The following is a 143,830-nucleotide window of genomic DNA, read 5'->3' on the forward strand; positions in this document are numbered from 1 at the left end:
TCCTTCCCCAGAATTCCTATTTCTCTTTCTTTCTTCTTTCTCAAAAGCTAAATACACAACTTTCCCGGAATGGGAAAGTTGATTTATAAATATGGGAATGTATTCTGTTTGTTTCATTTCCAACCCTTCAAATTTTTTTTTTTTTTAAAGCACTGTTCATGAACCTTTGGCTTAGCCACGAAGGACAAGATTTCAGGGGGTTTCTTATTATATACATGAATTGTCTAATCTACATGAACATAGGGATGTAAACGGATCGGATTCGGATCTACGGATCGGATGTGAACGATAGAATCGGATACCTCTAAACGGATTCGAGCGGATCGATTCGATTTTCACCATCCGTTACATCTCGCCTTTGTAACCGACCTTCCCCCTAGCGGAAACAACATATTCTTAGATCATGATTCTCTTTTCATCATATTCTAGAACTTATTTAATCTTCAAAACCCTTGAAATCATTATTTACTTAATTTTTATTATTAAGTATTCGGTTTTTTCGACGATTTTAATCGAGTATTCGATTATTTTCGATATCTCTAAACGAATACGATGCCCTAACGAATACGGATGATCGATTGATTCGTTATCCATTTACATCCCTACATTCGTATTTGCGAAACACTTCCAGTTCGGCAGTTCCCAATGGCCAAGGAGTAAGTTGGGTATTTGCCATGTGTCATGGGCCTGAGGGTCATATCCATGAAATCCGCAGATGAAAAAAAAAATTCACTAAGTAACCTTATGGGATTTAATAATTTAATCAGAAGTCCTCAAAAAGAAATTACTTATTTCTATTTTTTATTCTACTTGTTCATATATGGGTTTGAAACTTGTTTAAATAAATTTTTTTCCTCTTTTTGTCTAAATTTTGTTGGATTGAACTTTCCTTCATTAAAACTGAGGCAGCAATGAGCCTAATCTGTTAACTGTTAACAACTGCAAGGTTAACTATTTCTGGTGGAAAACTGGAAATAAGAAAAGCGAATATAATTTGAGGGAATTACCTGGGATATTGAAGAGATAGAGAATTGCGTCCAACCATGCTCAACACCTTCCCATCTCAAGACTCGACCATCAGAAACACCAGCATAAGGTCCATGACCTTCACAATCGAAGGCAAGGCTTTCAGGACTTGAAGCTATTTCAATTGGAATTGAAAGTGCAGATAAAGAACCAATGAACATAACTGTGAAGATCGTAAAAAGAACTAAAAACCAAATTCTAATAACCACGTCCATTGTTCCTTCGTTTCAAGTTTCAACTCTCTCTCAAAACAACAAATAACTCAGAGATAACTTTCTAAGGGGAAGAAGGTGGAAGTGGAAACAGGGGAACGATCGCAGAGCAAGTTTCGTGTTGGTATTGAAGTCTTCTTGTGTATGGCGCGTGTGGGTGATTTGTGTTATTGTGATGGCTATACTGTTGCATGGTGCCACGTAAAAGTAGAGTTGAGTTGAGATTGTCGTTGAGATTATTTTACTAGTTTAAGTTTGTTATCTATTTCGATTGTTAGAGTTTTATTACGTTAAGGAGTGCTGATTGTAATCTTATTGTATTCCCCCCTCAACTCAAGTGCGATACAATACTGTTTTTCAAGTTCTCTTCCCCAAAGAGCCAGGGTCGTACCAGTGGTCCTCTCAGATCCTAACCTTTCTCTGACGGGGCACTCAGAGGGAGTGTCGGACCTGGCCTGGTCCTCTTATTCCCACTACATCTGCTCTGCCTCCGACGATCGTACCCTTCGTATCTGGGATGCTCGCTCCGCCGAGTGCGTCAAGACCCTCCGTGGTCACTCTGGTTTCGTCTTCTGCGTCAACTTCAACCCTCAATCCAATCTTATTGTTTCCGATTCCTTCGATGAAACCTTCCGCATTTGGGATGTCAAGACTGGCCTCTGCGTCCATGTTATTCATGCCCATTCCGAGCCCGTCACTTCCGTTCATTTTATCACGGACGGCTCCATCATCGTTTCTGGCAGCCATGACCGCTCCTGCAAGATCTGGGATGCTGCCACTGGTTCTTGCTTGAAGACCCTCGTCGATGATAAGGTCCCCGCCGTTTCCTTCGCCAAGTTTTCCCCCAATGGCAAATTCATTCTAGTCGCTACGCTCGACGATACTCTTGTAAGCTTTTTTTATTTGGTTATCTGGAGTTTTAGTTCGTTCAATCATTCACTTCAGCATCTGGGTCTTACGAATTGGTGCCTTATTTTTCATTTTTGCTTTGCAGAAACTTTGGAACTACTCGACGGGGAAGTTCTTGAAAATCTACACTGGTCATGTCAAAAGAGTGTATTACATAACTTCTACGTTTTCAGTCACGAATGGGAAGTACATAGTTAGTGGATCGGAGGATCATTGTATCTACTTGTGGGATCTGCAAGGGAAGAATATGACTCAGAAACTAGAAGGTCACACTGATACCGTCATCTCCGGGTCATGCGACCCCACTGAGAACAAGATTGCTTCTACTGGCGTAGACATTGATAGAACTATTAGGATATGGGTTCAAGATTATTGAAACTATTACAGGTCAGATTTATTCAACACACAAATTCTAGTAGCTGGTTTAGTTTAGTTTCGTTGCTTCTACTTATGTACATTTTTGAATAAATATTTCATTCAATATTTTCAATTAGAAAATTTTTATGAGAATATTTCAATTAGAATTGGTTCCTTGGATTTATATGGCTTGGGATTTCCCTTGATTGAATTCCATCTGTTTTAACTTTTCAATCAATTGCAATCGCTCTTTTCTGTATCTTCCTTCCCTTATCTCTTCGCCTTGCTTCTCATACTTAAAATAATCTGTCTGGACTTTGGACAGCTCTGTCTTCTGTTTTCTTCCCCTTTGGTCTAAGTCAATGTCCCTTCAATTGGCAATAATCTCCACCATTGTTGCTTCAAGTCTTTAAAATGTTTATCTTGGTTATTCTTGTGTAGTTGAGCCGTCTGGGATTGGGGCAATGTACCTCGAGCTTCTTCTAATGACCACAACTATTTATTTACCATTCCATAGGCCAATGAAGAGGAAGGTTGATTTGGAGATATTGTTCTTTGATAAATTACCCAACTCTCCATGACTTCGTCCTTGCCAAAACTCAACCTATAGTCATTCTTTTGATGGGTGTGGCAGATTGGCCTCAAGCCCTCAACCTTGCCCCTACCTCCTTTTTGCCTTGGTTTTTTTCCCTCTTTAACCTAAGAATCCATAGACATTTTTTATTTTATCGATCCTGTGTTCTAATACCTAGATGTTTTAACAATTTATAGTCTCTATAAAACTTAAAACTATCCAAGGTTTATTCATGTTCCCTTTATTTTCTGTCTTCCGAATAGGTGAATGGATTCATGTTGAAAGCTCAGTCGTTTTTTCTCCATCTACTATTCTGGCTTAGCTGGGTGGTTAGCTTGCTATCTTTGATGGTACCTTTCATCTTTGAAGTATCTCCCAATGCATCGAGCTACTCTACAGCGAGCCCAGTGCCCAGGGAATATGCCCAGGGGGGCATCCAATGGCTGGGCTGTGCTCCCTAGTGAGGGGCTCTATCCATCTCCCAACTCTTTAAATATCTGAATGCAGACAGTCGTGCACTGCCATAAATTCTTTTTTGTAGGAAAAGAAATATCAGTAACATACAACTTTCGCCTGGTGCATTTGGGTGCTACAGCCATGTCATTAACAGCCTCAATACAAGTACGGGTTTGCTTACAAAGATGTATAATTAAAAAGGATTTCAAAATATTCTTGATGTTCCATAGAGTACTAAAAATTTCCCATGGCCATTGCTGTGAAGACTGGGTGAGCCACTCCATAATATTGATACAATCAGTCCATATGTTGAGTGGAGCGTCTCCCAATGATCTTATTTGTTGTAGTCCGAGGAGCAATCCTTTTGCTTCAGCCTCCAGTTGTTCCTGCATGGCCAAAATCCGAACAAGCACATACAAATTCTTTTTATAGATAAGAATAACAGCCCAACCAGCCGCTCCTATGTCTTTTGCAAAATTGCCATCACAAATGAGGGTCAAGGAGTCCGGCTGTGTTAGATGTAATAACTCCCAAATTGAAGGAGAAGAGATGACGGGTTTAGATTCATGGTAGGGATCAAGGGGATAAAGACCCAAATCTGGGATGCTGCCACTGTGTGGCATACTTATTAATGGTGACCTCTGTTCCTTGCCAAATCAGCAATCTCATTCATGTCTGCTGACTGCTGAGTAGTATACTTTCTCATATGGCCAAATCGGCAATCTTTTTTTTTTTTTTTGAGGGGAGGGGGGGGGGGGATGGAGTTACTAAGGAATGCCCAATGTTGTTTTATTTTGTTCTTTGTTATTAATGTTTTACTAGTGGATGAGGGCTTGGATGGTGTTAAATGGGCTTAAAGGCTACTAAACTCTCTTTTAGCAACCGGTCTACCTCAGTAGCTCCATTTGCAAACCGGCCTATGCCTCTTAACACTCTCATTTATTTCTAGAGCTTAAAGGACTGGAAGGGAAAAAAGAAAAAAATTGCTCAAGAAAAAACAAAAGGGTTCATCACTTAATATACTGGGTAAGAGGAGTCTGATCCTTGGTCCCTAGGATGCAGAGCAATTGCAGGAGTTGGGAAGGTGGGGACTAGTTTGCTAGTCAAATCAGCTAGCAAATATGGTGATCTAGGATGTTAGAATTGTTCAAGTGGCATCTTAGTTGGAGGCCCAAAATGGGCTTCCTTGTTGGTTATGATGTTTCTGATCATTATCTGAAGCAATTGCAAGAGGCCCTTCTAATTTTTTCTTTTTCTTTTTTAAAGGGTAGTTATTCATGTAACAAAGGAATGTGATGTTTCCAGAAATTACAAGACAAATCCGAACCATCAATTTTTACAATTTTTTTTAATCTAAACCATTTGTTCCCACTCAGAATTGGGAGAGTGCACAGTATTATCTAGAGTACTTGTAAACATGCATGCCAATACATGGGGTTATTTGATTAAAATAGACTCGGAATTTTGACATGTGGGTATCCTCGCTATCCAATAGTCGGAATGGACACATCATCTGTACACGTGGATGAATACATGCCTTGTGATGTTTGGAAAAATAACAGAACCTTGTGACAATAATAATTCACCTCTTTTAAATCTTTAAATGAAATTTTCAAACTTCAATAGCTGGTATTGGCAAGGAAGAAATTCAATACATGGTGGACTTGTTGAGGGAGCTGAGCGTGTGACAACTTTTAGAGAATCATATCTCATGGACGTTTGGATTGGCAAGAAATCCATCCTCATGGTTGAGATAGGATAGGTCTACTATCTCTTGACATATCTAGAAAACGATTGTACTGTATTTTTCTATAACACTTCTATTATTCTCTTAAAGAGAACATTAAATCTGATGCCCTCTGGATATCTCTTAGAAATCGAACTTTTATACAGAGGTAGTTTTATGTTGTTTTTCAAACCATGGTGCACTTTTTGGATTCTGGATGCTGCTAGGTAATGCTAATGCATGTAGGGGCTAGTTAGATGCTGGGTGGCCATACAATAGATTGTATGGAAGTCCCTTGCATTCAGAATGCTACAAGTCAAAAGCCTTAACACAACCTTTTGGCCCCTTATTAAGTGGAAAGAGTGTCATCTTGTTTTTGATGGTTTGCCATGACAGCTGTATGTGTAAAAGAAGTTACTTCCCCTCAACCTAAACTATACATGGGGCTGCATAAATATTTGTCAGGCTATTTGTTGTTGACTGTTTACTGAAATGCTTTCATGTGGATGTAAAACTAATGATTTCTTTAAGTAGGATCATTTTGTGTGGTTCTGCTAATGTCTAAATGGGAACTAGACATAATGTTGTCTTTTTTTTTTTTTTTTTTTTTCTCCCCCATCCCCAAAAGGGCTCTTCTGCCACATATCCGGTTGTGAGCAAATACATTGCATCAGGACTCAGTTGAGAAGCTGTACCGATTGCAGTTGCGAACTATGGTGATAATCCAACTAAGGTACTCATATGACTTTCTTAAAATGCTCTTACGACTTCAAGAGGACAACCCTTGAGTGATTATAAGATAGCAGTTTACTTTTTACTTGCATAAAATCCTGGTGTTTTCTTCACCATTCACACAAAGGTGGGTTTAACATGGATTTGATGAGCCTTGAACGTTTGGTATTCAATCTTATGGTAGTTGCAGTTTCCTTTTCCCTCCTATTTCTTAACCTTCCAAAGGGGTCTGGCTATTTGACTGTTTGCACATGTCCAGCATTCTCTTCCCACTTTGGATGGAAGGTCTTGGTGGGGTTGTGCCTATCAATTGGCATAATTTCTTTTTATGAATCAAGTAATCTACTGAAAACTTGATATAGGGGCCATTGCTTGGAGCAATGGTAAAAGGTTTGGGCTGCCAGGGCAAATGCCCAGGTTTGAGTGTTGAGAGTGGCCACTTTGTGTACCAAAAAAAAAAAATGCTGACGGTTAGGACCGTCTCCAAACTCACCTTCTCCCACTCTTCTGCACGGATGGGACCAGAACTGAATAATTGCCTTATTGAAAATTTGATATCCTTTTTCTTTTGGTAATGAAATTTGATGTTTAGTACCTCTAATAAGAAATAACTGATCAAATAAAAGAAGTAATTGGTTTTTGAAAGGCCAACACGGTATGTCTGCTCAGATGCTTCAGGCATGATCTGAGGCATTCAAACTGTAGCGGTGAGCATCATGAGAATGCATAATAAGCAAATTAATAAACAACACCTGTGAAATAAATAATATACTTCAAATATATGTATATCAATGTAAGTTAGAAATTAGAAATCTCAAAGATTTAAAGAAAATAGATAATGATGAAAATAAATAACCTTACATAATACTTCCTAATATTATCATGTCTGTATGTGATTAAAGATGAGAGGCCAAGAGAGGGGGGGGGGGGGGGGGGAGAAGGTTGTTAAGAATAACTGTTCCGGTGGTTGGATTAGCAGAGTGTTTGAATTCATGCTTCAGCCCCTATTTCTTTGGTGAGTAAGAGGGTTCCAACCAACAGAACATTGTAACCATGTCACACATGGAGACTGACTGCATCCATGCTTCTGCTAAATACTTTGGTGAACAAAGGGGTAATCTTTGGATGCCCATGCAACAGAACTGAATACCCTTGTCACTTAGGGAGTCTTTTGTTTTTTTTGGGGGGGGGGGGGGAGAGGGAGAGTTGAAAACTTAATGGAGAACTGATTGTTACTTGTTCTTACTTCGTTAATTGGGATCCCAAAAATGGATCTGATGGTCACTTAGTCAGAAAAGAGGATGGCCTTTTTTGGATATATTGGAATGGGTCTTCTCTCTACTCCGGAAAGGTCCTCTCAATGCTCTAACACCCGCACCGGAGATGGAGCAAACTGTCTCACGACGTTCGGAACTCAGCTCATGTACCACTTTAATGGGTGAACAGCCTAACCTTTGGAGCATACTGCAGCCCCAGGTGGCGAAGAGCCATCTAGGTGTCAAACCTTCCCCTCGATATGAACTATTGGGGAAGATCAGCCTGTTATCCCTAGAGTAACTTTTATCCGTTGAGCAATGGCCCTTCCACTCGGCACCACCAAGAAAGGGTGTTACAAGATTAAAAGGTTCTGTTGAGTGCCTTAGGGCTATGTCATAATAGATCCGAACACTTGCCCCGGATTGATGTCCAGATCATAATTGCTCTAATCGATTGGGCAATAATCCAAGGATTACTAGTAATTGGTGTCACTATCACTAAAGTCCATATCTATGTGGATATCAATATATCACTCGTGTCTCTGTTACAAGACTGCAATTATAAATAGAAATGGTTTGAATAAAATCATCAGAATATGTATGTTGTACAACCCCAATGATGCAGATTCATCACTGAAATAGGTTTGTTTTATTTGGAATAGGTCTAGGGTTGGGTTATATACATGTTGAGCCTTTGATCCCAAAGGTTTTCAATGTAATAGGCCTGTAGACACTGAATTTTGTCACCCCCGGCGATGATGACAACAGGACACGGACAGACATCGATATCTCTCTCAAGAAGGACTCTTGTCCCTACATATAAACCAAATCACCCTAACATCCCTAAAATGACTTATAAGACCCTTTTATCAAATGCTGAAGGAAGTACTGCTCACCCTCCCCCACCACGGAGGAAATTTTCTGAAGAGTCAGAAGGGAGCCAAAAACCCAAAAAAAAAGGAAAAATGGCACTGCGCTCCCACGGCACCGTGGGGATGTGTACAGGATTTCCACGGTGCCATGAGGGGGTGTGACATCAGCCTACTGACGTCACCCACGGCGCCGTGGAAAAGTCCCCCACGGCGCCGTGGACATCTCCACGGCGCCGTGGAGGACTTATCTAGCCAGGAGAGAGAGGGGACCTCTCCCTATAAATAGGAGGGTCTCCCCCCCTCATTTCTCAAGCTTTTCTCGGGTAAGGAGACCCTCCAGAGCTTGTTTTGCCCCCTTTTCACCCTCTTTTCCTCCGTCTTTCCCTCTTGAGTATGTGAGTGAGTGGAGTTCTTCAACTTGGGTAGATCCTTCGGTTACCCATCCAAGCATAGAGCGATTCTGCTCTCGGGTATTGTTATCCCGTCAGTGTACGGATAACGAAAAACCCCCTTTTACAGTAGTTATTCTGTCTGTATACAGATAACGAAAATCTCTTATATAGCCGTTACTCTGCCCGAAGTCTGAGTGACAAAACTCATCTCGTATAGCCTCATTCTGTCCGACAAGAGAGAGACAAGCCGATCGTCCGTCTCCACCTGAGCCGTGGGACATCACATATTTCGCCCTCGGTGCGCTTTCATTCATTTCTTGCATTTCTAGACAGGTATCTGTCTCTTTCCCTTTCATTATTTTTGGCATAATGTAGACAATTAAAGCAACTCGTTTAGTGTACATAATAGATGATTTTCTCTTCCTTTGTCAAGATTAGTGTATCATAATTTAGCCTTACATGTTAGTATAAGATATATTATCAAGGGAGAATATTCAAAAAACCAGCATCTAGTAGAAAGATCGGTTTATCCGGGCGAGGTGGGTGCCTAACACCTTCCCACCCTCGTAACCGACTACTTACCTTGAATCTCGACCGGACCATATGGAATCAAGTAGCCCTTTCCGCTAACCCCGGATGGGGCTACACCCATTGGGTCCTAGGCCCTAATCCTAGGTGGTGACTCCATTTCTTTATAAAGCAGGATCCCAATCCCCATGATGATATATCGGAATGATACGCCGTTATTCATCGAAGCCAATCCTTGTCGCCATAAGGCTGAGGAACCCTCGTCCCGAGGACCACGGTACTTACAGTGGCGACTCTGCTGGGGACATGTCAAGCTTTCAACACTAGATGCTCTCGTTAAATGCAAGAATATTCTCCCTTATGTATTGTTTGTATGATAACATGTTTGGCTAACCCTTTTGTTTGTATTAACTGCATCATGCATAGTGCTCGAAGTGAAATCAAACGACAAGGGTACTCCCTGTCGTACCTCTACCCCCGGGGAGGTGAGGTACGTCATACTAAGTACTCTGAGATCGGATGATAGCCGCTTCCTGTACCACTTTTGTGCACACATGCACCGCATGGGAACACTCTTATCCCCGTAGTTAGTCGTTGGACCCCACGAGTAGTCATGGGTAATTCGCCGTGGCTTCCACCTTTGATATTTATCGACGAGCTTAGAATCACCAATGAGGGTATTCACTAGTGTCTTGTGGGATGCTTTAGCCATTCAAAAAAGGCACTAGCATGATTACTTTGAGATTGAGTGACCTACTCTCCAGGTATATTAAAAGAACCACGTGCCTGCAATTCGCGACCACGAGCGATAGGTATATCGGTTCTGTCAATGGTAACCTTGTTCTGTCCTATTAAGCCTACCCATTACATGCATCATGTAGGAAAATAGACCATATATGATTAGGGGTGCGACACAAACTAACCCTTGTTAGCTGTAAGAAAGACTGAGTTTAAGGTCGCTTGATGATTAATCTGGCCTCAATACGAGACGTCGCCCAAAGTAAGGAATCCCATAGTCCCGCGATAGTCCCTCGAAGAAAGATGGGAGCCCACTCCCGTATGATGGATTCCTACATGTCCCTCGAAAATGGGGCACCTCGTATTGATTCAATATATAATCATCAGGAACCTGAAACTCGGCTTTCTTCTTTGTTTGTTTTTTATTTTTTTTTAAGAAATGTTTGGGCGACGATGGCATTTGAAGTATGGTCTGAGAGAACTTCTACAATATCAGAAGCTCCAATGACGACTTCGATTACTTGAGCCAAATAAAATACAAAAAAAATGATAAAAATAAAATACAAAAAATGTTTAAAATAAAAAATATATATTTTACATACTCATGTAAATTCCTTGTGACCTGAAATAATTCTCTCTGACTTATGTAAAGCACAATTCACATCAAAAGACTTCCTGTTACCCGCATGAGCCCGTTATGACAATAGGCTAACCCAAATTGGTCCAATCCAATCCAGAGGTGTTCAGGACTTCCCCTTCTCCACCCAACATCGTGAGGCAGAGTTCGATCAGGCTTTTCCCGGATAGAACCACCATGAATTCGTTAGGCAGTGATCCACCCAAAGTACGGTTAGGTCGACAAATGGACCAATTACAGGCTGAGGTAGCAGAGATGAAGCAACTTATGGTGCAAATCTTGCAAGAAGTACAAGACATGTCCCAAGGAGGCACAATACTTACTTTCAGGGAGCCAGAGTGTGCTCAACCAATGACCCCCAGGGTAGTCCCGACAGTGTCTAGGTTACCCACCAAGATTACGATGGAGGAAGAAGATGTCGTGATCAACGTAACTCATGAGTATCCTGAGACTGAAAGGGAGCGTATGATGAGGGAGAAAGTTGAAAGGCTTGAAATTGCTGTCAAGGACACGGTTCACGAGGAGCCTGAAGATAACTTGGTGTTCTTCCCTGAAGGAAAGATACCCGAAGACTTCAAATGGAAATTGGATAAATTTGATGGTTCAGGTGACCCTAAAGCTCACCTCAAAATTTTTGCTACAGTGGCTAAATCTTGGGGCCTCACGGAAAATCAAATGGGGCGACTTTTCGTCACTCTGCTTGGACCTGCATGCGATGGTTGACACGCTTAGATCAAGCACGGACTCGAGACTTGGTCAACGGTGGTGAGAGCCTTTACAAAGCAAGACTCATACAACACCTGAGTGGATGTCACACGGAGAGAGTTGGAGACACTAAGGCAAGGCCCTCATCGAAGGGTTCTACAATTTCATTATGAGGTTTAGAGAGAAGACCGTAAAGATGTGGAATCGCCCAATGTAAGCGTAACAGTGGAGATGATCCTGGAGAATCTGTACGGAGAATATCACGATTGCCTTTACTATCAACACCTCAAGACTTTTGAAGAGCTAATGGCCGTAGGGAAGCGTATTGAAGACAAATTACTCAGAAAGGCAATTGGCTCGTATAGCTACACCATGCAATATCAGAGCCAAAATTCAGAGGCTAATATGGCAAATTCAAGATAACGTGAGTTCACCGATTTGGGTGCGCTAGGTCTCTCGTGATATGCTAAATCAAGAAATCGGGACTTCGGCACGGTTCCTCCGCGATCGGTCGTGGATCCTCCACCATTTTGGTATAATCCAAATCAATACTCGTGACTATCACACCCAAGAGGGGCACCCCACTAATGAATGCATTGCACTTGGGCATGCTATCCAAGACCTGCTGGAAGCAGGAAAATTCAAGCCAGGGGCAAAACAACAGTCTGTTAATCAGACAATCAATGCCCTCGAAGAAGATTTAGAAGGGTTTGATCCCACCCCCTTGATCCAAGCTTTGCCGGTTCCTTTAGAAGAGGTAGTGACAGGTCAAAAGTCTCCATCAACGATGTTCGCCAGGATGTTCAGGAATCCTCTCTTCCTTCAACAACTGATATGACCAAGCTGAATAGGTTTGAAGGCCAGGAAGAGATCAAGGGAAAAGAGGTTTTGGCAGGATTGCAATATCGGATTGACCTTTTACCTTTCCATCTCCAAGAACAGATCATGCATCAGGTCTTACAATCAAGGAGTGAAGATTGCCTGGATTTATTTCATGAAATTACTCTCCTCAACCGTGGGAATGACGACCTTCGAGGACTTCCTGCCCATCCAGATTATCCTTTCTTCAATATCTTCGGGATAGGAGACCTCTACCAGTTGTCTACTGAAGCCCTTTGTTTCCTTTGGTACCTTTGCGAGAGGTATGTGGTAGCATTCAGCTTTCGTGTTCCAGAATTGTTGACCTATATGAGTCAGGACAAATTGCATCCAGAATTTGTTCCTCCTCGGTCAAACACAATGAAATTTCTTCTTCGGTTTCAGACACAGACTCAATGGCTCGAGCAATTATTCAGTTGTGCAAAATGGAATGTCCTCTATACCCTCCATAACCCTTATTGGATACAGGAGTCGCGAGAAGAACCAAATGTGAATCTGATCATGCGTCAACCTCACTGCACCTTTCATTTTGGTACGACATTCAATTTGGTGGATTTCTTCAATAGAGGATACAGAAAGGATGATTGGGAGAAGATAAGGTTTCATTTGTGTGAGGTTAACGGAGTCCCTAAGGAGCAGATTCCTCCAAGTTTATGGGAAAATCCTTTTGATGCTACCACCAGTTTTAAAAGGGAATACTTTTTTACATTGCCAGCCTGCAAAATGGTAGGGTCGCCGAAGAAAGTTCTCCGTATTCCTCCAATGGAATAGGGGCAAACACTGATTGAGGACATCACTGTCACCCGAAGGCGTTAAACTACGGTCATTCACTTGACGAGCATTTGTCTTGCTGACTGGAAATAGTTCCAGCACCCGACTCTAGTTAGAGGGGCACTTTTTTTAGTACAAACTGCATAGTCCCGTGACAAAGCAGTGACAGTACTTCACTCTTGTGTAGACAGGATTGCACTGAAGACATCATCGGGTCTGCATCCCTTAGTTCTTTAGGTCTTTTCATTCAGTCAAATTTCCTTCGGTGAACTCAACCACCGTGTATTTTTCATTAGCCGTCAATGAATATGTTCTCTCGTCCCTCTACTCATTCTCTTTCTTTTCTCTTTCATCCAAATAATAGTTTATGATGATCTCATGATTGCTAGTTTAAAAAAATAAAAAAATAAAAAAATTTACTACCCTTCTTTCCAATGTCAAAGTCTTGATGGTTAAAGATCTGGAGCTCTTCATACATCTGATCCCCTTCCAACGAATCGGAAGCCTGGATGAAGATTTCATCTCATAAAGCCTGTTAAGGGAGACCCCCTTTGGCCGCTAGTCATCTCAAATAAACCCTGAGACAATAAAATCCGGTAGTCCCCCAGTTGTGCCTTAGCCGTTCCCTTTAAAAAAAAAAAAAAAAAAAAAAAAAAAAAAAAAAAAACTCACTTTGGCCCACTTACACCTCATTATGCGATATCTTCTTGCTCATCAAAATGTCCCATTAGCTTTGTGGTCTAACCTAAGAGGTCTCGGTGAAGTAAGATGTCACAAGGGCAATACGTTTCCGAAGGATTTAAAAAAAAAGAAGAAAAAGAGTAGCTCTGTCTCCACAATCAAAATTTGGCCAATCTCAAAAAGAAAAAAAATGAGAGTTCAAAAAAAAAAAAAAAGAAAAAAGACAGCCAAAAGAAAAAGAGGGAAAAAAAATAAATTTGAGAGTTCAAAAAAAAAAAAAAGAAGAAGAGAAGAAAGGATATGCATTGGCTCAAGGCATTGCAAATAATTGGGAGCACTTAGACCATGGGGCAAAAATAGCCACTTTTCCTTCGGAGACAATATTGTCAAAATTATCAGGGTTAAAATTACCAAAGTCTTCAATTGAGACACGAGAGGGATTGCTAAACTTCTTGATTACATTATTAAAAAAGAAATTCCCCAACAAGTTCAGTTACCAGAATCTTGATAAAATTTTGGGAGCAGAAGTGTCGAGTCATGGTTAGACCCTAGGGGCACATTTGAGCCTTTACCATCCTTTGGAACCCAGTCCTAAGCCCCATTACAACCTAGTAAAGCCCTTCCGGGCCAAATGGTGATGAGACTCGTCCACGCCTTCGGCTCACCAGCTATGATGGAACTTAATCATCAAGGCTTTGACATTAAGACATCTTTGTCTCCGAACTACGTTCGACCGATCCCTATTTGGGGTAAGTAGGCAACTTGATGAAGTAATAATCAAGTTCGGTCCTCCCACATGTCGCTTTTCCATTCGTCCATATACAACTTTTCATTTTTGCTCACTTGCGTCACATCTATCATATTTCTACTTTTTCCCCTTTCCCACTAGTATCCCTCTCTCTTTGATGCGATCCGATGATGTGAAGAAAAAGAAGCACGTCTACCAAGATCATGAAGATTTCTGAAGAGATGATTAGGGGATTAAATGCCAACAACATTGTACTCACCCTCTCAACCAGTAAAACGACCAGAAGAATTAACTTGTCACTGAGGCAATCTCTGTCCAAGATAAGAAGGACAAAGGAGCATAAGGAAAAAGGATTTGTTTCCTTGGGGCAATCCACCAGGCAAGAGCATGTGAAATTAAAGGGGCATGTTGTCCATGAGGATCGACTCTCAATCATGAAGAGTCTCAGCCTAAAAGACAAAATGACCGTACAAGCAGAGAAGGATGATACTGTCTGAGATAAACTGCCACGACTCTCCATGAAGGAAGGGAAGAATGACCTATCCACCCATCTTGTTCATACACATTCTCTCAATTTACCCTTTTGACTCGTTTTGTCAAAAATTCACCCCACACCAGTCCGATGTTGGACAAGCGATGTTTGACGAGTCTACGTGTGTAACGGGATGAGAATAATATGTCTATGTGGAATTGTGCATTACTAGGTCAGAATGTGAATAACCATAAGTTTGCAAAATAAATTTCTCTCACAAATAAGATTGTTTTAAAAAAAAATAAAAATAAAAAAATAAAAAGAAGGGTTTGAGTGAATCTCAGATTTCTCTGCCAAAATATATTTTGGTAACGTATAATTGTGCACTAAGCTTTTGTGAAGGACAAGTGTTGTGCAACACAAAAATGGAGAATATCTGGTAAGTGTCTATGGTTGTACGTGATTACTTTTCACTTGCTTGAATTTGTGTCATAAACATTTGAATAGAATTGATTACTTGCATAGGGTTGTGTTTTCCTTTTTGCATGACATAATTTGCATTAGGACTGTGATTCCCTTTTGCATGCAAAAAAAAAAAAAAAAAAGAGATTACTTGCATAAGATTGTTTTGGATCATAATGCAAACTACCTGAGTTTTAGTGATAGACTTCTTTGCCATTGTCATCATGGATCCGTGTGCATAAGATTGCATTTTCCTTTAAGCATTCCAGTAATCCAATCATGACAGCACTCATGTGCTATCCTATTTTCATCATCATAATGCCCATGCACTACTTGACATCTAATGGTATACATTTTGGATTGCTTTTCCATTTTCATCATGGCTACACATGCATAGGATTGCATTTTCCTGACCAATGTCTTGATCATATACCATCTGAATTTTCATTTCCGTTGCACTCGCGTGCAACCTACTCAGCCAATCATGGCAGAATTAATATACGGTCTGGGCTCTGATCATTTAGTTCCATTGGACCCTCATACTTCCTACACTCACGTGCGCACTCACGTGCAGTTGGACTATCTGATCACTGTTGAATTCATGTACAACTCGATCTCCAATGATTTGGCCCCATGTACAGTTTGACCATGTCGTTAACCACTTCTGCACTCATGTGCATTTGGTTTTTTTGGATCACTGTTAGTCTGATCTTTCGAGTATACCGGATTCACGTATGGTTCCGCACTCTCGTGCAATTTGATCCTATTGATCCCCGCTATAATCGTGTATAGTTCGATTACCATTTGAATCTTCTGGTCCCAGCTGTACTCGTGTACAAATTGATTGAACCTTTGACCCTATTGAACCCTACTATGCTTGTGTATAGCCTGATCATTCATTGACTTTTTCGATCCCACTATACTCACATATAGTTTGATCACTCTGTGACCTTTCTGATCCTTGCTATGTTCGTGTATAGTTTGATCATCTTATTAACCTTTCGATCTCTGTTGTACTCGTGTATGGATTGATCCATCATATGATCCTCCTTGTACTCGTGTACAAATTAATCATTCAACTTTTTGATCCTCACTATACTCGCGTGTAGTTCGAACATCTCATGAATCTTCAGTCTCTATTGTACTTGTGTGCAAATTGACCCATCATTTGATCCTCATTGTACTCATGTACAAGATTGATCCATTATCTGATCCTCTTTGTACTCAGGTACAAATTAATCATTGAACTTTCTGATCCTCCCTATACTCGCGTGTAGTTCAATTAATCTATAAATCTTTCAGTCTCCATTGTACTCGAGTACAGATTGACCCATCATCCTGATCCTCTTTGTACTCGTGTACAAGATTGATCCATTATCTGATTTTACTCGTACTCGTGTACAAGTTAATCAGTAATATTTTCACTATACTTGTGTGTAGTTCGATCATCCAGTGAATCCTCAGTCTCTATTGTACTCGTGTGCAAATTGACCCATCTTGATCCTCTTTGTACTCGTATACAAGATTGATCCATTATCCGATTTTCCTTGTACTCGTGTACAAGTTAGTTATTAACATTTTCACTATACTTGTGTGTAGTTCGATCATCCCGTGAATCTTCAATCTCCATTGTACTCATGTACAGATTGACCCATCATCCTAATCCTCTTTGTACTCGTGTACAAGATTGATCCACTATTTGATTATCCTTGTACTTGTGTATAAGTTAATCATTAACATTTTTTTTATCTATACTATACTCGTGTGTAGATCAATCATCCCGTGAATCTTCAGTCTCCATTGTACTCATGTATAGATTGATCCATCATTTGATCCTCATTGTACTCGTGTACAGGATTGATCCATTATTTGATCCTCCTTGTACTTATGTACAAATTAATCATTAAACTTTCTGATCTTAACTATACTCGTGTGTAGTTCGATCATCCCATGAATCTTTCGTGCTCCATTGTACTCATGTACAAATCGATCCTTTTTAGTCTAAACCCATGGACAATTTATCATCCAAATCATTATTTTATCTGGCCACTACAAAACTCATGTATGGTCTGATCATCGTGATCTCTTGACCACTTCTGCACTTGCGCATAATTTTGTCATCCAACCATTGTCAAAACTCGTGAATGGCTCATTCCCCAGCAAGCATGTCAGATGAGACCCGTCCCTCACTGAAACCATACCTTTCCCTCGGAACGACTGGAGTGTGTCGTTCCACAGGTCAGCCAGATCGGTTATAAGTACGTCATATCGTTGTCTTAGATTGACTGAAGAGTGGCTTTCCATGTGCCATCATCGACAGAATGATGTCTATACCATGAGAACACCTTCTTTGCACCACAATACTTCTTCGGCATCAGGAGGGTCGTACCCTGTAGAACAAAGAAAAAAAAAAAACTGAAAGAAAAATATTTTCAAGAAAGGCCCTGAAAAGGGGAAAAACCCTAAATGTTGAGGAAAAGTCCTCATACATGAACTCCAATCATCTATCATGAGTCATACTAACTCTTGTTCAAGAGGTTAGCACTAAGATCAATCGAGTCCTCTTGCTCTCAATCAAGATCAGTCGAGTCCTCTTGCTCCCAATCAAGATCAATCGAGTCCTCTTGCTCGCAATCAAGATCAGTCGAGTCCTCTTGCTCTCAATCAAGATCAGTCGAGTCCTCTTGCTCCCAATCAAGATCAATCGAGTCCTCTTGCTCTCAATCAAGATCAATCGAGTCCTCTTGCTCCCAATCAAGATCAATCGAGTCCTCTTGCTCCCAATCAAGATCAATCGAGTCCTCTTGCTCTCAATCAAATCAGCGAGTCCCTTCGCTTCTCAATCAAGATCAATCGAGTCCTTCGCTTCCAATCAAGATCAATCGAGTCCTCTTGCTCTCAATCAAGATCAATCGAGTCCTCTTGCTCTCAATCAAGATCAATCGAGTCCTCTTGCTCTCAATCAAGATCAGTCGAGTCCTCTTGCTCCCAATCAAGATCAATCGAGTCCTCTTGCTCTCAATCAAGATCAGTCGAGTCCTCTTGCTCCCAATCAAGATCAATCGAGTCCTCTTGCTCTCAATCAAGATCAGTCGAGTCCTCTTGCTCCCAATCAAGATCAATCGATTCCTCTTGCTCACAATCAAGATCAATCGAATCCTTCGCTCTCAATCAAGATCGCCGAGTCCTTCGCTCCCAATCAAGATCAATCGAGTCTCTTCGCTCTCAATCAAGACCATAGTCCTTGCTCTCAATCAAGATCAATCGAGTCCTTCGCTCTCAATCAAGATCGACGAGTCCTTCGCTTCCCAATCAAGATCAATCGAGTCCTCAATCGCAGTCCTCTCGCTCTCAATCAAGATCAATCGAGTCCTCTCGCTTCTCAATCAAGATCAATCGAGTCCTCTTGCTCCCAATCAAGATCAATCGAGTCCTCTTGCTCTCAATCAAGATCGGTCGAGTCCTCTTGCTCCCAATCAAGATCAATCGAGTCCTTCTTGCTCTCAATCAAGATCGGTCGAGTCCTCTTGCTCCCAATCAAGATCAATCGAGTCCTCTCGCTTCCCAATCAAGATCGACGAGTCCTCTTGCTCTCAATCAAGATCGAAGTCCTTCGCTTCCCAATCAAGATCGGCGAGTCCTCTTGCTCCCAATCAAGATCGGCCGAGTCCTCTTCGCTCCCAATCAAGATCAATCGAGTCCCTTCGCTCTCAATCAAGATCAATCGAGTCCTCTTGCTCCCAATCAAGATCAATCGAGTCCTCTTGCTCTCAATCAAGATCGGTCGAGTCCTCTTGCTCCCAATCAAGATCAATCGAGTCCTCTTGCTCTCAATCAAGATCAGACGAGTCCTCTTGCTCTCAATCAAGATCAATCGAGTCCTCTTGCTCCCAATCAAGATCAATCGAGTCCTCTTGCTCTCAATCAAGATCAGTCGAGTCCTCTTGCTCCCAATCAAGATCAGACGAGTCCTCTTGCTCTCAATCAAGATCAGTCGAGTCCTCTTGCTCTCAATCAAGATCAGTCGAGTCCTCTTGCTCCCAATCAAGATCAATCGAGTCCTCTTGCTCTCAATCAAGATCAGACGAGTCCTCTTGCTCCCAATCAAGATCAGTCGAGTCCTCTTGCTCCCAATCAAGATCAATCGAGTCCTTCGCTCCCAATCAAGAGAGTCCTCGCTCTCAATCAAGATCGCCAAGTCCTCTTGCTTCCCAATCAAGATCAATCGAAGTTCTCTTGCTTCCCAATCAAGATCAACCGGTTTATCAAAAGATTTCGCCGCGTTAACCGCTGTTGATCTTCGTGCCGCGCCTTATCAGATTCGCCGAGCGGTGCTATCACCTCCGGCTATGGTTTGGCGAGGAACCTTATAACCATCAAGTCCGACTTTTGGTCGAGGGTGCCTTATCACCTCGTAGATCTTCGGCCGAGCGTGCCTTATCTATCTTCTCGAGCGGGATCACCCTCGCACTTGATGGTTTCTGGCCGAGCGGAACCTTATAACCATCCAAGTCCGACTTTTGGTCGAGCGGTGCCTTATCACCTCGTTTGGATCTTCGGGCCAGTGGTGCCTTATCTAGATCTTCGGTCGAGGGTGCCTTATCACCTCCGGACTTGATGGTTTCGGTCGAGTGGAACCTTATAACCATCCAAGTCGACTTTTGTCGAGTGGTGCCTTATCACCTCAATGATCTTCGGCCGAGCGGTGCCTTATCTGATCTCGGTCGAGTGGTGCCTTATCACCCTCCGATTGATGGTTTCGGTCGAGTGGAACCTTATAACCATCCAAGTCGACTTTTGGTCGAGGGCTTATCTAGATCTTGGTCAGGTGCCTTATCCCCTCAGACTGAGGTTTGTCGGCGACTTATAACCATCCAAGTCGATTTGGTCGAGTGGTGCCTTACTCTGGATCTTCGGTTGAGTGGTGCCTTATCACCCTCAAAATTCTATCCTAGTGGAGTCCCTCATATTGGATCTTGTGGGCCGAGTGGTGCCTTATCTAGGTCTTTGGTCGAGCGGTGCCTTATCACCCTCAAAATTTGATTGAACAATGTTCACAAGATAGAGATTTGGTTTTTCTGAGTTTTTCTTTTGAGAGTTATCGAAAGATTTCATCGTGATTAACCGTTTGTTTTTAGCAACTCGTCGCCTTTGAAGCAAAGCGTGCAAGATACATGCTCTGTGACAAAATTAGTTGGTCTTTTGTCTTTACCCTTGGTGTTGGCACAGGCCTCGCCAAAGAGGGGCAAATCGTAGACATCAATTTTGTCACCCCGGCGATGATGACAACAGGACACGGACGGACATCCGGTATCTCTCTCAAGAAGGACTCTTATCCCTACATATAAACCAAATCACCCTAACATCCCTAAAATGACTTATAAGACCCTTTTATCAAATGCTGAAGGAGGTACTGCTCACCCTCCCCCACCACGGAGGAAATTTTCTCAAGAGTCGAAGGGAGCCAAAAACCCAAAAATAAGGAAAATGGCACTGCGCTCCCACGGCGCCATGGACTCTTCCCACGGCGCGGGACGCTTGGCACGTGGCGCCTTCCCAGCCGGGGGTGTAGTTTCGCGCGTAGGGGGTGTGACATCAGCCTCACCCACGCCGAAAGTCCCACGGCGCTCGTGGAGGACTTATCTAGCCAGAGAGAGAGGGGACCCTCCCTATAAATAGGAGGGTCTCCCCCCCTCATTTCTCAAGCTTTTCTTGGGTAAGGAGACCCTCCAGAGCTTGTTTTGCCCCCTTTTCACCCTCTTTTCCTCCGTCTTTCCCTCTTGAGTATGTGAGTGAGTGGAGTTCTTCGACTTGGGTAGATCCTTCGGTTACCCATCCAAGCATAGAGCGATTCTGCTCTCGGGTATTGTTATCCCGTCAGTGTACGGATAACGAAAAACCCCCTTTTACAGTCGTTATTCTGTGTGTATACAGATAACGAAAATCTCTTATATAGCCGTTACTCTGCCCGAAGTTTGAGTGACAAAACTCATCTCGTATAGCCTCATTCTGTCCGATAAGAGAGAGACAAGCCGATCATCCGTCTCCACCTAAGCCGTGGGACATCACATATTTCGCCCTCGGTGCGCTTTCATTCATTTCTTGCATTTCTAGACAGGTATCTGTCTCTTTCCCTTTCATTATTTTTGGCATAATATAGACAATTAAAGCAACTCGTTTAGTGTACATAATAGATGATTTTCTCTTCCTTTGTCAAGATTAGTGTATCATAATTTAGCCTTGCATGTTAGTATAAGATATATTATCAAGGGAGAATATTCAAAAAACCAGCATCTAGTAGAAAGACCGGTTTATCCGGGCGAGGTGGGTGCCTAACACCTTCCCACCCTCGTAACCTGACTACTTACCTTGAATCTCTGACCAGACCATATGGAATTAAGTAGCCCTTTCCGCTAACCCCGGATGGGGCTACACCCATTGGGTCCTAGGCCCTAATCCTAGGTGGCGACTTCATTTCTTTATAAAGCAGGATCCCAATCCCCATGATGATATATCGGAATGATACGCCGTTATTCATCGAAGCCAATCCTTGTCGCCATAAGGCTGAGGAACCCTCGTCCCGAGGACCACGGTACTTACAAGGCCACTTTTATGGGCCTAAACTATGGGTAATAAGGTTACATACGGGATTAGTTAGTAGGTATATTCCTTTTTATTTGGTTAGTGGTCATGTGATCACTTAAGGTCTTATTTGTTTGACAGAGAAAAGTGGAAAAGGAAAAAAGGGGTGGGAAACTTGTACTTGTTTCCCACAAATTACCACAAATGTGACGGTTTGGTTAGATGGGATGGGAAACTTCCAAGCTAGCTCATTAAATGCATTTATTCTTTTCTGGTGAGGTTGCACCCCTCTTTTTTCCCACCCTATTTACTTTCAAACTCCTACCAAATTGGTAGGACTTTGGCACTATTCATGGAAAAATTACATTTGAGTCTATCTCCCTCCTCTTCCTATTTCCTTTCTTTCCCATGGAATCCCACCCCATGTCCATTTCCTCTCTCCCACTAAATCCCATCCCACTACAAAATGCATATTCCATTATTTCCTTTTCTTGTCAACCCAACTCACAACATATGGGACCCACCCTCATAAGTTTTCCACCCCTTTTTATCCGTCAAACAAACGGGACCTAAGTGATCATGTGACTATTTAATTGTTTTTTAAGTTGGGTTGGATTAGGACTTTATAAGTCCAACTATGGTTTGAGTCTATTTCTTTCAGTATTTCAGTTTCCTAGTTAGTTTAGGTTACCTAATAGATTAAAGATTGAGTTAGGCATTTCCTTTTTAGTGTTGGAATCTATTTTTGAGTCTTTTATATAATGTTGTAAGGGGGCAAAGCATTGGACACAAATTTTGATTAACGAAATTTTTTTTGTTGCTCTTCTTCTCAGTTGAAGATTTTTGTCTCGTGTTCGATCAAGGCTGGTGGAATTGATGTTTGATACAATCGACACCTTGTGGTGTGAAGCCCGGGTGGTTCGTTCAAGCTCTCTTTGTTCTCCATTGCCGCTACATTCAAGTTCTGGTTTTTCTTCCAGGAACTTCAATCAAACAAGTTGCTGCCCAAGTACTTCTTCAAGAATAGTAAGTTTGAATCATCCCTAACCCTAGCCATTCTTTTTCTAATCCTATAAACAACCATACCCTTGATTCCCCTCTATCTCTAAACCTTCATCCACAATCCATTCACTGCCCAGCCCATTCTAACCGCAGGAAATCATCCATGTTTGGATCGAGTACTCATCTCCCTCTATAGGAAACTCGATCCATGTTGCAATCCTAATTGGCAACTCTAACCCTAGAAACTCCACTCAACCATCTTTCCCAAAACCCCAACCCTAACCATACAACTTGCTGCCGATTCTGTTTACCAATCCTAGACTTGTTAAAACTTAACGAGACCTTCACTGGAAGACTTCCCTACATCAACTTACCCTAACCCTACCATCAAATCCTAACCCCCACTAAGCCCTAACCCTAATTTGATCAAAATCACCTATTTTGACCTAGCTGAATTATTGTTTAGGTCAGATCCTGCTTATTTGGCTCCTAGTTTGACTATTGGAATCTAGTTCAATAAGTTAGAGAACCACCACGTCATGGCAGAAGCTGCGGGTTTTCGTCCCATCAGTCCCGACCTAGTATTCGGGAGGATGATCAGTCACATTGGGACTAAGACACAGCATAGACTCCTACGACAGGCAGCAATGGGGAATTTTTCGCAATGGGCGAAAGCTTGATGATGCAATGCCGTATGGAGGAACAAGGGCCACAATACTGATCAAATCCATGTTAACGAAACGACTGTTTCTTAAAAATAGGTCTGGAAGGATGCTATGCAAAAAAAAAATTGCTGGTCAGGGAAATTTATCTAATACTTCTAGTAATGATTCATGCTCTAAGGGATGACTGGTCAAGTCATGATCCATCTATTATTGGGTTATATAGAAGCTGTTTCTATACATCTTCTTGAAATATTGAAGCTATTTGTTGGCATTGTCATAAGGAATCATTTAGATAACGATGTGTTGAGTTTTTCTATATAATTTTTTGGTTGAAGTTAAAGCTTTCAATTTCATCTGGTCAAGTCATGAACCATCTATTATTGGGTTCTTTAGAAGCCGTTTCTATACAATGCCCTTCCTGAAATATTGAAGTTATTTGTTGGCATTGTCATTGTCATAAGGAACCATTTGGATAATCATGTGTTGAGTTTTTCTATATATTTTTTGGTTGAAGTGAAAGCTTTCAATTTCATATTGGATTATGATTTGTTTGGGAGAATTCTTACCTTGGCTATTGATACATGTATTTGCAGATTGTAAAATTCTATTCAAGTAATTATCAATTCTCTATTCAAGTCACAAGGTTGGTCATCCTCTTGCCATATATGTTTTATCATTGACTTCAAGATGAGGTTCCTTGGTATATCCTTTTTGCTGATGATATTGGTTTGGTGGATAAGACAAAAGTAGGGATTAACACCAAGTTAGAGTTATGGAGATCAACCTTATAATCAAAAGATTTTAAGATAAGTAGATCGAAGACGGAGTATATGGTGTGTAACCAAAAACTAGGACAGATAATGAGGTGGTGAAAATTGATGAGAGGAAGATTCCACAAAGTGATTATTTTAGGTATCTTGGCTCAATCATAAATAGAGAAGGTGATATAGAGGACAGTGTTTCACTGAGAATTAAAATAGGATGGATGAACTGGAGAGGTGCGTCCGAAGTGTTGTATGATTGACGTATTCTTTTAAAACATGGAGGAAAATTTTATAGCAGAATCATACGACTTGCTATGATGCATGGTGTGGTATTTTGGGCAGTTAAGAAGCATCATATAGATAAAATTAGTGTAGCGGAGATGAGGATGTTGAGATGGATGAGTGGCAAAACTAGGAAGGATACATGAATGATCATATTAGAACTTGATTGGGAGTAACCCCGATACATGATAAACTACGAGAAAGTCGTTTGAGGTGGCATGACCATGTTCAACGGAGGCCTTTGGTTGCTAAAGTATGGAGGAATGATTTGATTCAGGTTGAAGGAACTAAAAGAGCCAAGGGTAGACCTAAAATGACCTTAGGAGAAGTGGTGAGGAAAGACATGCATAACTTAGGCCTTGTGTGAAGTATGACCTCGAATAGAGTTGATTGGAGGGCAAGAATCCATGTAGCCCACCCCATTTAGTTGGGATAAGGTTGACTTGTTGTTGTTGTTGCTGCTGTTTGAGTAAGTTTTAGTTGGGATAAGGCTGAGTTGGGCTGTTTGAGTAAGTTTAGAGAGAGAGAGAGAGAGAGAGAGAGAGAGAGAGAGAGAAAGAGGTGTAACCCTTTCTCTTTAAAAATGGGTCGGCTTCACCTGTGGAAGCAAGAACCCAACTTCCCTTAATATATAGTACTACAGAAGTATTGAATCATAGATGAGAACGTTATGTTGGATTAGTTCATGAAGAACATGGCCCCCAACTTCTCATGGTGGTGATATGTACATTTTGTCTCTCTCTCTCAAAGGGTTTTCCATAAGTCTTGCCTTGAGATGGTCTCAAAGTTGGAGACTCATAAAGACTATCTCAGTGCACAAGGCTCCCGCTACTGCAAGGTCTGGGAGGGGCAAATGTACGTAGCCTTACCCCCGCTTCACGGAGAGGCTGTTTCCATGTTTCGAACCCGCTACCTGATAATTGCAATAGCACAACTATCATGCCCCCATCCCAAGCTTAGGAATAAGCACAGTCAATAGGGTGACTTGGATGACACGCATTATCCCATTTCCTACCAGGATCAATGACACAATGTCCCAATCCATAGTCAACAGCCAAGAACCCACCCAAATAATTACAGTTATAAAAAGGAAGGAATATTCTAATTAAAATAGAGTGAGTACTAGCGGAAGCAATATAAATAGCAGTTACTATATGTTTAGCTGGCTAGGTGATACAATAATAGTCTAACCCTGTTTACCGACTGACCATGACGTAACTACTTAAAAGAATAATAAATTATTACAGACAATGTTCATAATGGGCACAAAGCCCCAAAAGAATCAAAAGAGGGGACAATCCCTAATAACATCATGGCCGGTAGGCACAAGCATCATAAGGGCAGTCGTTGCCATGTTCTTCCGACACCGTCTCCGGTTCCTCCACGCCAGTACTATCATAATCCGTTGGCTGGGTCTCTAGACCAATCAAATATCCACCATCTGCAGCAAAATCTAAAAAGGTGTGTACACAGGGGGTTAGCTCCACTGAGCCAGTGAGGGGAAGGGAAATGCACAAACACACAATCACACATAGTCCATGATGCATGTAATGTTAAATAGATTTTTCACATAACAAACATTTTAAGTCAGGGTATATGCTACTATGATAACTCAGGAGACACTGTGGATCACTTAACTTATCGCCATAATGAAACCTCAGTTATCACTAGGGAGCCTACGCCGGTAGAAGCCATTTGGCCATCCAGTGGCAGACCCCGATGATCGGTGGTCATCCCTGACCTGGTCTCTCTCCCCCCACAGGCAACAAGGAGCCCCGATCACCGTCCCCTGTTGGTAAGGGTCATAGCATGGGAAGGTAAATCCTAGCCGCAAATATACTACATGCAAGTCCTATCATCCAGAGAGGTATTCCGGGTGCATCAACGTCCCATTTCATCTAGTACCTGGGTACCAGCAAGGCACGGCGCATACAGATCAGGATGACAAACAATAAATCTCATAAGCATTTCTGGGATTCCGACACCGGCATACCCGGCAGTGTAACCCGATACAATAGTGTAGAATAAACATAATCACATTTCATCAATTCGTAATCAACATGGTTTATATGCAAGGATGCAACATGTTAAGAATGAATGCAAGCATAAGCACAATTATATGAATCTATATAATTATTAGTATATATATAACAAACCTAAACATCACCCAAAACCCACTCACAGTTTGCTTGCTTTTCGTTCGGTGTGTTCGGCAAGATTTGCCTTGGCGCACGCACTCCCGTACAAGTTATGAAGTCTGAGGATGCGTGAGAATAAGGTTAGAAGTGTATAAGTGGGTCCCATGAGGGGTCCCAACAATTAGTTTGATGTTTAAGTCAAGACAGCACGGACGGACGCAAGGATGGAGGCAACCAGGTGAGTCCGTTCCTGGCTCCGTCCAAGCATTCAGTGAAAATAGATGGGACGGATTCACGGATGGAACTTCCAAGTAAATCCGTTCGTGCATCCGTCTGAACCCTGAGACATTCCCTAGAGCGAACGGATCAACGGATGGAATCACGACAGTGAATCCGTTCATGGATCCGTTGAATCTCTCTTTGAGATTCGGTGTGTTCAGTAAGATTTGCCTTGGCGTACGCACTCCCGTACAAATTACGAAGTCTGAGGATGCGTGAGAATAAGGTTAAAAGTGTATAGGTGGGTCCCATGAGGGGTCCTGACAATTAGTTTGATGTTTAAGTCAAGACAGCACGGACGGACGCAGGGATAGAGGCAACCAGGTGAGTCCGTTCCTGGCTCCATCCAAGCATTCAGTGAAAATAGATGGGACGGATTCACGGATGGGACTTCCAAGTAAATCCGTTCTTGCATTTGTCCGAACCCTGAGACTTTCTCGAGAGCGAACGGATCAACGGACGGAGCTTCAAAGTGAATCCGTTCGTGCATCTGTCTAGACCCTGAGACATTCCCGAGAGCAAACGGATTAACGGACGGAATCACGACAGTGAATCCGTTCGTAGATCCGTCGAATCTCTCTTTGAGATTTGAGAGGAAATCCATCTCCAGCCTTTCATCCAAGAGGCCATAGGGGTCTTAGGGTTAGGGAGGTGAGTCAATTCCTTCGTTGGGGTCCAAAACACCTAGCCCTACAAGGGACTTAGAGGATTTTAATGGATTATAGCCATCTCCAGGGTTTCCCAAACCTAGATTTAGGTCTTAAGGCATTGAGCAGCAGCTCATGCCATCAAGGCCATGAAGGCAGCGAGGGAGGGAGAAGTAGGTCTCAATTTAGGAATTAATGAGGGTTATTCGGTTCCCAAGAGGAAACCCTAAGCTGGGAATCGATCCCAAGGGAATACCCATGTTTGAAATGGAAAAGAGAGGGAGAAGGGGAGAGTATTCACCTTAAAGATGAGCTCATGTATGGCTTCCACCTCCACAACTCTCTCTTCAATCTCCTTCTTCAATGCCTTCAAAGCTCTCCAAGCTTCCACGGTTTTGGGTAGGTAGGAGAAGTGAAAAAGACATAAATGGTTGGGTTGTGCCTTTATAGCCAAGCTCTCACTTAGGGCCTGTTTAGCTTGGGGTTTTAAGAGTTAAAACTCATTTAAATGCCAACTTAGGCAAGTGGGTCCACCTATATAGCACACACACAATTCAATGAGACCAAGGGTGAGGTCCACCTTGTCTAGGTGCTTAGGTAGGATGCCCGGGGCATGGGGTGTGGTCCCACAGGAGGAAAGCACCCAAAAGCCTAAAACAGTACAGACAGACTAACGAACGGAAGAAGTCTTGTGAGTTTGTTCGTGCGTCCGTTGCTGCCGTAAAGGGTAGAATCCTAAGGAAGATGACGAAAGTCTTTTCGATTCAAGTGCGATACCTAAAATGTCCCCTCGGAGGATTGGTAATACGGATGTTGGGGGGATTTTCAGCTCTCGATTGGTTCTCGTCTTTCTTCGAAGGTTGCCTCATTCTAGGCGGGGCTATTCCCCTGACGGGAGTTCCACAAGGCGCTAGGATGAGGTAATCTCACAGACCATGGTTCTCAAATTGAAATGGTTCCCTGTCAGATCCAAGATTTGATAGTTGCCGTCGTAATCATAGCTAGAGAGTGCGGAAGGCCAAGAAAGGAAGATGTCCCTCAGCTTTTGGGTTCCCAACAAGAGGGGAGAATTTACTAGAAAAGGTAGTTTCGGATAAAAAGCAGATTTTTTCTTTGACCAATTTAGAAAGCTCTTAAGAAAGGCAGGTAGGATACCGCACTATCCCTGAGTTGGCCAACACTTCAAGGCCAACAAGGGGAGGGTATACTAACATTCATAAGGGCAGTATCTTACCCCTCGACCGTCACGACGTGTCCTTTGTGATTCCAAAGAGTGTTCTGACCGCGATGCTAAGCTCATCGCCGAAAGATGTGTCTAAGTGTGGGGACACAGGAAACACCTTTCGGTACTCTTCACTCCGGGGACTTGTACTAGGAGGATGGTCGATGAAATCACCGCCAATAAATCTCCCCCACTGTCGGTTAAGGAACCTCTCTTCCACAGGCAGGCCTGTGAACTGGTCAAAAATCTTGTGGCTAGGTTTGACCACAAGTGAAAACAGCTCACCAGCGTACACGGCAGCAGAATCTACACGTCACAAGAGAGAGAAAATATAAATAATAGCAATTCCGGGTGCGGATGTAACAACTCATATGTCTCTTAAAATACCAATGTACATTCCTTTTTATATTCGAAATTTTGCTGGCTCTCTACTTTGTGGACCTTGAATTTTGCACAAACATTACTTTCAAAGCTAGCATATTTCCTGTTGGATTGTGATATCATGACTTTTTTCTTGGGGGAGGGGGGATAGTGATTCATTTTCCTAGAGCCTAAGAGCAAAGACAGAGAAAAGATGGGATTTGGGCCAGTTTACCCTTTTTTCCCTCTACCTCTTGATCAGTCTGAGTTTTGAATAAAGTGTTAAAATAGAATATCCAGTTTCCCAAATTCCCCTCCAATCATTTAATATAAGGGAGTAAGTAGATTTTATCCTCAGAGCATAAGATAGATTTCCTTTTTATGGTGCAGAACACTATAACGGTTATTATCTTTTCAATTTGTTTACCTATGTATCATTAGATTCATATCTCAATTCCTGTTGCTCCATATATTGATCCTGTTTTAGTGTGCAAAATAACCTCTTTTTCACTCATTACCCCATGCACCAGCCAAAAGTCATACTTGGGTGAACGCAAGTTTGGAGGCTTCATCACCCACTGAGCACATTCAGATGACATGTATCTACACAGCACACCTTTTGCAATTTCACTAAACAACTATGTGTTTGTCGGATTTTGTTTGACTAAATTATGTGAATTGTTTACAGGTTCGTGAATTTGTTAATGCTTACAATCTGCTGCGTGAAATGGGTTTCTCCTCAAACAGTGTTGCTGAAGCCTTGGCCATGTATGATAATGATACCGACAAGGCATTGACATATTTTCTCAACAGTTCATAATGATGCCAGAACAGAGTATGACAAATGATATAAACAAGACATTGGCACATAATCTCAACATTAAACCTGAACTATTGCCATAAATATGGGGTGTTTCTCATGGTAGTATTGAGTTATAGATTTTTTCTGTAAGCGTGGTGATCCAGATTACCATTATCTGTTATTGAGATTAAGAATTCTATTACTGTGGTTCATTGTAATCTAGTAGCTGGTTGTAGACCTTGTAAATTTCATGTCATGACCTAAATTTACAAAAGTTTGGTTCTAAATTCTGGTATACCATAGTGCCGAAGATTCGTTGTGTATTTTGAGTATTTTAATGTTCTGATTCTTTGTACTTCATTTCAATTTATACCTTACCTCAAAGTTTTATATTGTTAATGGCCAAAAATCTTGAAATTTTTTATTCCAAGGAGGCTTAGCATGGTGTCACATACCCAAAGGTTCCATCTACAAGATTAGTAGGCTTAGCGATTTGGTTATTTGAGAGAGAGAATCTCTCTCCCACTCTTTTTAAGTGCCAGATTTGTGGGTTAGGGCTCTTACGTTAGGACAAGATCTTCAATTAAATAATTTAAGATAAATGCCTGGCAATTCTGTTGTGATTATAATGTATTCGGAAAATTCTACAATAAACTGAGTTATTTCGGTACTTTTCCCAACAAATTTGACACTCTTGAGTCTCACAAGTACTCTAGTTTCTACTATCAATCAACTTTCAAGACAGGATGTTTGGTTGAGTCTATATTGTGTATATATCTCCATCAAAAAATTTGTTCTTACAAATTTTATGCTCTATTTGTTTGTAGCATTGCAATTAAAAATTAAAATTGGGTGGTTGATGTGATTGTGGGACTGCAAAATTAAAATGACTCTTTTTTATAATTGTTGCTCTCATTTTTTATTTTTCTTAGAAGGATTATGGTTTTTGTCAATGAAACAACAAACGGACAATAAAGAGAGCATCTATTGGGATAATTCTAATAATTATACGTAGCAGCTGGAATACGGAAAGAAATAATAACCAAATTAAACAAAAGTTATTACTAAACTGAAGTTATTAGTAGAAGTGTAACTTCTATTTCAAAATTCAAAAACCATAGAGTACTTAAAACTGAAGTTATTAGTAGAAGTGTAACATCCATTCCAAAACTCAAATGACATAGATTACTAAAGCTACATTCTAGATCCTAAAAACACTAACATAAGAGGAAACAACAGAACCAATCCATAAATATCCATCCTTTTCTTGTGCTTCACTGATAGCCTCCAATCTGCTTCCATCATTACCCACAAACACCTCCATAACCATCCCATTTTCATCTAACTTCATGGCTTGAGAATGCGAGATGGACGGAATTGGTGGGAGTGGCATGAAACGTGGTCCTCCTTGAAAAGGGTTCATTGCTACCCAAAATTCTCCTCTTGCATTCCTTTTAATGTTGTCTGGTTGTCCTGGGAGTTGGATGAAGATATCCTTGGTTGTAGCTTTGGGGCCTTTAAGCCAGTATCTCAGGATTCTACCGGTAGTCGTCTCAGTGACAAGGACAAATATGCCATCATGACTTACGACGACTCCATTTGGGAATGCAAGGCTCCCAAGCAACACTGTCACGATTCTGGTGCTTAGGTCATATTTTAATAGCCTCCCTGTTAGGTCGCCACTAAGGATTATAGCTGCATATTCACTACAAAATGTACATGATGAACAAAAAACGTTATTATATATTACTTCCATAACATTGGAGGACTTAAGAATTATGGGGGAGGGGAGAAGAAATCATTATAATAATAGTTATAGTAGGTGAACAGAAGAAAATTTTGTTACCTTCTATGAAATTTAGTGCTACTATCTGTGAAATAAATAATCCCAGTGTTTTGGTCGATGTCCAATCCATTAACGAATAAAAAGGGAACACCGTTAACACCAGCGGCAAGTTGAGTTGCAAATCCACCATTCTGTCCCACTGCCAAAAGGCCAAACGTGGAATCTGCTATATATAACTCACATGTGATGTTATTGAACTCCAATCCCAATGGCCTTCCACAATAGGGTTCCAGTCGTGGGTTATTAGAACCATCACACAAGTTACTCAACCTGAATGAAGAAAAAAAAACAAAAAACAAAAAAGAGAATTTGTAAGTTCAAGATTAGATAAAACTAGAATAAAAAATTGACAAAGAACAACTCCAGCCCCCTCCTAATCTGACAATTGTTCAAAACAACAAGAGCTAAAAGTGCACATGAAAAAAGCATTTATAGTGAACAGAGAATTAGTCATTCTGAGCTGCTGCAGCTGAATCAAACTCTGGAGTGGATCTTATTTCTGGTTACTAACTAAATAAGGAGGCGAAGCACTGCAGTCTGCAACTAAGGAACGTAAATGCAGTGGCTTGTACTTAAGCTGGTGGGCCTAATCAAACAGCTATTATCACTTTGTTGAGAACGCTTGGGTTAACATCCAACGGTGATCGGAAATATTATTGTGACAGACACATATGGCTATTATCACTTTGTTGAGTCCAAGATCTCTTTGACTCTCTATTTTTGTGTGATTCTCTTCCATGGTCCATTATAAGTTGGGTTTTCCAACGAAGAGGCTTCGGCTTGACAATTTACAACTCAGCAGCACCATGACCTTGTCCGTTTCAAATCAAATCTCACGGTGGATAACTATAATTTTAGAGGTGACGAATTTATTATCTTCAATCCACATACAATTCTCTAAATGATATCCGAAGCATGTTTCCAACTGCGGCCCCTTCGCTGATTTGTTAGTGACAGGTCCTGGGCATGAAGAACATATAAAGCAAGTATAACCCAACCCACCAGATTTCTCATTCGGATCAAGCTATGCTCAAAACCAGAGCTAATATCTCCTCGATTCACAAGTAATTTGAACAAAGTGTAGGAGATGGAAACACAGGTTTAATCACACGAAATGAATGGGGTGGTTTCATATTAGTCGGAGATTGCAGCGACATTGTAGATTATGTGTAATAAATTGAGGCCTTCTCAGTCTAAGGTGCTTGAGAAAAGTAATAGTGATGCAACTCGACAGAGGACGCAGAAGGTGCAGTGCCGCTACTCTATGAGACGGAGTCTTCCACCTCCTGTGACGCAACGTAAAGTTGCCCATAAGTTTTCTTTTTCACTTCAAACTTTTCAATCTGAAGCCCATGGTCCAGCTACCTGAACAAGACAACTGGGTTTGGTTTTAGGGCTTTGGCAGGGCAGCAGGAGGGAGAAAAGAAGGGAGTGGATGCAGAGTTGTTCCTTCGTTGGAGGAAGAAAGAAGAGAAAATGCTGTTGGGGGTATTTTAGGTATTCAATTGATTTTTTTTACTTACATGAGATTTTGGTAAATCTTTTCAAAATCTTACCTTCTAAATGTAAAACATAATGGATAACTACCAGTTCTGTAATTTTTTTTGTTATCCAATAGATCAAGGAAATTCTCCCAAAAAAGAAAGGGGAAGAGACCTTTCCACATTGGGATTTTTATCTTCTCAAGTGCACGTCAAGTGCATAGCCTGATGAATGACATGTGGCAAAAATGAATCGAACGGTTGAAATTGACAAATGAAATTCACTTCTCTTAAACCCTAATACCCGATGGATAGTTTCTCTCTCCTCTTTAGATCTTTCCCTTACATCGATCGCCTCTCATTCGCTTGCCGGAGAAGTCGCCGAAGATGACATCCAGAAGCCGTCTCTATCTGCAGATTACTAAAACCTTGTGAAGATGGGCATGGAGGAGAAATAGCTAAACACAGACAAGTCTGCTTTTACTAAATAAAGAATAAAGATCACTAAAGAAGAGGCGATCAATGTGTTTCTATAAGGAGTGTTTCTGCATTGTTTTCCTCTCTCCCCAAGATAGTTTCTACAATGGGAAATTTTCAGCGACACCCCCTCTGTTGGACCGAGGAAGTAATGCCACCCCACTAAAGGCGAATATATCAATTTGGGCCCAAAAACTAACGGAAATAACTGACTGATAGTAAAATATCTAAACTACCCTTAGTTGAACAAAGGGATAAAAAATGGAAATGGAGAATGGGGACTTTCTTCACAACCCCATCTCATCCAGCTCTGATCCAACCATTCTTCCCAACCCAATCTCATCCAGCCACGATCCCAGCCTCCCCCGAACAATCCAACCTCCAAGGCTGCCCTCTCGACCTCCCTAACGAGCTCTTCCACGTCCTCAACAACGCTTGCGGTGCTTCCAGTGGAAATAACCCAAATGCACACACAGGGCTGAAACGAAGCCGCTGCTGCTCTGTGCTTGCCGCTTGGCTCTACTCTGCATACTTAGACTTGCGATCTCGTCTATTGCTATTGTGGTATAAGGCTCCAACCCTTGAGCTGTCCTGATGCATTCTCGGTGTCGAAAGAGAAAAAGCTTTTCGGTGGTGAGAATGTGAATAGCCAAGGGCTTCTCAAGTCTCTCTGGCTGTTCCAATTGCTTGAACTCACTCTACCAAGTGAGTAAGTTTCAGATTAAAACTCTCTTTTAATTCTCTCAAATTGATCCATGGTTAACAGAGATAACTATGTGAAATGAGAATCTGGGGAGTGAAGAGACGAAAGTCCCCATAATGGAAATTTTCCACTTCCATTTCTTCTCCCAATTCCAAAGTCCCCATCTCCCAATTTCAGGAAAATTATCTGTTCCAATTCCATGGTTGGTATTTGGGGGAAAAAAACCCTAAAGCGGGAGATTTGTATGGAATGGATGGAAGTGATGATTCTTTCCCCAACTTCTCGACTCTGATGATACTAAGCTATTTTTTCCTTTCGGAGAATCCAAGCCAAGAGTCTGATCCATTCTTTCCCAACCTTTCTGTTTTTTCCTGTGAATTTTGAACCCATAAAATTTTCTTACCTGCAACCCACTTTTAGAAAGGTTGGATTGCTGAGAGCATGGTGGGGCGGGGAAGACTGGAGAGGGTGGTGGCAAGGTTGCAGGGGAGGTGGTGGAGGTGGCGGCAGTGGCAGCAGTAGCGGCGAGGAGGAAAAAACAGCAAAAGGAGGAGGAGGAGAAGAAGAAGGGGAAGAAGAAGGAATAAATAAAATAAGAACAAGGCAAAATTGACTTTACAAAATTACTAACATGGTGACATCACTATTTAACTGTTATAAGGCTATTTCCGTTAGTTTTTGGGTTCAAATTAATATATTGGTCCTTAGTGGGGTGGTCCATCGAAGGAGGTGTCGCTGAAAATTTCCCTTCTACAATTCATCTTTCCACAAAGTAAACCGTTTACGCTCCAAGGTCACAAAAGCAAAGAAATACATGATACTGTGTAAATGAAGAACCATTCTGAACTTTCTTTTTTTTGTTTTTTAAAATGGGCTCTGCACTCACAAAACAGAGGATTATTAGATAAACGGGAAATCATAAGGCAAACTCACGAAGATCCTTTTATTTGATGAAGCCGACGAAGACAAAGCCATACAATAACAGAGATATGGGAATGGGAATGGCTCCACAAGCATTGCTTCTTGCCCATTTCCCTAACAGAAGCAAAAGACCCAAATTGAAATGACATACATCGCTACCATACTCTGTATTACTAGCACAGTAGCACCAATTTCTTAAGAACAAATCGAAATGGGTACTTCAGCCCATCAAACACTGAAAACGCCTTTCCCCTTTATTCAAACACTGGAACCACCTATTTGACTAAGAAATTTGCAATTAGATTGCTAGAACAAGACCCTGAAAGTCCTTAGGAAGCTTGCACTTAAACGACGATGATGAAGAAGAAGGAGAAGCAGATGATGATGGGGACGATTGGTTTAAGTTTTCAATGAATCGAGTAACAGTGAGGGATGTATTGAAGTACTCTTTGACTTGGGTGATTATCCCATCGGTAGTTACCGTCCAAGTGTGAATCCACGAAATCGAATGATTCTGATCTGTGCCTTCAACGAGGACCGTAGAGGCAATAACAGTGAAGGTAAGAGGAACAAAAACGAAAGCTGGTCTGAAGAAGCCCCAGTGAGTAATCGCATCATATGCTGGTGAGAAGGAGGATAGAGATGGCTTCTGGTTGCCATCTCAGCGGCTTCTCCAGCGAGCGAATGAGAGGTGATCGATGTGAGGGAAAGATCCAAAGAGGAGAGAGAAACTATCCATCGGGTATTAGGGTTGAGAGAAGTGAATTTCGTTTTTTAATTTCAGCCATCATATTCACTTTTTTGCCACATGTCGTTCATCAGGCTATGCACTTGACGTGCACTTGTGGAAAGTGTACTTGAGATGATAAAAATCCTTCCACACCGGCCACTAGAAACCATAATGCCAGTAAAACGAAAGTGAAAATCTAAACCCATTACTTAATTCTTTGAAAAAATCAGGTTTTTTGGATGGTTTATTAATTCCTTTACCACCCAATGCACCCACCGGTACCTCGATTAGAGTTGGGCAAAGAAATCTACAACCACCACCGGTTATCTAACTAGAAAGCCACGAATTGTATATTGAAGAGAGAGAATTGCGTCCAACCATGCTTAGCAGTTAGCACCTTCCCATCTCAAGATTCCACCATTAGAAACACCAACATAAGGTCCACGACCTTCACAATCGAAGGCAAGGCTTTCAATCCCTCTTTATTAAACTATTGGGCTAGCTCTAGAAACCCCGCATGCTTTACCCAGAAAAATTAAGAAAGCTCAACATTTTTTGTGGAAGTGGAAACAAAGGAAAAGGTTTTTATACCATTACCGATCGCAGAGCAAGTTCCGTGTTGGTGTTGAAGTCTTCTTGTGTATGGCGAGTGCCGGTGGTGGAGGCCAACCTCTGCCGTCGCCACCTTATCGACTCTATCGAGTCTTCCGAACCCTAACTTCACATACCAGAGCTGTGTCGTGCGTGAAGTTCTCCAACGACGGAACGCTCCTGGCTTCCGCCTCTCTGGATAAAACCCTAATCGTGTGGTCCTCTCAGACCCTAACCTTTCTCTCTCGCCTGACGGGGCACTCAGAGGGAGTGTAGGACTTGGCCTGGTCCTCCGATTCACACTACATCTGCTCTGCCTCCGACGACCGTACCCTCGCATTTGGGATGCTTGCTCCGCCGAGTGCGTCAAGACCCTCCGTGGTCACTCTGGTTTCGTCTTCTGCGTCAACCTCAACCCTCAATCAAATCTTATTGTTTCCGGTTCCTTCAATGAAACCGTCCGGATTTGGGATGTCAAGATTGGCCGCTGCGTCCACGTTATGCATGCCCATTCTGAGCCCGTCACTTCCGTTCATTTTATCAGGGACGGCTCCATCATCGTTTCTGGCAGCCATGACGGCTCCTGCAAGATCTGGGATGCTGCCACTGGTTCTTGCCTGAAGACCCTCATCGATGATAAGGTCCCCGCCGTTTCCTTCGCCAAATTTTCCCCTAATGGCAAATTCATTCTCGTCGCTACGCTCGACGATACTCTTGTAAGCTTTTTCTATTTGGTTATCTGCAGTTTTAGTTTGTTCAATCATTCATTTCAGCATCTGGGTCTGACGAATTGGTGCCTTATTTTGATTTTTTTGCTTTGCAGAAACTGTGGAACTACTCGACGGGGAAGTTCTTGAAAATCTATACTGGTCATGTCAATAGAGTTTATTGCATAACTTCTACGTTTTCAGTTACGAATGGGAAGTACATAGTTAGTGGATCGGAGGATCATTGTATCTACTTGTGGGATCTGCAAGGGAAGAATATGATTCAGAAACTAGAAGGCTACACTGAGACCGTCATCTCCGTGTCATGCCACCCCACTGAGAACAAGATTGCTTCTGCTGGCCTAGACAATGATAGAACTATTAGGATATGGGTTCAAGATTAATGAAACTATTACAGGCCAGATGTATTCAACACACAACTGCTAGTATATGGGTTAGTTCTGTTTCTTTTCTTGTACTTGTGTACATTTCATTCAAGTGAAAGGCATTTCATCAACAAAGACTCTTTACCAAATGGTTCGTAGATTCCTTTACCAACCAATGCATCCAAAACAAAACAAATCAGCTGGATAGTTTCATTACCTGTATCTCGAAGAGACAGCGAATTGCGTCCAACCATGCTCAGCACCTTCCCATCTCAAGACTCTACCATCAGAAACTCCAGCATAAGGTCCACGACCTTCACAATCGAAGGCAAGGCTTTCAGGACCTGAAGCTATTTCAATTGGAATTGAAAGTTCAGCTGAAGAACGAAAGCAATTGAGCAATATTGCTGTGAAGAAAAAAAGAACAAACAAAAATCTAATAAACAAATCCATCTTATATCCTATGTTGTTTCAATAAGTTTCAACTCGATCTCTCAAAGCAGCTTCTTAAAAGTCTGTGACAATATATACTCAAAAACCTGATACTTCTCTAAGTTGTGTTTTCTGATCTCAACAAATAGCTATAATGTATAAGGGTAATATATAAGGGCTGTAAGTTAGTCTCACTTCAAATTTTTTTTTTTTTTTTTTTTTTTAATTGATGAAAGAAAAGATTATATAAAACTAAAGAAAAGATTACAGGTAGGAGGCATTGTTACTTGCCTTGTCCTAACAGTCGTGGAAAGTAATAGTCTCAAAATTGTTAGGTTTTTTCAGTTAAGTTAAAAAAAAGAGATATAAAGTTCCAGGAATGAGATATAAGTTAGGGTAAGTAAAGAGAGAAAAAAAGCTCTTTGTTGCATAGCCAAATATGTTGAAATGAGATGCTTTCATTTGTTGCTTTTTCCCAACCTTTAAGAAGATCGAAGAGTTTTGCTTCCTTTGAATCCACTTTGAAAGTTAGTCTCACTTCAATTTGGAATTAGAATCTTAGAGGATTAAAAAGAGCTTTCCCATGCTAGCCGGTTTAAACTTAACATTCGAGGGAGAAAACGAAATATAGTGGGAATAGAACTGTGAGTCCGAGATACACTATCACCTATACAACAAAAGTCTTTGCTCTTTTACGACTCAAGATCCCCAATGTCGGTTTATAGTAAAGTAATATCTGTCATTAATTGTTAAATCCCTCTTTCTTAAAATATTGGGCCTAGTTCTTAGAAAACTCACGTCCTGATGGCCCAGTCAAGAAAAACCCAACCTTTTTTCCTCTTTAATTATTGGTTTATTTAGGGGTGTAAGTTTGGCCTGTCAGCCTGAACCCGCCTTGGCCAGCTCTGAGTCTGAACAGAGCTGAGTTGAGATATCTGGCCCTGACGGCGGGTCAAGGTTGGAAATTTCTACCCCTGAGTCAGGGTTGGGTCGGGCCAGGGTTGAGGCCTCGGGCTGACTTTGTTTTAAGGTATACTATAATATATATATTGATATACATTTTAAATGTTACACATATTTTGTTATATAATATATTATATATGAAGATAATAAGTGATAATATATTTTATTATAGTGTTATTTTATGTAAAATTGATAATTTTCTCCCCGACGCAGCCCAACTCAGTCCAATCCATCCATCTCAACCTTCCCTCACTCCATGATCAGGGCCAATTAGGGTCAGCCCGGCCCGACCTTGAGGGCAGGTCAGGGTTGGATTTTCTAGGCCTTGAGTCAGGGTCGAGTCAAGTCGGGCCTGGGCCGAGAAAGGGACTCAGGGCAGGGTTAGGGTTTTAAAAAACCTGACCCTGTTGCAGCCCTAGGTTTATTATTACAAATAGTGTAAATGACACTTGAGATACCTAACATTTGTGAAAATTGTGCACAAGGTACCTAACATTTGTTTGTGAAATTAAGGAGAGTATTGTTTGATGCGACTCAACTCTACAGTTTACTGTTTGAGTATCATAAGAGGATGTGTATTGGTTTACTTATTTCTACAAGAATATTCCGATGCCATACTATTTTTCATACTAATCAGATAAGTCTTGTATTTAGTATTTGTATATTATAGTCTTATACTTTCTGTCCATCTTTTATATTCCAACAACCATAACAAAGTTTTCTAGCACAATTTTTATTTTTTCCCTTTAAATTTGGCAAGATGCAGGGAGATCACAAGCTAAAACTACACTGGCAATGACTGGTTCCATCAATGACATATCGTTGCTCCAATATTCATGGTTGACAAACTCAATATATGAACATGACGGAACTTGAAAAAAACACTTACCTCAAGTCTTTTGGTTAATTTAATTTGTTATCATTCTCCTTTATATAATGGAGTTTTTTTTTTCCCCCTGTAATAGAATATGGGATACATGGTGGAATGCACAAAACAGATGCTTGAAGCACTAGTGGCTATCATCAAATGAAGGCAAATTAAAGTGGGAAACAAAGTTTTTTAACCCAAAGAAAATCTAATAGTCACCTAAGTATTAAATAAACCAATACTCAATCACATGTTTCTCATTTTTTAATGCATAAGATGATGCAAATGGAAAAAAAAGAGGTCAGTTAGGGTCTCAAAAATAGGGTCAATCAGGGCCAACCCAACAGTTGCCAAAAATCAGGCCCAACTCGGCCTAGCCCAACCCAATCAGGGTCAATCAGGGTCGGGCTGGGCTGGGCTGAGCCCGACAGGGTTGGGCCTAAGCTAAGATATCTCATCCCGACCTAGAGCCAGGTTGGGCTTGGGCTAAGAGGACTTAGGGTGGGGCTGGGGTTTTAAAAAACTCGGCCCAACCCGGCCTTGTTTCACCCCTAACTGACATCAAACGGCTGTTCAGGTTCTTGAAACCCTAGATCGTCTAGAGAACCGATGGCCATGAGTTCAGAATCAGGAGGAGTAAGGGATGTGATGGAGCTAATCTCTTTAAAACCTAGCTTTGGAGGGTAATTTAGTAAATTGCATTCCATAGGTTAATCCCGTTAAAATCTGGATAATAGTTGATATTCAATACTTCTTGTGGGTGCCTTAAAATTGGCAAACCTCAAGGGGTGGCGTTGATAATTTCTTTTTTTTGGGGGGGGGGGGGGGAAATTACATATGAGGTGCCCAATATTTGATTAAAGTGCTTTGGAGGTAACTCAAGTTTTAAAAGTAACATTTGAGGTTCCTTGTGAACTTAGTCCTATTTCAAACTGAATATATTTCCAATTTTACCCTTTCAACCCCACTCCTGGCTACCTTCACCTCCGCGCTTATGCTTCCACCTCCACCTTCCTACTGCTTCCACCCCTGCTACAACTATCTGCTCCTTCCCCTTACAGATACCACCACCCCCTCCCCACTACCACCACCTACCCCCATTCTCCCCCCCCCCCCCCTATATCATCTACTGTTGGGTTCACAAAGTATAGAAAGTCATTTTGCCTATCAGAAGCACCCTTCTCTTTGAGCCATTGCTTCTCACTATCTTCAACCAATAATTCATGTCGAAGTCTAGTTGAAATCGATGAAGTTGCAGTTAGGAGAAACCGAAGGGCACAATCCATTGAGCCAAAGCATCATGTATTAATACATGATGCCCCTTATCGCGGGACATGTAGGGTTCCATTGGTATATCATTTTTAAATAATGTATCTTGGAAGACGAATAATAAGTTATCTTAGAGACATACCCATTCCAAGCAAGGGACTGTGGAGTTCCTACTTGATAGGCATCCTATGTTAAGATAGGATGTATAATTGAGAATTTCAACTCTAATCCTCAAACACCTTACTAAGTTAGTTTGTGGCATATCCTAGTCGTATATGGTATATTTTCTTATATGATGCATGCTATAGGGAAGTTGATAGGACAGAAAAGGTCACCCTTGACAGAATCGATATACCTATCGCTTTCAGCGAGTTATTGGTACTTGATTCTTTTGATATACTTGGGAAGTAGATCAATCAGTCTCAAAATGATCAAACTAATGCCTTTTTTGAGTATCTAGCGTACCCCATAGCACATCAGTGATCATCCTCGCTTATGATTCTAAACATGTACAGTAAATATCAAGGGGTGTGGCTTCGCCATGAATTGCCCATGACTACACATGGGGTCCAACGACTAACCACGGGGGTAATTGTGTTCCCATGCCATGTGTGTGCAAATGTGATGTAGGAAGTGCCTGTCATCCGATCTCATAGTACTTAGTATGACGTGCTTCACCTCCCTGGGGGTAAAGGCACAGGGAGTACCCTTGTCGCCTAATTTCACTTCGACCATTATGCATGATGCAGTTAGTACAGTACAAAAAGGGTTAGTCACACATGTTATCACAATCCTAATCAGAGAGAATATTCTTGCATTCAATGGTAGCATCTAGTATCGAAAGTTTGACCGACAAAAGATTCCCTAGTGGAGTCGCCATTTTAGGTACCATGGCCTCCAAATGTGGGTTTAACCGCCTTAGGGGTGGGATCTGTTGCTTTACGTGGCTCTTTTTGGCGACAATGAGATATAAAGATCAGTCATGTTTGACATATATGGGGTGGGGGTCATGCTTAACAAATTATAATAGATGGAGACACCACCTAGGATTAGGGCCTAGGACCCAATGGGTGTGACTTTATCTGAGTGAATGGATAAAGTCACATGATTCCAAATAGTATGGTTAGAGAATGGGTAACGGGTTAGGTTACGAGGATGAGAAGGTATTAGCACCCCATCTTGCCCGGTTAAACCGGTCTTTCTAATTTAGATGCTTAATGTTGAATATTCTCTCCTTATGGTATTTTCATGTTATCATATGAGACTATAAAGGTTATCAAAACTATACGACACATTTAATTAACAAACATATATTATGCTTTAATCTACTTATATAGAAAGAAAACGAAAGGACATTTAACTACTATATACACTACAGCAACGAGAATTGAAAGACTACATTGTGATAAAATGAAGTATGACAATTATACCTCTAAGCCAAAAATTCAATGAACCTCGGAGTATCTCTTGTCCCATGACTTAGGTGGAGACGGATGGTCGGATCATCACCCTTCTTACTCAACTCACTTGGTGATACATGGATCAGGAATTGATTTTGGACAGAACAACGGCTATCTTGGGGGGTTTTGTTATCTGTATGCAGACAAAATAATAACTACACTGGCAGTGTAGGGAACACAATCGATAGAATCATTCCTCAAACGGGGTAATCAACGGATCTACCCATGGAGAGAATGGTCTTCGAGATTTCCTCAAAGGATCGGAAAGGGGGAGAGAAAACACTCTCAAAACTCACAAATCGCGGAGCTGAGCCCCCTTCCCTCTCTTTTCTTCCTTGATTTTCGTAGCGCCACAGATGAGGTCATCCAACTGACGTGAGACTATGGTCCCCCCCCTCTACGCAGCGTCACGGTTTTTTCGCGTCGCAAGGGCTTAAGGCCCACGACATCGCGGTTGAGGGGTGCCCCCAACCCCTTAAAAATGGGCTTTTTTTGGTTTTTTTTTTATGGATTTTCACTGGTTTTTCATGGATTTTCATGGGCTCCTCTAGGCTTGGGTGAGATTCCTTCCATCTGTGTCCTGTTGTCATCATCGCTAAAGGTGGTGACAAAATTTCAGTGCCTACAAGTATGTTACTATTTTATAATACTAACATATTATAGTATATTAATACATTATGATACTAATATATTATAGTAGATGGACTGATGAGTAGAGGAATTGGAACTGAATTGTGTAAGAACCTAATAGAATCGAATTTCAGAATGAATAAGAACTGAAACCGAGTAGGTTCGGTTTGATTATTGAATTTTAGAATCGATTCGGTTCTTGGTTCGGTTTTGAATCACAACAACACTCTCTGGAACCAAACCGATTGACACCCTTACTAAGGGTGGAGCTCTTCAGGTGTGTGGGCTAAGAAGCAGACCCGTCGTATGCAATTAGTTCCATCCTTGCATAGATGATTTCTATATTGTGCAAGATGAAGCCATCACTCAAAAACCCCATAATCATATTCACACATATCCTCTCTTCTACAAGCACCCTTGTGAAAATTAGGGCATGGAACACAGCTATAGTGTTACTTCTGGGGGTCTCTCGGGCGACTATTCTCATCGAGTGTTCTCCGGCTGGACAAAGTCGTCACTCAAAAACCCCATAAGCATTTTCATACATATCCCCTCTTCTACAAGCACCCTTGAGAAAATTAGGGCATGGAACACGTACAACTATAGTGTTACTACCCGGAGGTCTCTCCGACAAGTGTTCTCATCGAGGTGAACAAAGGGGCACTCGATCCAATCTCGGGAACAAGGTCGAACCTTGAACGAACCCAAGTGTGGAGGCTTCATTACCCCAAGCACCAGCCAAAAGTCATACTTGAGAGAACCCAAGTTTGGAAGCTTCATCACCCACCGAGCACATTTAGATGGCCTATAACTACACAACAAACCTTTTGCAATTTCACTAAAATATGTGTTTGTCTTATATTGTTTGGATAAATTATGTGTATTGTTTTCAAGTTTGTGAATTTGTTAATTCTTACAACCTGCTGTGTGAAATGAGTTTCTTCTCAAACAATGTTGTTGAAGCCTTATCCATGTATGATAATGTTACTCACAAGGCATTGACACATTTTCTCAACAATTCATAATGATGCCAAAATTGGGCTGTGAATCTTGTATGACAAATGATATAAATAAATAAAAAATAGCACATATCTCAACATTAAACCTGAACTATTGTTAGAAATGGGGAAGGTCGTGCTTAGTGTGTTGGTCAAGTGCTCACTTGTTGAACTCTTGGTCATGGGTTCAAGTCTTAGAAACAGAGGTAAGGCTGCGTACATTTGACCCTCCCCAAACCCTACTAAATTCGGGAGCCTTGTGCACTGGGTACGACCTTTTTTTATTGCTAGAAATGGGGCATGTCTCGTGGCAATATTGATTCTAGCTTGGTGATCCAGATGAGCATTATCCGTTATTCTAATTAAAAACTTAAATAATTTAAGTTCTCTAGTTTCTACTATCAATCAACTTCCTGGATGGGATTTTTGGTTGAGTCTATATTGTGTATTGTGTATTGTGTATATATTTACCTGCAAAAATCTATTCTTACAAATTTTCTGTCCTATTATTTGTTGTATTGCAATTAAAGATTAAAGTTGGGTGGTCGATGTGATTGTGGGACTACAAAATTAAAATGGCCCTTTTTTTTTTAAGAAGTATGTGATTTTTATCAAACCAATATCGATCAAAAATAAAAATGGTTTAGTAAACAATAGATAAATAGTTTATATAACTTTTTTGAAGAAATGGGTCCAAAGCCCATGTATGGTTTAAGTAGTGGTTCCCTTTTCAGCCATCTTCCATCTCAATTCATTCCCAAAACCATAACAGAGTATTTTTGATACAGCCTTTGTTTTTTGTTTTTTTTTTCCTTTAAAGTTGGCAAGATGTAGGGGTATCACAGGCTAAAACTACACTAGCAATGGCAATGGCAATGATTGGTACCATCAATGACATGTCGTTATTCCAATATTCATGGCTAATTAACAAACTCAAGATATGAACATAACGGAACTTGAAAAAAACTCACCTCAAGTCTTTTGGTTAATATGTTATCATTCTCCTTTATAAAATGAAGTGTTTTTTTTTTCTCTGCAAAGGACTATGGAGTACATGGTGGAATGCACAAATAGATGCTTGAAGCACTAGTGGCTGTCATAAAATGAGGACAAACTAAAGTGGAAATTGGTGAGTACATGACACACCTTGTTACAAACATCATATCTCGAACATCTTTGTGCTCAATCAAACCGTTATGTATGCCTACCGATAGCCAGTAAGTTGTCGTTCTCCTACATCTGGTCAGCAAAGATTATCCATCTCTTTATTCTGGAGCAGACAATTAAAAGACCACCACCCCTTCATGTTTGAATATTCTTGCCTTTTTTGTTGAATCTTCCACGTTTCTATCTTCTGGGTCTGCAATGGAGAAACTCCCTCAACCAATCAACTCTCCAGACTGCGAACTCCCACTCTGATGACTCGTCTCTGACAAATCTAACTTACCATTGCCCAAGAGAGTTGTATACTTGTTTGATGGCTGGTCCTAGATGCGATGCATGGGAGAGGAAGGCGGAACTCCCGCTCTGTTGACTCGTCTCTGATAGATCTTATCATCATCATGAAAGTTGTTTTCTAGTTTTTAAAAATTAGGGATGGCTGATTTTAGGTGCAATGCACCGGAGAAATAGAAAAAAGGGATTTCTAAAAACAAATGTAAAAGACTATTTCGCCCTTCAATTTGGGGGCTTTTTAGTCATGCTCATTTAAGTGTCAGCAAAAATGTCTAAAAAATAATTTTTGGCCATAATAGATAAATGGGTCTTGACCTTATTATGGTTTTTCTATTATTTTGATTTGTTTTAAATATAAAATAGGATCTATAAATAATACCAAGCACCCGCAAAAATGTTTTTGTATCCGAACAACAAAAGTATAACTGATACCAAAAAGACCCTATGTAATTTGCTTTTGACATGGGATAAAGTAATGAAACAGCAAAGTGACAATAAAGAGCATGTATTGGGAAAATTCTGATAATTATACATAGCAACTGAAATAAGGAAAGAAATAATATCTACTAACCAAATTAGACAACATTTACTACTAAACTGAAGTTACTATTAAACCTCATTGTTCCGGAGAATTCGGACTTGGCTCTTGTGCAGTCGTGGCAGGAGCTGCACAGGTGCAGCACAAAAACCAACCCAATACAGGAGAAGGTGGTCATTTCACATGTGGGGCCCAGGTGGGACCCACCTGTGAAATGGCTACCTTACCCCTGTTTTTGCTGTCTTTTAGCGGTGTTGCACCTGTGCAACTCCCGCCATGACTGCACAAGATCTTTTTTCCATTGTTGCCAACTCTTCTTGAAAGGCATCCAGGTTTCCACACTAAAGAAAATTTATCATTTTGTCTTACGTGGCTAGTTGCTATCAAGGTTGTCTTCTCTCCACTGTCAGATTGGAACCCAACCTACAAATATTCATTTACTAAAATGACCTTCGAATTCTAATCTAACTGGTCAAAACCAACGACCATTCCAAATTAGTGACCAAAATTTCTCAAAACAGTAGAAGGGAAGAGAAAACTGAAAAGGGTTCCTCTCTCCTCTGTGAAGGTCTAGAACTCCCGATTCTGAGTTTCCTCAACACTTTTTATTACTTGGGTTTGGTTTCAGTTCATTACTTCATACTCAACACTGGAGCTTCTGGAGAGTGGAGACAATTATGGTGGTAACAACCTTTTCCTCTTAATGATGACAACAAATCTTATCCAAAATGAGTATAGGTTTGCAAGGCTTTTGAATAACATCACTTCCACCATAGCAATACGATACAATACAACATATCCTTACTCCCCCCCCCACCCCTTCCACAAAAAAAAAAAAAAAAAAAAAAACTAAGAGAAGTACACATCTAATCCCTAACATATCCTTTTATCCTGCTGTGACCGTTGATCACAGACACCAAAGAATCATCTTCTTTTGGACTAAACTTAATGATGTGTGTGCTTAAGAATTCCGTGTAAACATCATCATCTCCTAATCATTGTTTGCCAAATCTAAAGAGGGAAAAATGCATGAGGGAATTATCCTTTTGACTCCCTCAGAAACAAATCAATACCTCTAAAGGGATGGGAAAGCACTATGTTGAAACTAATGATTTATCAAAGACTGATACCCAACAAAAAGGAAAGCCACTCCCAAGATGACATTGAAGCTTGCTCACTTAAAAAAAGAAGGGGTGGGGGGGAGCCTGTGAGTTTGGTTTTGAGGATTAAACATTTCATTCTCTATCTTTATTCTTCTTCTTTTGTACTTCATCATTGCTAATGATCATTCATTTTCGATTTAAAATGTTTAGTCATTCATGAAATTATTCATTACTAACCCCTTCAACCTAGACTGCAGGTAATTTTAAAGGTTTTTATTGCTCCACGACTTGAGAGAAGGTTTGCTCCAATCTCTTGTTCAAGTTTTATATTTATCAACAAAAAGAGTTATCAATGTTTTATTACAAAAAACATGTACATGGAATGTTCTTAGGTTTCAACCTAAGTTTGCCCTACTTCTCTGTCAAACTTCGCAAAATTCTAGTGAGAGATTTGCAATGGCTTCTATTCTCCTCCCCTCTCTTTTGAACTCTGATTTTTCAGGGCTCCAAAGTCCAGCAAGGAGAGTTTCGAATGTCTATTTTTTTATTATATTTTGTTTCAGAAACTCCCAACTTTATTGCTAAGACACTATATTAGGTATCTTGTGCTCAAACCACCAATCTCAAATTCACTTGTAGGAATTTTATCTATTAATATTACGTGTCTTGTGCTCAAATTGACTGGGCTCAGTGTAGGTATCTTTGAAATGCCTTCATTTCAGGGTTTTCTTTCTTTTCTTTTAATTGAATTTCTGGTTTTAAACTTTTCCCAAGTCATTTTAGAAACTCTGTTTGATTGGATGCTTTCTTTGCAATTTGTGGAGAGAAACCTTAGGAGTGGTTCATTGTTGAATCAATATTCTACCATTCTTTAGGTTACATTGGAGTATCATGCCTCATTAACACTATAATACATTTGGAGCATGTTCTGAAAAGAGTTTAGAAATGATGGATCCATTCCAATGTAAAAATTAGTATGTGCAGTGGGATTGGTGGATTAGATAACTTATGCCCAATTAAAGATTTATCGAAGAGACTGTGGGCATAATCCTATAGTGTTGATGATGCAGGATAAGTGCTGAACCGGGTTGACCCTCTTAGCAACCTCGACCGAGATGGGCCAATCCCTTGGAGACACATTCGATCAGCCTTATTTTCATGTGGATTGCGGAAGATCCTCTAGATTTGGATTGCTTCTACAGTCGTATGTGGAGCCCACAAGACAGTTTGGATTTTTAGTTTTCTTTTGCGCAAATCAAGTCTTAGCGCTAGGATCTATTTTAGTAGTTATCTTTTATTTTGGGTAGGGAGATAAGATTGTGTTTTCGGTTTCTTTGTTAGCAAGTTTCCATATAGTTAGGATTTTATTTTCTTTAAATAGGGCTGTAATCCACGGTATTGGATATGGAAGAATGAATTGAAAAGAAAGTTTGTGCGTGTGTGCAAACCCCCCCCTTTCTTGGACGTTCCCTTCTCTTGCTGCGGCTCCTTCTTCCCCTTTCTTCTGTGTGATTTCTCCCCTCCCCCTCTGGTTTCTTCTTCTACCTCCTTCAATCCTCTTCTCGATTTCTGTCCCCCACCAGTTGATCTCCATAATCCTATAGTGGTGGCTTTTTTCTCTTGGGTCTTATGACAAATCTTTTACTCACTCATGCCATGGTAGATTCCTCATGGTTGGAGCCGATACTAGTGTTTAATTGCATGTGCTACTACTATGGACAATCTAGAGTTTCTTCTTTGCTTTGTGGCAAATTTTGGTTCCATTGTACTTTGGATAAGTTCCATATCAAGATGTCACTAAACAAATCAGCCATATGCAGTTGCAAAGAAAATTCAAATTGCAAGTGGGGGTTGCTAACAATGTAACAGTACTTGAAAGAACCTAATATATAAAATACCAACTTCTAAGTAACTTTTGACGTAACTCTTTTTGAATGGTTGCTACCTACCAGAAAGGAAAACTCTGTGTAGTGTTTACTTTTTCACACATGACCCTAGAAATGAGATGTTCCTCTGGTCATTATAGTGTGTTTCCCTTGGTGAGTTAACTAAAAGTGTTCTTCATAATCAATTTTTTTTTTTCACAGGAATGGCTGAACCAGCATACACTGTTGCATCCGATAGCGAAACATCTGGGGAGGACATGCCACTGTCTGCTTATGCCGAAATTACTATCGGAATTGATATTAGAACTTCAAAATGTAGTGTTGCAGCATGGAATGGATCTGAAGTTCAACTCCTTAAGAATACTAGAGACCAGACGGTAATGCGTTGCTACGTCCCTTTCAAAGACGAGATCCCTTCGGAAGGTATCAGTGACCATGTTGTTCTCAGTGAGTACGAAATATTCTTAGGTTCTGCAATCTTCAATATTAAATTATGCCCATGATTCGTTGTGTATTTTGACTATTTTAATGTTCTGATTTATTGTACTTCATCTCAATTTATACCTTACTTGGAATTTTTATATTCTTAATGGTAATTTTTTTTTTTAATTTCTGGTTCCAAGGAGGCTTAGCATTGGTTATTAGAGAGAGAGAGAGAGAATCTCCCACCCTTTTTTAAGTACCAGATCTGTGGGTTAGGGCTCTTACGTCAGGACAAGATCTTTAATTAAATAATTTAAGTTAATGCCTGAAAATTCTAATGTGATTATAATGTAGAAGGAAAATTCTACAATAGCCTGTGAGTTATTTCGGTATTTTTCCCAACAAATTTAACACTCTTGACTGTCTTGAGTCTCACAAATTGATTTTAAGTACTCTAGTTTCTACTATCAATCAACTTTTAGGATGGGATTTTTTGTTGAGCCTGTTTTGTGTATATATCTATCTGCATGTAAAAATTTATTCTTACAAATTTTCTGTCCTATTTGTTTATTGCATTGCAACTAAAGATTAAAGTTGGGTGGTTAATATGATTGTGGGACTACAAAAATAAAATGACCCTTTTTATAATTGTTTTTTCTCATTATTTATTTTTCCCACAAGGATTGTGGTTGTTGTCAATGAAATAACAGACGAAAAATAAAAAGAGCATCTATTAGAATAATTCTAATAATTATACATAGCAGTTGGAATAAGGAAAGAAATAATAACCAAATTAGACAAAATTTATTATTAAACTAAAGTTATTAGTAGAAGTGTAATATCCATTCCAAAACTCAAAAGACATAGATTACTAAAGCTATATTCTAAATCCTAAAAACACTAACATAAGAGGAAACAACAGAACCAATCCATAAATTTTCATCCTTTTCTTGTGCTTCACTGGTAGACTCCAATCTGCTTCCATCATTACCCACAAATACCGCCATAACCATCCCATTTTCATCTAACTTCATGGCTTGAGAATGCGTGATGGACGGAATTTGTGGGAGTGGCATGAAATGTGGTCCCTCTTGAAAAGGGTTCATTGCTACCCAAAATTCTCTTCCTGCATTCTTTTTGATGTTGTCTGGTTGTCCTAGGAGTTGGATGAAGACATCCTTGGTTGTAGCTTTGGGACCTTTAAGCCAGTATCTCAGGACTCTACTAGTAGTCGTCTCAGTGACAAGGACAAATGTGCTATCATGACTTACAGCAACTCCATTTGGGAATGCAAGGCCCCCAAGCAACACTGTCACGATTCTGGTGCTTGGATCATATTTTAATAGCCTCCCTATTAGGTCGTCACTAAGGATTATAACTGCATATTCACTACAAAATGTACATGATGAACCAAAATGTTATCATATATTAATTCCATAACATTAAAAGACTTAAGAATTAGGGGGGGAGGGGAGAGAAAATCATTATAATAATAGTTATAGTAGGTGACCAAAAGAAAATGTTGTTACCTTCTATGAAATCTAGTGCTACTATCTGTGAAATAAATAATCCCAGTGTTTTGGTCGATGTCCAATCTATTAGCGAATAAAAAGGGAACACCGTTAACACCAGCGGCAAGTTGAGTTGCAAATCCACCATTAGGTCCCACCATCAAAAGGCCAAACGTGGAGTCTGCTATATATAACTCGCATGTGATGTTATTAAACTCCAATCCCAATGGCCTTCCACAATAGGGTTCCAATTGTGGGTTATTAGAACCATCACACAAGTTACTCAACCTAAATGAACAGAAAAAATAAAAATAAAAATAAAAAAGAGAATTTATAAGTTCAATATTAGATAAAACTAGAATAAAAAATTGACAAAGTACAACTCTAGCCCCCTCCTAATCCAACAATTGTTCAAAACAACAAGAACTAGAAGTGCACATGAAAAAAACATTTATAATGAACAGAGAATTAGTCATTCTGAGTTGCTTCAGCTTAATCAAACTCTGGAGTGAATCTTATTTCTGGCTACCAACTAAATAAGGAGGCGAAGCACTGTAGTCTACAACTAAGGAACGTAAATGGTGGACATGTGTACACAAGTAGTACAGAACGCCAACATGACTTTCAACAGTATTGATGGTGGCCGTATTTAGTAGATAAAAGAGATTGATTGTCTCTGCCTCTGGTCATACGAATCAGGAATGGAAAGACCACGACTCTACCTATTAAGTAAGGATCAGATAGATCGGATCACAATTTAATTGGTCGTCAAAGAACCAAGTGGCCTCTCTCTATTGGCCGGGAATGGGAATCTCTTTTTTTCTTTTTCAAAATATGATCATCAATATATAAACAGAGAACCGTCATCGAAAACCTTTTTTGGTTTTTCTGCTTTTTTTTCTGATTTTTATTTAAGTGAAAAGGTGAGAATCTCCATCCATGGGAGCCCCATGAGTGCATTTACTTTGCCTCCTATATTCGTGAGGTTATAGGAGAAGAAGAAGAAGGTTGATGTTTGATCTATGCATGCATGTATAGTTACTTAATGAAAGCACCTATTACCTAATGATTTGCAACAAAACTTGTATCAAATCTCTCTCTTGATTGTATCTAATTCCCCTATTTCTAGATGATGCCTAGTTAAAAGAATCACCTTCTACATCTTCACTTTCACAAATTTAAGAAAAAAAATTACATATATTGATTAGCTTGTTTTATTTATCCATCTGTATCCTCTAATAGCTAAACCTGGAATTAATTCTTATGTGCAAGCTCATGCATTTTCGGCTGGTTACCATTGGAATGCAACCACGAAACTGCTCTAGTCTTGCCATGGGTCTTAAGAATCGACAAGGGGGACTGGGAAGGTTTTAAGATATCAAAGGTGGTGGATTGTTTGAGTGAGAAAGAGAGTTGGGAATTACCTAGATATTGAAGAGACAGAGAATTACGTCCAACCATGCTCAGCACCTTCCCATCTCAAGACTCGACCATCAGAAACACCAGCATAAGGTCCACAACCTTCACAATCAAAAGTAAGGCTTTCAGGACCTGAAGCTATTTCAATTGGAATTGAAAGTGCAGATGAAGAACCAATGAACATCGATGTGAAGATAGTAAAAAGAACTAAAAACCAAAATCTAATAACTATGTCCATTGTTCCTTCGTTTCAAGTTTCAACTCTCTCTCAAAACAGATAACTCTCCAAGCGGACTCTCTAAGGGGAATAGTTATATAAAGAGGACCGTAAGATACACTCCCACTCCAATTGGGAATAGTAATATACCTATAGAGTCCTAGATGTACGGACCTTTATCGCCCCCAGTACTACTGGGAGTGTTGTGCGCATTGTGCGGCGCAGCACCGCCCATGTGTGCACGGTGTATGCACGATGGGCCCCACCGTGCATACATGGGCGGTGCTGCGCCGCACAATGTGCACAGCACCCCAGTAGTACTGGGGGCAATAATTTTCCCTAGATGTACTGAGAGTGTCTTTTTCATTTTATTCCTCCTTATTAAACTATTGGGCCTAGCCCTAGAAAGCGCACATGCTTTACCCAAAAAATTACGAAAGTCCAATATTTTTTTGTTTCTTTATGGGAGAAAGTTCTCTGTTCGGGAGTGTGGCCTATGCCAGCACTCCAATGAGTCTATCTCTCTCATCTTCATATGAAAAGACACCTCTACCCCCTATTTGAGGAGAAGAGAGATAGACACACCACACTCCCGGACAGATAACTACTTCCCTTTCTTTATTTATTGATTTATTATTGTTTGTTGGAAGAAGTGGAAGTGGAAACGAAGACGGAGGAAAGGTTTTTATACCATTACCGATCGCAGAGCAAGTCCCGTGTTGGTGTTGAAGTCTTCTTGTGTATGGCGAGTGCCGGTGGTGGAGGCCAACCTCCGCCGTCGCCACCTTATCGTCCCTACCGAGTCTTCCGAACCCTAACTTCACATACTAGAGCCGTGTCGTGCGTGAAGTTCTCCAACGACGGAACGCTCCTGGCCTCCGCCTCTCTGGATAAAACCCTAATCGTGTGGTCCTCTCAGACCCTAACCTTTCTCTCTCGCCTGACGGGGCACTCAGAGGGAGTGTCGGACCTGGCCTGGTCCTCTGATTCCCACTACATCTGCTCTGCCTCCGACGATCGTACCCTTCGCATCTGGGATGCTCGCTCCGCCGAGTGCGTCAAGACCCTCCGTGGTCACTCTGGTTTCGTCTTCTGTGTCAACTTCAATCCTCAATCCAATCTTATTGTTTCCGGTTCCTTCGATGAAACCGTCCGCATTTGGGATGTCAAGACTGGCCGCTGCGTCCATGTTATTCATGCCCATTCTGAGCCCGTTACTTCCGTTCATTTTATCAGGGACGGCTCCATCATCGTTTCTGGCAGCCATGACGGCTCCTGCAAGATCTGGGATGCTGCCACTGGTTCTTGCTTGAAGACCCTCATCGATGATAAGGTCCCCGCCATTTCCTTCGCCAAGTTTTCCCCCAATGGCAAATTCATTCTCGTCGCTACGCTCGACGATACTCTTGTAAGCTTTTTTTATTTGGTTATCTGGAGTTTTAGTTCGTTCAATCATTCACTTCAGCATCTGGGTCGGATGAATTGGTGCCTTATTTTTCTTTTTTGCTTTGCAGAAACTTTGGAACTACTCGACGGGAAAGTTCTTGAAAATCTACACTGGTCATGTCAATAGAGTGTATTGCATAACTTCTACGTTTTCAGTCACGAATGGGAAGTACATAGTTAGTGGATCGGAGGATCATTGTATCTACTTGTGGGATCTGCAAGGGAAGAATATGATTCAGAAACTAGAAGGTCACACTGATACCGTCATCTCCGTGTCATGCCACCCCACTGAGAACAAGATTGCTTCTGCTGGCCTAGACAATGATAGAACTATTAGGATATGGGTTCAAGATTAATCAAAATAATTACAGGCCAGATGTATTCAACATACAAATGCTAGTACATGGGTTAGTTCAGTTTCTTTTCTTGTATTTCTGTACATTTCATTCAATTTTCAATTAGAAATTTCTATGATGAGAATATTTCAATTAGAATTGATTCATTAGATTTATATGGCTGGGACTTTCCCTTGATTGAATTCTATCCGTATTAACTTCTCAATCAATTGCAATCAGTCTTTTCTGTATCTTCCTTCCCTTATCTCTCCGCTTTACTTCTCATACTTTGTATAATCTGTCTGTTTGGACTTTGGATAGCTTTGTCTTCTGTATTCTTCCCCTCTGTCCAATTCCATGTCACTTCAATGATCAATAATCTCCAGCAGTGTTGCTTCAAGTCTTTAAATATCTGTATTGGCTATTCTTGTGTGATTGAGCCTTCTGGGATTGGGGCAAGGTATCTCGAGCTTCTTCTAATGACCATGGTGGGTTTTCATGTTTCCTGAGCCTCTGCAACCTTGGAATTGTACTTATCATCCAACAGAATGTGAGGCTTTTGGCATTTTCTAATGCTATCTCAGCTCTACAAGCCCAACTATGTCTTTACCATTCCATAGATCAATTAAGAGGAAGGCATATTTGGAACCATTGTTCTTAAATATATTCCCAAATGTCCATAACTTCGTCCTTGCCAAAATTCAAACCTATAGTCCTGATTCTTTTGAGGGGTGTCTCAGATTGGCCTCAACTTTGCCCCTACCTCCATTCTTCCTTGTTTTACCCTCTTGACCTAAGAATCATTCTTTAGAGTTTTAAATTCTCTTTCCCCTTCTTTTTCTCTCATTTCCCCTGAATCAACTTATATCCATTGACATTTTTTAGTGTTCCTGGGTTCTAATACCTAAATGTTTAACAAATTATCTTCTGTATATGCCTTACTTTTCGCCTACTAGAAGTAATGTCCAAACTTTTAAATATCTGTTGGCTTAACCACCTCATATTTGATCAATACCTACTAGAAGTATATGTCCTAACTTTTAAATAGCTGTTGGCAGACAGTTGTGCACTGTGTTATACTTTATGTGACGCATGAATGTCTGGGTTGTTCCCTAAGTTTGATCTATATAACTCAAGGGATAAAGTGGGGGCGCCCTGCATTATACATGCCCCATTACATTCCTCTCTCATCTCTCTTAGTTTAATGTGTGGGCTCCTTGTATACGGTTTCTAATCCACTGAGTTTCTTTTGTCACTCTCTGACGTGTATGATGCCTATATACACGTACCCCCTGTATATGATTTGTAATCCAACAAAATCCATTCTTCTCCTTTATGTACCATGCCTCTACATACGGATTGTGTGCGCATCCCCTCATCCATAACAATAGTATGGGTCTGTTTCCTTAGCTAAGTTTTCCCCCAATAGCAAATTCGTTCTTGTCACCACGCTCAACAATACTCTTGTAAGCCTTTTTTATTTGGTTATCTGCAGCTTTAGTTCACTTAATCATTCAATTCAGTATCTGGATCTGACGAATTGGTGCCCTTTTTGTTTCCTTTTCTGCTTTGTAGAAGATTTGGAACTACTCGACAGGGTTTTTGAAAATCTACACTGGCCATGTCAATAAACTGTACTGCATAACCTTTACGTTTTCTGTCACAAATGTGAAGTACATAGTTAGTGAGGATCATTGTATCTACTTGTGGGATCTGTAAGGGAAGAATATGATTCAGAAACTTGGATAAGCGACCCCACTGAGAACAAGATTGCTTCTACTGGCATAGACATTGATAGAATTATTAGGATATGGGTTCAAGATTATTGAAACTATTACAGGTCAGATATATTCAACACACAAATTCTTGTACCTGGTGTAGTTTAGTTTCACTGCTTGTACTTATGTACATTTTTGAATAAATATTTCATTCAATATTTTCAGTTAGAAAATTTTTATGAGAATATTTCAATTAGAATTGGTTCCTTGGATTTATATGGCTTGGGATTTCCCTTGATTGAATTCCATCTGTTTTAACTTTTCAATCAATTGCAATCGCTCTTTTCTGTATCTTCCTTCCCTTATCTCTTCGCCTTGCTTCTCATACTTAAAATAATCTGTCTGGACTTTGGACAGCTCTGTCTTCTGTTTTCTCCCCCTTTGGTCTAAGTCAATGTCCCTTCAATTAGCAATAATCTCCAGCATTGTTGCTTCAAGTCTTTAAAATGTTTATCTTGGTTATTCTTATGTAGTTGAGCTGTCTGCGGTTGGGGGCAATGTACCTCAAGCTTCTTCTAATGACCACGACTATTTATTTACCATTCCATAGGCCAATGAAGAGGAAGGCTGATTTGGAGATATTGTTCTTTGATAAATTTCCCAACTCTCCATGACTTCGTCCTTGCCAAAACTCAACCTATAGTCATTCTTTTGATGGGTGTGGCAGATTGGCCTCAAGCCCTCAACCCTCAACCTTGCCCCTACCTCCTTTTTGCCTTGTTTTTTCCCTCTTAACCTAAGAATCCATAGACATTTTTTATTTTATTGATCCTGTGTTCTAATACCTAGATGTTTTAACAATTTCTAGTCGGTGTAGAACTTAAAACTATCCAAGTTATTCATGTTCCCTTTATTTTCTGTCTGCCAAAGTGGTGAATGGATTCATGTTGAAAGCTCAGTCGTTTTTTCTCCATCTACTATTCTGGCTTAGCTGGGTGGTTAGCTTGCCATCTTTGATGAGTACCTTCCATCTTTGAAGTATCTCCCAACGCATCGAGCTCCTCTACAGCGAGCCCAGTGCCCATGGAATGCCCAGGGGGGCATCCAATGGCTGGGCTGTGCTCCCTAGTGAGAGGCTCTATCCATCGCCCAACTCTTTAAATATCTGAATGCAGACAGTCGTGCACTGCCATAAATTCTTTTTTGTAGGAAAAGAAATATCAGTAACATACAACTTTCGCCTGGTGCATTTGGGTGCTACAGCCATGTTATTAACAGCCTCAATACAAGTACGGGTTTGCTTACAAAGATGTATAATAAAAAAGGATTTCAAAATATTCTTGATGTCCCATAGAGTACTAAAAGTTTCCCATGGCCATTGCTGTGAAGACTGGGTGAGCCACTATAATATTGATATAATCAGTCCATATGTTGAGTAGAGCGTCTCCTAATGATCTTATTTGTTGTAGTCCGAGGAGCAATCCTTTTGCTTCAGCCTCCAGTTGTTCCTGCTTGGCCAAAATCCGAACAAGCACATACACCCAACCAGCCTCTCCTATGTCTTCAGCAAAATTGCCATCACAAATGAGGGTCAAGGAGTCCGGCTGTGTTAGATGTAATAACTCCCAAATTGAAGGAGAAGAGATGACAGGTTTAGGTTCATGGTAGGGATCAAGGGGATAAAGACCCAAATCCGCAATCAATCTATTCACATTTCTCATAACAGCATTTGGATTGCTCTGTCCGTAAACCAAGCAACCCTGCCGCCTATATATGTTTAGAGAAGTCGCAAGAAAAGAACAGATGCCATGGAGTTTCACGCTGCAGTCCAAAAAGGACACATCTAGAATTCTGGGCGTAATTTGAGTGTCCAAACTACACAACAAAGGGGCCTTATAAGGGTACGGTTGAGTAGTGGAAGGAGAGGTGAAGGAGAGAGATGACAGTAACCTAGCCCCCACTTTAGTGGTGAGGATTCCTGATTTTGAAAATGGACAAAAAAGAAAATCCTCATGAGGGTGGTTTGCCAACAGAATTTGGAGGGCTGTGGTGGATGGAAAGATAGAAAGGATGAAAGAGGAATTCCATCTCCGCCCACACAAAGTTCTGAGACTGATTGGTATGGTGGACGTTGGTGTAGCGGAGGTTGAAATGTATGTAAAAACAATGAGGATAGAAAAATTCAGACTTCAAGCGACTTTCAGATATTAGAAGGAAAGGCTTCTCCTGAGAATATCTCTTGAGGATAAGTTTTTCGTTCTTGTGTTTGCATACAACTTGGATCCATAACACGGGCCAAAGGAGGAACATTTCATCCTCTGATAGTGTCAAGTTTCACTCCATTGTTATTTCATCTCTCAATTTAAAGGTTCTAATTGGGAAAATGTAACTTGAATGGCAGCCAAGTAAAGGAATGGTTTAGAATGACCTGAAGAGTAATTTCATCTCCTGAAACTTCCTTGAGGAATCAAAGGAGTAAGAGGTTCACTTTATCCTTGCAGAATGTCCAACACAGAGCACAAGGCAAAAGACCCCTAAAGCCTACCCTCAGGACTAATCACTTCACAGGTATTAGTTAGACTGAGGGCTTATTTAGAGGAAAATATTCCATAATATCTGTTGCTTATGAGGAACTCCAAGTCCCTCATGACTATCATCATTTTCATTCTATTCAATGCCAAAAAGAAGACATTCAGGAAAATTACATACATGTTAAGCTCAAGAAAAAAAAAAAGGAAAAGATTAAGCTACAACTTCAGGTAAGTAGATGGTTAAATACTTCAATTATCCAATACATTCTGGTTCACAGTGTAATTTACAGAAATGAAGGAAGAATGACAACTAATTTTACTGCAGTCGTTTGATGGATCATGGGCTCTTTCTTACACCAAATGTATCCTCTATACCGCTAGTCACCTTTTTCCGCCGCTCAGCTATCATATCTGAATATGCCTGTAAAAGAAAATTTCTGTATTATTGCCTTTAGATGTCAAAAGGGATGGCAAAAGCATATTAGATGTCAAATTTGTTCAATCAAAAACAGAAGAAGAGAAAGGCAACCATCTCTTACACATTTCAATATACACTCCCCACAACTCATTTTGTCGTTTTCCCAAATGATGCAAGCAAGCAAGCTAGGTCTAATCTTCTTTAATCAAATTGTCATCCAAGCTGAATCCTTCAGTGCTAATCATGAATGGCTGCTAAAACAAAAGCCAACATGGTTGTTTATCTTCTTACAGTATATATTTTGCAACCATCAGCTTGCATACGCACATCAAGTTTTGGGATATTAGGAATCTTGTCTTGGATTTCTAGGATTATTCTTCTTCTTCCTCTTTTCTTTCTTAAAGACTTATATTGTATGGGGTAGTTGTAGCAATGTGGATGTTAGTCACAATTTAGCTGATTCAGCACTTCGAACTAGGGGACAACAGATGCACCGAATCATGGTCACAGAATTTCTGGGGTTTCAACATCTAAGTTCACACTGTCACAACATGTGTTTGTTGTGTACACATGCCATTTCCTTGAAATGATTTTCCTTTTAAGATTCTTTGGGAAAGTGGGCGTGTGTTAATCCTGGTATTTTGTATCGACTCTGGAGACCCACTTTTCCCTTCCCTTTCATCTATTCTGTTATAGCCTCTGTTGGATTTCCTCCCCATGGCCTTGGTTCTGGTGCTTAAATTAATAAAGTTTCCATTTGAATAAAGGTGGGGAGAATATGAACAATCATGATTCATCTTGTTACTATACTATCACAGATCTGTTGATACATCTGTCATTTTCAAATGTTAATCTCTTCTTCAATATTTTCCCCACCCTATGGAATATGAACAATTCAACTTTCATCCTCAAGCATAACTGAAGTCCCAATAAAATAGAACATCATTGTGGAAGCAAATAAAAACTACTGTGAAACTCTAAAATTCCAATTTCAAGCACAAGATTCACTTCTTAGCTCATATTCATCAACCCATAAAAAAGATAGTCTCCATCTTTCTATGACTCTATAAGGGTTTGTTTCAAAAATATCCAATCCAGGAGGTTCAATGGAAAAACCATCATCTCTTTTTATTGGTAATCGATTGCGAAATCATCATCAGGTGGTTATTACAATAATGAAAGAAGTGATATAGCCCAGCAAAGGAGTGAATCTCATACCTTGGGGTAAGCATATAGAAAGATGTACCACCAGGCGCTAATCAAAGAGAGAACAACAGTGGTGAGCACCACCGAATGCAAGATTACCCAGCTAAGAGCAATCACTGATGCACCAGTAAGCATTATTGTACATGGCTGACACCTACCAAGAAAATGGAGTAGGTGAGACAGACGAAATAGCAAGGCAGATGGAGAAAAAAAAAATTTGAATGCTATTGCAGGTGAACTCTAAACAGAGTTTTCCATTGTATGCAATAAAATGCAACAGAATGGCTGACATTTTGAACTTAGGGTTTAAGTGATCAAAAGATGTTTGGAAGATTGACTAAGTGTGTGATTGGAGGACTACAAGAAGAAGAAGGTGAAGGAGGGATTCGATCCCAGATGTTTAAAAGATTCAGACTTAGAATTTTTATAGGCTCCACATATTACTATCTACCTCCAAGACCAAGAGTATCCAAGTAAACCAGTCTGTTTGCCTGCAATTTGTATTATAAGCATGAAGCAGTGATTATAATCAAAATATGGAAATGGGTTTCCGGTAAACGAAATTGAATTCTAAAGAAATCAAGAAACCCAAAATTTTTTCCCCCCGAGTCCCCTAACAGAATTAATTAAGTAAAGCAACAAAACCGAAAGCCTTCCAGTTTCAGGCAATATCAGAAGCACATTCCGATGCCACAACGACTACAATGCAAAACTCCCAATTCAGATTTGGAAAACACAAAAAGAATCCAAACAGAAGTACTAAAAAGTGGTGAAATAGCCATTCAAGGGAAGGGAAGGGCTCACCATGATGGCTTGGTGTCCCAGACGGAGTCATACTCTAAAGAGAGGTAGTTCATATAACCGTCCATATCCTCAACGACGCCGTCTTCATCCAGAAATCGTGACTCGCCCGACTCAGTTCGATTGCTTTGAAGAACAAAGAATCCATTGAGGAAATTCCTTGAGGTGAGCTTGATTGCGGGCGGAGAGCTTATTTTTGGTGTGAAAATCGAATTGCAGAGATGATTGTGTGGTGAAGGGAAGCTACGGTGTGTCAGAGCCAGAGGAGGGGAAAAGGAAACTGGATATAGAGATAGAGTTCCCATATCGTTTCAGTGAAGCAAAATGAACGAAGACTGAAGAGCCCAATTCAATTCTAGAGTGTAGGCGCAGTACTCCCACCTTTAATCTCGACCGTCTGAACTGTTGACCTCGTTAGAATCAAATTTCCAATCAGCTATGTTACGAGCCCACAAGAACCCAGTGGTCGAATTCGAATCCTCAACCCTGTTTCGTATTCTATTCCCATTGGCATCAAGAGCCTGGTCCCAACATAATTTGGAGGTCTTCGATCTTTTTTTTTTTTTTTTGTTCCGATAGAGAAATTTTAGGAACTCAAACAATCAAAAGCTATTTCATTACGTCCTCTCAAGTCCAGTGCACTGCCCAGTGCATGACACTTAAGAATCCAATCATACAAACATGGGCAATAGCATCTTTTTATCCTCTCAGATATTGGGTAGACGATTAAATGCATAAGTGTGATGCACCAGACACTGCAAGATACAAACTCCTTCATTATTTCCATACTTCCTCTCTTTATCCTATAACTTCTCCTATGAAAAACAACTGACAATAACTTCTTATAACAACATAAATAACCACATTGTAATTATTACTATATGTGGACTCCATGACATGAAATAATTATACATAGCCAAGATAACTCCTATCAAAGGCTATTTCATTAGCTAATGAAATAGCCTGTTGGGAATCTCTGAAATGACTCATGATGCTTCGTACCTTGGGACTAAGCTGTTCCATCCCATATCAAAGACTAAACACTTGACTCCCTTTGTTAATAGAATAAATGGTAGGTTATCTCATTGGAAAGCTAATCTTCTCTCTTTTGTAGGGCGGGGTGTTCTCATTAAGTCAGTTCTAAATTCCTTGCGTACTTATCTAATGAGTTGTTTTTATTTTTCATCTACTATATGCAGGAAAATTGATTCCATTTGTTATAACTTCTGGTGTGGTGGTTCTGAGAACAACAAGAAAAAGTCTCTTGTCTGATGGAAACGATTATGTCTACCTACAGCTCTTGGGGGCCTTTGCTTTCGACCTTCCCGTATCCACAATATTGCCCTTCTTCTTAAATTAGGGTGGAGACTTCTTGTCGAACCAAACTCTCTATGGACTAAAGTTCTCAAAGCAAAATATTTTCCCAAGTCTTCTCTTTTTGAACCGAAGACTAAGTCTAGGAAAGGGTCGTGGGTTTGGAATAGCATCACTAAAATTCTTCGATCCCTTAGATCTTTCAGTCTTAGGAGAATTGGTAATGGACTCAATACCTATTTTTAGACTGACCCTTGGATCCCATCCATACCATCGTTCACTATCAAACCTGAGGAATCCTAAAGGTCCTATCCTGAAAAAGTTAGTCTGTTTATCTCTAATAACTATTGGAACCAGGATCTCTTGAGGAATTCTGTTCCTTCTTATCTTTCTCATATCATTCACATTCTGTGCTCTGACTCCCCGGATTCTTGGTGGTGCACACTCACTAGGGATGGGCGTTTTATCACTAAAAAAGCGGCTAATTTCATTTCTAATTCCTCTTGCTTCGATGTTTCTTTATCTGCTTGGTGGAAATTTTTTTGGAAACTCAATCTTCATCCGAAATTTAAAATTTTTTTCTGACGTGTATTAAATGCAGGGATTCCAGTTAAGGATACTATTTCGAAATGGACTTAGATCGACCCAACTTGTGCTTTTTGTGGCACTTGTAATGAGACCCTCTGGCATTTACTCCTATCTTGTGACTGGGTTAAACATATCTGAGCAGCTGGTCTTTTGGGTCTGAGGACAGAGTTCATCTCATTCCCATCTCTGAGACAATTCTGCATTTCTACTTTCCTAAGTCGCAAGCTTGATAAACCCTCTCTTGTTTGGTTTTTTTTCATTTTTATTATAACTTGTTATTTTTTTTGGATTTCCAGAAACAATTATGTGTTCTGCTCTACTAAACCTCAGCCTCTAATTGTGTTAAAGAGGATTGAACTTTGGATGAAAGACCTTCATATTACCCCCCTCTGTTAAGCCAATACTGTATCTTATAATAATCCGGATAGCATGTTACTCCTAGGCTTCATTTACCTACTTTGGACTTTCCTATTTTGTTATGCGCAGGGCTTGATTCCACGGATATAGGCTGTTTGGGATGGACTTTTGGCATTTTGTTAGATGGCAAATTCATTTTGTTAAATGCAGGAAGGGTTAAAAGCAACCATGAAATGGAACCAGAATTGTTAGCCATTCTCAACGGTTTTGATTCGGCTAAATCGAGATGTTTGAAGCTGAAAGAAGTTTGGTGCTCTAACAAGGCGCTACCTGGATTTCTTCCAACTCCATGCCATTCTCCTTGGCCTTTTGAAGTGTTAGAATATTTTATGCAGATTTTGGATAGTTCGGAAGGCATTATGTTCAAACATCTAACGGATATTAAGTTGGTTTAAATCCCTAGCTCAACAATCTTTGACTACTAATGTACCTTGGGTAGATGACAGCTGTACTAATTTGCCATCTTAATACAATTTTTCTTTCTTTCATCAAAAAAAAAGATATCTCCTATCACATGAAGTGGAAATCTCATGTATGTGTCATCCTCACATGCACACATGCACATAGCTAGCCCACCCTTCAACATATGCACATATCAAATTCACTACTCTATTGGGATTGACATTCGAATGTTATATTGGAAATCAAATAGATGTCTTCAATAATTTTTTTTTTCCATTTAATTTTTTGTTTACTTACATATAATATAGTGTGAATTTGATAAGGGTATTAGAACGCTACCTGGTCGCATGGCTCCTGTGCCCAGACACAATAGCACACGAAAGTATCGCCCTGCCCCCCCCCCCTATGAAATAAAAAATCGCATCTCTATTGATGTTCTTGCGTGCGCTCTCCTTGGCCTTTACGTTGGTGCAAGCACTATATGACCAGACACCAATCTCTTGCCCTATAAAATATTATTTATAAAATTAGGGTAATTTACACATACCACCCCCAGTTTTGGAAAATTCTGCGTACCCCCCTGAGGTTTGCAAACGATAATAAATAAGCCCATTCCGTCATTGTATGACTAACACCGTAAAAAACATGGGGTGAAATGGCAAAATTGCCCTTGCAAAGAAAAAAAACCTTGCAACTCATCTTGCCCAAATAGTTTAGGGTTTGAAAAAAAGGGAAGATGAATTGCAAGTATAACTTAGCATCGATTAATCATTATTAAAGATTAAAGACGGTTAATACTAAAGCCACAGTAAACGGAACTTAAAACCCCTCAACAATGTCTAAAGCTTGTACACCCAGTCTTCCAGATGTAGAACAAGTTTGTTCTTCGATGGGCTTTGGATCATTTTCACACTTCCCTTCCATAACCACAGTAGCCCTTTCTAATGTAGAACATGTTTGTACTTCGCTGTATCTTGGAGAAATTCCAATATTTCCTTGCAAAATAGGATCATCATTCAGCAAATTTGAACGAGTTAACTCGTTACTGGGAAGAGTTTCTTGATTGTCCTGTTTCACACTCTGCTGCTCTACAACAAAGGCCCTTTCAGAGGTAGAACATTGCTGCTGCCTTCCAGAGGAAGAATGGAGCTGCTCTTGACAAAGTCTAGGAGGAATTTCATACTTCCCTTACGAAATGTAACCAGTCTTGCCAGAATTTGAACCGGGCAACTCTTTGCTGGGGAGAATTTCTTGATCCTTCCATTTCAAACGAATGCGAAGTATGCTCCCTTTTGTAATTGAAATTTAGAGATTGAAATGTCAGTGCCTGTAAGAAGCCCAGCAAACAGAGTGTCCTCAGGGTGAAAGAATCGGGTGGAGAGTATTTGAGCGAGATATTCCTTGACCAATTCGATAGCTTTATCTTTGTGACTAACAGACCAAAGAGAACGAACGACCGACGAGGTTGACGGAGCTCTGGTAGGGAGGAAAGCCATTTTGGGCCATGAGATCGAGGGTATTGCGGAGTAAGGGGAGGTGGAATCGGCGGGGGACTTGCAAGAATGGGAGAGATGGATATTGTAGGTGGAGCAATTAGGGATGGAGGGGTGGGTTTTGGTCATGTGGTGAAAGAAGGAGAGGGAATCTTGAGGAGTAGAAACCTGGGAGAAGGACTGGAGGAGTGCATTGTGAAAATGGATATCGAGATGCTACGCAGGGGAAGAGACGATGATGGAATTGAAGTTCTTCTTGGGGTCGGAAAGACTTGGGGAATTGAAGACCATGGAATTGGAATCAGGAGTTCAATCGGTAAAGCTATCTTCCAATTACAGGTTTATAAGATCCCACTTGATATGAATAGAACTGCACTATTTCCTCCCCAAAAATGGAAAATCAATGGAGTTCTGAATCCAGATTACCAGTGTGGTGCTCCAATTAGAGTTGATCCAATCGATTGGTGAATTGGTAGATGATGTTTCCTGCAATTCGTCTTCCCTTTTTTTCAAACCCTAAACTATTTAGGGAAGATGAGTTGCAGGGTTTTTTTTTCTTTGCAAGGGCAATTTTTCCATTTCACCCCATGTTTTTAACGGTGTTAGTCATAAAATGACGGAATGGGCTTATTCGTTACCGTTTGCAAACCTCAGGGGGGTACGCAGAATTTTCCAAAACTGGGGGGTAAAATCATCCTTTCGTCAAACCTCAGGGGTGGTATGTGTAAATTACCCATAAAATTATTATTAATCATATTTTTATGAATCAAACATAAACAAAACTGATAATATCTAGTTTGAAATTAAAATATCCGTATCTGCATCCAATTAGCTTTCGAATGGGTTCAGATATTTCCCGAAAACGATTTTTCGAATATAGATTCTTCTAAATGAATACAAACACAAATCGAATATGAATTTTAGACTATCAATTTACATCCCTACCATTAGGCTTAATTTCGTCTCTCTCTCTCTCTCTCTCTCTCTCTCTCTCTCTCATTTAACTATGTGGTCCTAGATGTCGCTCTACAGGTGCACGTTAGAGCCCTTCTCGGTAGGGTTCGATGGACGGGCCTCCCTGCGTTGGGGGGTTCGCCCACCGGATCTCTCGCGATTGACGGCTGCTTTGCCTCTCTCTTTCTCTTCAGTGGTGGCTCGAAGTGTAGCGGTGACTTCCCCGATTACTGTGAAGAAGCCTTCCATTCATAAAGGGACACCTACAATCTTTTTCTCTGAGGAGGAAATTTCAAGATCTGAGGAACCATTTAGTTTAGCACTTGTGGCAAAGTGCTCTTATGGAAGACCGTCGCTGTTTGATGTGAAGCGGTCTTTGCAATCTGTGTTTCATCTATCGGCGGAAGTGATGATCTCCTTCCTGAACGCTTGACATTTGCTTCTTCATTTTGTGAACCATTCGGACTTCGTTCGAGTCTGGTTGAAGGAGTATCTGGTGATCAATGGTTTCCCTATCAGGCTCTTCAAATGGACTAGGGCTTTTAAAGCGGGTTTGGAGTCTCTGATTGTGCCGGTTTGGGTCTCATTCCCGAATTTGCATGTGAACCTTTACCATGGGAACTTTTTCCTATCAGTGGCTGATGTGGTTGGGAAAGTCTTGAGGGTGGATGGTGTAACTTCTGGCTGTTCAAGAACGATGGCGGCGAGGGCATGCGTGGAGGTGGACCTGCGTTCTAAGCTCCCTAAGCGCATCTGGATTGGCTGCGGCGCTTTCGGTTTTTTTCAGAAGGTGACCTTTGAACGATTGCCCTCATATTGCTTGGGATGCTGTAAACTAGGGCATGTGGTGGATAACTGCCACAAATACTCAGTGGGTGATCTGATTGTGCAAAGGAAGACTAAGAAGCCTTGCATAAAGACGGCGTTGAATCCAGTGGACTGTGAGGACGGGGCTATTGATGGTGGGGGTCCTACGAAGGAGGTTCTTGCTCCTGGTTGTAGCAAAGGAAAGGAGGCTCTTGTGGGGAGTTCTTTGGCCGTTTTGGATCCGTCCTCTTCCTGTGCGCAGGTGGAGGAGGGTGGAGAAGACTCGTGTTTTGGTTGATTGGCCTTTGGCTTCCTCTAGGGCGCTTCATGAGGAGGGGTGCTTCGCCATTGGAGTCCCACAGGTAGATTATTAGAGAATCGTTTGGGACAGCGGAGAGAGACGCGATCGGTGGTGAGTCTCTCAGACTTTGGTTCTGATTCAGATGTGGAACAGGGGGGAGAAGACGATTCTTGGAGGCGGCTTCTCGCCTAGCAATTTGGCAGAGCCCCGTGAGGTCTGATGGGCCCAAGGTCCATGCACAGGCGGTGCATGTTGTCACCTCCACTAAGGATGATTCTTGTATAGGAGGGGTTAGTGTGGTGTAAGATTGGAAAGCAGCTCTTGAGGAGTTGCACGAGTCCAGCAAAGGTGTTGAGAGAGGCTTCAACACTTTCCTGATTCGCATATAGGAGGAGAGTGGTGTTCAGAGCTCTGTGGAAGCTTCAAGCAATCCAAGCAATGCAACCAGGAAGAATGTGGCGGTGCATGGAGCATCGGTACGAAGAGGCGTGGTTGCAAGGTCCATAAGACCAGATCCCCCCCCTCGTCGTGTTTATAATGATTGTGTTGTATTGGAATATTAGGGGGTTAGGGAATAAGCCATCTTTGAGGCGTTTGAAAGCCCTTGTTTTATCTGAGAAGGTTGATATGGTGGCCATTACGGAACCTAAGAAACAGTTTGCTAAGGCGGCTCGCATTATGAGGAGGATAGGTATGGATGCGGTATGCTCTAATGGTGTGGATAAGGGTGAGAGAATCTGGGTCTTTTGGAAGAATGATATCTAAGTCAAGGTGGTGAAGGAGCATGTGCAGTTTGTATCATTGGAATGCTCCTCTCATAGCTCCCCTAAGTTTATTATTACCTTTGTGCATGCTCTATGCTCGGCTGTGGAGCGACGTCAGCTTTGGACCGATCTCTTGGGGGATGTGCGAGACTCTAACCTCCTTTGGACGATTGGAGGGGATTTCAATGCTATTTTAGATCCAGCTAAAAAGGATGGAGGGAGGGCAGCTTACTCAGCTTCTCTGGAGGAGTTTGGGAGTTTTGTGATCGCAGCAAGGCTTGTTGATGGGATTTTCAAGGTAATGCGTTTACCTGGTCCAACAACCAGACTGGCGGAGGAAAAGTGGTGGCCCGCCTTGATCAATTCCTCTTTAATGACTTGTGGGCTGATCTCTTTGTTGCTAATAAAGTGGTTCACTTAAACAGGGTGTGCTCAGACCACTCTCCAGTTCTCTTGGATTGTACTATGCAGGTCACACATAATTTTTGTTCCTTTAAATTCCAACAGATGTGGCTTTCTCATCTGGGTTTCTTGGACTGTGTTAGGGAGTGTTGGGCGACACCGTTCTACGGCTTGCCCCTTCACACCATTTTCCTTAAATTAAAGGCTCTTCGATTTCATCTTCGGATGTGGAATAAAACGGTGTTTAGCGATATTCATCAGAATGTCAAAAGGGCAGAAGATAGAGTGTGCAGGGCAGAAATTGAGTTTGAGCAATCTCCTAATGAGGCTACTGGAGGGGAACTAGGGGAGGCCACAAAAGAGCTCAATGGTGTTTTGTTGAAAGAAGAAATTTTCTGGCATCAGAAATCGAGGGTTCATTGGCTCAAGGAGGGGGATAGAAACACAAAATTTTTTCATACCACGGTCAAGGTTCAAAGACTGCAGCGATGTGTGAACAAAATTAAGGATGTTAACTATGTTTGGGTCACTAACGCGGAAAGACGGCCATAGCAGGTGAGGCGGTAAGATTTTTTTCTGATAATTTTTCTTCTCAAAGTTGCCAATAGGATGAGGATCTGTTACAATACATCCCCGCTCTGGTGTCTGATGATGAGAATGCGCTTCTGTTGGCTTCCCCTTCTTTAGTGGAGGTTAAGGCGGCGGTCTTTGGCCTGTCTACGGATAGTGCCCCAGGCCCAGACGGGTTCACAGGCTATTTTTTCACGACTTGCTGGGAGATTATTGGGAATGATGTTTGGGCTGCGGTCAAGGATTTTTTTGTAGGGGCTTCTTGCTGCGGTGTTACACTTCTGCTAATTTGGTCTTAATTTCGAAAAAAGGAGAACCTGAAGGTAATGTCTGACTTTCGCCCAATTAGTTTGTGCAACTTCGCTTATAAAATAATTGCTAAGGTTATTTCGACATGGTTAACAAACATCCTTCCCTTTATTATTTCGGAGGAGCAAGGAGCTTTTATTCAGGGCCAAAATATTCATGATAGTATAGCTTTGGTGCAAGAGGTTGTTCAAGGTCTCAACAAGGGAACCCATGGTGGCAATGTTGTGCTTAAGCTGGATATGGCGAAGGCTTATGACCGGCTGGAATGGGCATTTTTGTGTAAAGTTTTAAATAAGTTTGGTTTTGTGGATGAGTGGATCCAGTTGATAAAGAAGATGGTGGCAAATTGTTGGTTCTCTGTGGTTATGGATGGTGGCCCCTCCGATTTTCTTAAATCCTCTAGGGGAGTGCATCAAGGGGACCCGTTGTCATCTGCTCTCTTTATTCTTGCAGAGGAGGTCCTTAGTCGTGGATTAAGATCTTTGTTTGTGGAGGGCAAGGCGGAGTATTTTCGGCTCCCCCGGGGATGCCCGGGAATTTTGCACAGTCTGTTTGCCGATGATACAATTATTTTCTCCAAGGGGCTAAAGTCTTCTTTGAAACAGATCTGTTGATTTATAAACAGGTACGAAAGCTTTTTCGGGCAGCCAGTTAATAAGACAAAAAGTTGCTTCATGATGAGTGAGAAAGCCGCTGAACACAGGTGTCGTATGGTGGAGATGGTTACTGGGTTTCCTAGAAAGAGGCTGTTGATCACTCACCTTGGCGTACCCCTCTACACTGGGCGGCTTCACATAAGCTTCTTTGATGACTTCTTAGCTAAAATGCGAAGGAAGGTGGCGGGCTGGCAAGGGAAGGTATTGTCTTCAGGAGGGAGAGTTGTCTTGCTTAAGCATGTGCTTGCATCCATGTCGATCCACATTATTTCTACTTTGGATATAGACAAAGCTGTGATTAGGAAGTTTAATGGAATTTATTCAAATTTCCTGTGGGGTCACTCGGATTGGGGAAAGCGACATCATTGGGTTGGTTGGAACAAAGTGTGTAAACCGATCTCTGAAGGCAGGTTAGGGATCGACCAATTAGAAGACATGAGTATGGCGCTACGTTTGAAGGACCTATGGAGAACCCTGTCAACTAATTCCCTGTGGTGCTCTCCTTCTTCAACGCTAAGTACCTTAAAAATGAACATTTTGTGTTGGCAGGTGTGAAGGCAGGCAGGTAGGTGTCTTGGAGAAATGTGCTACTGCACAAAGATTTTCTGCTCTCAAAATCTCAGTGGCTCATTGGAAAAGGAGATGTTTACTTTTGGCTGGACAACTGGTCGGGTTGGGGGGCGTTGATGGATTTTGTAGATAGCGCGCTTCATCTGGATTTATCAGTCCGTGTGAAAGAAGTTTTAAGTGGGGAAAGGACCTAGGACCTTGAGGTTCTGAACATGATCGACTCAGGTAATGTGCGTAATAGCTTGTTGAACGGACCCTTCTTTCTTTCTAAGCTAGATGATTGCTTGGTTTGAACTCCAGCGAGAGATGGTAAACTCACTACGAAGTCACTATGGAATGAGATCAGACAGGGTTCAACTGATAAACCATTTGCAAAATGGTGTTGGAATCGGACTCTCCCCACCAAGGTGGGGTTCTTCTCTTGGCAAGTTTTGTGTGGAGAGGTTCCCACAGATGATGCGATCATGAAGATGGGGGTGCCGTTAGCTTCGAAATGTCAATGTTGTGGTCTCCCAAGGTGTGAAACGGCGACTCATGTTTTGGTTGCAGGTGGGACGACAAGTAAAGTTTGGAGATTTTATTCTCAGCTGTGTGAAGTGGAGATGGTTCCGTTGCAGGATGTGCGAAGCCGTATTCTATTTTGGCATAGTCATGCGAGTGTCAACAAGTTATGTGGTCTGGTTATTGGTATGCTTCCTTCTTTAATAGTGTGGGAATTATGGAAAGAAATGAATAATCGAAGGCATGGGGAGAAGGGTTGATCGGCTAGCTGCATTGTGAAGGTAATAAGGAATTGGGTTTCTAAGGTGCCTTTTTTATATTCGTTAGGTAGATCACCTTCTTTCAAGGAATCTCTTATTCTTCAGTTCTTCAGCGTTTCTCACCATCCCAGAGCCTTTAAAACACCAATCCCGATGTTCTGGTGCCCTCCTTTCTCATCCTTTAAACTTAACGTGGATGGGGCGTGTAAAGGTAATCCCGAATTAGGAGGGGGTGGAGGTTTAAATAGGAACATGGAAGGAGAAGTTGTTGCTGCCTTTGCCAATTTCTACGGTGAATGCACCAATACCATTGCTGAACTGAGGGCTTTGAGAGATGGGCTTAAGCTCTGTGAGAACTTGGGGCTTAAGGACTTTCATGTCAACTCCGATTCGATGATTACTGTATTGTGCATTGCGAAAAAAAGGTATGGAAATTGGAAGGGCTGGTATTGGTTTCAGGAAGTTTTGGGGTTGGTTGACTCTCTTAATCTAATGCTTTCGTTCTTTTTCTGTGAAGGGAATAGGGCTGCAGATTGCCTAGCGAACTTAGCTTGTGAGTTGAAGAGGGACTCAGTTTTTCATGGGGAGTCATACTTGCCTCATGAGCTTCGAAGGATTGCTCATGAGGAAGCAATAGGTCTTTCGATTTTAAGACTATGAGTTTGTTTTGTTCAGTTTGGGTCGGTAGTGAGCTCTTTCTTAAGTGCTTGAGAGTTTTTTTATTGGTATTCTGTGACTGGTTAGGCTAGGGTAAGGCGGGAATGTCCCCCCCCTATTGTATTCGTTATTAATTTTATTCGATTTAATAAAGCCATAGGGGCCGGCCCGGGTCCTAGATAATATTTGAGTAAAAAAAATAACTATGTGGTCCTAAATAGTTGTGATTATTGAGCTGCCATTTGTAAATCCATTATTATATGATAATTTGGCATAATTTCCACTCTTTGGCTTTGCCAACATTTACTTTTCTAAGGAAACATAAGAATTAAGAAGAGGTCAAGTTTCTCTTGATTGGCATACCTAGTGCCACATGGTAGGTAATATGGGCTGAAATTTTGTGCATAGATAGACCCCAAGGTATCTTGCTCACATGTCAAGTTAATTTAAGCTCAAAAGAAATAAATCACGTGGCAAACTAACATCTTGAAAAATTAAGGACTACCAAAACGACACCAATTCGACTCCTCTATTTCCGCCTTCTCCTACTGTCGTGTGCGCCCTACACACAAGCAAGGTGGAATGTACCACCGTACCCCTGCCCGAGCGCCTTGTCCGAACGGGGGTAAGGCGGTACTTTCTATCATGCTTGTGTGTGAGGGGCACATGATAGTACCGGGCAGGCGAAAGTAGAGGAGTCGTATCCAAAGGACACACATAGAAGATGTATGAGCATACATAGAATGGCACTGAATGAAGTTTTCCAAGGCTGTTTGCCAAATGTAAAAAGTCCATTTATACTAAAATTTTACATGTAGATAAGAGTTGTTAATGGACCCTATTTGAGGTTAAAATTTGAGCACTAAATATACTCCCACAAGACCATTATAATACATGTCCTGCTTCCTCCTTCCTCCAGTCAACATATTATACGTAATAAATTATTAAGCTCCCGAATTACATGTACACTTGGGTTGGGCCAATCTGGCCCTCTCGGTCAGACCACATAAGATCCAGGGCTTTTGTGAGCCCTACCCTTGGGTTAGATTCTTGCAGGGCAAGTTGATCTTAAGCCCAGCTCATACATAAGCTAGGGCGAGCCCATAGGGCTGGTCTTAATCTGGGCCCTCCCTTGGGCCAGATTCTTTCAGGCCAAATATCAGCTGAACCGGGTTGGGTTTGGGCCAGCCTGATCCGATCCTACTATTATAACCAGAAGGGCAAAGGGGGATAGTGAAATAGATAACGTAACGACAGATTATCTCATTAAGCAAACATCATTATCCATGACACGAAAGCGAAAAGGTCTTGTGCCACGTGGATCCCTTGCTACGTGGCGAATAGATACCTCATTGTTCCCGACCCTTCTTGGAAGGCATCCAGGTTTTCACACTACAAAAATATATCATTTTGTCTTACGTGGCTAGTTGTTATCAAAGATCGTCCTCTCTCCACTGTCAGATTGGAACCCAGCCTATAAATATTCATTTACTAAAATGACCTTCGAATTCTAATCCAACTGGTCAAAACCAACAACCTTTCCAAATCAGTGACCAAAATTTTCTCAAACGGTAGAAGGGAAGAGAAAACTGAAAAGGGTTCGTCTCTCCTCTGGGAAGGTCTAGAACTCCCCATTCCGAGTTTCCTCGACACTTTTTATTACTGGGTTTGGTTTCAGCTCATATTTCATACTCAAACACTCGAGCTTCTGGAGAGTGGAGACCAGTTTATCTGTTTTTCTTTCTTGTTTTCATTTCCTTTCATTGCTTAATCTGCTGATCCTCTGTCTTCAGTAAGTTTCTATTCTCTCTTACCTTTAGCCTTTCTGATAATGGTTTGCATTTTGCCTTTTGTTATTCTTTGATTCATTTTATTTTTCCTGAACTTCCCATCAGTAGTTGTTATGAGTTGCTTTGTTTCTTCTTTAATTATAATCTGCTCAATCAGCATTTAAAAGAACTGGGTTTATCTTGTTCTAGTGGATTTCTTTTTATATCTTTGATTTTTGCTGGGCTAGTACCTGTTTTGATTGGATCATCATTTATCTGGCATGGTTTTTGTTCTATTCCACTGATCCAACTTGTAGCATTTTATTTTATTTTATTTTTTTTTGGGGTTCAAAACTTGATTCCGTATTATCTGCTGTGGGTGAAGGCATCGAAAGCATGGATTTTTTTTTGTTAAACTGATGAACCTGTTAGCTTGAATGAAATGAGTTCCTGGTTTTGTTTTTCGGGTGGTCACTTACTTTTATCGATTGTTCCCCAATCGGAGTTGTTCTTGAAAATTGTAAGCTGTCCACTGATATCTAACTTACCAAGATAGTCAGAATTCAAGATAGAGAAAGGTTCTAATGTTGTAAACAATCATCTTCTGAAATAAGTTACGAAAATTGATGAAACATGACTTCAGTGGGAAGGTTGGTGCAGTACAAACCTAATGTTATTTGAGCCTGTGGGCCTTAATAAGTGTGGGGATTTGACTGGGTGGTTTTTGGATTCGCTCTCACAGATCAGAATTTAGATCTGATGGAGAGTTGGAGTTGGGATTTTGGAAGACCCAAATAAATGGTACCAATCAATGACACAAGTAAGAGATTGGGGATATCTATTACAGGTAGTGAAGGTTTAGATTATAGGGAACAGCAGATATGCTTTACATAACGTTTAGGTAACTGGAGGAACTTTTCAGCTTTGAATCTGATTGAATACAATTCAAAAACTAGCTTCTTGAATCAAGAAATAAATCAGAGAACGAAAGGAAAGGAACCAATGTGTTCCTATAAGATGGTTCCCGATGCCAATTAATGTACAGAAGTGTACAAGAAAGAGACATCTGAAACAGACCCGCAGAAAATAGGGATTTATATATAGGGAAGGAGACAATTGTGGTGGTAACAACTTTTTCCTCTTAACGATGACAGCAAATCTTATCCAAAATGAGGTATAGGTTTGCAAGGCTTTTGAATAACATCACTTCCACCATAGCAATAAGATACAATACAGCATACCCCTAACACCACCACCCCTCCCTCCACAAAAAAAAAAAAAAAAAAGAGAATAAGAGAAGTACACATCTAATCCCTAACATATCCTTTTATCCTGCTATGACCGTTGATCACAGACACCAAAGAATCATCTTCTTTTGGACTAAACTTAATGATGTGTGTGCTTAAGAATTCCGTGTAGACATCATCATCTCCTAATCATTGTATGCTAAATTTAAAAAGGGAAAAATGCATGAGGAAATTATCCTTTTGACCCCCTCAGAAACAAATCAATACCTCTAAAGGGATGGAAAAGCACTATATTGAAACTAATGATTTATCAAAGATTGATTCCCAACAAGAAGGAAAGCCACTCTCAAGATGACATTGAAGCTTGCTCACTAAAAAAAAAGAAGAGGGAAAGAGAGACACCAAGCTCTTTCTAGTAATCATCTTAAAACCTGTAAGTTTGGTTTTGAGGATTAAAAATTTCATTCTCTTTCTTTATTCTTCTTCTTTGGTACTTCATCATTGTGCTAATGATCATTCTTTGTCGATTTAAAATGTCTAGTCATTTATGAAGTTATTCATCACTAACCCCTTATTTTAAAGGTTTTTATTGCTCCACAACTTAAAAGAAGGTGTGCGCCAACCTATTGTTCAAGTTTTATATTTATCATCTTTATAGATTTGTTAATGTTTCATTACAGAAAACATGTACATGGAATGTTCTTAGGTTTCAGCTTAAGTTTGGCTCACTTCTCTGTCTTCCCAAAATTCTAGTGAGATTTCCAATGGCTTCTATTTCTCCTCCCCTCTCTTTTGAACTCTGCTTTTTTTCAGGGCTCCAAAGTCCAGCAAGGAGAGTTTTGAATGTTTATTTTCTGATTCATATTTTGTTTCAGGAACTCGAATTTTATTGCTAAGACACTGTATTAGGTCTCTCGTGCTCAACCCACCAATCTCAAATTCACTTGTAGGAATTTTATCTACTAATATTACATGTCTTGTGCTCAAATTGACTGGGCTTAGCGTAGGTTTCTTTGAAATGCCTTTATTTCAGGGTTTTCTTTCTTTTCTTTTAATTGAATTTCTGGTTTTTTGTATTTGTTTTTTCTCATACTTTTAAACTTTTCCAAGTCATTCTAGAAACTTTGTTTGATTGGATGCTTTCTTAGCAATTTGTGGAAAGAAACCTTACAGCAATAAAGGAGTGGTTCATTGTTGAATCAATATTCTACCCTTCTTTAGGTTAAATTGGAGTATCATGCCTCATTAACACTATATACATTTGGAACATGTTCTGAAAAGAGTTTAGAAATGGTGGATCCATTCCAATTCTAAAATTAGTATGTGCAGTGGGGTTGATGGATTAGATAACTTATGCCCAATTAAAGATTTATCAAAGAGACAGAGGGCATAATCCTTTAGTGGGTTGGCCTTTTTCTTACAATGGCCATATTGCCATAATTCTATAGTGTTGACCTCCATAATCCTATAGTGGTCGTCTTTTTCTCCTGGGTTTCATGACAAAATCTCTTATTCACTCATGCCATGATAGATTCCTCATGGTTGGAGCCGATACTAGCGTTTAATTGCATGTGGTAGTATTATGGACAGTCTAGAGTTTCTTCTTTGTTTTGTGGCAAATTTTGGTTCCACTGTACTTTGGATGAGTTCCATATCAAGATGTCACTAAATAGATCAGCCCTATGCAGTTGCAAAGAAAATTCAAATTGCAAGCGAGGGTTACTAACAATTTAACAGTACTTGAAAGAACCTAATTTGTAAACTACCAACCTCTAAGTAACTTTTGACGTACTCTCTTTGAATGGTTGCCACTTACCAGAAAGGAAAACCCTGTGTGTTGTTTTTGCTTTTCTACATCTAAGCCTAGAAATGAGATGTTCCTCTTGTCATTATAGTGTTTTTCCTTTGGTGAGTTAACTAAAAGTGTATTTCATAATCAATTTTTTTCTCGCAGGAATGGCTGAACCAGCATACACTGTTGCATCTGATAGTGAAACATCTGGGGAGGACAAGCCATCATCTGCTTATACCGAAATTGCTATTGGAATTGATATTGGAACTTCACAATGTAGTGTTGCAGCATGGAATGGATCTGAAGTTCAACTGCTTAAGAATACTAGAGACCAGACGGTAATGCGTTCCTACGTCACCTTCAAAGACGAGATTCCTTCGGGAGGTATCAGTGACCATGTTGCTCTCAGTGAGTATGAAATATTCTCAGGTTCTGCAATCTTCAATATGAAACGCTTGGTTGGTAGAATGGACACAGACCCAGTAGTTCATGCTAGCAAAAACCTCCCCTTTCTGGTTCAAACTTTAGATATTGGTGCCCGCCCATTTATTGCAGCCTTGGTGAAAAATGTTTGGAGGTCTACAACTCCTGAAGAAGTCCTTGCAGTGTTTCTGGTAGAATTAAGAGCTATGGCAGAAGTTCAGTTAAGGCGAGCCATACGGAACATTGTTCTTACCATTCCTGTGTCATTTAGTCGGTTTCAAGTGACACGGATTGAGCGAGCCTGTGCAATGGCTGGCCTACATGTTCTCAGGTTGATGCCTGAACCAACAGCTGTAGCACTTCTGTATGCTCAACAACAGCAGCAGATTGCACATGAAAACATGGGGAGTGGAAGCGAGAAGATTGCACTTATTTTCAATATGGGTGCTGGGTATTGCGATGTAGCTGTAACTGCTACAGCTGGAGGAGTTTCTCAGATCAAAGCTTTATCTGGCAGTGTTATTGGGGGAGAAGATATACTTCAGAATGTAATGCATCACTTCTTGCCCAATTTCGACTCTCTTTTTTCAAGCCATGGCATTAATGAAATCAAATCAATCGCCTTGCTTCGGATTGCCATCCAAGAAGCTATCCACAGGCTGACCACTCAGACGAGTGTCCCAATTGAGGTAAATTTGTCGAATGGTTCAAAAATAAGTAGGACATTGGACCGTGCTGAATTTGAGGAGGTAAACAAAGAGGTGTTCAAGAAATGTGAGGAGCTTGTACTAGAATGCTTATCTGATGCAAAAGTAGAAGTGGAAGACATAACTGATGTCATACTTGTTGGTGGGTGTTCAAGTATTCCAAAAATAAGAGACCTGGTTTTGGGTATGTGTAAAAGGATGGATGCTTACTCAGGGATGGATCCATTGCAAGCCGCCGTATGTGGTGCTGCACTTGAGGGTGCAGTGGCATCAGGAATCAGCGACCCATTGGGGAGTTTGGATTTGTTGACTATACAGGTAACCCCACAGAGCCTTGGAATCAAGGCCGATGGCAATAGCTTTGTACCTATCATACATCGGAACGCCACAGTGCCAGCAAGGAAGGAGTTGATTTTTACCACAACACAAGATAACCAGACTGAGGCCCTGATTGTTGTTTACGAAGGTGAAGGGAAGAGAGTGGAAGACAACCATCTCCTGGGCTACTTCAAGCTCGTGGGGATTCCGCCAGCACCTAAAGGGACTCCAGAGATCAGTGTGTGCATGGACATTGATGCTTCTAATGTGCTAAGAGTGTATGCTGGGGTCATTTTGCCTACAAGCCAACATCCTGCAACACCCTTTATGGAAGTGAGGATGCCTACTGTGGATGGTGGCCATGGCTGGTGTGCTGAAGCACTGCTTAAGATGTATGGGTCTAGTTTAGACTTAAACACTATACAGAAGAAGATACTACACTGATGGGATTGTTGGTAAGCCTCTGTGTCAGATTTGTTTGATTCGGACTTTATCCATTAGTGATCTTGCAAAGTCTCCTTGGAGGACAATGTGTGCTGTAGTGTTCATAGAATTTGTGTACTTTCATTATGAGTATTGCTTATGTAATTCTGCTGGTCATCTCCTTTTTCTTTCTCTTAGTTTCCAGTGACATCTCAGCTTCTTCGAAAGTGTTATCTATATAGTCTAGTGGATTACTTCAGTTGACTATTATGCAGGAATAAAATTGCTTAGGCAAGTCATAGCTTTCCTGTGAATAGCAGCAATGGGTTGCTTAGCCCAAATTATTAACCACTTAACTTGATGATCAACAATGACATGCCGGACTGTTCCTGTACATTGACTGAACTATGATTGTATCAAACAAATTGGATTTGCAGATATTATTTCGCTTTCTTTTTTTTTTTTTCTTTTTTTCTCTCTGGTTTTTTCTGGGTACTCACTGATATGTAAAATTTTACTGAACTGTATTTAAAGAAACATGTACAAGCATGTGTAAATGTGGATAGCATGAATTCTACTGTAGTTGCAGTGAATGAGGGTCTTGATAGGTTTAAGCTGGACTCCTAGACTCTCTGGTGACAGCAGCTCCGACGCTGGCGCTCTCAATGAATGGCTGGAGAGGTGGCTTGAGAATAGGCATTCTAGCTAATGTTTCTGCCACGAGATTATTCTGAACACAATTTGGCGACTCACATTAGGCATCTTTAAGAATGAATAATGCATGATTACGGGAAATAATGGATTATTTAAAACGGAAAGGCACAGATTTTTACCTCGAGGATTAATATATACTTGCACTTCTAAAGATGTTCTTATTAAAAATGGAATAATAATAATAATAATAGGGTACATTTTAATTATATCAAACACATATTTCTGCTCCCATGTAGACAGAATTCCTGTTTGTTGCGGGTGAAAATTGAAGGATGACGCAGACCATCAGATGCGTCAATCTGCACACAAAAAAGAGAGCATAAGAGGGTGACCGGGGTAAGTCTTTGATGCTTAAGTCAGTTTTCAGGGCAGGAGAGAGAGAGAGAGAGAGAGAGAGAGAGAAAAGCGTTACAAAAGGAATTTTTCGATTGCAGTTATGTCCAAAATTGGTTTTAAAGTCAAGAGATAAGTTTTTTCTTTTTTGGGAAAAAGAACTTTGTCTGAGAGTGTAGCTTATGTTAGCACTCTCATGAGTCTATCTCTCTCCTCTCCATATGAAAAGATATTTCTACCCTTTTGTTTTGAGGAGGAGACAGAGGGAGACACATGGGGGTGTGGCGTAGACCAAACTTCTCTTTCCTTTTTTTACCCAAGATTTTCGTTTGATCTTTATAGGCGTTCGGGAAGATGTGTTTTGATTTGACATGATGAGCTTCCAATCTTTTGCGGCATTAGGCTCCTCTGTAGCACGATAGGGAGTGTAGCGTGCAAGCGGGGGGCTACGTGTCCGAGCACTGTTGGCTGTCGAATTGTACGTTACAAATCCTGTCGCGCTACAGAGGACTCAAATCCTCTTTTGCGGGATCCAAGATTGATAGGTTTGGGTAAGCATGTTCTAAGAAATAATTGGCATTTTTGGTGGATATTGGATTTTTCTAAGCACGTCTTCATTAAATGCTGTCGAATTGTAACATGACCGGGTACATTGAGACTGAATATACTCGAGAAGTGGATGATGGAGATCCGTTTTCCAAATCCCCATGACGAATGATTGATGCATGTGCTGTCTTTGATAATTGAATTATGTCAAGTGTAAACTGAAATTTTAGTGATATATCATTGTTCTTTGTCAATTTTAAACACAAACACGTAATAATCATTTTTTTTTATTTCAAAATAACAAAGGGGAAATGAAAATGGTGATTATCTGCATCCATATCCAAATTTGCTAATTTATCAGTACCATGATAAAGATTCTTATGTAGCAGTAGAGCAAAGAAGCCAAAAAAAAAAAAAAAAAATAGCATCATTAGCCATGGCTGATGCAGCAGCATGAACAGCCATTGCATCCAATCTCCTTCTGTGAGACAGGAAAAGAAGTTTGGGGGAGGGGGGAAGAGAAAAGAGAGCAACATCACTTTGTTATTGTTAGCATTGACTTGGTTTTTATTTTTGGAATCTTTTGATATTTTGATAGATAGAAGATTCAGGTGTTTCTTGGATCCGATCCAGTGCCCCAGGTGCATCCAAGGGTTGGGCAGCATTTGGGATGTGTGCTCGATTGCTGCACGCCATCGGCTGCGCACCGAGTGCACTAGAGAGAATCCCCTTCCTTGTTGAATGAAAGAAGCGTGTTGTTACAGAGGTAGCAATACATTAATTTGTGCAGGAAAGAAAGAAGCAAGACAAAATTGTTTAGATTTCAGGATGGTACATGCAGGGACTTGAAACAAGTAATTTTTGTGGTTTTGCATGTCCATATAGTATAAAAAGTGGAGTGTTTGATTTATTTTATTTGGGTTAAAGGACTTAGTTTTGTATAACACCAGTTAAAAAATGACATTGCGCACCCCCTCACACATATCATTTGTTCTTGTGAGGGGGCGATATAGGTCATAAATGCCCTTCCCCCTTTTGTCTGATTCCAAAAGAGGTTCCCTTATTGACCTGAAACTGCATTCGTGCAGTGTAGGAAACCCTTTCCTATGGGTTAATAAAAAATTACGTCTAGATACTTCTCCTCTCATAACTATTTTATTTGGGCTGTCTCACGCTTCTTAAATGTTACGTTTGGGTTACTATCTTCTTTTTTTTCATATTTTCAATTCTATACGTTCTTATGTTTGATGATTTTTCTGTGGGAAATTTACACATACCACCCCTCAAGTTTGACGAAAGGATATTTTCATCCCCCAATTTTGGAAAATTCTTCGTACCCCCCTGAGGTTTGCAAACGATAACAAATAAGTCCATTCCGTCAGTTCATGACTAACACTGTTAAAAATTAGACTTGAACTGACGGAATTGCCCTTCTAAGAAGAACCCAAAAAAAAAAAAGAGGTGAATAGACAAAATTACCCTTACAAAGGAAAAAACAAACCTGCAACTGATCTTCCCCAATCGAATTGGGGAGGATGAGTTGCAGGTTATGGACTTGGATTTGTTTGGTGTCAAATCTCCTAGAGAGATATTGGAAAAACTAGACGAGAGAGAGAGAGAGAGAAGAAAAACGGTATTCAGAATGCTTAGATATCCATGGGTCCACGAAGAAGAAGACACATTGTTGGTGGATGGAAGGAATTTTTTTACACGAATCACTAGTTGAAGTTTATTTGATTCTCAGGTCCAACGATAGCAAGAGGACCAGCCAGAAGTTTATTTGATTCTCACAGTTGGGAAGGAATTAGGGGTTGAGATTCCTGGGGTTTGGTCACACAGAGGAGGGCTTCCTTCGACCCAAAAACCAGATTGAAAGGAATAGGGAGGAGAGATATTGAAGACCAGTTGTGACTTGTCGTAGGTGTCGTTCGAAGCAAGGAAGGGTTAGAAAGAAAGAAGAAACCAGAAGGGAAGGAGAGATAAAGAATGACAGTTGAAGAAACAAAAGAAATAGAAAGGAAAACTAAGGGCTTACAGAGAGGAAGGGAAACCAGAATCGAAGGGGGCAAAGAGAAGATATCACACGTCCAGCTTGGTTCCACATGTTACTGCAACCATGGATGGAGCAATCGATGGGGATACCTGTAACTCAGAGTTTAGGGTTAGGGTTTTCGCTATTCAAGAAATCCTTTAACTGAAAAAGATATTTCCACAATCAATGAAAATTTTCGATCAACTCAAATCACTGAAATGCAGGTCCAACAACCAAAAACAGATTTCTGATCCATCGATAATTCCAATCTCAATGATTTACTTGAACTGAATCCCCAGTGAAAAACTCAAAATGTAGTACGCGAGAAACCCCAAGAGGAAAAAAAATTCTTCCCTTTCTCCCCGTTGAGAGTGCAGGAAAAGCGCCTGACGTCGAAATCAAAGATGGCGTCACAAAACAACTACTTTCTCCTTCTTCACAAGAGAGGACAGGAGAATCCGAAAGTTTCGGATCAGAGAAGAGAGATCAAAGCATTCAACGTCCAGAGTAGTGAAAGAAAAGAAAGAAAAAAAAAACAAAATTTTTTCAGATCGGAAAAACATGGTCAGAAGTAACTCAAGAAGGACCAACCGTGTCTTCCGCTTTGCTTTCTCTCTGTGGTTGTTTTCAAAACCCTAATCGATGTAAGGAAGGCCGACCGGCAAACACCAGAACAAGCAGCAGCACGCTTCCTTCACCACTGCTGCCGCCACTAAACCAAACGCCTCAACTCGGATCCCCAACCTCCCTTTCTTCCACCCTTCAAAAAACAAAACCCTTATGTTTTTTTTTTTCCCCCCTTTATAAGGGTACTTTTGTTCATTCACCTTTTCTTTTTTTTTTTTCTTCTTAGAAGGGCAATTCTGTTAATTCAAGTCTAATTTTTAACAGTGTTAGTCATTAACTAACGGAATGGGTTTATTTGTTACCGTTTGCAAACCTCAGGGAGGTACGCAGAATTTTCCAAAACTGAGGGATGAAAATATCCTTTCGTCAAACCTTAGGGATGGTGTGTAAATGTTATACCCGCACCCCGGATCATAATTAATTATTATTTCTTCCCCGTGACGTGTGGTTATCACTGCCACGTATGCTGGTGAGCTGTTCTCACTGGTGGTCAAACCCAGCTACAAAATTATTGATCACAGTGCGGGTTTACCTATGGAGGAAACTATTCAGGGAAATGGGGGACAAATCATGACAAGGAAATAGTAAGTTCTAGCCCTTAATTTTACTTATTTACCCTTTTCCTCGATGCCCTCGAAGTGCGGGTCAAGATTTGGACCGCCCGGACTATTTTAGTTGAGTTGGGAATATTCTATTTGTGGGTCCCACTTGCCCTGGGGAAACGCGTGAAGAGCAATTATACCCATATCATGTGGGCTCATCTCTTAATTGAGTTATTTCTTAATTATAACTAGTGGGCAGGCCCATTAGCTTAAGAGGCCCATTGGGCTTAAGTGGCAATTTAACCTAAGGGTCCATCTAACTCTATTTGACCCAAAGATGGGTTAACCCATTCCTTTACCCTAAATAAGACCATGGGTCAACCCATTAAACCCTCTTGACCCATTTAACTTAAAATACCCATTTGGCCTAATGATCCATTTATCTTGGATCCACCCATTTAACTCATGACCCATTTAACTTAAAGGACCCAAGGTCCATTTTCTATAAATAAGACAAGGGGGGGGGAGAAGCTTTCTTTCTCTTTATTTCTCCCATCTAACCTAAATCGTGGAGGAAAGAAAGAGGAGAGAAAGGAGAAAGAAGAAAGAAGAAAGAAGGAAAGAAGGAAGAAGGAAAGAGAAAAGAAGGAAGAAGAATGGAAAAGCTTGGATGAAGGCTTGGAACCTCACCTTGTGGAGCCCTCTACGTGGAGCTTTTCTATATTGAGGGAAGGTAAGCCATTAAAACCCACCTCTCTTCATCTATTTTGGGTTTTAGGGTTTGGGAAATGGGAGAGATTCGACCTAGGGTTCTCTTGGAACCCAAGGAATCAATGGAACCTCTAAACCTAGACTATGGTGGAGTTATTTCACTCCATTACAAGCTCTAAGCCTAAGCAATCTCTTTCCATTTGAGAAATTTAGGGTTTCTACCCTATTATGTCCTAAATTAGGTTCTCTTTGTTTTTCCTCTTAAATCCTTGGGATTACATGGACCTAATGAGGTCTTAGAACCCTAATGGACCTAGGAGGAAGCTTTCTTGAAGCCTCCCTACCTTTAAACCCCTTGGGAAAGGAATCCCGGGTGAGAAACCTTTCAATTTCGGTTCTGCAGGTATGTGGTTTTACATGTGGTTTCAGACCTGCAAGAAACCACCCTGAGATTACCTCCCTGAGAAGGCCCCTGGAAAGCTAGGATTTATGTGTGGTTGCATTTCCTGAGAAACCACTCCTGCAACCGCACTGGACTGAGACTGTCCTGAGCCCCTGGTTTCCTAGGATTTACCTGTGATTGCAGCATTTGGGCATGAAACCACACCTGCAACCGCCCTTGGCAGAGACCTTCCTAAGCCACTGGTTAGCTAGGATTTACATTGGTTGTAGGAATTGGGCATGAAACCACCCATAAAACCACCCTGCCTCTGAAACCTTATACTTAAATGATTTATGGGAGACCTTTTGAGGATCCGTCCCTTTACTTAATTAACCCTATTTTCACTTTTATTTAGGTTTAAAGTTTTCATCTTGTGACATGTTACTTGATTGCGGCGACAACTCATAACATCGGAACATAACACATATTGTGAGTGGGTTTGGTTGTTTGGGCTTGATATTATTATTGCATTGTATATTATGTCATCATTATAAATTATTAAGCATGCTTGCGTATATTGCATACTTTTATATATGAATGTTATGATGTTAATTGGAGATGCTTTACTTTAATGGGTCTCGGTGCCGGTGGGTGCCGGTGCCGGAACCCCGAATACTATATACATTTATGAAGTAATTATGTTGAATGTCATGTTGAACTGTATGCGCCGTGCCGTGCTGATAACCAGGCACTAAACCAGATGAAAAGCTGATGCGCCCGGATTACCTCTCGGGACGATAGGACTTGCATGTAGTTGTGGCTAGGATTTTACACCCTTATGCTACGACCCTTACCAACAGGGGTTTAGGTGTTGGATAATCAGTACACCAGATTCTGTGGAGGTGGGAGAGGCCAGTCATGGTAGTATTGGTTATCAGGGGTCTGCCACTGAGTGGTCTTGGAGGCTTCAATCGGCGTAGGTCCCAGGTGACAATTGAGGTTTCATTGTGGCGATAAATTAAGTGACCCACAGTGTCTCCCGAGTTGTCACAGTAGCATATACCTCTGACTTAGTTGTGATATTAGGTGAAAATTTTACTTAACATATGCATGCATCATTAGACTATGTGAATTGTGTGTTTGTGCATCCCCATCCCCTCACTGGCTCAGTGGAGAGCTAACCCCCTCGTGTACACAATTTTTAGATTATGATGCAGATACGGAGGAGCCGGAAACTGTGTTTGAGAAACATGGCGACGGGTGTCCTTATGACGATTGCACCTACGGGCCGTGGGAATTCTAGGGACTTGTTCCCCTTTTGTTATTTTAGGGCGTAGGCCCATGTATAAACATTTACTGTTATACCTTTGTTGATCATTATTAGATGGTAATGAAAAATAGATTAACTACAGTATTTATCATTTAGGCTTTGATCATCTTATAACTATTGATTTTATACGCTTTCGCAAAACTATTGATCATTTGGAATGTAATATTTTCCTTTCCGCACTCTGATATTATATTGTTTTAATATTAGTTATGACTGTGCGTTGGGACACTGTGTCAGTGATCCTGGCAGCTTAGTAGGATGACAAACGTCATCCTAGTCACCCCTTATAATGTATTTTATCCCTTGTTGGGATGGGGGCGTGACAGTAAATTTCCTTTTTTTTTTCTCTCTTTTGACAAATCAGTCACAACACCTACCCCCAATGATAAAGAGAGAGAAACAAAGGGTAAAAAATAAACCAAATCGTTTTAATATATCGTTTCTATAGGTCAAATTATTTTTCCGTTGGTGTGGAGAAGTTTCTAGAGCTGCTGGAATAAATAAAATTGGAAATTTTGCAATAAGGTACCTCAAACATAATATATTAGATGCGAGGTACCTTAAGCATAATTTCTCTATATGTTTAGACTTTTTTTTTATAACAACTCTATATGTTTAGACACCCCAAATATAATTTACCCATTTTATTTTATTATTGTTATCCTTTATGATATGCCCAAAAAAAAAAGGTTTTTCATAGCATTTAAGAAGATTCAGAAGTTTCTTGAGTCTTGGGTAGTGTGCAGTGTGATTTGAGTATGTAAAAACACCAACCAAGTCTTATTGAGCCCAACTCACATTCACATACGTTAATGGCTCCCAACTATTCAGATGGAATCCACTTTGTGAGGCTCACATGGATGAATTCCATCTAAACAGCCAGGAACCATTCTCATACACTCACGTACGTGAACGTGAGCCTCAACTCGGTCTTATTGAACAAATTTGGCATAAAAGAATGGTAGAACCTCAAACAGACACCTCCCCTTCTCTTTCCTGGTGAATATCAACAGAAATTTGGAATATTATGGATAAATTTTGACCCCCAAACACACTTTTTTTTATGTTATTTTGTTTTTTTCTTAGATCTATCTTATTTAACCATTGATCTACTATTTAATTTTTTTTAGACATTATTCATATTATGATCAATGGATTAGGTGTAAAATTAGGGAGCACTTAATCTGGATGACACTTATATGCAATTTATAGATGACAAATATATCTACCATGTGACAAATCAAGTGAAGCTCAAATTTGTTGACTTGTCAACCCCAAATTCCCTTACTCACATGTCAAAATGAGCTATGAAAGAGTAGAAGAAAAATAAAACTTCCTAAAAAGAGACAAACCACACTAGACTTTATGTAAAATGCAATTCCCAACCATCCCATTTTCTTGCTAGTCTAACAAACCCATCGGGCGAAGGCAATACAACGTTCGTTGGGTATAGTTGAACTTTTATGAAAAGTAAAACTATACGCCAGGTTTGGAACACTTTGCCACCTGAAGAAAAGGCCAATACACGAGCACCAATAGTTAGAACTTAGAACTGCCGCATCATCCTTCCATATAGTTAAACTAGGTGGACTATCCACAGATTCCATAGAGGACATTCCATCTAGAATAAACAAAAAAATATTACAAGTTGTATAGAAATGATAAAAGGGTAAATTACACGTCATCCCTTGGTTTCCAATCAAAACTTAGATCACCCCCTGATTTTTGAAAAAAACTCAAATCACCCCCTCTACAATAACAATGTTAGTCTGCTATTAGTTATTGGTGTGAAAGGACTATTTTTCCCTTGTACTAAAACATTAGAATTAAATTTACAATACTACCCTTCCTTCATCTTCAACATTGGTCAAGGGTGGTTTAGGGATTTAAATTTATTTAACTGGCTAACATCATCACTTAACAGCATAAAACTAACGGTAGGAACTACTTTGTCATATTGGGGTCTAAACCAAGGGGTGATTTGAGTTTTTTCAAAAACCAAGGGGTGATCTGAGTTTCGTTTGAAAACCAAGGGGTGACATGTAATTTACCCATAATAAAAATGCATGTGTTATAAGGATAGAGCAGCAAAAATTCAATGTTTTACTCTTTTCCAATTAACAGATGGCAGGGTTAATTTAAGCCCAAAATTGACACGAATAGCGGAGGGGGACCCTACATCATGGTGAAAATTTGGTCCAACAGACCGGTTTATGAGGGTGAGTTCTTCCAATTGCAACATTGAGCTCATGAATATGCAATGGAAATAGCAATACTCGACTTTTCGACTTTTTAAACAATCGAACAGCAGACTTTTCGACCTTTTAAACAACCGAACAGCATTCCTTAAGAGACAGGAATGCAAATAAGAACAACATTTCACTTGAAAAAAAGAAAGAAAACAAACAAGAACATTATCTCTGGAGTAGTTATGTAATGAAACAGAACATAAAAGATTAATATATAAAGGGAAGTGGTTCTCTGTCCGGGAACATGGCTATGCCAGTGCTCCCTGTGTCTATCTGTCTCCTCCCCAAAACAAGGGGTAGAGATGTCTTTTCACATGGAGAGGAGAGAGATATACACATGGGAGCACTGCCATAGGCCACACTCCCAAACAGAGTTCTTTTTTTCAAATATAAAATACAACTGCATTACATTTATCATCATAAAAGGATGGAGTCAATCACCTCTTACTGATTAATCATTTTCCAAAAGTCATTGCACATCTCCAAGGGGGATACCTTCGATGGTTCAAATTCAAACTTCTCAACAATCCTTTTGTCCCTATCCACAATATCTGTAGCTCTGTTTCAAGGATAAAGCAATTTCCAGATAGTAACACAAGCTCATCTCAATCACAAATCGACAAAACAACAAAAAGATAATGTGTACATCAGCTAATTTTTAGTGCACCACATTAGCTGCTGCTCAGAGAGAAGGATACGGCCTGAAATTTGCGTTTGGTCAGCCAGATCTGGGATGATCTTTGTCACTGAAGCATACATAGAAAGCTCCATCCTGTGCAATCAAAGTTATAAGATAATGATTCAAAAATGCATTCAAAGGAAAGGTTAACACTGGTAAAAAATTATCGAATAGCTTTGTGATGATCAAAGATAAGATCAAAACAACAAAATCCTAGTTTAATCAACTGGCTTTTGTTGGTACAAACGTTTAATCATTCACTGTCATGGTGAGATCAGAATGATCACAAGGCAGGGTAACTATAAATTTTCTGAATGCATGAGTTCATTGTGTGATCACAAAGCTCAAGTGCTTTAGCTTTCACAGTTGACTTTTTAAACGAATTTTGAATTGTCTTTTCAAGTTCTCCAAGCACTATAGCATTTGAAATAAATAAAGAGAGGACAAGTTTGACAACTCAGAGTAGCAAACATACGAGCACAATGTTAAGAATAAGGTTTGGTTGATCTTGTTCAGTACCAGCTGTGACAACAATTTAATAACTTTTGGACAAAAAAGAAAATAATAATTCGATACACATCAAAACAATCAAGATATTATGACTGATCAATGTTATCCAACCACGGAGGATGCACTGGAATTTAGCAATTTACAACTCCCAGAACCATTGTTACTTCTGACTTGTAAAGAAGATATTCGGAAAAGTTCCAGGAGATTCATTGGGACCTTTGAGTACTAAATTTGAATAGAAGACATCGAATTTCTAATGACTCACTGGAGGTCAACTTTTATTACAGTTGACAGATTTTGCTCTTCTTTAAGCCAGTCTGATAATTATCCTAGTTTTTCTTTTTGTTTGTAAAATTTTGCTTCAGATCTTTCTCCATAAAGAGCTGAATATTTCAACAAATTAGAACCAAATGGTGAGGTCACAATGATCCAAAATTAGGGTTACCAGTTCTTTAGAGTTGACTAATGATGACAATAACTGATGAAATCAAAGAGATAAAATGGAAACAGTTCCCCAATAAACAACCTTGGTAAATAGACACAATCTGATTGTCATGCCAGAAAAGCATATAGAACTTACAAAGTGGGAAATTTGCAACAAGAGCCTAAGTTATTGAAATGAACTTTATCGCATGAACAGTTTTCAAACCATTTGATATTTGAGCTTTGAAAGAAAATATATGCAATGCTTAACGAAATAGGTGGAAGACGGGAGGAACAAGGAGCTAAATTCAAACAGCATCACCAATAAGCAGAGTTTAAAACTCCAAATCTCGATTTACTCACTGGCCATCTGATATGAGTGTGTCAGTGATTCAGCATGTGGATTGTGTTGTCATTATTAAAAGTTTTAAAAAAAAAAAAAGTTTGTATCAAGGAGAGAGAGAGAGAGAGAGAGAAGAACACCACTGGCAGGGGTCCAAGGGGAGCTTCATTTTCTTATTCTTTTTTTCAAATTCACTTGGTCAATCCACCAAAGTATAAATACTAATCCAGAGGGGGCAAGTCAACCAGGAAAGCAATCAATTACCAGGGGAATGACCAATCTCAGAGTAGACTCATTGAGTTCTGACCATGGAACAAGATCTCAGTCGAAACCGACCGAGATTTCCAAGATATCTCGGTTTCGTGGAAAACCAAGATGAAACTTGCATGCATTTTAAAAAGTTCAAAGTTTCTACTAGTTTCGGTCGAGATGATGGTAATTTCGCAAATTTCGACACTTATGCCCATCAAACCATGTGGAAACCTAGCTCGAAACCAGTACACACTTATTTATGCCTAATAGCATTTAAGTAAATGAAGGAGTTATGTACCGGTCCCAAGATTTCCAACAAACCCAAGATTGCTTAAATTTGATTTCTATTGAAGGAGTTATGTACCTGTCAAACTTAATTTGGTGTGCGCTAATGTAGTCCAAATCGCTCGGAATGAAAATATTTTTTCGAACATCAAAACAAATAAATATTTTACCGCACTTTTGGTTTTTAGCAATGTTTTACCATATTAAAATTTATGGAATTTATAGATTTGAGAGAAACCCCAGCATCAAAAAGTTGAAAATTGCACTTACCACCGAAAATCTAGTTTTTGTTCTTGAACTAGGAGGGGGTTGACTTTTTATCCTTTAGGAATTTATTTTTTTAACTATTTTTATTGAATTCAAATAAGGGGTATTTGCTTATTTATGAATCATATCTTCAATAAATAAAAACCATTTACTTAAATGATATTAGGCATAAATAAGTGTTTGTCCTGGTTTCCAACCAATATCCAAAAACAATATACACTATCAAACTTAGGTCAAAACCACAAGTACCATTTGAGTGTTTTTGTGTGAAAATAGTTCAAGCATAGTGTTTAGAATGTCAAAAATAGGCTGTATAAAAAAAAACCAGATTAAAAAAAAACATTTCTAGGCCTCAAAACCACCAACTCGAGTTGGCTGGAAAAAATCACTGGTAAACTTCTTTTCCCTTCCAATATAATATAAACAATGTGCTAAAGATGATCAAACCACCATCCACATTAAGAACAGCAACAACATCACGCCATGCAAGTTGGGTTGCGAAGGGCCCAACCAAGTAGCCAAAAGCTGAAAGATAATGGCAATACAGTTGGAAGTTAACAAATGTAATGTAAAAAACAAGGAGAAAGATGGAGAAAGAAGGTTGAAGAAGATGGTGGAATGTTGTGTGTTGGAGTATTGTCTCCACCACACCTATATTACTTCACTAATAATATAAGAGGAATTACATACACCTCGCTAGGGAGGTAAAGGGTAAAAAATGAAAATTACAATATAAGGTAACTAGAAAATAAACTAGTTCCTAAAGTACCCTTATATTTCATGAACTCTAACACTCCCCCTCAAGCTGGAGAATAAATGTCAAGCATTCTCAACTTGCATAATAGGGTACAAACTGAAGAGAAGTAAGGCTTTTGATGAAGATATCTACCAGTTGATCACCAATCTTCACAAAAAGGGTGAAGAAGTAGCCAGAGTCTATCTTCTCCTTGATGAAGTGTATGTCCACTTTGATGTGCTTTGTTCTGTCATGTTGCACTGGGTTATGAGCAACGCTTATAGCTACTTTGTTATCATAGTAGAGCTGCATAGGTCCTGCAGTATCAAACCCCAACTCCTGGACCAATTGTCTCAACCATATGAGTTCACAAACTCCATGAGTTATAGCCTTAAATTTTACCTTTGTATTGGATCTAGCTACAACGAGCTATTTTTTGCTTCTCCATGTGACCAAATTACCTCCCACAAATGTGCAATAACCAAATGTAGACCTTCTGTCTGAGATGGATACTGCCCAATCGGCATCTATGAAACCTTCTACTCTCAAATGATAGTGTCTAGCATACAATAGTCCTTTCCCTGGAGATGACTTCAAGTATCTAAGAATTTGGTATACAGCATCCAAGTGCCCACTATTGGGAGCATGCATAAACTAGTTTACCACTCCCACGGCATAAGAAATATCTGGGTGAGTCATAAACAAAAACAAGAGATTTCCCACTAGCCTCTGGTACTTCCTTGCATCAACAAGAGAGGGACCACAATCTTCTCCTAGTTTGTGATTATGCTCAATAGGAGAACTTGCTGATTTACAGCCCAACATCCATCTCTTTCAACAAATCAAGACAAATTTTCTTTGACATATGTTGATTCCCCTCTTGGACCTTGAAAAATCAAAAACAAATTTCCTACCCTTGTACCGCTCAACCACACCATCAGACCTATAGTTGATTGTGTATACCCACCTACATCTAACTGGAATACCCCCCCTGGGAAGAACTACCAATTTCCAAGTACCATTCTTCTCAAGAGCCATCATTTCCTCAAACATGGCTTGCTTCCACTTTGGGTCAGACATAGCCTCGATTACATTCTTGGGAATGGAAACAAAAGAGAGGGAAATAGTAAAGGCAAGACCTGTAGGAGAGAGAGCATCATAGGAAACAAATTGGGCTATCGGATTAATACAAACTTTCTTTCCCTTTCTAACAGCAATAGAAAGGTTTAAGTCAAAAGGAAGGGAAGGCACGTCACCTGACTGAGGATGGTAGAGCTTAGGATGTGGATCCAAAGAGGACTCTTGGCAGGTCTTCTTCTTCTTCCTCCGGCAGCCTCTTTTGTACACAACTGGCTCCTTCTCATTACCAGAACCACCACCTGATTGGTCCCAATATCAACCGCATCTGCTTTTTTTTTTTTTTTTTTTTTTTTTTTGGAAACGGTAGTCACCAATTTTCTTTTTGGGGTGCATAGGATTAGCTCTGGTGGCGCAGCTTAGGGTTTCTCCCTCGTGCTTCTGCTATGGTGGTCCCCCCTCCTAGGGAGGTACGCCCCCCTGATCCCCCTCCCCACCTAGGGATTGCTACAAGTGGGACAGCGTCTTTTGCCTCGGTGGTTTCCAGCTCAATTGCTTTGCCACCTGTCCATGTGGAAATCAAAAAACCATCGTCACACTTTGGAGATCATGCGATCTTCTTCTCCAAGAAGGAACTTAAAGTTTCAGAAAGGACGTTTACGACCACGCTTGTGACCAAGTGTAGCTATGGGAAGCCTGCCCTCTTCCAAATCAAGGAGCATCTTCAGAAGATACTATTCCTATAGGGCGATGTGATCGTCACGACTTTGGATCCCAGACATGTGCTGCTGCGGTTTGCTGTTCATGCCGATTTCGTCAAGGTGTGGCTTAAGGCACAAATGCACATCCAGGGCTTTCTCTTTCGGTTTATGAGATGGTCTTCAGACTTCGTCTCTAGTTGGGAGTCTCCTCTGGAGCCGTTGTGGGTTTCCTTGCCGAGGCTTCCGGTTAACCTCTATCAAGGGAATTTCCTGGTTTCAATCGCTGGAGCTATTGGTAGGGTACTGCGTGTCGATGGAGCAACAGCAAATTATACAAGAACAGTGGCAGCAAAGGTGTGTGTGGAGGTCGACTTACGTGCCTCACTCCCACCGAAAATCTGGATTGGGTGTGGGGCGTCGGGGTTTTACCAGAAAGTGGTTTATGAGAGCCGGCCAGCCTATTACAAAATTTGCTCGAAGATTGGGCACAGGAATGAAGCCTGTAGAAGAGCCTTTCGAAGGATGAATGAAGCTGGAACAACAGAGGGTGCAGCCATTGACGGCACTTCTCGTGGAGGTCCTGGTGACAGAGACAATGAAGGTGTTTTCATCCCAAGGGGTGAAGGCACTTCTCGCGGAGGTATAGGGACCACCGTTGAGCCTTCGCTGGGGCTTTCGAGGCCTTCTCGCCGGAGGGGAGGACGATGGAGTACTGTAACTCAACAGGTAGGTGTTGACAATGGAGGACTGTCCATTGGTGGAGGCAAGCTCGATAGCCCTGCTGTTGGGTGGCTAGGTTCGATTGGCAGGGGAGAGATTTTAGCATGTGAGTAGGAGCTTCCTGTTTCAGAGGTAGGTGGCTTACTCCAGCCAGTGGAGGAGGGGGTACTTCCCTGCGTTGCAGCCGAGGAGGCCAGGGAGGGCGATGGAAATCTGGTGGCGCAAACTACCGATACAGTGGTGGAAGGTGGCCCTCAGCCTATTGAGGAGGGTGAGATTCTTTGCGTTGAAGCCCATGAGGCCATGGAGGGTGAAGGCAGGTTGGATGATCTAAGCTTGACGGTGGTGGATTCAAGGGCCAATGGCAACTTACTAGGCCTTGGCAGTAGCACGAATGAGACTCGATTGCAGCCAGATTGTGATAAGCGACAGTATTATTTTGATAATGGAGTTCAGCCCCTGGGTTCAAAGGACGATGGCTGTGCCTCAGGTTCGACTAGCCCTATGATGGAACGACAAGCTATGTTGGATAGTCTGAGGGCGTTCAATGCCACACTAGAAGAGAGGATCTGCAACACTTTTGAGAGGCTGGAACCAGGGAGCAGTGCCTCTGCGCCTGCAGGTCGTCGTGTTCGAAGCCGAGTGCACCCTAAAACAGCTTTCCTCGATGCGGCACTTGTGTATGACAGAAAGAAGATCAAAAAGGCAAGACAGGGTAGACAAAATAGGGAGGGAGCCCAAACATGTGTAACGAGATCGATGCGATCGACAGCCGCCCCCCGCAATAATTTCTTATGAGTTGTGTCTTTTGGAATGCCCAGGGACTTGGTAATAAGCCCACAATCAGGCGGCTGAAATCTTTGGTGTGTTTGCACAAGGTGGACATTGTTATTGTAGCCGAACCTAAAGCTCAGGTTTCGAAAGCGCGTATGGTGCTGCAGAAAATTAGGTTGGATTCCTTACATTTGCTGGACAGATTTTGGGTCTTTTGGAGGGCCTCATTTAAAGTCAAAGTGGTGAAGGAAAATGATCAATTTATCACTCTCGAATGTGAAGAGGCCAACAGGGGGACTTTCCTTGTTACTTTTGTCCATGGCGGACGTTCAACCATGGAGAGAAGGGAGTTGTGGGAGAGGCCTGAACTTTTCTCTCGGAGAGTCACTCATTCTTGGGCGGTGGGGGGAGATTTTAATGCAGTGGTGTCTCCCTTAGAGAAGCTGGGTGGTAGACCGGCTTGTTCGCTCTCTTTAGAGGAGTTTGGGTTTTTTGTGAGTAGGGCTGGCCTTGTTGATGCGGGCTATGTTGGTAACATGTTCACTTGGTCTAATAATTAGGTTGGGGCTGGTAGGGTGCTGGCTAGACTGGATAGGTTCCTGGTTAATACATCTTGGCTTAATGCCTTCCCCAAGAGCACTGTCACCCACTTCAACAGGACTTGCTCAGATCATGCGCCCATTGGGCTTTCCTTCTTGGCTGCTGGACATCATACTTTCTCTACCTTCAAATTTCAGCAGATGTGGCTTAGGCACCCAAGCTTTCATGACTTTATTAAGGGCCAGTGGGCCCGGCCGATTACTGGCTCGCCTCTTTATATTCTGTTTATGAAGCTAAAGTTACTTCGCAGTGCTCTGCGAAAGTGGAACAAGGAGGTCTTTGGCAACATACATCAGAAGGTCAGGGATGCGGAGGATTCAGTGAGTAGGGCAGAAGCTGCTTTTGATCAGCGGGCCTCCGATGACTCCAGGGAGGCTTTATTGTCGGCCAAGGAAAACCTGCAGGAGATGCTATTACAGGAGGAAATTTTCTGGAAGTAAAAAATTCAGGGTAACTTGGTTAAAGGAGGGGAATCGAAACACAAAATTCTTCCACTCTATGGTGAACATTCGAAGGAGGCAGGCCAATATCCAGAGAATTAAAGGGGGGGGGATGGTGAATGGATAACGGACCCAGAGGGGGTTCAAGCGGAGGTGGTGCGGCATTTCTCAGACATTTTTACCTCTCAGGGCTGTTTGGTGGATGAGGACTTGCTATCTGTAATCCCTAAGGTTGTTTCAGAGGCTGATAATGCAGTGCTTCTTGTGTTGCCCTCGTTGGACGAGGTCAAGGGGGCGGTCTTCTCCTTGTCTTGTGATAGTGTGTCGGGCCCTGATGGCTTCTCAGGATACTTCTTCACGTCTTACTGGGATGTGGTGGGTAAGGATGTTTGGGCAACGGTCCAGGATTTTTTTGCGGGAGGTGAACTGCCCAAGAGCTTCACATCCGCCAACTTGGTGCTCATTCCCAAGAAGGAGAACCCCGAGGTAATGTCTGATCTCCGCCCTATTAGCCCATGCAATTTTGCTTATAAGATTATTGCCAAGATTTTTGCATCCAGGTTGGCAGGTATCCTTCCTTCTATCATTACGGAAGAGCAAGGGGCTTTTGTGCAGGGCAGAAGCATTTATGACACTATCTCCATTGTTCAAGAGGTAGCCCAGGATATCAATAGGAAAACTAGGGGGGCAATGTCATCCTTAAGCTTGACATGGCAAAGGCTTCTGACCGGCTGGAATAGGTTTTCCTTTGGCAGGTCCTCTTAAGATTTGGGTTTAGCGATGCCTGGATCAGCTTAATCAAGAAGATGGTGGTTAACTGTTGGTTCTCTACAGTGTTGGGGGGCAGACAATCAGGCTTCTTCAAGTCAACTAGAGGGGTGAGGGAAGGAGATCCCCTATCACCAGCTCTATTCATTATTGCAAAGGAGGTTCTTAGCAGGGGTATTAAAAATATGTTTGCAGAAGGGCATGCATCCTTTTACAAGCTTCCGAGAGGGTGCCCTGGGGTTTCTCATTGCCTATTTGCAGATGACACCATTATATTCTCTAGGGCGCTTAAGGGCTCGCTTAAGCAGATTATGGGGTTTCTCAGAAGGTACGAAGGCTTCTCGGGTCAGCTTGTCAATAGGCAGAAGAGCTGTTTTGTTTTTAGTGGTATGGCGTCTCCTGCTAGGGCCCGCCTTGTAGGGGAGATTACAGGTTTCCCTAGGAAGTCTCTGCCTATCACCTACTTGGGGGCACCTCTCCACTCGGGAAGGCTGAAGATTTATCTGTTTGATGGATTGGTTGATAAGATTAGAAACAAAGTTGCAGGTTGGCAAGGAAAGTTGTTGTCCGCAGGTGGCAGGATCACCCTTTTAAAGCATGTGCTGTCTTCGATCCCTGTACATGTTCTTGCTACGTTGGCTCCGCCTAAAGCGGTCACTCAGCGAATTTATGGAGTTTTTGCTGATTTCCTTTGGGGCAGTTCGGAGTGGGAAAGAGAAAGCACTGGGTTGGTTGGCAAAAGGTCTGCGGGCCGCTCGAGGAAGGTGGTTTGGGGATTAGGCTGCTGGAGGATGTAAGCCTTTCCCTTAGGCTTAAGGGACTGTGGAGGGCCCTTGCGGAACGGTCATTGTGGAGTGATTTCTTTAAGGCCAAGTTCTTTAAGAATCAGCATGTGGCACTTTCAGAGTCGGCAAGGACTGGTTCGAAGTCTTGGCGGAACACACTGGATCACAAGGATCTCCTGTTGAACAACTTCAGATGGTTACTAGGGCTGGTAACATTTCTTTTGGCTGGATAACTGGACAGGGTTTGGCCTGCTGATAGACACAGTGGACAATGGGCTTGTGGTTGATGTGGGGCTGCGGGTGAAGGATGCCATTTGTGAGGATGGTTCCTGGAGGCAGGACGTGCTGGACAACATAGACTCAGATGCTATTAAAGATTGTATTTCATCAGGCTCTTTCTTCTTGTCTGACTGCGAGTACGTGTTGGTTTGGACCCTCTCTAGCAATGGTTTGTTCTCTACCAAGGCTGTTTGGAATGTGGTGCGGGGTGGGGTACCAACGGTTTCCTTTGCGAAGTGGATCTGGAATCATACACTCCCGGTGAAAGTGGGTTTCTTTTCTTAGCAGCTTTTGAATGGGAAGATATCCACTGATGACTCCTTGATGTCGCTAGGCATCCCCCTGGCTTCAAAGTGTTATTGCTGTGGAAGGCCTCAGAGGGAGACGACGGATCATTGCCTCGTTGCTGGAGGCACGGAGACCAAAGTTTGGGGCTACTTCTCCCAAGTTTTTGACATTGTCCATCTCCCCACCCAGGATGCCAGAAGCCGGGTTTTACTTTGGCAGGGGATGCCTCAGTGCGTATATTACAGGGATTCTGCCATCTTTGGTCATATGGGGGCTCTGGAAGGAAAGGAACAATAGAAGGCACGGTGAAAAGAGACGAACAGCTAGCTCCATAATTGAATGCATCAAAACTTGGGTGAGGGAACTACCTTATCCGGCCAAGGTAGGCACTCACGGGTCTGCTAGGGATGGTTTATTATTGCAATGTCTTGGTTTGTCAGCACCCGCCCCCAGGAGGAAACGCCCTATCCCTGTTTACTGGTGCCCCCCTTTTGTCTTGGTTAAGCTAAATGTGGATGGTGCATGTCGTGGTAACCCTGGCCTGGGCGGAGGGGGAGGGATCATCAGGGACCGACAAGGGGAAGTCCTAGCTGCTTTCTCTAACTTTTATGGCCCTTGCACTAACTCACTGGCAGAGCTAAGGGCATTGAGGGATGGACTGAAATTGTGCAAGGTGATGGGTTTTATGGATGTGGTGGTTAATTGTGATTCAGAGGCAACTGTCAAGGTAGTTAATCTGAAGAGGTGCAGTTTGTGGGGAGGATGGTACTTTCAAGGAGATTCAGGAGTTAGTGGCTTCCACGTGGGCTTGCGTGTCGTTTGCTTTCCGGGAGAGCAACAAAGCGACTGACTGGTTGGCCAATCTTTCTTATGATACGGAGTCATATGCCAGGTTTCTGCCAGGGAGCATGCCTTTGGGACCTTTTCAAGCCATTCTCCGTTAGGACAAGGATGGTTTACCTGTCCTACAAAGTTAATGGCTATTTTTTCTTGCTCTTGTATGGGTGGGTTAGGCTATCCTAAGTGGTGTGTGCTCTTGGTGTCGTGGGTTGGGGTAAGGTGGTATGTCCCCCCCTGTATTCTTTATTAATTTTCATGATTCTAATAAAAGCTTAGGGGCCAGCCCGAGTCCCGGGTAATATTCGGGATATAAAAAAAAAGGTAGGGGAGAAAAAAAGGGAATATCATCAGTAACCTTTTTACTCCAACTATTCTCCCCCTGAAGAGGATGCTGATGAGGAGCAAAGAAGGGCACGGAATCAAGGAAGGTGACATCTTTGGAGAGGAGACACCGACGAGAGGAAGGAAGGTAGAACTTGTAGCCTTTGGTAGTAGAGGAATACCCAAGAAAGAGGCATTTGAGAGTCTTTGGGTCAAGTTTAGTCCAAGAAGATTTGTTAACATAGACATAATAAACACACCCAAAGACCTTGGGGGAGAGAGAAAGCAAAAACCGGAGGAGACAAGGTTTCCATTTGGAACTAAGGAGTTTTGCAGACATGTAGTCGATGATAAAGGAAGCAATAAGAAGAGCATCAAAAAGTCTTAGGAACATGCATGCCAAATAAAAGACTCCGAGTGACCTCCAATAAATGGCGATTTTTCCTCTCAGCTACCCCATTTTGTTGGGGTATGTCAACACAAGCTAGCTAATGGATAATGCCATTATTAGTAAAGAAGTTTTGGAGGCCACCAAACATGTATTCCCCCCTTCATCAGAACGGACAATCTTGATTCAAGTTTTAAACTGAGTAAGAATCATCTGATAAAAATGTTTAAATGCATCACAGACATCACTCTTATGTTTCATCAGAACAGTCTAAGTAGTGCGGGAATAGTCATCAACAAATGAAACAAAGTAGCAATAGCCAAATAAAGAGGTAGAAAGAGACGGTCCACAAACATCAGTATGCACAAGGTGAAAAGGAACAGTAGATCTATTACCCTGATATGGATAAGATGAACGACAATGTTTGGTAAACATACATCATTCACATTGAAAAACATAGGCAAAAGAAAAAGAACAAAATAAATGAGGTAACTGTTTCCTCATTACAACAAAAGATGGATGGCCAAGCCGACGATGCCATAACATTACAGAATCCACAAAACTACTATCACTATGTCCACACTTATAGGATTGGGTTGTGGGCAAAAAGATGGTTGAGGCTCAAGAAGATAGAGCCCTTTTTCCTCACGTCCACTGCTAATAATCCTCTTCATCACCAAATCCTGAAAAAGACAGTGAGAAGGGAAAAAATGACACAACAAATCAAGGGTTTACTTAAGTGACTCACAGATAAAAGATTAGTGGCAAAATTAGGGACATGAAGAACAGAATCAAGAAAGATTGAAGACGTAATAGAAATATTGTCCTTACCAGAAATAGAGGAAAGGGAGCCATCAGCCACCCTAACCTTATACCTACCAGAAAAAATGGTATAGCAATCATAATAGTGGGACATACCAATCATACGACCAATGGCACCAGAGTCAATGACCCAAAATGGGGTTGTGGTAGAAGCTGATGATGAGGCCTGCAAAGCTGAGGATGATGAGGAACTATAGATAAGAATTTGTCTATTCAGGGCGCGAATCGAATCTCTTCAAGAATTTCGCTACCTTAGGACCGTTATAGTTACGGCCACAGTTCAGTGAGGCTTCGGTCGCCGACTCCCTTGTCCATTGTAGGTGTAGAAGGTAAGCTACCCAGATGTGACATGACTCTGTGAAATGCTGCAATGTCCTCCCTGGAGAGCAAGCTGGAGTTGGCTTGTATGCTAGGTGGGTACTCTAGAGTATTAGTCTCAGTCATCACAGAATATGCTCTAGCTCCCCCTCCACGGCCACTACGTGCACATGTAGATCCACCACGTGTACCAGGAGGACAGCCATGAAGAGCTCAGTACCTCTCTCTAGTATGCCCAGGTCTCCCACAATGGTTGCATCTGGGCTTATCTCTGTCATCTCTACTGGGTGGCCCTTGGCCTCTACAACCACTACGCCAATCTCTCTACAAGCTAGAAAAGCAGATGGCTCAAGAGAGGATGCAGGCTCCATGGCTACCCTCTAAGTCTCCTCCCTCTACAAATAACTACAAACCTCATCTACAGATGGAAGAGGAGACATGCCCAAGATTTGGATATGGATGGGCTCATACTCTGGGTTCAATCTACCAAGAAGAATAAGAACACGCTCCTTCTCAAGAGTGCGGTAAACCTTTGCTTCATCTTATGGGTTGGATAGTTGAAGATCCCTATAATGATCATAATCTTCCTAAAGACCAATGATAGTATTATAAAATTCAGAAATAGACTTATCCCATTCTTGGTACATTGTAATGATCTTGTAGAGAAGTTGATACACCTTAGCCGAGTCACCAACATGGTCAAAGGTTTTGGAAACTCTATCCCAGATATCCTTGGCAGATTCCTTTCTCATAAATCTCCTCCCAACCTCAAGCTTCATAGAGAAGATAAGCCAAGTCATATCCATAGAGTTCTCTGTCTCCCATTTGGGATATGATGGGTCATCTGGAGTGGGGGCTTTGATGGTGCCTATAATATACCCTAGCTTCCCCCTACTCTGAAGGGAAAGCTTCAACGAATGTGTCCAATCTAAGTAGTTGGTATTGTCCAACTTCAAAAGAGAAATTTGAGTATTGAGGTTGTCAAAAAACACTTGAGTAGGAGGAGCACTACTCGAAACAACTTCTGTCGATCCACTGATTCCAGACATGATAAAGAAACAAGCTAACAAAGTAGGGTGAACACCCGAATTCAAATGGAGAGTATAGTCTCAATCCAAATAGACTCAAAAAAGCCTTTCAAACACTGGCAAGCACAGTCCAGCAATCAAACAAGGCAAATATCTGAGAGAAAATCAACTTCACAAATCCTTCAAAGCATGGCTTCATTATACAACCACTATGAAGCTGAAACAACCATTACGCACCAGCCTCAAGCAAACCAAAGTATCATAGAACCATTTCTCAGGCAAAACAGAGAAAAAAGGAGCTGGCGGTAACTTGAAAACACGGGCAAAACTGAGTTGTGTAGCACCAACTCATAGAAGCATGAAGCAAGACCATAGGAGGGTTAAACAACACCTAGGGCGATCCAAAGGAGCCTAACTTCAGCTGCAACACTGTCAGAATGGAGAGAGAAAAATTACCAAAATAGGCTGGTGGTAACATGGTCATGGCTGGATTGACTTGAGATGGGCTTCAAATGCCTGTTTCTTCAAAAGAGGTGCTCTTTTGATGTCTCCATGGTCTCCATTCATGCTCCTTGCAAGATTTCTTCAAACACTTCACATAAGAATCCCTTCCTTGGAACCCCTTTGTAAACTAGGGTTCCAAAGAAAGACAGACAGATGAAGGAACAAGAAGATAACTCGACTCTCAAACCAACAAAGTGTGGTCTGATACCAAGTTGGAAGTTAACAAATGTAAAGATTAAAGAACAAGGAGAAAGATGGAGAAAGAAGGTTGAAGAAGTTGGTGGAATGCTGTGTTGGAGAATTGTCTCCACCACAGCTATATTACTTCACTAATAATATAAGAGGAATTACATACACCTCCCTAGGGAGGTCAAAGGTAAAAAAGGAAAATTACAATATAAGATAACCAGACAATAAGCTAGTTCCTAAAGTACCCTTATTACATGAACTCTAACAAAAATTGCAAATATTTCAAAGTGCAAGGGGGGAGTAGCAGATACGTAGTTAACTAGAAGGTAAGTAAAGGTTTACTTAGGAAGACAAGGAAAGAACTATAGAAGGGGAATTACAAATTAAAGTGAGAACAAGCTAGGGAATTATATAACTAAAGGATTGAAGTTGAGTTATAGACAAAAAGGTAGGGTAATCCAAAAAATTGAAAGAAGATAAAAGGACATGATGGGATTAATTTAAACTAAATGGGCAGCATGATAAAAGACATGAAAGACATATCAAGAGGGGGGGGGGCGTCTTCAACCTCCCAACAATACAAGGGGGTGGAAACCAGTTCACTACGAAGGAGAGACCCCTACAAGTAATCTCCAATGGCTCTGAAACTTTAGGACAAAGTTCTCAACCCGCAACCCTCCTGGATGCTACTAATGGTTGCTCCAAACCATCAGTGAAAAAAGGAGATGAAAAGGCAGCAACCAACCCGGCGGTAGTTGCAGAAACAGTCTCGGTTTCAGGCAGATAGCTCACAGCACGAGAAGGCTAAGGAGCAGGGACTTGGAGGGTTGGGTCGCCAGGGGAGGAGTGCCTTCGACCCAAATTTCAGGGAAAAGGAAGAGGGAAGAGAGGGATCGAACCACTCTCAGATTAGACAGCCAGTAATGTTGAACGAGGGATGAGGAAAGGAACGGAAAAGAAAAGGAAAAAAATCAGCGATTAAACCCACAGATGAGGGACTGTTAGGTCACTTGAAAACAGGGTAACAGTAAAGACTATGATGAGGGTATAAAAATAAAACAGAGAAGAAGAAAAGAAAGACCATAATAGGAACTGAAGAAGGAAAGCAGAATACCTGCGAAAGGAGAAACAGATTCTATTGAGCAGGAAGGATAGGCCAGCAGCATCGCAGGGTGTGAGCTTCATGAACTGGTATTAGTAATCATACCTGCAGTATTATAGGCAGACAACAAACAAACCTAGTTTTCCATATTGTAACAACTAGGATTTTGAAAAACATGCAGGACAGCAATAGATGGCTGCACACCACAACGAAGAACCCTAAAAGGGACTCTCAAAACAGCGGAGAGAAGAAACAATCGCAACCCAATGATCAAAACTCTTGAATGCAAGTGACAAACAGACCAGTTAATTAGTTAATTGAGTAAAGTTAAGTTTCTGAACTTAACTATGGCGGAAGAACTCAGGAGCACTTTAGTTACAGGTTCGTTGAGTATGAAACAAAACTCTAGGGTTTGGTTTGCCTATGGGTAGGCAGCCAACATCGTAGGAAGGACTGGTATCAATGGAAACCGATCCAACTTTAAGGGGCTGCAAGCACGTGCCAATAAGGAAGAGAACAATAGGAAGAAAGGAGAGGAAAATGGAACTGAATCTGGAAAGAGAGAAATTGTACCTAAGGGAAGAAAGATAATTTGAAGGAGAATAAGAAAGGAAAGGAGGAACCAACAATGCAATCACTTACTCACAGCAGCACAAGTAAATCAAAATAACTTCATTCAAGCTCGACATCTAAAGTAGAGTTTAAATCAACAACTCTATCTTCATGAATAAAATAATAAAAATTACAAAAGTAACTCCTAATTAACCCTACGTGTAACTGCATCACCTAGTTGCTAGATGTTGCATACATACGAGACATTATTAGACATGTATGTGATGAAAATATCGATAGAGAATTCACAGCTTTTGTCAGCAAGGATGAGTTGAAAGAGAGTCACATACAAACTAATTGCAGAAGCAACCACAAAATAAGAAATTATCATAGTTTAAGATATGTAGATATCACGATGGAAAGACCATTAGTCTCAACATGCTCACCAGAAAGGTATCCCTCTGTCTCACAATGACTATCCTCTTTTCCTTTCGGTTGGCCCCAATTTGTGTCCACTATTCAGATTAAGAACTGGATTTTTAATGAAATCCACTATATTATCCCTTGCCATTATTACTACATTTCAAATTTTGGAAAGAAGAATCTCTACATTTCAATGCTTTAACCACTCTTAATGGGAATTTCAAAGAGGCCAGTCATTGTGGGATGGAGGGAGCACTTTATTACACTGAACAATAGTTAGATAGGACAGGCAGATGTTGTACATACATTTTGGGACAAGCACAAGAGAACAAACTCCAATAGAAGATCATAGCAATGAAAGGATAGCCAATAAAAAAATATATAATTAACTTATTTTTCAGGTACTCACCGTGCCCTTAATTCGTCTTTCTCAATGTTCTTCAGTATTTGCTTCCGTCCTTCAATGGAAACCCTCTGATGTTCCAGATAACTCATCTCATCACTGACAATTGTGTTTATATAAAATGAGAATCAGTAATCAATAGCTTTAATGTTTCTAATCATGAATCTTAGAGTTAAATTGAAAAAAAGAAAAAATAAATAAAGCTATTAAAATACTGATCTAAACTCCTCCCAAAGGTTATTCTCCTTATTAAGTTCCTCTAGCAACTCTTTCTGAAGAGAGTCAATATCTGCATCAGCAACAACTTCAGATTTTGCATTATCTATCTTTTTCTTGCACTCAGTTATCCTTGTCTCATACTCTGTTGCACAAAAGAACTTGTCAAGCAGAGGCCTAGTACAAAAACACTTTTCATGTGTACCAGCTACCAGGTGGAATATGTATCAGAAGATAATTTAATTGATCTAAAATAGTCATAGCAGAAACATAGAAAGTGACCTGATTGCAAGGGATGATTATAAGCTAACTGAGGGAAGGTGAAACAACAGCTTTAGCTGAAAAGTTTAAACCAAAATACACACAAGTTCTAGTTATTTAAGCTTCTATACTTCTTTTTTTTCTTCTTTTTTTTGGGAGGGGGGTGTATATAAGCATCTGATCTATAATATTTATAACTTCTCACGCTGCCCTTGGACTGCACTAGCCTAAATTTCCCCCGCCCTTCTAGTCTACTGTTATTTTCCATTTTAAGGGCTTGGAGCTGCGTACATTATGACCCTCCCCAGACCCAGCAGTGACAGGAGTCTCGTGCATTGGGTATGCCCCTTTTTAGGGTCTTTTGGTAAGACACCCCAGAGAAGGGACATAGAGAACGAATAAAAAAATAACAACTCATTTCCGTAATTAATGGTTTTTGAAGTGTCAAGATCAAGCATAGAATACAGAATGCTTGAACAGTTAAAATACTGAATTTCATACAAGTAGCAGCCTTGCACGAGATCTTCTGAATGGTTTTGGATGCAAGTGGGATGGTGACATTCGACACTACTATAATTTTTTGTTCTAAATCTTATATTTTCTTTTCCTTCACATCATAAAATTAAAAAATTAAATATATTCTATAAATTATAAGTTCCATTATTGATATAAAAAATCCCTACGTTGCAAAAGTAACTTTGTTGGATTTGATTTTGATGGTCAATGTAGTATGATTTAATTCTAGGGTATCTCAATTTTTTTGTCAAATAAAATGCTTATTAATGTATTCAATTATTATTCTTGCAATATTTAGACATATTGCTGATTCAACAAACCCTGTTTTAGCACGACACTTTGTACCTGCATTTGAATCTTATATCGATGTGAACAAAATATGAATTGTTAAAATAAGAAACAGATTTAGAAAGGGAGAAAAACATAAATTACACTACTCCAACAAGATAGCCCATCATATCTCCACCAGAAAAAATGGTCCCTTTGAACCCTCCAAATCCGTTCAAGCCTAAGCAATCAAAAGGAAAAACACAACATCCATCTTAGTTGGTTTTGGAATTAGTTTCCTTTTAGCAAGAAGGTGAAATTTTTATTGAAAGTAGTTTTTCTGGTTCATTTTGGTGCATCTGGAAGGAGAGATATTTTGGCTATCAAGGATCGATGTTCTGATATTGTCAAAGGCATTAATAAAATCAAGTGCAAGGTTGCATCCAGGCATTAGCAGATGTGATGCAATTGGGAGTGAACAACAAAGCCTTTTTTTCATATTATTTGGTTAAGGGATTTTGTTAATAACGGCTCTTAAAATGTGCATAATTATAAGCTCAAAATATTAGATACTAAGGCGAGCACAATTTAGTTTAGTTTTGCAGTCTTAGGGACCTTGATATGTTTTAGGAAGTCTATTTCTTTGTTTTTTTAAGAGTTTTAAAGTAAATTAACAAGCCTTCTAGGAGTTTCTATTTTTTAAAGTTTCCTCATTGCCTAAAAAAGAGAGTAATGAAGAGTCTTAAAGTAGCCATGAAGTTTCTATTTTCTTGCACATTAATCTATATAAAGATGTAACGGATGTAATTTAGTAGGTTGAACGGAATAGTTTTTTGGTTATGGCTTAGGGAATGGTTCTTTTCAAAGTGGTTTGATGATCAATTCCTATCTCAGTTTATGGTGCACTAGTCTCTTATCCTATTGTCTTTATTCTTCAATTAGATATTATTCTGTTGAAGTTCTACTTGGGATCATTAACCTAAAGTTTTGTAAAATTTACCTGCATTGAGATAACCCCTTTAAAGGTGCCCTAGAAGATTAGTTATTTGGAGATTGGGATCCTTGATATTTTTAAGGGCGACAGAAAATAAGAAGAAAGATCATTGGTAATCTCATTCTGAGAGAATGGATAAACTGAATGTAGATGGGTATTGGGGGAGTTGGGGCTTATCTGGCCCAATTGGTGGAAACTTTACAAGGACAGAGCTAATGACACTTTAAAAGGGGATAGAGCTGTTGATTGAAAAGGAATGGTCCCATGCAATAGTAGAGAGAGACTCAACATATAAGTAGGTTGGATAAGGAACAAAATGGAGGAGTCTGACATCATACGCAGTTTATAAGGCTCATTCATTAGTTAACCTCTTGTCTGGATCTTGTAGTCTGCTGGCAGCCAAGAAGTGCTTATGAAGTTATCGATGAGTTGGTAAGAAAGATTGTTAGACCTCAACTTTCTCTTGGGGGATGGTATCAATTTGTGCTTTGTGTCATTTATTAGTTGTCTCTACTTGTTATGGAATATTCTGTTAAGCTGTTGACCCTCGTTGAGGACTGTATTTCTATGTACCACAAATTCACCACTATGAACTTCTATGTTTATCTATCAATAAAGTTGTAACGTATCTGAAAAAAGAGACAACATCCACCACACACTTTAGGTCGATGTGAGGTTGTTTCTTCAAAAAATAAAGGACAAAAAGAAAAAGATATCCAGCGCCATTGTTTTGGAAGTTGCCTCCGGAGAACACAACCTCTACATCGGATTTGACATTAACATTCAAATTAATGTGACGTAAATAAAGAAAGTTCCTCTCATAAGCATCTTAAAGTACTAATCAGTTAATTGTCTTAACCACTATCTGTGGCTGGTCTTCTGGGGGTGGATGCGACGGATTGGGACCATAACTATGTCTAATTGATCAGCTTCCAGAGCTGGTTCAACTAATTAATCATTCACCATATATAGGCAATACATTGGGTTATAAATCTTTAATTGATTGATTCCAGAGATGTATCTTTAGAATCAGATTTAGAAATCAGTAACTATCTGAATGTTACTTAAATCTTCATCATGTGATAGGAGACAGAAAGTTTGATTAGAGGTCAGATCAGAATTACTTCTTTGTGCTCTGAGTGTATATAATACTAATAGGATCTAGCTAACTAATACTGTTTGGAAGATTAGAGCAGGGAGACCATTACGACATTGTTTAAAATATTTTAACTTGCAAAATTTCAATGGGATTTGGTCAAGAGTCTAAATACAGTATAAAAAGAAAGAGAATATTAAATTGATAGAAAAAGAAAGAGCGCAAACTGAGGGGACAAACCTTCCAATAAGTTCTTAATCTCAGAGAAATCTGTCTCACATGATGATTGAAGCATGTTGACTCCATCTAGATATTGTTTCAAAGTATTGAGGTCCCTTTTGTTTTTGAGGCATTCTAGGAGATCATCACCATATGAAATGACCTTGTCAACATCAAGTTTGAGAGCAAAATCACCCATTGGAAGCACTAGAGTTCACCTTTTTCTCCCTTAGGACCACACCAACAAACTTCCAACAAATATTAAAGCAAGCTCTGAAATCCAAGAATTCATGAAAAGTTAATATGCCTTATACTTGACAAATAAAGTGACAGAAATAACTTTTCTAAATCTCATTCTCAAGAAAAAATTCATCGCAGATTGATCAGCTTTGAGAGGCATTAGAATTCCAGATAATTGTGGTCATAATCCCAATATTTCAATTTCAACAAAAATGTAGGCATCGTGAATCCTATTTGAGTCTATGGCTCCAATATTGTTAGAATTTTATAGGAGAATTAAGGTTTTGGGCTCGGCTCTATGGTGGTTTTATCACTGTGGTAAGCTTACATCTTGACAAATCCATGCCATGAAAAGTTCTCACAAGAAGCAACCAAAGCTCTTACTGCAGGCTAGCTTCACAAGTACTCCTAAATGACCACCACACCATGCCTTATGGCTCAATCTCTACTTCAAAGCTCAATGTACACATTGAATCAACAATATCCCTGATTTATCCAGCTAAAGCAGCATGCAAGCAATACCATCATTTAGTATGCCACAACATATACCTTTTATCACCAAAAATCAACATTAAGCCACATCAAATCATCAAAAATCAACATAGAAAAAAAAGAGTCACAATGTAGCATACTAGCATCCTTAACAAGAATCATAATGCAGCATACTTATTACGGCTTGTGGAGACCACATTCCTGAACAAGAATAATAATGCAATACTAGCATTGTCAAAATAATTAAAAAAAGAATGAGTCTCTCTCTCTCACATTTTTGCGGAACAGCTCCTACGCACCTAAACCCTGCAATGTTGATTTACTTCAGAATCTTCTCAAACACGTTGCAGGGTCTCTCCCAATGACCCATCCTTTCCCTTTTATCTTCTTATTTATTTTTCTTCACAAATAGGAAACTGGGGTGGGTGATGGTCACCGCGGGTGCTGGTTGTGGGGTGCAGTCTGACACGACTGTTACCAGCAAGGGTGGTGGCCGCCGTTGGCTTTGTCCACTCAGGTAATACCTCTAGTCTCCTCTCCAATGACCTGCAGTGGGTTGACTGAACAAAAAGAGAGAAGTCTCAATGAGCCATTGTGTTGGGTTATCACCCCACACATCCGATTTAACCAAGCAGAATGAATACTATTTTTATTTGTCAAAACCAGATTGACAAGAAAAATCGGTGGCCATAGACCCACGGCTCTGTCAAGCGGAGAGGGGAGGGGGTAAGAGATGATGATGAAGGCTTAGTATGGTAAATAAATCAAACATTTTGTGCTCATTCGTTCATCTGTGCAGGAAACAAGAAAACTCGGGCGATATAGAAATGACCCAAGGCTCAAATCAAGGGGGAAGGGGGGAGAAAGAAAGATGATGAAGGTTAAGGTTGCATACAGCGTTCAACGTTCTTCCTCCTCGATTGTGTGCAAGAAAAAAACAAATGATGAAGGTTTAAACCAAAGCCTCTTCTTCCCCAACTTTTCTCCCGGTGATGAAGGTTTAACCCAAAGCCTCTTCTTCACTTCTTTCCCAGCTTTGCTCCCAGGAATCTCCCGGCGATATTTGTTTTTTGAGGGCGCGGGAAGAGAAACTTTCACGTGTCCCAAGAAAAATTCGAAAATGATTGCTGGAATCTTCTATCTGGTTCAAATCAACCGACCTGAAAATGGGGTATATGCGGCGGTTCAAAACAAGGAATCAGGAGATCGAATCGATCCTGCCGATTCTAATTCAATTCGGATCGGAGTCTCCAACTCGTCTCGAAAACTGTCAAAACTGAGACAATTCGACGGTTTCAACAGGTTTCAATCTAGTTTACGATCCATGTGTTTGATCTGAATCGACCAACTCATTGATTCGATTCTTGATTTTCTAAACCATGGGTATGAGAAATCATGGTTTAGAAAATCGTACATAATCTTGCTGTTTTTTTCTTGTCAACCACTTAAGAAGTTTTTTGTATGAGCCTGATCGGCCAAAATCTGGATCGCTTGATGCAACAAGTTCAACCTTGATTCTTGAAACTGGGGGGATAAGGAAGTGCGTGGACGGAAAGGAAGACCAATTTTCCACACACTTATGCCATGAAAAAGAAAATCGAAATACCTTTAAAGGGTGTCAATAAGAAAATCTGTTTTTTTTTCAAATGAAAGCAATATATCTTGCCAGTGTGATTCATCTAACACTTTGTAATAAAATGGATTCACTATTACAATTGTATCAATCATGAGAGTTTTGTTGCCAATCGAACTTCATTCATATGCTAAGTTTCAATCAAATTTGAGTTTGCAATGTGTTGAAACTAAAATTTGAACCAAAGAAGAAAATTGTTTTCGAAAAATTTAGACTTTTAAAAATACAAGTCAAATAAATGATTCATATGACTGTAATAAGCCACTGGAAAATCTAGAGAACACATTTAATTCTATCAAATGCTGAGAAGTATCAAATCAACCTTCCCTATGCAAATATAGATGCCAAGAAAATGTAATAGAAAAAAGCCATATCCATACGTATTTTATTATAAAAATGTAATACAAATTAAAAATATGGTATTTTAAATGTGTAAAATCTACTAAATTTATGTAATATATTTATTATAAAAAGCCATATCCATACGTATTTTATATTGCAAAAAATCTACTAAATTTATGTTTAATATATTTTAAAATCCTCCTTACTTATATGCATATTTAACACTGGTAAAATCTCTTTATGGTCAGTACTCCCCAGGAAGCCTCCTTGGACTTATGGAAAGATGATTTTACAAATCCAATTGTTGAAAAGGAAGGACATGATCTAGATTGGCCATGTGCCAAGTTTCACAATAAAACTCAATCAGTTACCATCGGTCTGTTTGCACTTTTTTTCCTATGATTTTCTATCATTCATTTGGTTCTCCAAATTTGGTGACTCTTTAAAGCTTTATATTGCCACAAGGCCAACTCTAAGAAAATTCAAATTTAACAATTGGTAAGATTACTATACTTGCATACAAAATTAGTGAGAGGTAATTTCCCTTCACCTAGTGGAGAATATCTCAATAATAAGTATACAGATAAGATATATCGTGAAAAATATGTTATAGCGGAGTAGTATAGGTCAAAAAATAAATACACTTGGTTTCAGACTTGGTATAACCCAAAATCATGAAGGAATTCCATCATCGATTGTTAGCAATTTTATTATACAATCACTTGCATACAAATTAAGGATTGGGTAACAAGGAGGATTGTTATTAGTGGTAAGGAGTATGCTTTGCAGGAAATCAGGGTAGAGGATGGGGTGAGCTCTTCTCTGTTTGTTGTCAACTATGGGGGGCCTGAAGTTCAGGGCAGAGGGGCAGGGGAAGAGGGGATGGAAGAGTTGCAGAACTGGGTAGGGCAGAAAAGAGGGGAAGGGGGATAATAAGAAAGGAAGAAGGTGGAAGAAAGGAATTAGAGTTTTCTTTTAAGAAAATAATGTAAAATGACCTAAATGACGTTTTAAGATATGGTTTATGTTTTATAAATCAAAATAATTCATTTGTGATACATCATAAAAGTTCCTCAGCTGTTTGTCTTTTTCAAATTTAATTTAATTTACAGTAAATAGAAATAAGTCATAAATCATACCATACATCTGTAAAAATAAAAACATGTTAGATAAATAGAAACATAATCAATTAGAATTAACTAAAAATGGGAGGAAGAAAAAGATAAATAGAAGGAAATAAATGAGATGGCTCTCTTCTGGGTAGTTAAAGTTACAAAGTATTAATGTACAAAGTAACAATACACATGATTTCTACATAGCCCCGGCAAAAGAACTAAGAATCACACATCCCTGTTTTAAGAAAGAAAGAAAAAAAGGAATAAAATGCTATCCTAATAATCTCTCCAATTCTTTATCTACACCGTGTAAACATTCCTGAACACTCTTACCAACTTATACCCATCTTAATCCAATAATCAAAAATGCCCACAAAAAATTATTTAAGAAACATGGACAAGCATGTGCAAATGTGGGATAACATGAAGTCTAATGAAGTTGCAGTGAATAGATGTGTCCTCTTCATGTCAAACTTCAAGCGCAATGCGGGTCTTGATAGGTTTGAGCTTGACTCCTAGACTCTCTGGTGACAGAAGCTCTGGTGCTATCGATGAATGGCTGGAGAGGTGCCTTGCAGGGTTTGAACCTTGAGTACTTGACAATAATGATGTAAGAGTTGGCTGCCGATGGTAGCCAAAACCCATTAAAAAGAACTCGATAGGTATCAACATGGCATATGGATCTTCCTCTGTCACCAGTGAACCACATGCTTCAACCTGTGAAAAGCCCAATTGTGTATTATAGAACATATCAATCCAGTGATTCAGAATTTGCAAGGTATCACCACTTGAAGACCAATATTGTGATCAAACTAATTGGATTATGAAAAGATTCAAGCTAATGTTTTAAATTTCCATGAGAAAATCTAACACAATTTGGTGACTCAAATAGGCATCTTCCAAGAATTAATGCATGATTATGGGAAATAATGGATCATTTAAAAGGAAAAGAGAACGAGTGAAGAAGGCACAGATTTTTACCTCTACAAGAGAACTACTTCTCTTGTCCATTTTGGCACTGAGGTGGAGAGCCTCAGAATGAAATGGACTCCTTTCACCCACAAAAATGAGAGTCTTGCATTTTAATTTTTTCAAGCCATCAGTGAGATCATGCCTCCTGCACAAAGATAAATTTATAGGTACATCACATACATGTAAGACAGATGCCCGATACTAATATATTTGTATTATGATGAAAGAAATTAATTGTAAAATTCTCACCATTCTGTCTCGAGGATTTAGATATACTTGTACTTTTAAAGATGTTCTCATTAGAAATGGAAAAATACCTACATTTTAATTATATCTAACACAGATTTCTACTGCCGTGTAGGAAATCTGTCTGTTTTAAACACAAAAACATAATAACCAATTTTTTTTACAAAAAAAATCAAAATAAGAAAGGGGAAATGAAATGGTGATTATCTGCATCCATTTCCAAATTTGTTTATTTATCAGTGCCCATTATAAAGATTCTTATGTAACAGTGACGAGAAGAAGCCAAAAGATAGCACAGCACCATTGGCCATGGCTGATGCATCAGCATAAACAGCAGCCATTGCATCCAATCTCCTTCTGGGAGATAGGAGGAAGAGAGCAGCATCGCTCTGCTGGGCCATATGTCATCAAGGGAGAGAGTAGGTACGAGGGAGGGGAAGGTTTGCAGAAACCTGTTCTCAGCAGCAACATACAGAAAAAGCAGAAATGGAGTTTATCCGAATCCAACCCCCCTCTCCCTCCCCCTCCCACTCCCCACAAAAAAAAACAAACCCTTCCTGGGTGTAGATGGAATACATTTCATTGCGGAAATGAGCAGCCAGTATGTGAATAAAATTAATAAATGAATTGGCATCTGTTGAAAATGAATAAACTTAACAAACATTCACAGTCCTGGAAACAATAGAAAAGTAGTTCACATTGTGGATCCAAAAGTCAATAATATCAGTATTCTGAAACCCGAAACCTCTTAGGAAAAAGATGTTCCCAATATTTGGCTGATTTGTCCATTTGACAGTTCACTCCACATGGCAAATACCCACCTTTCACTGGGCATCAAGTTCCAACATTTCTTCCTAAAAGTCGGTTAACCTTTTGGGATAGGTGTGTGGTTTGTGTGATTACACTTTCATCAATAAAAATGTTCCAACATTTCTTGCTACATAGGAAAGTGCATGTCGGGTGTTAGGGTTGGTGTCCAGAAGGATAGTCCAGTTTGAAAGTGGGATCTTCCGTGTAAGTTCGGGAAGATTGTAAACCACTATGGACAATCCTTAGTAAGTTCGGGAACGACAATAAAGCGGGTATGGATTCGCGTACGACAATTAAACGGGTCAGACAGAAATAATAATTGTCAAAAATCCGGCGTGATAAAACACGTATGACAATGATACGATAGGTGTTTAATATGGCCGCGTAAGTAAAAATATGTGCATATATTCACTATGTATTTTACTGTATTTTTTAATGGACAGTGTATTAAACGTATTATATGTTTTGACTTAAGTCTGTTTATATCTTAAAAAATATGAAAATAACAAAAAACGGGAACAAACATTCGCCATTCGCGATTTGCAACTCGCTAGAATACAAAATCCCCAAGACCCCAACTCTTGGAACCCGCTGCCCCCTTCTTCTTTTCCATATTGGTTCCCATTTGAGTTCAGCGGCGGCCAGCCCTTCTACTGAGTCTCTTTCTTCTTCGTCTTCATCTGTAAGTCTTTTCTCAGATGGTTTGGTTATTGTTTTTGTTTGCTTATATTTGATTTTTTGGGTTCAATGGGTTCAAGCTTTTTGTGGATTTTTATTAGACTCTCATGGTATTTTTACCAAAATAGTTATCTACAGACTATGATAGAACTGATTTCTGGCATACAACTATGGTAGAACGATTTGTGTATTGAAACTGGGTCTTCAGTTTCAAAACAACAAAGGCCGAATACTGCTGGCCTTGACCTTTCTTAGAAAATATAAAGTAAATGAATTACCTTGTTCAATCTTTGTTGGATCCCCATATTGCACTCACTGACAGTTCTTGACCTGGATTATATATCAAGCCCTAAGACCATGTTGGGAACTATATACCCTTTTAACACCTGTGTGCAAGTTAACGGAGATCCACAACGATAACCAAATATGTGTAGAATAATAACACACTCAAACAAATCAATCCAAACTACAAAAGCACACAACTTTATATTAGTTGATACATTAGGTCTAAGAATTGAACCTACAGAGTGGTTTCGGGGGGCTCCAAGGGCTTGATATGTAAAACATCCTGATTAAAAATTAGTTAATACATCAAGTCTGAGATTTGAACCTACAAAGTGGTTTGGGGGCGCCTAGGGCTTGATATGTAATCTAGGTCAAGTGGGTCAAGAACCGTCAGTGAGTGTAATGATGGGGATCCAACAAAGATTGAATAGGTCATTCATTAACTTTATATACTTTCTAAGAAAGGTCAAGAACAGCAGTAGTATTCAGACTTTGTTTTGAAATTGAAGACTCAGTTTCAATACACAAATCAATTCTATCATAGCTGTAGGCCAGAAAACCGTCTTCAATAGATCACTATTTTGGTAAAAATATGATGAGAGTCAAATAAAAATCCACAAAATCATGAACCCATTGAACCCAAAAAATCAAATACAAGCAAAAAGAGAAAAAAAATCAGGCCATCTGAGAAGAGACTTATAGAAGAAGTCGGAGAAGAGAGAGACTCGCTGGAAGGGCTGGCCAAATGGAAAAAGAGAAGAAGAGGAACAAAGTGTTTGTCCGATGCTAAAATCGACTTGGAGGGCTTTGAGCCATGTCCTCACGCATCCATCGCTCCTTTCCCTTTCTCTCTATGGGCTAGTGGAGCAATGGGAGCAAGAAAGAAGAAACTCCTTGAGCTCCTAGCACGCCATAACAACAAAGACAAGGCCTTACTTGTTGCATCTCCGGCCAGGGGATAGAGACTACATGTGTGTTGCGTCAAGAAATCGTCAGGCAGTCCTTCGAGTGCCGTAACCTGCAAAAGGACCAGTGGGTGACAAAGGCGACCCGGTGTGGTTCCGGCCTAGGACTCTCCGATGCCAAAGTCAGATCTCCTGAGCAAACAGATGAATAATAGTATTCAAGATGATTTTAGATGGGTAGAGTACCTTCCCTTTTATAGTGGGGTGTGGTGGTGTGGAGAGTCCCAGTTGATGGTAAGTAGTCCTCATAGTTGATAGAGTCCCTGGGTAGTAGGGTTCATCCTTGATTGGTTGTCTTCCCGTGAGATGTAGTGTCATAATAGACTTGGTATCCTTGATGGATAGACCTATCTACGTGATAGATGAGGTTCCCGGTGTATGAGTCCGTCCAGACTACGTGACTGGTAGGCGGTGGCCTAGAGTACTTTGTGATGGGACATGTCTTGCTGATGGTGGTGGTCGCCGTGTATGAGGGAGACCGCGCCCAAAGGGGTTCGTCCCCAGGGTAGACTGTACCCAGGGATGACTGCGCCTGAGGGGATCCGCGCTTGGGGCCTGCGGTCCGCGTCCAGGGCCTGTGGTCCGCTCCCGAGGACTACTCACCATCAACTGGGACTCTCCACACCACCAAACCTAGGGGTGTCAATACCCAGCCCGACCCGCTGAAACCGGCCCGAACGAGCCCGGACCACACCGGACCGATCCCTTAGTGGTTTGGGTTCGGTTTGTGGATCCAGAGATCAACCGGGTTCGGTTCGGTCCGGGCTAGACCGACGGTGCACCGCAAACCCGAACTGTTAGGCCCAAACCCAGCCCGAACCGTTAGACCCAAAAATCACTTACTCCCCCCTAAATGCCCTAATGGCCTAATCTCTTTCACTCTCTCAGTCTCTCCTCTCTCGTCTCGAGTTCTCTATTCTCGACTCTCAGCGGCAGCGGCAGCAATGGCAGCAGCAGCGGCAACGGCAGCGGCAGCGGCACTCCTCACTTCCTCAGTCCTCACTCCTCACTCCTCAGTCCCTCAACGACACTCAAGCTTCAAGAGTTAAACTGCTCAAGCAATCAAGCCTCAAGGCTCAAGGGCTCAAGGTCACTTGCAAGCACCGGAGTTAGGTTCCGATTATCCCTTCTTCTTTTTCCAATCTCAACTCCCGATTCTTCATTTCTAATTTCGTGTCACGCTTTGTTTCGTTTTTGGAATTAGTTTCTCCGAACTTCTTTTTTTTAATTTTTTTGGATCTTCGATTCAAACCGATCGTTGAGGTTCGAAATTTTGTGATACTTATACAGTTATACTTAAGATTGTTCTTTAATTCTCAGTGATCTTTGTTTACGAGAAATTGGATTTATTGGTACTGTTGAGTAGTTATGTTGCTTTTTCATGAGATTTGAATGATGTTTGATGGATAGCATTTGGCAGGTCTACGGAAATAATTATTTTAGATTCCTTTTGTTTATCTGGATTCTATCCTCTGTCCCTTTTCATCCAACCCCCCCCCCCCAACCTTGCCAGTCTTTCTAGGTTTTTGAGTGTGAGTTTCGCACTACTCTTGTTCTAGAAATATATACTCACCTCTTTGAAGGTTCAACTTGGGACTGGTTTGCTAGGAACCAATTTATGAGTTAAAATGGAAATTAGGTAAATGATCTAAACACTCCACTGGCAAAATCCATCGATCGTATTGCATACGTGTCTTAGTCCACATATTAATTAGTTGGTGTTATAAATAGCCACATGCTTTTTTCCTCAATCGTTGATTACCGATATCATGTAATCAAGAAAAGAGATGTTTTAATTTAATTTTAAAATGATGGTTAAAGTTGTTCAGCTTAAATACTCTACACCTCCACATTTCATGAAGTGTCTTCTAGTCTTGTGGGTTATATACTCTCTTACTCTCCCATAACTGGAATGATTGTATCACTAAGCATTTGTTGATCAAAGGGAGTGCATCATTGGATAATAAACTCAAAGTCGTAAAGTTTTGAATTCCCTTGCATAGCCTGGCTTTTTAAAGTCCTATGACCTATGGGTAATCAACTAATCATAGCTCAAGTTCGTCCCATCTCATACCCTTCCAAGTGACTTGAGTCAGATTGGAGGACATTGCAGTTTTATTGGTATTTCACACTTTTATTTGTTGAATTGGGGAGCAATAGGAACTTTCTTGAACTTCTGATTTTGATACTTCAACACTTTCTTTTCCTACTTAGAATCTTAGATTTTTATTTGCTAAGCCTTAAGTTCAAGTTCTGAGTCATTATATGACAGCACTTGTCACAAATTCACAAATATTGTTGTTAAAATCTTTCTTTTTGTTATATGTTTTTCTATTAATTATAGTCATTAATATGTTATATGTTTTTCTATTAATTATAGTTATAGAAATGTCCAACTCACAAGTCAACATGGAAGATGAGCCCGATTGTGGCTCAGATGCTGATGTGATGTCCGATGATGGACTTTACATTCCTGGAATTTCAGCAACAGAACTTGCTGGCACAACAACTGTTGAAATAGATGTTACCAAGAGGAAAAGAAGGAGTATTGTTTGGGAGGAGTTTGAAATTCTTGAGGGGAAGGGTTTTAGTGATGGGAAGGAACGAGCGAAATGCAATAGGTGTAGGCAAATCTATAAGGCTGATAGTACTACTAATGGAACTGGAACCCTTAGGAGACATATTTTACATTGCCCAAAACGGGAAAACAAAGGCCCAACCCAAATGACTCTGGGTGTTAATGATGGGAAATTAATGTTAAGAGATAAAAAGGTTGACCAAGTCTGGGTGCGTGATAAGGTCACGAGGCTTATTGTGAGACATGAGTTACCTTTAATCTTTGTTGAGTATGAGGAGTTTAGGGAATTAATCACATATATTTTTCCTGACTACACCCATATTACCCGCAACACACAAATGGCGGAGATTTTGAAGTTTTACAATTTGGAGTCCAGTAGAATCCATAATCTACTCGAGTCATTTAATGGGAAGATTTCTTTGACAAGTGATCTATGGACATCCATCACCAATGATGGATACTTATCTTTGACTGGCCATTATATTGATAAGGATTGGGTGTTGCATAAGAAATTATTGAAGTTTTGCATCATGCCACCTCCACATACTGGCATCAATATTTGTGAAATGGTTTCAAAGATCTTGTCTGAGTGGGGTATTGATCGGAAATTGTTTTCAATTACTTTGGATAATGCTACTTCTAATTTCAGCTTTGTTGAGTTGTTGAAGAGAAATCTGAATTTGAAGAATGCTCTTTTATGTAAAGGAGAATTCTTTCATAATAGGTGTTGTGCTCATATTCTCAATCTCATTGTACAAGATGGACTAAAGCACATAGACGAGTCTGTGGCATTGATTCGATCTAGTATAGCCTATGTGAAAGGATCACAAGTAAGGAAAATGAAATTCTTGGATATTTGTAAGCAATTGTCATTACCAAGTAGTAAGGGGTTGCATGGAGATGTCACCACAAGGGGGAACTCAACTTATATCATGCTTAATTCTGCTTTATTTTATCGGAAAGCATTTGAGAACCTTGGACTAGTGGAGGACAATTATAAAACTTGTCCAGATTCTGATCAATGGTTAAAGATTGAAAAATTGATGGGTTTTTTGCATCCCTTCTATGAAATCACTGTTTTGCTTTCAGGTTCTAAGTATCCTACATCAAATTTGTATTTTGAAAATGTTTGGGAGATTCACAAAAGTTTGTTAGAAGAGGTATCACATGGGCTTAGTTTTATGAGGCCAATGGCAATTGAAATGAAAAAGAAATTTGACAAATATTGGAGGAACTATAGTCCAATTTTGGCCATTGCCTTGGTGTTCGATCCTCGTTACAAACTTAGTTTTGTGACTTGGGCATTTGCTAAGCTTGCTCCTTTGGACCCAACTGGAATTGATATGGGAAACAATGTGAAATCTGCTTTGTATCAGCTTTTTAATGAATACAAGAGTATGAATGCAAGTGATTATGAGATTCCAGTACTGTTCACTCGTCCTGGGAAATCTAGAACCAGAACTGTAAGTAAATTTTACATTTCTTGTAATTTTGATTTATTTTTTAAGTTGCAAGTTTTCATATTCATTGCTAATCTTATTAATGACTCATATTTTTCAATTTCTATAGGAATTTATGCAATCTGTGATTGCTGAGGCAGATAATGGAACTAAATCTCAGCTAGATGTGTATCTAGATGAACCCAAGATTCCATTCAGTGATCATGATGATGAGTATGATGTGTTGGCTTTTTGGAAGGCGAATGGGTCAAGGTATCCAGATGTGGCTCGGATGGCTCGTGATGTCTTAGCTATACCAGTTTCAACGGTTGCATCTGAGTCAGCTTTTAGCGCTGGGGGTCGTGTTATTGACAAATATCGGAGCAAACTACTACCTACCAACGCTGAAGCACTGATATGTCTTCGAGACTGGATGTTTGATATAGATTTCAGATGTAATTTTTCAATTTCCATTAAGTTATTTTTCATTTTTGCTTACTTTAGTTGCTAAATTACTATCTTATATTCTTATGTATGTAGCTGAACATGTTGATGATCCCGTTGATGTGGACAACGCGCTAGGAAATGTGCTTGGACGGTTGCAGATTGAAAGGGAGACCGGAGACTGGTGAGCCTTCAGGTTATAATAGATAGAGAAGGATTTGCTCGAGCCTGTTGAAAAGGTAGTTTGCATTTGCACACATTTCACTATTTATTATTTGATTCTTAAGAAAATATAACAATTGTTGATCTTTGGAGTTAAATATATATATTTTTTTTATTCTTGTGTGCAGGACATGTTATTTCACTTTTGGTCTCAACTCTCAAGTCTTATGTTGTGTTATCGTTCTTGAGGAATGAAGAACATAATTATTTTAAGGGAACATTAATTCTTAATGTTGAACTTTTAAGACTTTTAAGTGGATGTTCAATGTTGTATGGACTTTTAAATAAATGTTGCATGAATTTTTAAATGTTGAACTTTTAAAACTTTTAAGTGGATGTTCAATGTTGTATGGACTTTTAAGTAAATGTTGCATGAATTTTTAAGTAGATGTTGTATGGACTTTTAAGTGGGTCACATCTTGTAATTGCATTTGAAAATCTTCTTGGGTTCTACTTCCATATGATATGAACTTTTATCTAATGTTCAAATGTTGTTCTTCTAAGAGAAAGAAAAAAAAATAAGCACTTATCGGATCTTAGTAGTCATATAAAACCGGTACCAAACCGAATCCAAACCGTTGTCATAAACCGAAACCGGCCCGAAACCAAACCGTTGTCATAAACCGAAACCGGCCCGAAACCAAACCGCACCGAAACCGAAACCGCACCGAAACCGAACATTTCTTAATGGTTTGGTTTCGGTTTGTATAAAAGTCACACCGAAACCGAAAAGCCCGAACCGAAACCGGCCCATTGACACCCCTAACCAAACCCCACTTTAAAAGGGAAGGTACTCTACCCATCTAAAATCATCTTGAATACTATTATTCATCTGTTTGCTCAAGAGATCTGACTTTGGCATTGGAGAGTCCTAGGCCAGAACCACACCGGTTTTCCTTTGTCACCCCTTGGTCCTTTTGCAAGTTACGGCACTCGAAGGACCGGCTGACGATTTCTTGACTCAACAGATTGGCGCCGTCTGTGGGAACGACGCTAGCCATCATACCTACTAGCTCAGTTTCACACACATCCAATGGCACCACGGGGTAAGAAGACTGCTCCCTCCACCAACAATGTCCCAAGGAACGGATCACCTCCTCCAGAGAGTTCTCGTTGCAGAGCCAATGACTATGACCATGTCTCTCTGGAGAGGGAGATCCCAGACAATGATCAAGTTCCGGTAGTCGAACCCAACAACGAAGTAGTGGTGGAGGTAGTACCTGACCCCAATGCACCAGCAACTATGGGTCAGATCAATGACCTACAGCGACAGATCCTCGATGATCAACGACTCTTTCGAGACTACTTGAGGCAGCGTGCGACGCCCCATCGCCGTAGGACGTCGCCAGTACCAAGGACAGAGCCCATACTTCGACAGGAGCCAAACCCTAGGAAATCATCCCCCAGGGGTAAAAGGTCAGAGAGACTTGCAAGGCGAGCAACCCCCACTCCCTAACAGGGGGAGCCTTCTCAGCATCCCCGGAGGACGAGGGACCTCCCAATACGGTCAGATCGTGGAAGGACACCAACACCCAGAATGAGGGTACCTAGCCCAGAAAGATCCATCAGGAGGTCCGTGTTCTAAGGTCGACTAGGAGGAAGTCACACACCAAGGCGGAGCCAGACCGACCGAGAAGAAAACCTCGCACGATCACACCAGGGTTCATCGCGACGTGACCATTCACCATCTCGCCAATACTCAAGGCGGGAGGGGACTTTGAGGAGAGGACATGAACGAGGTCGCAGTAAACGTCCTGCCAGGCGTGAGGGACAGACACGAGATGAAGAGCTCGACAAAAAACTCCGAGATCTGGACGAGAAGCTGGAAGGGTTGAAGAAACAGACCAAGGGCGAGACGCACCCAATACCCGGGCAACACGCATTCTCGACAGAGATCATGTCAGCCACACTCCCCTCCAGGTTCAGGTTATCCCCCTTGGAACTCTACAGTGGTACCACGGACCCTAATGACCATATCAACTATTTCAATGGTATGATGACACGATGGATCGGACGTGGTCTCCTGGCGAGCATTCCCTGCATCCCTCAAGGGTGCAGCTACTTCCTGGTTCTCCAGACCACGACAGAGGTCGATAGGTTTGTTCACAAAAATGTGCGAGCAATTCGTTACCCGCTTCCAGAGCAGCGTCAAGCAGAAGAAGACCACGGTCAATGTACTGAACGTGGTACACAACCCTGGGGAGTCCCTCAGGGAGTATGTCAGCATGTTCACCAAGGAATCCTTAGAGGTTCGAGACTTGGACGACCAGACCCAGCATGCAGCCTTGGCAGGAGGCATCAGAGACCTGGACCTGATCAAGGACCTGACACGTTATGAGACCAGGACTATAAAGGAGCTCCTGGAGCGATGCAATGAGTTCGCCAATATGGTCGAAGTTCTGCAGGCTAGGAAGAAGGTGATCGAGGCCAAGCCACAAGACAATAAGAGGTCAGCACCAGATGACCGTAAAGAAAGTAAGAGGTCGAGGTTAAGCCACTGGCTAAAATAATAGAGAATGAAATGGAGAAGTTTATCCGCGACGACGTCATCTACAGGTTCGGGGTACCAAAGATCTTAGTCTCAGATAACGGCAACCAATTCAACAACCCCAAATTCAGAGTATTCTATCAGAGCTACAACATTGACTATCGGCATGTCTCGGTAGCATACCCACAGGCCAATGGTCAGGTAGAGGTGACCAACAGAACACTGCTAGAAGGGGTCAAGAAAAGGCTAGAAGGAGCCAAAGGGAAGTGGATCGAGGAACTACCAAGCGTTCTGTGGGCGCACCGAACCACAGTAAGGATACCCACAGGAGAAAGCCCATTCCGCCTAGCATACGGTACTGAGGCACTGCCACCAGTAGAGGTCATCGCCATGTCCCACAGAGTACTACACTTTAACGAGCGCACCTATGTCGACGGACTACAGGCGAACTTAGACTTCATAGATCAGGTCCGAGAGAAGGCACTCCTATAGAATGTAGCATACCAGCAACGCACTGCCAAGTACTACAATGCCAGAGTGAGAGCGAGGCTATTCCACCAAGGAGACCTAGTCCTAAGAAGGGCCAACGCATCACAGCCACGGAAGGAAGGGAAACTGTCAGCCAACTGGGAAGGACCCTACATAGTTTCCAAGCAGATATGTCCAGGGACCTACCGCTTGAAAACTCCGGGGCAAGAAGATAGATCGCACTGGAACTCGTAACACCCGAGGAAGTACTACCAAGAAAAGTAGCAAAGAGATAGAAGCTAACCGGCAAAGACCACCAAGAAGAGTAGTAGTAGCGCAGTCGGTTGTCGCCTACGGCACAGTAGGTTGCAATTTTCAAGGATAATTTGAAATTTTAGTTGAGATGTGAAGAAAATATTTGATGATTCGGGTACAATTGACCGATCTAAAGCACCATGATCCACAACTCACCTCCAAAACACCAAGGTCCGCTGACCAATAAGGTGCAAGGCCACCAAGGTCCGATAACCACCAAGGTCCGTAGACCACCAAGGTCCGCTGACCAATAAGGTGCAAGACCACTAAGGTCCGCTGACTAATAAGGCGCAAGGCCACCAAGGTCAGCGGACTAATAAGGCGTAATGCCACCAAGGTCTGTAAACCACCAAGGTCCGATGACCACCAAAGGCCTGTAGACCTCCCGAATATAACACCATCGAGGTCTATAGGCCACCAGGGCGTAAGCCCACCAGTGTCGAAAGATCATTGAAGCTCGAGGTCGCCAAGGTCAAAGGACTACCATATATGCACAAGCCATAAAGGACAATATACTAGAAAGAAGAGGAAATCAACTACAAACGACAAAGGAAAGAGGTCACAAATATTACAACTCAAAGTTTGGAATCCAAAAGTTCAACATCCAGAACACCTATAGAGAGTCAAGGAGCATCTGAGGTCACATCCGACCCTGCAGGGGACATCATATCGGCCTCAGGTGGGCGAGCAAAACCCTCCTCTGGCACCACGACACCATCCTCAGGAGAGACACGAGTCACCGCCGCGGTCACAGGTAGCAACACAGTAACCTCCGAGAACCCCGAGAAGTCATAATCGGGGGTCTTCTCCAGAACACGAACTGCTAAGTCCCGGATTCCCGCATCATATATCTCTTGGTTGTACTTATAGAAGTACGCAATGATCTCAAGAGACTGTTGGTACGCTGCCACCGCTCGCTCACCAGCCTCAGACACCTCAACCTCATGACTCTGCCTCAAAGCGCGAAGCTCCTCCTCTAGGGCACGAACCCTAATTGAGCTCTAGGCCACCGCAGCTTACGTAACCCTGAGCTCCTCAACTATACTCCTCTCACGAGCAACGGCCTCCTCCTGTGCAACCCTGTGCCCCTGAAGCTCCTTCTCCAGACCCTGCAGCTTGCGGTTCAACTGGATCTCCCGGACAGCAGAGCTCTCAAGGCAAAGCACCGCCTCCGTGGCACGATGTTGGACATGCAACCAACACAGCCGTTAAAAGCAATAACACAAAAAGCAAAGGATCGAGAGACACGACTCACAGAAGCCATGTCCTGATAGAGGGTCTGTGCCAGGAATGCGTCGCTAAACCCATGTATGACTAAACACTCGGCGGGAAGCCTTCCGGTCCAGCCACTCCCGGGACACACCACGGCTGGTCAACGTCGCTCCCTCCTGAAGATCCTAAGGAAGCACCAAAGGGGATGAGGTCGGCGGATCAGTAGTCACGCCAACAAAAGAGGAGACCACCCCCTTTGCCTCTGGAGGGGGTGAAGGGGAAGACCCAGGAGCAGTAGCAATAGGAGATGACCGCGAAAGGATAACACGCGGCCTGGTTCTCACTGAACTGGGAGGACCCGAACCCCCCTTCCGCTTGGTCCCAATGGCCACTGAAGGAGAAGTAGGAACCGGAGGAACGACTGTAGAAGAACCATCCACAGGGGGGCAGTCTGAGTAACTCTCTTCCGCAGGTTAGAGTGGAAGACACTGAGATCCGGTCGTATGTCCACTGCACAACGACATCCAATCAAGAACACAAGACAAGTCAGACAACAGGTACATTAGAAGAAAAATACAGATGCAAACATCAAATACTAAGAAACCAAAGATCTTACCGTGACTCAGCTTCAAAAGACATAGTAAGGCCTCGGAATCCAACTCACGGACGTCGAACAGATCGCATCCCTGACATCGCTGGAGAGAGTCGCGCTCAAAGTCGCTCAACTCAAGAGAGCGGTTCACCCTCTTGACATCAATGGCCTCCCAGGTAGACCGCAGTGCACATCGAGGGACCATGGCAAAAAAGAAGCGGTCCCTCCAGTACTTCACCAAGCTAGTGATCCCCACAAGAGGATCGAGCGTGGCGAGAGACCCCTTAGGGAGACGACGGGGGAAGTGGTAGCACCCACCTTCCCCCTTCTTCAACACGTAGTACGAGAACAGGGGAATGGTAGCAGCACGCCCCATCCGGGCAAAGAACACATAGAAACCCAGGATGACCCGCCAAGAGTTGGGCAACACCTGCCCAGGGGTAAGACGCCAGTGCTCCAACACTAACTCCACAAAACGAGAGATAGGGAAGCGAAGACCATGGGTGAAGAAAATACGATAGAGGCAGACCTCATCCGCTCGATGGGAAAAAGCATGATCGTCCGGTCCGGGGGCGCGAAGCAGAACCTCAGAAGGTATATGGAACTCTCGGCGAAGTGACGCCAAGTCCGAGGTGGTCACGATGCTAGGGATGTGAGCCAACTTACTCCTAGGATCCCCAACAAAAGTAGAAGCCCTGGAGACCCTACGACCCCTACTAGGGGCGGAGTCTCTAGAAAACTCCTCCTCCCCATCACTAGCAGTAGGGGAAGACAACGAGGGAGAGGTGTCCGCAGGGGAAGACGACCCCGAAGAGGACTCCCCAGAAGACCCAACCAGAACAGTAGTCGGATCAGAGTCGCTAGAAGACGACATGAATAGACAATGAAGCAGGCTAGCTACTTACTCAGAACGACGGTCTCCCAAAGTCAAACAACCAACGCAAGAAGAGGGATGCCAACCTGCAACCATCAACATGCGAACCAATCAAGAAAGGTAACAAAAAAAAAAAAAAACACATACCAGACACAGATTAAGGCAACATGGGCGTAGATCAAGGGCACGGGTGCGGATCGAGCTGGATGGGTGCGGATCAAGCTGGACGAGCGTCGATCGAATACAGGCGCGGACCGTCGGACAGGCATCGATCGAGCGATAGGCGCGGACCATGGACTGGCGTCGATCGAGCACAAGCGCGGACCGTCGGATGGGCGTCAATCGAGCAACAGGAGTAGACGGTGGTCGGGCGTCGATCGAGCACATGCGCAGACCGCCGGACTGGAGGCGACCAAGCAACAAGCTCGGACAGCGGACGGGAGTCGATCAGCAACAGGCGCGAACCGCCGGACGGGCGTCGATTGAGCAACAGACGCGGACCACCGGACGAGTGTCGATCAAGCAACAATGGCGGACCGAAGGCCGGATGGGCGTCGATCGATCAACGGGTGAGCGTGGACAGAGGCGAGCTAGGCACAGATCAACAAGCACGAGCGTGAGCACAAGGCAAAGGCCAAGCACCAAGCCATGCAAGCTACAAAACAAACCAAAGCCCAATGGCTGGGCTAGGCCAAGAGGAAACAATCAAGAAACAAAGAGATGGCACACAACTCTTTGCCACCCAAAAGCAAACACCTTGGGGGCAACAAAAGATGAAAACCAAGTGCAAGGCAAAGGAGAAGACTCAAAAAGCAAAAATTGAAAAAGCAAGAGATAAAGGAAGAGAAATGAGAGGGGGAAAAGTGAAAAGGGAAGAGACAAGAGCATATATCTACTACAATAAAAAAAAATAAAAAAAAAAAAAAAAAAAAAAAAAAAGAGAACAGATAGAAGACAAAAAGATGGGAGAGGAGAGGTTTGAACCCACAACCTCTCCCTCACCAAATAAATTTGCAGGCACACCCTTCGAGAAGAGATTATTTGCCGTGAACCCCTTAATTGGTACAAAAATACAGAGGATACTCTCTTGAGCACTCCGTTCCAAGAGAGTAGGGGGTAAATGATAAACCCAAAATCACCCTGACCAACCAGGGACTGCCACATGTCCTAACCCAGGAAGGAGGGCCAGCTCAGGACTAGAACCAAACAGACGAACCAAGGAGAGACTCGACCCAGACCGGACAAGGGCGCTGACCGCAAGCCCCGAGCGCTGATCCGCTCTGGCACGGTCATCCCTGGGCGCAGTCTACCCCGAGGACGAACCCTTTGGGGCGCGGTCTCCCTCGAACACGGCGACCACCACCATCAACAAGACATGTCCCATCAAAAAAGACTCTAGGCCACCGCCTACCAGTTACGTAGTCTGGACGGACTCATAGGCAGGCCGGGAACCTCATCTACCACGTAGATAGGTCTATCCATCAAGGATACCAAGTCTATTATGACACTACGTCTCACGGGAAGACAACTAATCAAGGATGAACCCTGCTACCCAGGGACTCTATTAACAACGAGGACTACTCACCATCAAGTGGGACCCTCCACACCGCCACACCCCACTATAAAAGGGAAGGTACTCTTCCCATCTAAAATCATCTTGAATACTATTATTCATCTGTTTGCTCAGGAGATCTGACTTTGGCATCGAAGAGTCCTAGGCCGGAACCACACCGGTTCTCCTTTGTCACCCCCTGGTCCTTTTGCAGGTTACAGTACTCGAAGGACCGCCTGTCGATTTCTTGACGCAACAGATTGGCGCCGTCTGTGGGAACGACGCTAGCCATCATACCTACTAGCTCAGTTTCACACTCATCCAATGGCACCACTGGGTAAGAAGACTGCTCCCTCTACCAACAATGTCCCAAGGAACAGATCACCTCCTCCAGAGAGCTCTCGTAGCAGAGCCATTGACTATGACCATGTCTCTCTGGAGAGGGAGATCCCAGACGATGATGAAGTTGCTTTAGTCAAACCCAACAACGAAGTAGTGGTAGAGGTAGTACCTGACCCCAATGCACCAGCAACGATCAATAGCCTAGAGTCCTTTGTGATGGGACATGTCTTGTTGATGGTGGTGGTCGCCGTGTTCGAGGGAGACCGCGCCCAAAGGGGTTCATCCCCGGGGTAGACTGCGCCCAGGGATGACCGTGCCCGAGGCCTGCGGTCTGCGCTCGAGGCCCACCCCCATGTCCAGTCTGGGTCTAGTCTCTCCGTGGTTCGCCTGTTTGGTTCTGGTCCTGAGCTGGCCCTCCTTCCTGGGTTAGGACACGTGGCAGTCCCTGGTTGGTCAAGGTGATTTTAGGTTTATCAATGTGCTACTACTTCAACATCTCCTGCAACACTGTGTTCCCGCCACTATAATTAATCGAGAACGGTGGCGGAGAAGAGGAGGAGGGGGGGGGGGGGAGACAGGGTACTGAGCCATAAAATGAAGCCTCACTGGCCGCCGCTGAACTCAAACGGGAAAGGAGACGGAGAAGAAGGGGCAACCGCTAGGGTTCCAAAGTTGGGGTCCTGGGGAATTTATGTTTGCGAGTTGCGAATCGGAAAGGGCGAAGGTTTGTTCTCATTTTTGTTATTTTGATTTTTTTTAGATATAAACAAACTTAAGTCAAAACTTATATTACATTTAATACTTATTATACACGTATAATACGGTGTCCGTTAAAAACAAATTTTTTAACTGTACAAGTAACGTTTGGATACACGTATTTACTAAGGGACAAACACTGGTTCCCACAAATTTATCTTATATGTACAAAAAAATTTCCTTTGACACCAAGGGAAGGGGAAAAGAAAATTATTTAACTCCATAACAGGTTCATCATAGAAATCAAACAGTTCCTATATTTGGTCTGAAAGAAATCGGTGTTGGGTATCCACTTCCCACCCAAACCCTCTCTTTCCATAATCAACAACATCAACCAATGGATTGGTGAACTACATCTTATATCCAATGCACCCAACTCTGACCCAGAACCTCATCTTACTCCTCTTCAGGCCTCACCCATCATTAGGGAAATACTTGATCTTACCAGTGCTGATTCCTTCCTTGACTATTATCTGTGATGGCAGTTTCCTAAAAGAATCAGGGGACGCAGGATGGGCATCAATCATCATTCATAATAAACAATTTTTATCTGCTTGCTCTGCTTTTGGTCATGCAGGGTCAGCACAGGAAGCAGAAGCAAAAAGACTACTACTTGGACTACAGCAACTAGGATCATGGCACGGCGCTACTCTCACCATCTGGACTGACTGCACGGATTTGATTCAATGGCTCATACAACCTACTATACAATGGCTGTGGGAGGTTTTTACTGTTTTGTGGGACATTAAGAACATTTTGAATGCTTTTCCTAATTTTTGTATCTCTAAACAGAATAGATGCTTTATCCAGCCTGCACATGATCTGGCCATCAAAGCCAGATGTTCCAGAACAAATATGTATATGTCTGATATTTCTATTCTCTAGTCAATGCACTTTCCACTTTATCGGAAAAAAAAAAACAGTTCCTATATCCTGACATGTTCAAGATTAAAGAGAAAATGTTAAAAGCCGTAATAGGAGGGGAGACTCAACAGTACTAGAGGAAATCAGCTAAACTATAATGCACAATTTACAGTGCAGAGAAGAGGAAAGGTAGAATAATTTACTCGTTAATAGCTTGTAGAAAGCGCATGACATTTGAGCTTTGTCTTTCATCCAGTAACTGCAAAGACATAACAGAAAGAATCATTATCTTAGAAATAGTAGGAATATTAATATCATGAATGTTTTTTTTTTTTTAATTAGTAAGGTTAGAAATATGCTTTCTTTTAAAAATCTAAAAAAGATTGCTAAACAGAATAACACAAACATGGGATAAATGCAGTGAGAGTCGGACAACACAATTAATGGGTCCCACCTTGCAGACCCCAACCAAGTAAACCTTATTGAATGATCAAAAGATCATGTACATCAGGATAAATGCAATGGAAATGTATATTGAATGGTTGACCAGTCCACTGCTAGATCAGGGAATCCAGACTGATGGACTGGGATAGGTCAGAATTCAAGATTGAATCATTCCCTTAATCCCTGGTTTATAGATCAGTCAAAATGGGATTCATCAATACCTTCTGGCCTTTCATTTTGGAAGAGGAAATTAGTTCATTCCCTCAAAGACGAAAGGGAGGGAAATCAATAGCTAAGAAATCAGACATTATAGCTGAAACGTAGTTGAGACTTCCTTACTCTTCGGCAAGATTGTACTATGTCAGATTCTGCTCCATGCATACCACTCCTAATTTCCTGAAGGACATTTGAGAAAAAAAAATTACTAAAAGAATTTGAATCAGCCACATATATACCAAAACTCTAAAGTAATGCCAAATACCTTACTGAAGTAACGTTGGAGAAGACACTCCTTCAATAAACCACACATACCATAGAAGTAGAGCAAGTTCAACATTAACTGCAAATTGTAGAAGTTCATTTTATCCAGAAATCAAATATCATGCTTTTCAACCGAGGATATCCTTTCTCTGAATAGGAAAATTGTCACACAACAACCAAACCCACCATGGATTATGCAGCCTTGAATTTCTTCATGCATGACCTGTTGTATGAATTCATTGGATAAGGATTGTGGGATCAGAAGATAGGACATTACCCCTCTGACTTCTTTAGATGACCCTAACCATCCAATCAATGAAATTTTTGTGAACCATTGCACATTTTAATCAACTCTATAGGTAAAAGCAATGCATCAGACAACAGGATTATCCTGTTGTGCAAACTATGGGATGCCAAATCCAAAGGGTCCTCCATGTTATAGACAGAAAAAAAGTGATGTAATAGAATGATGGAAGAGAAGAAAGGCCCCACAATCCATGGTGAGCTGATGCCCATAATATTGTTCTTGAGTATCGATGAGCATGGTATTGGCATCAAACCTTGTTATATAGCCATTCTGTCCATGAAGGTTTTCTGCAAAGTGGGGAAACAAGGATTAACCCAAGAACACGGTCCTTGTATTTCATCTGCAACATAAAAGAAGATACGATATGAAACTAATAAATCAAAACTGAAGACTAATCTAAAGGGAAGCTGCATTCACTGAACTTATCAAAGATCTAAACCTACTGCAAAGAGTGTAAGGATGTACGCCCCAGCAGTAACCCCCAAGCATAGAACTTCTTTGAGCCTGATCAAGAGTATAAACCATAAGAAAAGAAACAAGATTCCAATTCATATCAGAGATTATGCAAATATGTCTTTGAAAATCAAGTAAGGTGAATCTTCCCTAGTCACTGTAAAATTATAATTTAAAGATTAAAGGAAGAACAGTGATGCTTCAAAGATTTTGTGAGAGTAGAGAAGGAGAGGACTTAGAAAAATACAGAATGGAAAGCTACACACCATGAGAGTTTTTAACACTACAGTAGTATTTATTTATGAAAGGAAACCAACAGTACCCATTGAATTTATTAGAAGAGACAGATAATCATCGATACACCCCTGAGATCAATCAAAAGCGAAGTAAATGTATGAAATGAAGCTATAAAGTTAATTATGATAGTAGAATGCAGTCATGAACTCCATGAACAATTAGCTTTGGCCTACTAAAAGACATACAGTAATTATTTTGCACTCAGTGTACAAAGGCAAAGCCACAGTTTTTTGGTTCTTAGGGGACGACAGTGAACTGGAAATAATAGTAAGGTCATCAAAGAAGCTATAAGAAATGGAAATATGAGGCTTACCACAATTAGATGCATATGCATGTGAAGCCGTGAAAGTAGCAAGGCCTTGTTATAGACTGACCAAACTAGGAGACTTTTTTGAGGATTGTTTGTGACAGCAGATGTAAATATGGGTTGCTCAGTGAAGGAATATCATTCTCATTTTTGCTTGGATTGGGTGCTGAGAAATGAAGGGAAGTTTGATAGATTTAGTTTGACCTCCATCATAATTTCAATCTGGAAAGTGCATTTTTATTTGCCACCTTGACTATGGATGTCGTCACACGATGGTTGAACTGAGTATGTCTTGTGTTGTGGTTGTCTGCATTCTTTGCCTACTTTCTCCATAATGAATTGCATTTGCTTTCTACAATCTTTGGAATCTAGCCATCAAAATCGACTTACATTTGCTTTCTACACTCTTTGGAATGTAGCCATCAAAATCGACTTACTTGCAGTTTGGATGTCTGACTTCAGAAACTTGGATTTGGTAGTGGAGGGGCCTTGCCACAGAAGTAGCAATGTCAAATAGCAGTATCTTAGAACACAGAGGCACGGGAAGACCAAAGGCCAATTTTCAAAATATTCCTGTGTGTGTGTGTTTTCTTCTTTCTTTCCTCTCCCCCCCCCCCCCCCCCATCACCACAACTCTTTTAGGTGGAGAGGTGCATTACAAACCCAGGCATTGTCCTTTCCATTATCGGCTCCATGAATGCATACTAATGCATAGACAACCAAAACCATCAAAATCGCAGCAGCACGTACTTACCCAAAGAAGTCGAGCACTTCTACAACCTGGTCGGCAAGGTCGTCTATGTTGAGCAACGGAGCATCTGAAGAAATAGCAGCGGCTCCTAACTGGAGGAACTCTTAAACAAATGAGAAGATACGCCATTAAAATCGCTGAAAGGAATTTCAAAAGCTAAGCAATAAACAGGGCAAAAATATTAAAAAAGAATAAGATGGATTAACAGAATGAAAGAGAGGAGCGCCGATACTGACCTCGTGTCCAGGGGCATCAATGTGGTAAATGCAGAAGTTGTGAAGCAACAAAGAAGCTGCATCTGGGCAAAAGAAGAGACCTTGGAAGCAAGACATATCTGTAACAATACAAAAAAACAACTCAAAATGATGAATAAATCAATAAAAGTGGATTGAAATACAATAACCCATGAATCTCTTGCCCCTACCATGGTATACTAGGAACAAAAACCTCAAACACAAGAAAGAAAAAAGTTGAAGCCATACAATAAAGGAAGAATGAACATACAATTGAGAGAAACATCTGGGTACGTAATTAAAGCAGGTTTTTCTTGATCCCCACAAACAAAAACAGAGATGGAACCTTTACTTGTCTCGACTACATATTCCTGCGAATTCAGGAAAAAAAAGAGGAAATGCATTAAAACATTAGTGGAGACCCAAAGGAGAATATATCAAGGAAGGAAAAATAAGATCCGCATTGAAGAAGGAATGGAGATTATTTCAGCATTTCAGCTGGGTTTGTTACCTTCCCTCCTAACGGTATCATCTCAACATCAATAGAAACAGAGTCGCTTGAATCACCCATTACTCGTCCTTCCCCACTATTAACACAACAAACAACTTGTATTCAGAAATCGAATACTTCAAAAAATAGAAGAAGAACAATCTTCACTCCTCTCACAGTCTTACAGCTCCTCTGTGTTCGTTTCACTCTCTCTTCCACTGTTTTTTTTTTCAATTTTTGGTCCTACTCTCTGGTTTCCCGATATTTCAATTTTACAGAAAAACCCCAAGTGCTCTCTATTTTTGGACATATTAGCGATTTTCTGAAAATGGTCAAAACGCTTTGAGTATTTTTGTGTCCCTATTTATTCTTGCGTTTTTTCAGTTTTAAAATAATAAGTTACCGTTAAAGCCGATCTAACGGTCAAGGAGAAGGGGGTACTTCATGTAATTTTCAATTCTTTTTCGTAGGGAAAACTGTTCAAGTGGGGCCCGGGCAGAGATTGGGTTTTATTATCGTACGACAACTCCCAAGCCCAGAGGACAGCTGTGGACTCTTCTGGTATCAGACAGCTGTAGGCCACATGGAAACCATTAGGGGCATATCCATAGGATTGATTTAGAAGTTGGAAGCGATGCTGATTCTACTTGGATGGCTATGATTCAAAGAGTGGTCCCCTATCTGAGGAATCCCGTAAAGAGACAGCTCAACGGCATCTTTTGATGTTTAACACGTGGAATCTTAGGATGTAGTCTGAAGGGGGGTTCAACCGCGTATCTAGTAAGATTTTAGAGATCTAATTCTGTTCTCGAATCAAGTTTACAGAAAACAGCCCCCAATGTCGGTCATGACTCATGAGCATGCCTTTTTGTAGTCATCAAGTGGTAAGACTGTTATTCTACTCAAAAAACAAAAAACAAAAAGTGGTAAGACTGTTAGGCCCGTTTGTTTAGAGGTGACTTATGTGGGGTGTGAAAATGCTTCCCAACAATCCCACCCCATCTTTCCCTCTACATAAACGGGGCCTTATAATATCTCACTGCAATAAATTAGTATGGGGTAGGGACATCGGTACTCTGAATCTAAGGGTGTAAATCGGTTTGGAATCAGATATCTAATTCTGTTTCAGTTTTGTTTTAGAGATTATTAGTGTGATCCAAATCCGGACCAAGTCCTGCCTCGATTTTGAAATTCAACACTCCTAACGAACCTATATGGTTCCGATTCGGTCCCCGTTCCTATTTGATTCCTACACGGATTGGATCCAGTTCATGTACTTAGTTTATACTTTATATACAGTATAATATATTGTATACTATATATAAAATATAAACACCGTACATGTGTGCAGGTAGTAACTAGTGTATGTGCTGAGTTCGCTTCTCTATCGAAGAGTTTTCTTTCCATCTCGTTTTGCCCTAATGAGGTAATGTTTCAGGAACCCTTTATCTCCTTTTGTCTTGCCCTCTCCCATCGTTGCCAATTGAGTACTGTTGGCATTAGATGGGTTAAATTGTTAAGTGGCGACTGCAACGGCTGCCTCATCTTTCTCACGTTTGAGCTCCAGCTACCTCATCACTGTTTGGATTTGTTGTGTTGACTGAAACCTTTATTTTGGAAAATCTGGTTGCACCTAGTTTCTTGATTGAAACCCCTTCTCTAAGTTTTCTCTGCTGGTTTTTTTTCCGCCATTTGTGCGTGTTATCTCACCGCCGTTTGCGCGTGTTTATTTCTCCACCATTTGTGCATGTAATACTTCTCCTCTCCTTCTTTGCTCCATCCACCATGATCCTTGGCACCGCCGATAGCAATGTCGATGACGACGACGATGATGATGAACCCCCCCCCCCCCGGCTTTTCATGGATCATCATCGCCCCACCTTCCACCCTACTTCACTATCCCTGAAGCTTCCCTTTCTACCTCATCCAACCTCAGTTCTGTGGCTGGTTGTGGTTTTTAGCCACCGTACCAAGGGGCTTCCAAACAAGGGAGGTTTTTCCATTTTCTTTGTTTGTACATTTGCAGGTGTTGGCGATCCGGATGCTGGTATCACCGAGATTATCATCAGCTCCGATGCTCCAACCGCAGTTCAACCTTCACCATACCTTTCCTGTCGCCGGACGAAGCTCCACTCGCCGATCCAGTAGATCCTTGCAGTTCTATTCGAAAGTGGGCTGTGGCAGCATTCCTGGTGGCCCTTTTGTAGTCGATCGAAGCTCCAGTCGTCGATCCAGTAGACCTTTGTTGATCCGACAAGTCTGTTTGAAAGTAGGTTGTAGCAGTGTATCGGCATGCGTGGACAGTTTGGCGTTGGTCTGCTCAACACATATGGGGGCCCCTCTTTTGGCACATTTGTGCATGAGCTTAATTTTAGCTGTATCTACAGCTTTTTCTCTAGGGAAGTGGTTGTACACCATCCCCTAGCCTAGATGACCCAATCAATGGCATGTGAGACTGGGTTAATTTCCACTCCTTAGTTTTGGATACCGTATATCCATACCTTGTGTTTATCATGCTCTCTATCTGTCTTATGTATTTTGTTTTCCTTTGTTTGGCGTTAGGCATGCATGCATGAATAGCCTTCTTTTCTACCAAAAACAAAAAAAATACTATAATATATTAATATTATACTATATCAATATATTATAATATATTGGTATCCAAATTCGATTTGGTTTCAATTCTAACCACCGGTTCTTATGTTGGATTTGGAAACTAACCAAGTCCCACCTTGATTCTCTTCCTTAATTTTGGATTTAAACCAAATTCTTTCGGTTCTGGTTATTCGGTCTGGATCTGATTTCGGTTTCGGTTCCAAGTTGACATCCTTAACTATGACGCTTTGGGCATGGGCGATAGTTGTGTTCCAATCATCTTTAAGGCTCCGTTTGTTTCCATGTAATTGGGGGGGGGGAAATGAATCTTTTTCTATTAGATTGCCCGATTTGGGGAAAGGAACGAATAGCTCCAAATAAGCATGAAAAAGTACTGTCATGTTGTCTCATGAAATAAAAAAATTCTGCGTGCACTTTCGTTGGTTCGCGTGCTGATACAGGCACTACACAATCAGATAACGAAGTCTTGCCCATAACATTTTTTTACTTTTATTGGCAAAAGGTTTCGTGCACAATCAGGTATAAAACCATTGGGTGGGAGCAATGGTCTTCATCGAAATACCAAAACCACCCGTATTTAAGAATAGTTGATGTGAGAGTCCCTTTGGTGGATGAATTCCTTCCCCTTGTTTGTTTTAACATAAAGGAAGAAGGCTCTTAATTAAAAAAAAAAAGAAAAAAAAGAAGGTTTTACGAAGAAGTAGCCTAGGTGGAGCGCAACAATAAGGTTTTCACATCTTTCCATTACGTTCACAAAAGAGGACACGCTGCTCGGCAGGGCAAAGCACAATCGCCTGTTATATCATACTGGGTACATCGGAGAAGCACCATTATCCCATATGCAAGTTGATCCGGGATCGACAGTAAATGTCATGCCACTGAAAGCACTCGCCTTCCTCGAAATCCCTGCTAATCAAATGAGCTACACCAACATCACTATCCTGTAAGTATGATGCTAATACTCGAAAAGCAATTGGAAATATCCGACTAAAGTGCCAACTAGGGAATCGTCAGTCCCAAGTTACCTGCTATGTCATTGAAACCGACACGTCCTTCAATCTACTATTATGACGACCTTGGATCTATGAAAATCTGGTGGTCCCCTCTACACTCCACCAATGTTTTAAATATGTTGGGGAAGAAGGGAAAGTGCATAAGGTCTTTGCAAAAAAGAGGGCATTTAGAGCCTCTGAATTGCACTGCGCCGATGCGTTGATGTACGAGCAAGAGGCAAAAGCCAAATAGGACACAAATCCTGAACTTGTAATCGTTCACAAACTAGAGGTGAGGCAGAAGAAGTACATGGTCTTCATCAATGACAAAACAATTCAGCCAAAGCCTAAGTCGGGTAAGTACAAGGTTAACGACGTACCAAACCCTCTTGCCAACAACATGGCCAATAGATAGACGGTGAACATGGTTGCACAAATAGGAAAGGTGATTTCGATAGGGCCCCTATGACACTTCTATTGCCGAATCAAGCCGGCCTTCATGAATCTCCACCCTATTAGAAACCAGTGGAGGTGGCCAAATAGTAGGGGACTTAATATCTGCTCCGCCTTTATAGGCATAGGCTCAAGTACAACACAGGAGAAAGAGTAAATGACACCGGATACGAAGTTCTCTATTCCAGTTGTTTCCCTCCCTCTTCCTTTCCATGAAGATTAGCATCTAAGGAAGATGTTCAGCAATTCCATCCAACCGCTATTCGATAGGAGATACCTTCCATAGAGACTAGATTGGGCTATCCCGCTTGTCTAGAGATCGGGTCTCTCTTTGTCGAGTAGTAATATCTTCTCTTTGACCGGCATAGGAGACGATAGCAATAGCTTCTTTCTTTGACTAGTTGCTGGTCCCTTGGAGCATGGGCCTCAACTACTTGGGTTTAGGCCGCTGAACATCATTTGGATGGACCGAGGCTATATGTGCTTAGGCCCAAATTGAGGTTAACCATCTGCCCTGAAAGGCCCCAATAGGTTCGGATGGCATCCTTGAATGCAAAGCAATCATCCAAACCTGTTCTAGAGATGAGGAGACAATCATCCGCATAGAGGGTATGAGATATCACAGGAGATTGAGGTGTGAATTGAAAGCCTCTCAAGGCACCAGTAGCAATCTTCTCCTTGATAAGAATTGAGAGCACCTCTGATCCCATTATGAACAAGTAAGGTGACAATGGGCTCCCTTTCCTTAGTTCAATGGTTGATTTGAACCAGCTGGTAGGAGTTCCATTAATAAGTATAGCAAATTCTGGCTCGATAATGCATCCATTGATCCAGCCAATGCTGTTTTTCAGATTGAAGATGCTTAAAAGATAAGAAGTGATAGAATGGTATCATACATAAGAGGACAACGAGTTCATTTCATGTGAGAAAAAGATAGATAGACGCAGAGGAACTAGCATACCGTCTCACGACGGCTCAAAGAACCTTTTTCCTATCATAAAATAGGGGGAATAAAATGTTGTTTGGTTGCTTGTAACCTGCGCCCAAGACACAACCCCACTGAAATGACTACCCAGCCCCCTCTAGAAAATGAAAAGTCCCCCTGATCAATGCCCTACATGCAACATTCTTTTTCCTTGTAATATATTAAAAAATTAAGAAAAATCTATATAGAAGAAATTTTTTATGCAAAATATCATTTGCACTGAAATTTTTAAAACAAAACAACGAAGTCATGGGGACAACATTCACCTGTGCTGAGATCTCCACCTTTCTTTGGATAAATCATTGTTTCAAGTCATGAATAAAACTAATTTAACGACAGAACCAGATTCTATGGATTTCAATTCCGATTCCCGAGCCAGCCAAAATTGGCTGGAATCTACATAATGTATCATAGAAATGGGCTGATTTTTAAAATATGTAATTTTGATTCGCGATCTAACCATTTTCCATGTGATACCATTTTGTCACAACTCATTGATGCACTCCCTTGTACCATTTGATCAGTGATTATTATCCGTTCAAGTGTGGTGCACTGTCTAGTGCACGTTTAAAGTGCATCCAACAATGACTACTACACTTGAGAGGATGAAAATCCTATGATCGGAGAGCCCTCTCATATAAAAAATCAAGGTAAATGATTGAGGTAAAATAATTGGTTCTATGTCGGTCCACATTTTCCTACCAACGAGCTTTCTAGGCAAGGAAAAAACCATGAATTCAAAGTCACTTTTGTCACCTTCTTTGCCGTTGGAAGCTATTTTGGTACTCAGATCCTCTATGGCGCGCTGCCCATAGAGGCCCAGACACACCGCCGCGCGCAATGTCCGCCTTACCCTTGCTCGGGCAAGGCGCTCGGGCAGGGATAAGGCGGACATTGTGCAAGGCAGTGTGTTTGGGCCGCTATGGCCGCTACGGGCAGTGCGTCGTAGACGATCACGATCCAGCTATTTCGTCCTCCTCATATCGACATATATACAGAGGACACAACAGTGGTGGAATGGACATGGACTTTAGGGTACTCCTATTCATTGCTGACGGCCCGACAATAGGGTTGCTTTTTATCAACCGTGGTGCGTAAAAAGTACAAATACAAGATCCAAAACTGGACCCGTGGGTTAATAGAATTTCGTCCATGTTGGCTCTTGTCCCGTGATCTGGCTCTTTAAGCCCTTCAATCTAATTATGATAATTGGCCTTGAATTTGAGGTGTAAATTATATTTCGAAAATCGGGTTTTGACTGGGGCAAGCCATTCAAGTCAAGTCAAAATTTTAGAAAATCTAATCAAGAGTCATCAGTCATGTAGACTATGTCACTGTGAAAATGATGAGACTCAGTCATAAATCGTCTGAGTCAAATAAGACTTGGTATTTTTACCTGAGTCATAACAAACTTGTTAAGTTTAGTTGTTCTTACAAAAAAAACCATAAATCAATTTATTAAGAAACTTAGTTGAGTAATATAGTAAAGGGATCCGTATTCTAAAACAGCAAGGAACTCTCAACTCCTCAACTCTCTTCTCTTGTTCATAGTATAAACTCAAAATGCATTAATATATGATTCCTTGATATATATTTTTTTTTCTTTTGGTTTTTCCATATTTTCTGTATTTTTTTTTTTTTTACTAATTTGTATACATATTATTGCATTAAAAAATAAGAAAAAACATGACTCACCTTGATCGGGTTTGACAAGGCCGAGTCACCATTTTTCTGCAAGATGAGTCTAGTCACAAAATTGAAAACCAGGTTTTCCAACCAATTCCTGCAAATTTCAAGGGATAAAGTTCTTTGCACCCCTGCACCTAGACACATGGGGGTGGGTGAAATGACTGGCCCACTCCTGGATGACCCAGACCCCGCCCATATCCTACCCCATGTTTCTGGGTGTAAGCTGCACCCAGATGCGCTCCCAAATAGAGAACGTGCACCCAAATTTCAATTATGTCACTGTTTTTTTTCTTCTTTTTACAAAGAAAGTAAAGAAACAGTTCCATTAAGTGATTTATTTAAATAATCTAAAGAAGTTTTTCCTGCAATTTAAAATATAGTGAGTTGAAATTTTTTGGTAAAAATAGTAAGTTGAACAATTAAAAAGGGGTGGCTCAATCCCCCAAAACTTGGACAAATGAACAAGAAAGCCCTTTAGCAGAGCATGAAACAAAATAGAAACACATGCTATCAAAACTATTACACATTTTTTGTTTGGAACTTGAGGTGCCTGGCCTTTGGCCGACCTAATTTCCCCAGGACTCGTGCACGTCCCCACAACACACGAACCGAGAGATACTAGGACCCCAAGGGGGGAGGCGGACTATTACACGTTGATCATACATCATCAATTAAGGTACCGGATGATCAATTAGTTCACTCAACTGGGAATACAGGTTTGAGGATTTGAAATTCGATCGAATCAATCGATTGAGATTTCTACATTCTCTCCCTTTTTTATTCAATGTTTGATTTTCATATTTTATTATTATTTTTAATTAGTAAAAATAGAAAATTAATAAAATTTATTTATTGTATCAAAAGTCTCAATAAACTTATTGAATCAAAATAATAATAAAAAAGATATTTGGGAAATCTTTATTTTCTTTTTTCCAAATCAAAATTTAAGATTTCAATCCATTCCAATGGGTGGCGACTAGAGACTGATTTAAAAACATGGAATTGAGATTCAGATTGAGAATCAATCTAGATCGGCTTTAAAATCGATATTTGATGTTTTTAGAATTTTTATGTATAAGGATTGGACCAGTTAGATCGACCAGAATTGCGATAAGACGAGTAGGATCGATATGATCCCGATTCTTAAAATCCTACAGGAAACCGATTCCATTGCCGAGTCCAATTACTCAAATACAAGTAAGGATGTTAAATAGTGCGTTTTTCGGTTAAATGATATGATTCGATTCGATTCAAAGTGTCAAAGGTAGAACCAAAATTGAACAATTTATTCAATGATTATACGGTTTGTAAACGGTTTATAGAAAATAGTGCCCAAAAAAAAAAACTCTCATAAAAAAAGGCATAAATAATTATTTAATATAAATTTATTCTAATAAAAAATATATAAAAAATTATTTAACATAAACATAAGGGGGGTTTCCCACGCTGCCAATGTGGAAAGGAATCTGTATGTTACACCAATTGGTGTTCACAAAAGGTACCATCTCCACACTTTCAAAATAAAAAAATAAAAAAAGATACATGTGTGGAGCCTTCATTTTTCTAGAGAGTTTAAAAGAATTCCCATACGGTCAATGTGTGGTTCTTTTTCCTCATACATATACTTTATTATTTTTGAATTTTGAATAATTATTTTCAGTAAAAACATAACCAATTTCATCACATGAAAGCATGGGACAATATATAATTCCAAATTTAATCAATTTAAATGCTTTTATTTTAATAAAAATTGAACCATTAATTAAACGATCTTATTTTTTAAATCAAAACCATTAAAAAAAAGGGGTGAGAAACTTGTATTTGTTTTCCACAAACTGTTACAAATGTGACTGTTTGGTTAGATGGAGTGAAAAACTTTAAGAAAAAAATCATTAAATGCATTTATTCTTGTCTAGTGAGGTGACACCCCTCTTTTTCCCATTTCATTCACTTACAAAGTCCTAGGACTTTAACACTATTCATGACATAAGAACTTTTGAATCTATCTCTCTCCTCTTCCTATCTCTTTTCTTTCCCATGAAATCCCACCCCATGTCCATTTCCTCCCTCTCTACAAAATGCATACTCCATTATGAAAAACCCGCCCTCAACTCTAAGACCCACCCTCACAAGTCACAAGTCACAAGTCACAAGTCACAAAGGTGTCCGCTATTACCAAAAAAGAAAGAGGTGTCGACACGGTTTTAGGTATTGATATCTACCGTGATCAATATTGTTATCATACCAAATTTTTTTTTTTGGTAAAATTGATCTATACGAATAAGTCAATATAATACGGATATCGATTTTTTTTTTATTGAAAATTTTGATCCCATTTTTATTTTTAATCTCCCCATTAAGTTGGTGTTTTTCTGTGTCTGCTAGGGTTGTGGCAGTCCTGTAAGATGGCACGTGTGCGCTTTCTAACAGATTGATGATATCTTCACTATTGTCAAAACTCATGAACACGTGCATCATACTACTTAATTATTATTTTTTTACCCTTAAACACGCCGAAAACCTAAATTTTCACTCCATATGAAAATTATCTCCTCTAGTTCCCTGTCC

The 143,830-nt window shown here is 40.9% G+C and overlaps 8 protein-coding genes, 1 non-coding gene and 2 pseudogenes across 13 annotated transcripts in view; 5 read left to right on the forward strand and 6 right to left on the reverse strand.

Annotated features, from left to right (window-relative positions):
- The window catches only part of LOC122648859 (protein STRICTOSIDINE SYNTHASE-LIKE 10-like), a 3,864-nt gene extending 2,623 nt beyond the window's left edge, over nt 1-1,241 (reverse strand). Inside the window, exon 1 of the mRNA XM_043842143.1 lies at nt 1,008-1,241. Coding sequence (XP_043698078.1) covers nt 1,008-1,241 — 234 coding nt within the window. The remainder of the gene's footprint in view (nt 1-1,007) is intronic.
- Nucleotides 1,242-1,413: 172 nt separating this feature from the next.
- On the forward strand, nt 1,414-2,684 carry LOC122648867 (COMPASS-like H3K4 histone methylase component WDR5B). The gene is made up of 3 exons (XM_043842154.1): nt 1,414-1,439; nt 1,622-2,126; nt 2,233-2,684. Exons 1-3 carry the CDS (start codon nt 1,414-1,416, stop codon nt 2,521-2,523), a joined length of 822 nt encoding a protein of 273 aa, XP_043698089.1. The 3' UTR covers nt 2,524-2,684.
- A 28,336-nt stretch (nt 2,685-31,020) lies between these two features.
- Nucleotides 31,021-38,431, reverse strand: LOC122648873 (protein STRICTOSIDINE SYNTHASE-LIKE 10-like). Its single transcript, XM_043842168.1, has 4 exons — nt 38,419-38,431; nt 37,936-38,125; nt 31,723-31,992; nt 31,021-31,582 (listed from the first exon to the last, which is right to left on the reverse strand). The coding sequence occupies exons 1-4, from the start codon at nt 38,429-38,431 to the stop codon at nt 31,078-31,080; spliced, it is 978 nt and encodes a 325-aa protein (XP_043698103.1). The 3' UTR covers nt 31,021-31,077.
- On the forward strand, nt 34,637-34,729 carry LOC122649225. The gene has a single exon (XR_006331199.1). It is a non-coding gene; the product is annotated as a small nucleolar RNA Z103 (small nucleolar RNA).
- LOC122670065 lies at nt 36,654-37,780 on the forward strand (annotated as a pseudogene).
- A 12,196-nt stretch (nt 38,432-50,627) lies between the features above and the next one.
- On the reverse strand, nt 50,628-52,857 carry LOC122648882 (annotated as a pseudogene).
- A 730-nt stretch (nt 52,858-53,587) lies between these two features.
- Nucleotides 53,588-54,728, forward strand: LOC122670056 (COMPASS-like H3K4 histone methylase component WDR5B). The gene is made up of 2 exons (XM_043867011.1): nt 53,588-54,298; nt 54,405-54,728. The coding sequence occupies exons 1-2, from the start codon at nt 53,633-53,635 to the stop codon at nt 54,690-54,692; spliced, it is 954 nt and encodes a 317-aa protein (XP_043722946.1). The 5' UTR covers nt 53,588-53,632; the 3' UTR covers nt 54,693-54,728.
- A 4,305-nt stretch (nt 54,729-59,033) lies between these two features.
- On the reverse strand, nt 59,034-61,678 carry LOC122670087. Of its 2 annotated transcripts, XR_006334127.1 has the most exons (4): nt 61,349-61,678; nt 60,557-60,698; nt 59,174-59,341; nt 59,034-59,142 (listed from the first exon to the last, which is right to left on the reverse strand). XR_006334127.1 is itself a non-coding variant. In XM_043867054.1 (3 exons), exons 1-3 carry the CDS (start codon nt 61,648-61,650, stop codon nt 59,258-59,260), a joined length of 528 nt encoding a protein of 175 aa, XP_043722989.1. In that variant the 5' UTR covers nt 61,651-61,678; the 3' UTR covers nt 59,034-59,257. The 2 variants fall into 2 exon arrangements, 1 of the variants encoding a protein (XP_043722989.1); XM_043867054.1 differs by having other exon boundaries at nt 59,034-59,341.
- Nucleotides 61,679-74,049: 12,371 nt separating this feature from the next.
- LOC122670034 (heat shock 70 kDa protein 8-like) lies at nt 74,050-79,212 on the forward strand. 2 transcript variants are annotated; one of them, XM_043866978.1, is made up of 2 exons: nt 74,050-74,102; nt 77,281-79,212. In XM_043866978.1, the coding sequence occupies exon 2, from the start codon at nt 77,283-77,285 to the stop codon at nt 79,008-79,010; it is 1,728 nt and encodes a 575-aa protein (XP_043722913.1). In that variant the 5' UTR covers nt 74,050-74,102; nt 77,281-77,282; the 3' UTR covers nt 79,011-79,212. The 2 variants fall into 2 exon arrangements, with proteins under 2 accessions (XP_043722913.1, XP_043722922.1); XM_043866987.1 differs by lacking the exon at nt 74,050-74,102 and adding an exon at nt 75,919-75,937.
- Nucleotides 79,213-88,540: 9,328 nt separating this feature from the next.
- Nucleotides 88,541-109,578, reverse strand: LOC122657939 (kinetochore protein SPC24 homolog). The gene is made up of 6 exons (XM_043852742.1): nt 108,863-109,578; nt 105,492-105,633; nt 105,279-105,380; nt 89,154-89,227; nt 88,840-89,006; nt 88,541-88,672 (listed from the first exon to the last, which is right to left on the reverse strand). Exons 1-5 carry the CDS (start codon nt 109,038-109,040, stop codon nt 88,900-88,902), a joined length of 603 nt encoding a protein of 200 aa, XP_043708677.1. The 5' UTR covers nt 109,041-109,578; the 3' UTR covers nt 88,541-88,672; nt 88,840-88,899.
- A 3,550-nt stretch (nt 109,579-113,128) lies between these two features.
- LOC122648946 (protein NDL2-like) lies at nt 113,129-134,750 on the reverse strand. Of its 3 annotated transcripts, XM_043842273.1 has the most exons (12): nt 134,713-134,750; nt 134,549-134,616; nt 134,309-134,408; nt 134,041-134,138; nt 133,808-133,896; nt 132,440-132,500; nt 132,250-132,336; nt 131,691-131,768; nt 131,549-131,605; nt 130,969-131,024; nt 113,645-113,780; nt 113,129-113,380 (listed from the first exon to the last, which is right to left on the reverse strand). In XM_043842273.1, the coding sequence occupies exons 2-12, from the start codon at nt 134,606-134,608 to the stop codon at nt 113,132-113,134; spliced, it is 1,071 nt and encodes a 356-aa protein (XP_043698208.1). In that variant the 5' UTR covers nt 134,609-134,616; nt 134,713-134,750; the 3' UTR covers nt 113,129-113,131. The 3 variants fall into 3 exon arrangements, with proteins under 3 accessions (XP_043698208.1, XP_043698209.1, XP_043698210.1); XM_043842274.1 differs by lacking the exons at nt 131,549-131,605; nt 134,713-134,750 and having other exon boundaries at nt 134,549-134,700; XM_043842275.1 differs by lacking the exons at nt 131,549-131,605; nt 131,691-131,768; nt 134,713-134,750 and having other exon boundaries at nt 134,549-134,700.
- Nucleotides 134,751-143,830: the final 9,080 nt, after the last annotated feature.

The sequence above is a fragment of the Telopea speciosissima genome, chromosome 1 (genome assembly GCF_018873765.1).
Source record: "Telopea speciosissima isolate NSW1024214 ecotype Mountain lineage chromosome 1, Tspe_v1, whole genome shotgun sequence".
Taxonomy (NCBI): domain Eukaryota; kingdom Viridiplantae; phylum Streptophyta; class Magnoliopsida; order Proteales; family Proteaceae; genus Telopea; species Telopea speciosissima.

Excerpts from the sequence above, each read along its gene's own strand:
- LOC122648867 (XM_043842154.1), top strand. The coding sequence starts at position 1,414 with ATGGCTATACTGTTGCATGGTGCCAC. Across the intron at positions 1,440-1,621 it reads ATACTGTTGCATGGTGCCAC|GGTCGTACCAGTGGTCCTCT; the intron begins GTAAAAGTAGAG and ends CCAAAGAGCCAG. Across the intron at positions 2,127-2,232 it reads CTACGCTCGACGATACTCTT|AAACTTTGGAACTACTCGAC; the intron begins GTAAGCTTTTTT and ends TTTGCTTTGCAG.
- LOC122648873 (XM_043842168.1), bottom strand. Across the intron at positions 31,993-37,935 it reads GCTGTCTCTTCGAGATACAG|GTTGAGTAACTTGTGTGATG; the intron begins GTAATGAAACTA and ends TTCTTCATTCAG. Across the intron at positions 31,583-31,722 it reads AGCACTAAATTTCATAGAAG|TGAATATGCAGCTATAATCC; the intron begins GTAACAAAATTT and ends TACATTTTGTAG.
- LOC122670056 (XM_043867011.1), top strand. The coding sequence starts at position 53,633 with ATGGCGAGTGCCGGTGGTGGAGGCCAACCTCCGCCGTCGCCACCTTAT. Across the intron at positions 54,299-54,404 it reads CTACGCTCGACGATACTCTT|AAACTTTGGAACTACTCGAC; the intron begins GTAAGCTTTTTT and ends TTTGCTTTGCAG.
- LOC122670087 (XM_043867054.1), bottom strand. The coding sequence starts at position 61,650 with ATGGGAACTCTATCTCTATATCCAGTTTCCTTTTCCCCTCCTCTGGCT. Across the intron at positions 60,699-61,348 it reads TGGGACACCAAGCCATCATG|GTGTCAGCCATGTACAATAA; the intron begins GTGAGCCCTTCC and ends TTTTCTTGGTAG. Across the intron at positions 59,342-60,556 it reads TTCTATATGCTTACCCCAAG|GCATATTCAGATATGATAGC; the intron begins GTATGAGATTCA and ends TTTCTTTTACAG.
- LOC122670034 (XM_043866978.1), top strand. The coding sequence starts at position 77,283 with ATGGCTGAACCAGCATACACTGTTGCATCTGATAGTGAAACATCTGGG.
- LOC122657939 (XM_043852742.1), bottom strand. The coding sequence starts at position 109,040 with ATGGGTGATTTTGCTCTCAAACTTGATGTTGACAAGGTCATTTCATAT. Across the intron at positions 105,381-105,491 it reads AACCTTTGGGAGGAGTTTAG|AATTGTCAGTGATGAGATGA; the intron begins ATCAGTATTTTA and ends TTATATAAACAC. Across the intron at positions 89,228-105,278 it reads AAAGACGAATTAAGGGCACG|GATGGAGCTTTCTATGTATG; the intron begins GTGAGTACCTGA and ends TTGATTGCACAG.
- LOC122648946 (XM_043842273.1), bottom strand. The coding sequence starts at position 134,608 with ATGGGTGATTCAAGCGACTCTGTTTCTATTGATGTTGAGATGATACCG. Across the intron at positions 131,606-131,690 it reads TCCAACGTTACTTCAGTAAG|GAAATTAGGAGTGGTATGCA; the intron begins GTATTTGGCATT and ends AATGTCCTTCAG. Across the intron at positions 113,781-130,968 it reads TTTCTACAAGCTATTAACGA|GAGGCATGATCTCACTGATG; the intron begins GTAAATTATTCT and ends ATCTTTGTGCAG.